The 139,912-nt window shown below is 45.4% G+C and overlaps 2 protein-coding genes across 5 annotated transcripts; one reads left to right on the top strand and one right to left on the bottom strand.

Moving 5' to 3' along the window:
- The first annotated feature begins 19,791 nt into the window (after positions 1-19,791).
- TUB (TUB bipartite transcription factor) lies at positions 19,792-45,347 on the top strand. 2 transcript variants are annotated; one of them, XM_070383877.1, is made up of 12 exons: positions 19,792-20,161; positions 29,156-29,207; positions 29,663-29,819; positions 32,810-32,952; positions 34,122-34,305; positions 35,508-35,632; positions 36,069-36,266; positions 36,528-36,640; positions 37,500-37,617; positions 39,819-39,917; positions 40,131-40,302; positions 40,748-45,347. In XM_070383877.1, the coding sequence occupies exons 1-12, from the start codon at positions 20,124-20,126 to the stop codon at positions 40,879-40,881; spliced, it is 1,533 nt and encodes a 510-aa protein (XP_070239978.1). In that variant the 5' UTR covers positions 19,792-20,123; the 3' UTR covers positions 40,882-45,347. The 2 variants fall into 2 exon arrangements, with proteins under 2 accessions (XP_070239978.1, XP_070239977.1); XM_070383876.1 differs by lacking the exon at positions 32,810-32,952 and having other exon boundaries at positions 34,138-34,305.
- Positions 45,334-109,747, bottom strand: RIC3 (RIC3 acetylcholine receptor chaperone). 3 transcript variants are annotated; one of them, XM_070383880.1, is made up of 6 exons: positions 109,575-109,747; positions 75,567-75,793; positions 74,315-74,390; positions 72,008-72,101; positions 61,586-61,734; positions 45,334-50,387 (listed from the first exon to the last, which is right to left on the bottom strand). In XM_070383880.1, exons 1-6 carry the CDS (start codon positions 109,696-109,698, stop codon positions 49,990-49,992), a joined length of 1,068 nt encoding a protein of 355 aa, XP_070239981.1. In that variant the 5' UTR covers positions 109,699-109,747; the 3' UTR covers positions 45,334-49,989. The 3 variants fall into 3 exon arrangements, with proteins under 3 accessions (XP_070239981.1, XP_070239979.1, XP_070239980.1); XM_070383878.1 differs by having other exon boundaries at positions 45,334-50,426; positions 109,575-109,744; XM_070383879.1 differs by having other exon boundaries at positions 45,334-50,426; positions 61,586-61,731; positions 109,575-109,742.
- Between the last annotated feature and the right edge of the window lie 30,165 nt (positions 109,748-139,912).

Consider the following 139,912-nt stretch of genomic DNA (forward strand, 5'->3'; position numbering starts at 1 on the left):
GACAGTCTTAGGGAGCCTTGACCCACATCAAAGTCTAGCACTGTGGCCTGCACATGTCAGGAGGGCTCGCCAGTGACGTAAGGGGCTCTCAAGACAGAGACAGTGAGGTTCGAGGGCATAAAACCCGGTGATGGCAACTGGGTGCTGTGGTCGTTGTGGGCAGGGCCACAGGACACCCTGGGATCTCAGAGGGAACAGGCCTGAGTGAGGGAGGAGAATAAGTCCAGGCAGACCTGACTGGTGGGCAGCGGAAACTAGAGTGTGAGGCTGGCAGTCACAATGTCGAAGTACTGAGACAATTTGAGAACGCAGTCACACGTGGACATTCAAGGGTGTCCTGGGTAGGATGGAGTTACGGGACCGTTTGTGAGCCAAGCGCATCTGGGAGTTCCTGTACCAAGGGCCTGTCTGTGTTGAAGCAGGATGCTGGGGGAGGGGAGGACACAGGGCCAGTGTGTGATACAGACAACAGGGGCCGGCCTCTTGGAGGGGAATTGGCAGAAGCTGGCCAGGATCAGTGTTCCAGCCCAGCACCTGGGTTTGGATCTGCTGAGAGAAGGCCTGGCTCATGGACGTGGAGCTGAGGGGGTGCAGCCGGGAGCCGTCCTGGGCTCTGTGTCCTCCGGCCTTTGGGCCAGAAATGAATCTCCTTTCCCTCTCATTCCTGGCCTAATGCTCATGGACCCAGGGCTTGGGTAGGGCTGGAGCAGATGATCATGGACAGGCGAGACATGGCCCCAGGACCCCCAAATGGCAACTAGACAGAGCCGAGAAGTGGTTTGGTGCAGCAGAAATGTGGATTCAGATTTGGATAACCGAGTCTGACCCTGGTGCTGTGTGTTTCTGTGTCACTTTAGTTTACCATCTCCCACCCTCCACTTCCTCTTCTGTAAAATGGGGATATTCACTATAGGGTGGTTGAATTACAGAGGAATTCAAAAGAATTGAATTAGAAAGGAATGAATGAAAGTGCTCAGCACAGATAGCTGTTGCTCAACAAATGCCAGTTTCCCTTCTTTTGCTTCTTTTAGCTTCTAGAGCTGGGCCATGTGTGTCTCAGGTGTGCTTCTGTGCTCAGCAGGAGGGCCCGGGGTGGAGGGAGGGGAGGGGACAGCATGTGCACTGGCAAAGCCCAGGAGCAGAGCTGGAACAGAATCTCAGCTTCTGGGTTAATCTGACCTGCGGGTTATGGTGAGTTTAGCCCAGTGGATGGTTAAATCCTGGCGAGTTCCTGAGCCTCTGTTTCCTCATCTGAAAATGGGTTTATTAACATCTCGAACCCAGAATCGCATGAGGAGTCACAATGATGCGTGGAAAGCACTCACACCAGCCATGCATATAGTAGGTCCATTCATATGTGACAGTGTGGTTTCTGTGACTGCTGACACTTCTGTGACCCCAGGGTCACAGAGAGAACAAGTATATGCATGGTGGTGAGTGCTCCAGCTGGTGCTGTGGCTAAGTAGTCTGTGGCTAACGTATTATCCTTGAGTTGGCTGAGGAGGGAGGGCACAGCCAGATGCTGCCCTGAGGCCCGGGACCTGTGGGACTCCAGGGTCCTGCCAGGGGCAAAGCGGGCTCTCAGCAGTTCTCTTTCACACCGGGAGTTCCCAGAGTGGCAGAGCCAGCAGGTCTCACCAGGATTGGGCTGAGGTCTTGCTTGGCACAGCACGGAACCACCTTTCCCCTGCAGGAGCATCACCGGAGGCAGGCAGGCAGCACAGCGAAGGAGTCAGGAGGGGCCCAGCATGGGGTCAGGACGCGGCGGGGCAGGCAGTTCCGTGCGGTCAGCTGCCTGTGCCCGAGCCCTGATCCCAGGCCTGGTCCATTGCTATGCACAGGGGACCAGGGGGTGGACTGTTCTCTGGAGGCAGGAGGACCATGTAGAGGGTCCAGACTTCTGGGAAGAGTCTGGTTGAAGCTGCCTCAGACTTCCTCCAGGACCCCTGCTCTGGGCACCACAGCCCTGGGGCAAGAGGATTCCAGGGTCCTGAGTCCCAGCCTGTCACCTGCAAGTTGGAGATCCAGGGCAAGTCTAGCCTATGTGACTGTTTGTATCCCTTTCTGGAAATGTGCTCGTTTATCAGGTGCTGTGCTTGTACTGGGCACGCAGCAGGGGCCAGAATCAGACGTGATCCCTGGTTCTGGACTCCTTGGTCTAGGAACTAGCCTGTAAATTACACCAGTAATAACTGCTGATGTTTGAGGACTTCAGCAGTGGTTACAAAAGCACTCTGAAGGGGTGTGAAGCCACCTGCACAAGCTCTGCCCCTTTCAGGTGTGCAGTACCTGCACTTGGCAGATGGCCCTCAGTCCCTTTCCCCCCAGGACACCCCTGGACCTGCCAGGATCCTCTGGGCAACTGTGTAGCCCATCACCTCTCTCCAGCACACACACACTCACACATGCACAGAGCCATCACCACGTGAAGATAGGACCCCTCCCTCTCTCTGTTTCTGCCCTTCATTCTGAACCTCTTACTCCAGCAGCTCCACTCTGATTTCCTGATCTGATTTCTCTGTCCTCCCGGCGTCTGGCTGCATAAGATATTGGTTTGTCGATGGCCTTACCCTACCAGTCTTACACTAACTAGGTCCTGCATCTCTGGCTCGTACCTCTGCCTCCCCCTTCCTCCAGCAAGATCCAGGAACTGTCACTCTTTATGGGGCACTTGGGAGTTAGTGCGATGAGGCTGTTGATGGGCTGTCCTTTCCCAGTTTCCCATCCTGTTCAGCCAGTGTCAAGGAGTCACAGATTCCCAGGTTTGGACCCTGTCTGCTCCTTCCTAGCTGTGTGAACTCGGGCAAGTTGCTTTACCTTTGAAACCTGTTTCATGTAAAATGAGAACACTGATAGTACCTCCTGTGTAGGGCTACCATAAAAACTCAGTGAGACCCCGTAGATGCGGTTTTTGGCACAGGTCCTTGCACATAGTAGATGTTTAATAAACATTAGCTTCTGTTATTCGGAGAAGGCAATGCCACCCCACTCCAGTACTCTTGCCTGGAAAATCCCATGGACGGAGGAGCCTGGTAGGCTGCAGTCCACAGGGTCACGAAGAGTCGGACACAACTGAGCGACTTCACTTTCACTTTTCACTTTCCTGCATTGGAGAAGGAAATGGCAACCCACTCCAGTGTTCTTGCCTGGAGAATTCTAGGGACGGGGGAGCCTGGTGGGCTTCCGTCTGTGGGGTCACACAGAGTCAGATACGACTGAAGCAACTTAGCAGCAGTAGCAGCTTCTGTATTACTTTGTGCCTAAGAAAATCTATGGAGTGGATAGGAACGATTATCTTTATTTATATACCCAGCAAAGAAATATTGATTTGCTTTGTTCCAGCACTGCCCTAGGTAATGGGGATAATCTGGGGAGCAAAGCTGAGGAAATCCCTGCCCTGGGAGCTTTCACTCTGATGGTTTTCACCCCCACAAAATCCCCCTCTTCCGTCAGCCTCTTCTCTGCATCTTCCCCTGGGGCAACCTCTCTGCCCTCTCTCCCTCAGCCTCCTCCCTCAAGACTCCCTGAACTCATCTCCTGGCCCATCCTCTGTGTATGCTCTTCCACTTACCGAAAATGTGTGTCCTGCAGACATGCAAACCTAGCATATCTGAATTGGAACTCACATATCCAACCCCCCTCCCAAACCTCTTCTCCCACTGTGTTTCCTGTGGGGATCCCTGCCCCACCTCCAGCCATTCCTCCGTCATCTTCATTGTCATCATCACCTCTCGTGGAGCGCTTACTATGTCAGGCACTATTCCAAAGGCTTTCATTTATTAAATCACTTAATCTCCTGAAATCCCTAAGAAATAGTTGCAATTGTTTGCAGATAAGAAGACTGAGATGAGACTGGTTACATGAATAGTTCAGGGTTCCATGACTCTAAATGGCAGAGCCAGGATTATTAGCCAAAAAAACCCCCCAAAACAAAAAATACTCCAAACACAAAAGCTGGAGGCAGCCTGGCCTCAGAAGCTATCTCCAAAGGCTCTGCTTTCCCTCTGGTTGTGCGCCCTGACCCGAGCCCTTTCTTAGTGGGCTCACCTCAGCTGTGCCCCTCACCCTGGTCCCCTTCTCAGCCAGAGGCCAGGCCCCTCTGTTCTGGGCTGTTGAAGACCCCACTCACCTGTATCTCTGCACCCCTCTTGCCTCACCCCAGACCCTGCTCCAAGGGCTGCCTGTGATCTGCCTTACAAGCGGGACCATGTGTCTCCCCAACTTCCTATTGCTGCTAAGAGATTCAAGACCTCAGCCTGGCCCCGAATAACCTCCCCATTCATTCCATACGCCACCCACCCACCCCAGTGCTCTCCTGCCTCCTGAGTCTCCCTTACTCCTTTTCATTAAATCTCCATCCAGCCTGAGTGGTGCCTCTGCTGCAAAGCTCTGCCTGACCCTTGGCCAGACTCTACTGCCCACCCCTATGCCTCCACAACGCTGGACCCCACTGGTCCAGACCTTCACTCTGCTCACGATTATCACTTGTTGTGTCTGTGTTCACCAGTGTCCTCCACTGCCCTGTGATTCTCATAGGCTGGCACCATGTCTTACTCATCTCTGGGTGCCAGAGACTAACAGGTCTGGCTGCAGAGGGAGTCTCCATGCTCAGATGAATAGAGCCAACCTCCAGTGTCACTCAGCAGTTTGGATCAGGAAAGGTCTGAGGGTCTTTCTTTTTTTCCCATCATATCCTGCTGTAGAAACCAGAAATGGGGGATGATTTCCCATACTGTCAATCCCAGAGGAATGGCTGAGCTGGAAGGGCCAGTGGAGGTCATCTATGTTAATCCTTTATCTTTGAATTGTTGGACTGAGGCCCAGAAAGGGGAAGACCTAGTCCCAGGCCATTCATCAGTGAGAAGTTGTGACTAGAATTCAGATCCCAGCATACTTCCTGGTTTGCTGAACTGTTAGATTTTTTATTTTCTTTGCTCTTTCTCTACATAAACTTTGTGCTGTGGTAACCCCAATTCCTTCCACTGAAAATCAGCCAAAATCTCAAGGCTCTGGAATGTTTCTCTCTCCCCTTCCAGATAACTCCATGTACACTTCATTTTATACAGCTGTCATCACAAGTTTGCATTCCTGTTTTCTTGTTTAGTACTTTGGGGTAATATTTAAGTTCTTACAGAAAATGGGGTATATTTCTGTGTTGCTTGTCTTTGTCCACTGACATTTCATGTGAGATTCCTATCTGTCAGCATGCTGTTTTAGTTGGTGTTGCTTTATAATATATTTTAACATCTAGTCAGACTGGTCCTCCTCTCATTAGCCATCATTATCAGAATTTTCTTTGCTTTTCTTACTTTTCTTTGCCTCCAGATAATTTTTACCTGGGTTACCTAGGGGAATCAAGGGCAGGAAAATAGTTTATCCCAGGCTGCCCTAATCTTGGGCATCAACACAGATCAGTTGAATTGTGTGCTCAACTCACAGCTCTGAAAATGAAAAAGAGGCCCATTGATTGGATAAAATAGGCAAAAAAGGAAGTGGTGACACCAACTCCCCTTGCCACTGCCCTTTACCTCCTGTCCTGGGAGGCAGGGCAGGAGGGCCACACGGTGATAGATGTGCTTCCTCGGGGTGGGTGTAGCTGGTGCGGGAGATCACTCGGCAACTATGGGTTTGCCTGAGACCTGGAGCCTATTGGCAGCTTCCTGTGTAGGGTGGGGAGTCGGGGGAGCAGGCCCAGCCCACACATCCTCTGAACCTGCACCGCCAGCCCTGCAGCCGTCCCACCTCCTCGGCAGGGGCGCAGTCTGTCTGCACCCTGAGGTCTTTGTGCTCTGGTGCAGGAGTCTGCTTCTCACTGCTCACTCTCTCAAAGTTGGTACCTCAAAACTAACATCTCACCTCTTATTAACCAGTTACCCTTAAAAGCACTTACTTGAGGTACAGAATGGACACCTAATTTTATCAGCGACCCAACTGCTTTGTAAGACAAAATTTAGGAATCCTCTTTGTTAAAAAAAATTTCATTTTATGTCAGAGTATCAGTTCAATTCAGTCGTTCAGTCATGTCCAACTCTTTGTGACCCCATGAACCGCAGCACGCCAGGCCTCCCTGTCCATCACCAACTCCTGGAGTCCACCCAAACCCTTGTCCATTGAGTTGGTGATGCCATCCAACCATCTCATCCTCTGTCATCCCCTTCTCCTCCTGCCCTAAATCTTTCCCAGCATCGGGGTCTTTTCAAATGAGTCAGCTCTTCACATCAGGTGGCCAAAGTACTGGAGTTTCAGCTTCAAAATCAGTCCTACCAATGAACACCCAGGACTGATCTCCTTTAGAATGGACTGGTTGGATCTCCTTGCAGTCCAAAGGACTCTCAAGAGTCTTCTCCAACACCACAGTTCAAAAGCATCAATTCTTCAGCACTCAGCTTTCTTTATAGTCCAATTCTCACATCCATACATTTCCACTGGAAAAATCATAGCCTTGACTAGATGGACCTTTGTTGGCAAAGTAATGTCTCTGCTTTTTAACATGCTATCTAGGTTGGTCATAACTTTCCTTCCAAGGAGTAAGCATCTTTTAATTTCATGGCTGAAATCACCATCTGCAGTGATTTTGGAGCCCAGAAAAATAAAGTCAGCCACTGTTAACACTGTTTCCCCATCTATTTCCCATGAAGTGATGGGACTGGATGCCACGATCTTAGTTTTCTGAATGTTGACCTTTAAGCCAACTTTTTCACTCTCCTCTTTCACTTTCATCAAGAGGCTCTTTAGTTCTTCTTAACTTTCTGCCGTAAGAGTGGTGTCATCTGCATATCTGAGGTTATTGATATTTCTCCTGGAAATCTTGATTCCGGCTTGTGCTTCATCCATCCCAGCATTTCTCATGATGTACTCTGCATAGAAGTTAAATCAGCAGGGTGACAATACACAGCTTTGACATAATCCTTTTCCTATTTGGAACCAGTCTGTTGTTCCATGTCCAGTTCTAACTGTTGCTTCCTGACCTGCATATAGGTTTCTCAAGAGGCAGGTCAGGTGGTCTGGTATTCCCATCTCTTTCAGAATTTTCCACAGTTTATTGTGATCCACACAGTCAAAGGCTTTGGCATAGTCAATAAAGCAGAAATAGATGTTTTTCTGGAACACTCTTGCTTTTTCAATGATCCAGCGGATGTTGGCAATTTGATCTCTTGTTCCTCTGCCTTTTCTAAAACCAGCTTGAACATCTGGAAGTTCATGGTTCACGTATTGCTAAAGCCTGGCTTGGAGAATTTTGAACGGAGTATAGTTGATTTATAATGCTATATTCACTTCAGGTATATAGCAAAGTGATTCAGTTGTATATATATATACACATATATCTATTATTTTTCAGATTCTTTTGCCATGTAGGTTATTAAAAAGTGTTGAGAGTTCCCTGGGCTCTACAGAAAATCCTTGTTGATGACCTGTTTTTAGGAACACTGCTGATTGGCACTAGTCATCAAGGCAAAGTGACTACTTTGCCTTTCTTGTCTTAGAAGCCTGGTTCGTAGACCATCTTGGCCTGTGCCCTCCTTTCCTCAGGTCATCACCTAAGGGAATCTTAAGAAATCCCTGTACATTATCAAGTTTCAAACTTCCCTTCAATTTTTGCTTTGAATTAAGTGAAGTCTAATTTAGGAAAAATTGCTATCTTTAAAATACTCTTCTTATCAGGTAGGAATATATTAGGAATCTCCATTCAAGTTCTTTTTATAAATCTCAATTATATTGCCTAAATTTCTTCATATGGATCACAAATAAGTTTCATTAATATTATTTTAAAACATTTCACACATAATCTTTCCATTGTAGATGAGAGATCTTTCAAGCTGTAAATGATTATTATTTTATAATTATAATATAAATATTGAGTATTTTCTTTTCATCTTTTTATGTGGTGACTTTATTGAACTTTCTGATTCTAGAGATTTTCTCATTGATCCACTTTAGTTTTCTCAAGAACCCAGTACAGAGTGCCGTTTGCAATAATGTAAATTATTGCAGGTTTGATCCCTGGGTTGATCCCATTTGCAACAATGTAAATTATGACTCTACTTTCTAATATAGTAGACTAAGGAGTGTTATAGGCTAATATATAGTCTACTATAGTAGACTAATGACTGAAGAAGAACTAAAGAGCCTCTTGATGAAAGTGAGAAAAAGTTGGCTTAAAACTCAACATTCAGAAGACAAGATCATGACATCTGGTCCTATCATTTCATGGCAAATAGATGGGGAAACAATGAAAACAGTAACAGACTTTATTTTGGGGGGCTCCAAAATCACTGCAGATGGTGACTGCAGCCATGAAATTAAAAGATGCTTGCTCCTTAGAAGAAAAGCTACGACCAACCTAGACAGCATATTAAAAAGCAGAGACATTACTTGGCCATCAAAGGTCTGTCTAGTCAAAGCTATAGTTTTTCCAGTAGTCATGTATGGATGTGAGAGTTGAACTATAAAGAAAGCTGAGTGCCGAAGAATTGATGCTTTTGAACTGTGGTGTTGAAGAAGACTCTTGACTCCTTAGAAGAAGACTCCTTGGACTGCAAGAACAAACCAGTTAATCCTAAAGGAAATCAGTACCAAATATTCATTGGAAGGACTGATGCTGAAGCTGAAGCTCTAGTACTTTGGCCACCTGACGCAAAGAACTTACTCACTAGAAAAGACCCTGACGCTGGGAAAGATTGAAGGCAGGAGGAGAAGGGGATGATAGAGGATGAGATGGTTGAATGGCTTCACCGACTCTATGGACATGAGTTTGAGCAAGTGCCAGGAGTTGGTAATGGACAGGGAAGCCTGGTGTGCTGCCATCCATGGGGTCACAAAGAATCGAACACGACTGCGTGACTGAATTGAACTGAATGACTGTTCCTCAGTGTTGCCTTCAGGAACTTTTAAAAATTGAGGTAGTTGGTTTGGCTGCATCCCATTTGAACCATCACCCTCAGTCTCAGCAATAGAGCCTTGAACTGGAAGCAGGGAGGGTGGGAGGTAGGTTCTAGACCTAAGAGACAGCCTCTGCTGAGGTTGGGAGAGTGTGAGCCTGGCTTGTCTGAAAGCAGACCAGTATGGCTGGAGAATGGAAACTTGTTCTGTTGTGTGGACACTTAAACTTTTTTTTTTTTTTTTGGTCTGCAAGCAAGGGAAGTCAATGAAGGATTTAACGCAGCAGGTGCAATGGTAGATTTGCATTATGGAGAGATCACTCTCAATGCCATGTGAGAACAGACTGCAGGAGAGCCAGAGGGAAAGAGGGTGCAGCTCATTATGTAATAGCAGCTAACTCACATCTCCTTACAACATGCCAGGCGCTGTTCTGAGTGGTTTCTGTATATTAACTATTAAGTCTCCAAGTACACAGGGAGTCTGTGGCAGAGCCTGGTTTGAAGCCACAGATCTGGCTCCAGAGTGGACTCCTGAAGCGCACAGGTGATCCCATGTACCTCAGATGAAGTAGCATGGACCAGGGTGGTGGCATTGGAAATGGTGGGAAGATTGACGAAGGGGACCAATTGAAGAGATACTTAGGAGCTCATAGCCACAGGACCTGGTGATGGATTTCATGTGGTAGGGTGGTGGGAGGAAATATCATGGTTCCAGTTTTTCCTATGTACTTGTGGTCATTTGGAGTTTTTGTGGGACTTGCCTATTTACTTTTCTACTGAGTTATTTGTACATGCTTATCACCTCTACTCATTTTCTGGGGAAGGAAAGAATTCAGATCCATTGCCAGGGTCCATTCTGAATCTCCCATGTATCTTCTGGGTGTGTGGCCAGGTGAGGGATATGGTCTCTGCTCTTTATACTTTTGCTTAAGGGTGTGAGAGCCAAGTGAACCTGCTCTGAGTGTTCCCTATTCAGCTCTCCCAGGGCATTTAGAGTGGGAGGCGAGAAATGTGCATCTTTTTCATGTAAATTGTCAGATGGGGCCTGGATACTGGAAATCCAGTGATATTGGGGGCCTTAGACATTATCTAATCCAGTCCCCTCATCTTATAGATTGGTACATCTGCTGCTGCTGCTGCTGCTGCTAAGTTGCTTCAGTCGTGTCTGACTCTGTGTGACCCCATAGATGGCAGCCCACCAGGCTCCCCTGTCCCTGGGATTCTCCAGGCAAGAATACTGGAGTGGGTTGCCATTTCCTTCTTCAATGCATGAAAGTGAAAAGTGAAAGTGAAGTTGCCTAGTTGTGACTCTTAGTGACCCCATAGACTGCAGCCTACCAGGGTCCTCTGTCCATGGGATTTTCCAGCCAAAAGTACTGGAGTGGGTTGCCATTGCCTTCTCCGGATCGGTACATTGAGGCCAGGAAAACTGGGAAGAGATTTGTCAATGGTCATGAAAGGAGGCCAGGGACTTAGATTCAGGTCTCCCAACATCCAAGATACTAAAAGTATCTTTGGATGAGCGAGGATGTCAGCCAACAGCATCAGCAAGTGTCCAGTCACCTGCTCTGGTGGGGGTCCCCAGGAAGATCCTACAGTGTGTCAGAGCCAAGAGGTGGGATGGGGCAAAGTAAAAAATAGGTTGGGTTGAGCTAGAGAAATGGGTACCCATCACCCATGAAAACCAGACAGGCTGAGGTGTAAGTATGCAGAGGTGGGACCCAGCAGGGAGGCCTGTGGGATTTTGGATCAGGTGTTCCAAGAAGCTGGAGAAGAGTGGAGGGTGACATGAGCTAGAGGAACACACAACACCTCTCCAAACTCTGCCTGCTTGGGAGAGGAGACCTCTGAAGCCCATTCTGAGGGCCAGCCCAGCTTGCCCATCTCCAAGGAGATCCCAGAAGTAGTGATGAGTATGAGGGCCTGGACAGAGCCAGCTGGCCTGAGAAGATCAAGCCAAAATCCAGGGCCTTGTCCTGCTGAGCAGGGCCCCTCATTCCCTGCCACCTGCCCCATGCCAGCCTTAAGGCCGTGGAAGGGGCCGGCTCTGCAGCAGCAGGGGGATGGTGCCTGCAGCAGAGATGTGAAGGAGGGTGGCCTGGGAGGAAGACTGAGAATCAGGCAGAGAGATGCAGAGAGGTCAGGAGCAGCCTGGAGTTGGAGAAAGGCATAGGTGGGTTCCGCCCCACCTAGCCCCACCAGCCCCACCAGCCCCACCCAGCCCCACCAGCCCCACCAGCCCCGGGCACTGTCTCACTGAGGAAGTCTAGAAGAAGCTGCCCAGAGCTCAGAGATGCTGAGGTGGAGTGGCTCTCTCCTCCCCGCAGAGCCCAGGCAGGGCAGCAGCTGCTGGGACTGCCTGTTCTCATCCTTCTCTGAGATGGGCCCAGGCCCCAAAGCCCAGGCTTCCACCAAAGCTAGTAAATCCTTGCTGTTGTGACCACCCATAGAGCTTATGCTTCCTTTCGTGTAATAGCTCCTCAGGGTTGCTGTGAGCAATCAATGAGATAATACAGGTAACGCTCAGCACAGTGCTGGCTCCACACCAGGGCTCAATAAGTGGAAGCTCTAATTACTATGTGTTGTCACATCTCCGTGGTGCTTTGGAACAGTGATCGCAGGTTCACATTCCTTCTCTGTGTTCAGTCTCTCACACCCTATGTGGTAGGCAAGATGTGCATTGTCCCCACATAACAGATGAGGAAACTGAGGCGAGCCCTGCAAGTGGTCCTTGGCTATCCAATGAGTTAGCAGCACAGAGAAGACAAGAATTCAGTTCAAGTCTAGTGTGTTTTCACTGCTGTGTGTTTCTTTTATAAAATGTAAGACTTTTATCCTTATTTCAGAGTTGGACAAATTCTAATCACCTTCTTTTGTCTCCTAACAGCCCTGCTGTAAGGAGTTAAAATATCAGAGAGATGTGTAGTGCTGGAAGGTAGCCTTGGAGAACATCCCACTCCCTGAATTTCTTGAGGCACAGAGAGGCAACGTACTCACTCAAACTCACACAGCATATTAATAACAAAGCCAGGACTGGAATTCTGGGTCTGGTGTTCTTTCTCCTATACCTGCTGCCTCTATAGGTCTTGGTGACTTTTCTCTCCATTTCAGAGATGGGAAAACTGAGCCAGAAATGTAGACCAGCTTTATTCCAATCCCATAGCTCTTACCTTAGAGGACACTGCTTCTTCAGTGACCTGGTAGCTTTAGAATCTGATTAGAATTTGATATTTATGAACCATTAGCAGCAAAAGAGAAGGGCCATGGAGCGAAAAGATGGTATGTTAGGGGTAATAAACTTTGCAAATAGTTTAAATTGCATTTCAGGGTCTGATTCCTCTTGCTAGAGAGATGGGTTAGCACATTCAGAGTAGGGTTGTTTAAAATGCATCTCACATTTTAAATAACTATGGTTTTCTTAGATGAGGGGAAAAAAAAAAAAAAGGTCAAAACCGCAAACTCATAGGTTTTCTGAAAGGTTACAAAATAAAATGTTCTTTGCTGGAGGATATAAAGGCAGTGGCTCTCTGTTTGACAAAGGAGAGAGCTCTGCTAGATAAATCTTGCATTATGAACAAATGAGAACTCGCTCCCTCTCTTCCTGATCAGCTTAATTCATTGTTGCTTATCTGCAAATTCAATAACACTGATAAAACAAACCCCTCCTGCAGGCTGAGCACGGGGGCCTGGTTGCTCCTCCTCAGAGTCTTTCCCTATTTCTAACCTCAGCCCCTGCTCCTTGGATGCCCTGTGCGGAAGTGGGCAGACCCTGTGCCTTGGCTCTGGGTCCCCCAGCCACACCCCACCCACGTCTGGGTCCTTGGAGCAGAAGATGCTCAGCAGATCCTCAGAGCAGAGCTGGTACACTGGGCCAAGAGGAGGTATTAAGCCTCCTTCCCACACTTCCCCACCCCGTCCAAGATAAATCATCTAATACCTAGTTCAAAGGTGCAAACATTTTTAATGCCCACGTGGACTGGAGAGTGGCCACCTGGGTGCCATCTTGGTAACAGATCATACTACATAGGACGATGAAGACTATTTCAGTTGTACAGCTTTAAGAATATTATTTATTAATTCCCTAAACCCGTTGTGTACCAAGTGTTTGTTTACTGCCTGCCTCCCTAACCACACTGGCAGGGTGCTGTCTGTGCTATGGAGGGGTCAACAGGATATCCAAGGAGCCACAAGCTAGAGTTAAGCGGAAGCCAGCACCTGGAAGGTGGTCCTAGGGTGGCTTTGCAATGGACTAGACTGTGTCTTTCTCAGCCTGGGCAACTTTTTCTGAGACCATGTGTGCATGTGTTAGTGTGGAGCTTCTTTGTAGGATGTTATACTTTCCTGTGATACTGTACCTTACCTCATGAACCTGTTGCTCTGTAGTTACATTCCTCCTAAAGGATACTTAGAGATCCATCCTGTGAACGTAGAATCGTTGACCTAACCAAGTCCCAGATGACATACATTTTGTTACCCCACCCCCATCCACCCAATTCCTGCCAATCTCCCCCATAGAAATAAAGCTGGGATGACTATCTCTGTACATCAACTTCGGCTCCAGTGCATGTTTCCCTTGGCTGAATTTCCAGGACAGGAATTAATGAGTCAAAGGGCTAAGCCCTCATCACTGGGTTTTCTCTAAATGATAGCCATTGAGCTGTGAGCTCTAGAACTCTGTGCTGCCTGAGTTTGAACTCTTTCACTTATTATCTGTGGGGCTTTGAGCAGGTTATGTAACCTCCAGTTTCTTCATCTGCAGAATGGGGATAATAATAGTACCTACCTCATTGTGTTGTTGTGAGGATTAGATGAGAGAAGCCATGTGTAGCTGTTGGGTTGAATAGGCATGACTCATGAGATGGAATCATAAAGCCAACTTTATTTTTGTCTCCCATGGTCTCTAATTTTTTTCTTCAATGCTGTTCCCCCCTCCCCAAAACCTAGATGAAATTGAAGGTAAGTCCGTGACTTTTCTGGCCATTTGCAGGTAACCAAAGGTGGTCCTGTCAGCCATTAGTCTGTTCTATCTATCGTGATTAAAAAAATCTTGGAACTCCGGCATAACATCAGCTTCTCTTGTCCACCCCAGCCTGCTTCAGGCCAGCTGCTTGTAGGCAAGGGTCCACTCAGCAGTTCTGACCCTCTCCAGGGTCCAAGATGAAGGTACAAAACAAGGAGAGGAGACGAGAGGAAAGTTCTCCCCTGACTAGATACGATATTCTGATGAGCTGGTGTCACACTCTCTGGGCTATCTCTCTGTGTGGGGTGTTTTTGTGGATTCTTGGCGATCATTCCATCACTGGGGTGTCTCCCCAAGTACAGCTCCTTTGATGTGGCTGGTGCTTCTGCTCTATGGCTCACCCTATGGCCCCATTCTTAGGCCCGGGGAAAGCAGCTGGACTCATCCCCTCCCCTACTGTGGCCTCCCCTAACAAGGGGGCCCTCTGGCCTCGGATCTAAGACAATCACACCTGTTCCTTGTGTAGGGGCCCACACTGTATCCATCACCCCCACTAACCTGAGAGCACAGGCTGACCCTGGGGCAGCAGCACCCTCTCAGCCATCAGGGCAGGTGTGACTCAGATGCCCCAGCACTGTGGCCCCATCCTGGGCTTCCCTGGTAGCTCAGACAGTAAAGAATCTGCCTGCAACACAGGAGACCCACGTTCAATTGCTAGGTTGGGAAGATTCCCTGAAGGAGGGAATGGCAACCCACTCCAGTGTTCTTGCTTGAAGAATCCCATGGACAGAGGAGCCTGGTGGGCTACAGTCCATGGGATTGCAAAGAGTCGATCACTAAGCTCTCATAGGGGTTTCCATCAACCTCCACCCTTCAGGTTGGAGATGAAGGACATAGTACTCTCCACCCTTCCTACTCAGGGCTCACTGGACCTTGGGAGCTCTTCCTAAAATTCCTGTTGAACCTCCAATAACCTTTTTTTTTCAGCCTATTTTATATATATCAGAGATGTGCCAGCTCATGATACAGCCTCTTTTCCATGTCACATTTGGTGGTGCCCCACCTCACCCTGGAATGTGATTACCTTGGAGCCTCAACCACACAGTTCCATTTCATCACCCTTTTGCTTTTATGAAACACACAGAGGGTGCCCAGCATAGAGAGCATCCTCCCCAAATGATAGTCACGTCTGCCAGTCTTACAGGCACTCATTTACACTGACTTCCTCACCGTTACATTTGGTTTTCTTCCTATTACTTTGTTTTATACTTTGAGGTTTATGTTTCCCTTAGACTATAAGCATTTTTTTCTGTTTTGGCTGCACTGTGCAGCATGTGGGATCTTAGTTCCCCAATCAGTAACGGAATTCTTTGTCTTGGCAGCACAGAGGCTCAACCACTGGACCACCAGAGAAGTCCCTAGACTGTGACCGTTTCTGTTGTTCTGAAGATTTTTATTTGCTACTCTCTTCTGCAGTGATTTGGAAAATAGACATATTGCTTTTAATTTATGAGTGGTTACCCTACATTTTTTTTCACAGACATCAGTAAGCCTATTTATCTCACTTTAATCATGTGTAATGGAGCAGTGGTCTCCATATATTCTGCAGTTTGAATGGAATTTCAGAGGGCTCCTCTGGCTGCCCACACATGTGCTGCCATCTTGCCATGATGTCTGCCCCACAGCTTTGCAAAGCACTGGTCCCGGGTGTAGGGCCTTTTATCTCTGCCCTGGCTTTCCCCATCCATCATCTAGCAGGTTTCAGTACCTCTGGGCTTGTCTCTCTCTATCCCCCATTTTGTTCCCAATTCTCTTTTTCTAAAAGGTGCATGTGGGCAGGTTGCTGTTCGGTTGCACCCCCAGTCATGTCCGACTCATTGCAACCCTATGGAGTGCAGCAAACCAGGCTTCCCTGGCCCTCACCACCTCCCAAAGTTTGCCCAAGTTCATGTCCATTGCATTGGTGATACCATCCAGCCATCTCATCCTCTGACACCCCCTTCTCTTCCTGCCTTCAATCTTTCCCAGCATCAGGGACTTTTCCAATGAGTCAGCTGTTTGCATCAGGTGGCCAAAATACTGGAGCTTCAGCTTCAGCATTAGTCCTTCCAGTGAGTATTCAGGGTTGATTTCCCTGAAGATTGACTGGTTTGATCTCCTTGCTGTCCATGGGACTCTCAGGAGTCTTCTCTAGCTCCACAGTTTGAATGCATCGATTCTTTGGCGCTCTGCCTTCTGCAGTCCAGCTCTCACAACCGTATATGACCACTGGGAAGACCGTAGCCTTTGACTGTATGGACCTCTGTTGGCAGAGTGATGTCTCTGCTTTTCAACACACTGTCTAGATTTGTCATCGCTTTCCTGCAGAGAAGCAGTTGTCTTCTGATTTCATGTCTGCAGTCACCGTCCACAGTGATTGGATTACCCGTGGCTTAAAACCCATTAGTGGTTCCCCATTGGCTACAGGATAAAATCCAAGCCCGCCAGTCGGATGCTCTGAGGACCATGTGATCTGGTCCTACCTTAACTTTTTAGGCCTTTCTGCCACACCAAACCACTCACCTACACACTACCCCATTAGGTGATTTGCACTTAGATTTTCATGTGCGTTGGTCACAGACTCTCACATCCCTGCCTTTGCTCATGTCATCCTCTCTGTCTAGAATGCCCTTTGGTAAAAGAGCCCAGAACCATGCCAAGCCAGTCATAGACTCTCAGGAATTGTTAAACTTCACCCATTCCTTCCTCAGCTGTCTATCAAAACCCTCCTGGGGACTTCCCTGGCTGACAAAAACAAAAAACTTCCTCATCCATCAAGGCCCAATTCAAGGCCCAGGTTATCCTAACCCGATGTCCCTCCCTTTAGAATCACTGGCTGCTCCCAGCACTTTGTATACCTGGACTGTGATACCGGCGCGTTGGTGCTTTCTGTCTCTCCTGCCAAACTGAAAGCTCCCTGAGAGCAGGCTTGAGCCTGACACCTGCTGAATTGCTGCAAGGACCCTTGAGCCCAGTTGGGTCGAGTTGATGTTTGGTCGATTGCACTGTCTCCCTCAGAAAACAAGGGTACTGTGCCAAGCTATGAAGCCGGGAGGACACCTTGGGACTTGGTGCCCAATCTGAATCCATGTTCATTTATTCTTCATATCCTTTTGCTTCCAAAATTGACGCAAGGTGGCCCACACTCAAACTGTTAAATTAGGAACAGAAAATTTAAGATTCCACATGGAAGTAGCAAGGTGCCAACATGTTCACCTTCTTCCTTAACTGAACAAGCCTTACTGAGGGGAACTTGCACTAGGGTCCCTTCCAGGTGGGTGGCAGCTGGTGAAGGTTCCTTCAGGCTGTTTCTGTCCCGATGTATTCTTCCTCTCCCTTGACAAGCCATGACCGTGTTTGAAAATGCCTAACATGCCGGGAGGAGAATTTAAATTCACAGCAAATACCTCATCTTTGAGGAATGGGACAGGTGGTGAGGGCGTGTGGGCTGCTCTGTTTCAGTAGAGATACCCTTGTTCCTGGGCTAAATTTAAAAAGCTTAGGTACTTCTTCAAGGGTCACTGTACAGCACAGCTGTATTTTAACCACAGTTTAGCACAATATTCTCATGCCTTTCTGGAGTGGTTTTTTAGTAGAAGCCAAGGGCATACGCTTAAAATGTCAACCAGGGAAGTCATCTGAGCAGCAAAACCCATCACCAGTTCTGAATTGAGTGTGAAACTCACACATCCCTGTAGAACTCACAGAAGTACATGCTTAGATCCTCCTCATGCACACACATCAACATATCAACTAACAAATGTTCTTGTGCAGGCCCATTATGATTGCAGGGATACCTTACACACACACATTCATGCATACATGGCACACAGCCCCTCTGGCTCCCCCACATCCCATGGGCGCACACAGCCTCCACAGAAAGAGACACGGAGAACTGTCTTTTTTCTGCACCTCACTCTGCCTCCAGTTTATGTTCCCTTAGGACAGAACTTAAAGTGTCTATTTAATAGTTTCAATTACTCCAGGCTCCTGAGACCTTCCAACTTGATTCTGATTGCTTTAAGGTGTCAGATAATTTGGGAAAAAAGGAGGAAAGTAGCCTGAAGTTCTTGAAGAGGCAGTCTTCTCAGCTCATCTCTGAAATGGTTGGTAGCTGCTAGTGGTCTGGAGGGTGGTACTGACCTCTTGCTTCTAGGCGGTGTTCCGTCCACAGGTCCTGACAGATAGAGGCCTTGGGTAGTGATTTGCTGTGCTGCCTTGGTCTCCAGGGCAGGGACTAGCCCCTTTCTGCAGCCCTTCTAGAACCTGACAGCAGTGAAAACAGAGGCCCAGGCCAAGGGTCCCAGCAGACAAGGAAACCACCCTATCTTCTGCCCCTGCACCCTACTCTGGGGTGAATTTTTTTTTTTTTTTGTCTGCTTTCTGTTCTCATTGACAGTGATAGCTCTGGAGGTTGATAAATAATCAGAGGTCACAGCCTTTGGCGAGCATTGATGCTGCAGTAGACAGAGATGGATCTGACTGCCCTGTGCGCCAGAAGCCTGAAGAGGGAGGTGGCGTGCGTGTGTGTGTGTGTGTGTGTGTGTGTGCATGCTCACTGCAAGAACTGTGATAGGCAGGAGGAAGCTAAGGACAAGGGCTGTGGGCACTGGTGTGTGAATCCTGGCTTCACCATTGACAGGTGTGTGACTTTGGGCAAGATCTTTGTCTTCTCGGTGCCTGTTTTTTCTGCTACAAAATGGGCATGATAAGAGCACCTACCACTGTGTGGTTGTGAGGATTACACGAATTATACAGCTGGCACCTGATGCTCAGCAAACGCCCCCCACCCCCACCCCACCAAGATCCTGGTTACTGTTTTTTATAGTGGGGAGAGTCCTGAGATGGGGGCTCCTGGTTGTGGACCCAGGGCGGCTGTAGGGGCCCTCCTATATGGAAGGACAGCGGGCTGCCCTTCCAGGCTCTCGCCATTAGCCAGGCAGTCACGGACACTCCCCTGGCCTGGCTGGGGGATGGCGCTGCCCAATCCAGCGGTGCACGTGAGGACACCCACCTGCAGTGTGGAGACCCCTCCGCGATCCCCGGGTTTCCCCCAGCTTCAGCCAGTCCTACTGTGGATTGGCTGCCCTTCACCTCAACACGGTTTGAACTCGGTGCTCGTCACAGCCAGAACCACTTCAGTGCTCAGAGACTGTAAGGTTATCTTTGTTGAGAGGTTTTGCCTCCGTTTAGGTGTGGTCCTTAGGGCTTTGGAAGACAGAGACGCTGGGTCCTTTAAAGCCAGATCGCTGGGAGCTTTCTGTCCTTGGACATCTTAGCCTTCCCGAAGCTTTATTCTCTGGGAAACAGCTGCAACTACTTGCCTCTCAAGGCTGCTGTGGAGATTAAGTAATATAAAATTTAAGGGCTAAGGATGCACTAGACTGAATGTTATCCTTGTCTTGACGGCTATAGCTTAGAGGGGAAGGACTCCTCCGCAGTGGGAAGACACCTCCTTTACTAAAACCGAAGAAGGTTCCCCGGGGAGGCGGATGGAGCTGCCTGGAAGGGGAAAGGCCAACCTCCGTGCTCGGCACCTGAAGGTCCCCTTGGAGCTCTTTCGGTCTTTTGGAGCATCATTCCTTTCCTACACAACTGGATCCCACCCTCTACTTCTCTCGCTCACCCCATTTAAGCAACGGTTTCCCATCCCTTAGCGGAAATAGGTAGTTCAGGTAGGTAGGTGTTAGAATTATCCCCGTTTCACAGAAGGAGAAACTGAGGCTTGGAGGTCGGGGACCCGCCCAGTGGCAGCGCCTCTATTCACCCAAAGTGGGCGCAGGCGCTCTCACTTGCGCGGAGCCGGAGGACCCGAGCTTTCTGTGAGGTGGGCGGGGGCGTTTGGGACGCCGGAGCCGATCTGGGGGTGGGGTCTCCGCCGGGGGCGGGGCGGAGCGAGGGAGGAGAGGCGGGCCGCCGCTGCCAAGTCAAGGCCGGGCCCCCGGCGCGGGCCCCAGCCCCTCTGGCGGCGAGGGGCGGTGCGGGAGACTTCTCCCGCCTCCACGCGCGCGCACGCCCGTGGCGGCCCCGCGCACTCCGCCGCTTCGCCCATCGCGCGGCGCAAGCAGTCGTTCTCCGAACCCGCGGCCGGGGCCCTGGCGTGCAGCGCGGGCCTCGGCGGGGCCCAGCGCCCCGGCCCGGGAGGATGCGGCCCTGGGCGGCCCGGAAGCTGAGCAGGGCCCCCGCGCCGGCCCTCAAGGGCCCCGGCCTTCCGAGCCGCAGCTGGCGCCCCGCCCCCGAGAGACATGACTTCCAAGCCGCATTCCGACTGGATTCCCTACAGGTACGCGGGCGCCGGCCCCCACCTTCACTCCCCCCCCCGGGCGCGGGACTAGCCCACCACCCTTCAGTGCTGAAGGCTCGGGGCAGGGTCGAGGGTGTTGGGTCGGGATGCCCACCACTTCGAACTCCGGGAGCAGGGCTGGTTGCGGATGCAGGGCTGGGGCGCAGGACAGCTGTACCCTCCCCATCTGGCCCTACCCTAGGGGCGCGGGTTAGAGACGCTGGGCCTTCCTACCCCAACTTTGGGGGCCCCCCCAGTGAACCTGCCTGCTCTGTCCTCCCCACTTATCGGCCGGCGTTGCTGGAAGAGGCCAGTTCTCTGGGCCTGTATGGGCCTTGTTGGGGCGGGCAGCGCCATGTGGCTGCCTGGGGAGGGAGTTAACCGTGCTGAGCCCCCTCCTAGGCCCAGCATACTGGTCACACGCCAGTATAGCCGCGTGCACACACACATACATCTGCAGACATGCACCCATCGGACGTCCACTGGACCAAAGACGCTCCTGCTGGTCGGTTCACACAGTCAGAGCATGAATTCCTGGAGACAGCCATTCTGAACCTAAAGCACAGGCTGCTTCTATATTCATGCTCCATGTATTGCTGCGCGCGTGTACACACACACACACACTGATTCTCGGGATCACACAGGTGTACTCCTGTCTATCTGTACACACACACATCCTGTATTTGGTGGAATACCTGCCTCCCACTACCCACACACAGGTACCACTGGTATCTATCAAAGACACAGAAACCCATTTGCTAACTGGTTTAAACACCTGCATACAAACCAACTCAGTACATGAGAACTGCGTTCACATGCACAAGAGAGCGAACCTAGGAACCCTGGGCACACTCAGGGAAGCATGGCCTGCCTGTGTTCCCGGATGCTGTGGTCTGTCCCAAGGACAGCTGAGTGTTCACGCCTGTGTGGAGGTTGGGGTGGCGGGGGGGGCGGTTTCTGGAGCTTGCACAGGTGCAGGCCTTTCCCCATCCACTCTACTCCATTCTCTCCATTACCACTGGAAAAGAGCTCATCGCCATGGCAGCACTAGATCCTTGGCCACCCATTGGCTCCTTGGTTGCCATGGGCTACGGGGCTATCTCCAGGCCTCCCCTGAGAGGCATGTGTGTAAAAGGGGTGCTGGACTTCTAAGGTCCACCATGTTCTTGCCAGCCCAGGTGCACATGCTTGTGGCTGGCAGGCACAGACTCCAGACCTGCCTGTAACACAGCCTGCTCTTAAAGAGACCTGATTCCAGTCACTGATAGAAAATAATTCTGACAGGGCTCTTCGATGAGTCTGTCCAGACAGTATCCAAATTGAAATCAGCTGAAACTGCCTGAGGCTTGTTAAAAGTAGATCCTGCTACAAACAAGCACCTGTCCCTGGCCTGAGACTTCAGTTTTTCTCTTGAGAATTGTTGTGGTCTCTAATCTCAGTTGCTTTAGGGGCTTCAGGGTTTCCCAAGTTAGCTTTTGTGGGCGCCCCTCCCACCAACACACACACATCAACCCAGGATTTCCTGTGAACATATGCAGTCACACTGCAGTCTCATATAGACCAGGAGACAGTCCCATCAAGGGACTGCGGCTCTGTGGACTCAGAAGGGTTGTCACCCCGCACAGGGCATCTTGGCTGGGGGTGCAAGTAGTTTCTGGAGCATCCTGGCCTTCTTGACACGTGTGTGCTGAGGGCTTTCTACAAGACACTGCAGCTCACAGAGTGTCATTAACCTCTTCTAACCACCCCGCAGGGATGCCTGGGCAGTACCTGTGAGATGAGAGGCTATGAGTGCGGTGGAAGTACCTGCCCAGGGTGCTGATGGCAGGCTGGTGGCCACAAACTGACTGACGAGGAAGGGAGAAAAGGGGCAGCGCGTGGAGCTGGGATGTGATGGCATGTTTAGGATCCGCAGGCTGGGGACCAGGCCAGATCGTGGTTCAAGGAAGCCTCTCCCAGGAGCCAAGAACCACAGCAACTCGTGAAGGGAGCGCTCAGGTCTTAGAGAAAGTCAGCCTCATACTGGGGAGGCTTAAGCCTGCCTCTGGGGGAGAGGGCACTAGGGAGGTGGGGCTGTCTCCCGGAGTGCTCAGTCTTCCCACGAGTCCCAGGCAGTGGCATCCTGCAGAGAGGGATTTGGCACTTGCCCCAGCTCAGGCCCAACTACCCCATCCTCTCATTCCTTTCCTGAGCCCACACACTCCATCTGGAGCACAGAATCCTGCCACCCTGAAGCCCAGCCCTGAGGAACATCTTGGCCCCCTTGCAGCCCTGCCTTGTCCACCGTCCCATCGCTCTGCCACCCTCTTTCTTGTTCTGTGGTGGGGAGGGTAGGTGTCTAGCTGGAGGTGAGCTGGAGTTAGAAGTTGTCGGTGTCTCCCACCTTGCTGGGGTCTTTCTGAGCTTTTGTGAGCCTCAGAAAGCACTGAACTTGGGTGTAGACTTCCAGAATGAGGAGATCTGGCTCAGAGGAGCAGATGCAAATTGCCTTTTGCACTCACAGGGCTGCTGATCGCAGTCATAGCCACATGCCTGCCTGATCACAGAGGAAACTGGGGCAGAAGATGGTGAGGCGATGCACTTGGAGATGAGGGGGAGAGGCGGGTGTGCACGTGCTTTGGTGTGAGATTTCCCTCGTGTCACAGCATGTCGGAACTGGAGGGTATCATCTGGCTTGGGGACCAGAGGTGGGTCGATATCTTGTTAGCTCTCCTGGTGGGGGTTCTGCTGCCTCAGTGGTGGTTTGCACCTGCATCGCCCAGACCTGGCGCGTTTTCTTTGAAGCTGTGACAGCTGGTGTTAATCTTCTTAAGGGTAATTGTGACTCAATTTGTAATGATCATGGATTAACCTCACATTCTGACTTAGAAGGGAGCCATTTAGTTTATAAAGTGTAACAACTGTTATAACTTTTTGGGTTTTTTTTTCTTTCCATATTATTACTACTACTGATTTTTATTTCTGCCATTCTTCCTTCACCTGTGTTCTTGAGGAGTATTAACCGTCCCTGGTTCATGATTTTACGTTTTATGGGCTGAAGGAGGAGCAGTGAGAGTCAGGAAAGCCTGCTGGCCGCAGGTGTATTGGAGGGAGGGAGTGATGACCAGCCTTGTCCTCTGTGCTCTGTCTGCACCGTCCTGTGCCCGCTGCCTGGCGCCTCCTTCACCGGCCATGAACTCCTGGAGAGTGGGGAATGCACCTGAAGAGCCTGGCACATGCCTGGCATGACCGTGCATGGACACGGTGCCCATTGCTTTGAATCAAAGTGGCATTCCCCGGTAGACTGTAGGACTTCCCGGCTCTCCTGGCCCCACACCTGGCTTCTCAGCACCCCTGAGGGCTGCAGTACTCTCCCCTCAAAACAGGGCTTCCTGAGTGCTACTGGCAAAGCACAGCTCTAGGTCAGAGAAGGAGAATTTCAGGCAAGAAGGGCCCTCACAGACTGCCCAGTCTTCTGTGTGAACGCTCCCCTCAGCATCCCTGCCAGCAGCCTCACTTCCGATGGACGAGACCATTAGAAAACTCTCCCTTAGAGTGAGCCTACTCCTGTCTCTGGGTTTCCCCTCCTCCTGTTCTGTGTGTGAGTCGCTCAGTCACGTCCAACTCTTTGCAACCCCATGAACTGTGGCCCCTCAGGCTCCTCTTGTCCATGCAGGCAAGGATACTGGAGTGGTTAGCCATTCCCTTCTCCAGGGGATCTTCCTGACCCAGGGATCGAACCCGGGTTCTCCTGCATTGCATTACTGTGTGAGCCACCAAGGAAGCCCTTCCCCTCCTTTGGTCCTCATTAAGATCCTCCTGGTACTGCCCTTCTCACTCCGCTTCTCGGGGAGAGGAATGACTGCTCATTAGGCAAGACTCCCGTCTTTCAGTTCTGCCTCAGAGGTGCCCGGACTCTGGCCCGCTGCTTTGCCTCTGGCCGCAGGAGGGAAGAGCAGACCCTCTGCCCATAGTTCCACATGGAGTTTCTCTCCTCTCCCACCCCGAGCGTCTTTGGGAAGTCGTCTTGCTGCTGCCCGGGGTGGAGGGAGCAGGAGCACAAAGTTGACAAACGATCCAGGGAGCAGGGAGCCTGTGGATGCGCTCAGATTGGTCTCTGCCCTCCTCCAACTCCTGGAGCCGCAGGCGGCGTCCTGGCTGTGGCCTGTCCAGATGTCCAGCATCGAGCAGAGTGAGGTGTTATTTCCTCACAGTGGACCTCTGCCCTCCAGCCCTACCACCCCGGGGGATGGCTTTGATACTGACCACTCCTCTCAAGGCCTCTGTGAGCAAAACTGCGGAGTCTTTCATCAGGCTGGTGTCAAGCCCTGTCTTCTCCATTCTGCCTGTGTGGGAAGACGGGGTGTTTGGGGACCCACCTGTAAGATTTGACCACTTCCTGTTAGGCTTCTAGGGTCTTCTGAATTCACACTCTTAGTGGACAGTTAGTATCTCTTCTACGTTTCACCTGTAAGTCTGCTCAGAGCCCTGCCTTGTGTCAGGTCATCGAAAAACCTGCTAACCAAGAGAAGCATGGTGCTATTAATAGAAACCTCCTTTGATGATGACATGACCGATTGTTGCCAACACCTTTATCCATCTGACTGACCCAGCACACCACAGGCATGGCTTCGTCTTGCCCATGTGGTAGGGTCACCGGTCCCTGCAGCTCCATGCGGAGGCCTGGCTGTACTGTCCTCCCATCTTTTCTGATAGGCCCGAGGACATGTGTCCTGACCTACCAGCGTACTTGGCCTTGCTCCTAATGGTCACATCCTGTCTAGATATTCAGTTGACCCCTTCCACCCTGTTCTGCACACTATAATGTTTTCCCGCATCTGAACAGAAGACTGTGCTTGCATGCTTCCAGCCCTAGAGCAACTTCTCAGTTTCTTTTTTGTTCTTTAGAGATCGCAAGCTCTGACTCCTGGTCTCTATTTGCATGGCTGAGCATTAGAATCCCATGTGTCATTGGCTTTGAAAAAGAAAAGTGTGAGGTGGGGGATTGATTCTGGGGCAGCTTCCCCAGCAGGTCTGAACTATCAAGTCAGGGTTGAGTGCCCCCAGCAGTTGGGACTGACCTGGTAAGTTTGGGAGCCAGTGGCTGGCATGGAGAAGCCTCATCCTGGGAGGCTGGCTCTTGTGAGTAGTGGTCCTCTCTCTTCTGGGGTTGCCTCTGTTCCCACCTCCACCATGTTGCCCACAATGTTCCAAGCAGCCATTGGGCAACAGAAGCCACAGGTCTGGACGTGCTGGGGAGTGGGGAGGTTCCAGCATTGGGCAGAGTTCACAGCCAAGCAGGTGGTCTTTCCTCCCCTGCCAACACACTTGCCTGACGGCCCGAGTCCAGCAAGGGCAGGTCCCACTGTGGCTGAGCGGGAGGAAAGGGAGCAGAGGGCAGGGAGTGGGCCTGGAGACTGGGTCTGCTCCGAGGAGGGCCTGGCCTCTGGTCGGCTCTGGTGGACTAGCCGGAGAATGGAGGTGGGGTCTAACGAGAGGGGGGACCTGGGTTCCTGGCGACGTTGGCCAAGTCTGGCTTTTCCAGCCCCTGGAAGAAGTGTCCCTGACCCTTGCTGTCATACATGGTTCACTCTCAGATATCTGTCCGGCGGCTTTGAAGCTGGGGGATGTGGAGGGGCCGTCTCCTGGGAGGTTCAGGGGTCACTTGATTGGCCTTGGGCAGAGCAGATGGATGGATGGATACCACAGACTAGGTTTCTCTGGCCTTCATGAGCCAGTGACCAGTGCTTCCCCGGCCCCTCTGGTTACCGCCGTGAAGCAGCCGCCGGGGTCAGCTGGAAGACCCATCCATCAGTGCCCTGTCTCCTGTCCGAGTCTCCTGGCGGGGCTGCAGCTGGCAGCCTGGGCTTGGCAGTGATTCCATAATTGGAGCCCGAGTCATTAAAAGGCCATTACTGTCTCCTTTCATGGTTATCGTTTAGTGCTGTCTAGAACAGAGGCAGAAGGAGGCAGGCCGGGGAGTGAGGAAAGAAGATGCCTGGGAGAGGTTCTGTTGTGGGAGGCAGGGCTGTCTGGGGGAGGTGAGGTGGGGAGGACTGGCTGGGCTGCTTTCGGGGTGAGGAGCTCTGGTTCTGCTCTCCCTGGAGACGGCCACCATTGTTGTCATTGTTGCGCTGTGTGCAGGGGATTCTTTGTTATTCACCAGCGACAGATGTTGTGTGCTCCGGGTACATTGTTGTCAGGCAGAAACACCACCCACTACCAGCTGGCGGGTGCCAGGTGATGTGGTCCACCCTTTGCTTTTGTGGCTCTCAGAAAGCACCCTGCTGCCCTGCACGGGCTGCTGCCTGCTCTCAGAGCCTCCTCGTTTAGCTGGATTGATTGTCAGCCCTCCTGGATGGGTCTTGCTCACCAGGCACGTGTTGCTTCTCCCCGGTTGCCGCCCCCTGCCCTGCATCCCGCACTCACCTGCATCCTCCACTCAGGAGGGGGGTGGCTCTCCAGGCACTTCTGGGGTATCTGAGTTTCTGGAATCTCTTCAGAAGCCTCACCCTTGCGTTCATTGATCTTTCTCTGAAGGCCGGTGATTAAGTCCATTCTACCTGTAGTGTACTCTTTGTCTTTCTCCCCCATTGGGGGATGGAGGTGGGGACAGGAAGAGGAAGTGATGGAACGGAGTGGAAAGTCCATGGCAGTGGGACAGTGCCTGTGCTAGGAAGATGTCCTCCCCACGTGGATGAGGTTGTTGGGGTGGGGTGGGGGGCACTGGGCAAGGAGGCCACAGCGGCAGGAACCACCTTTTGTCAGTTGAGCAACCACTGTGATCCGCAGTTTGGAGGTGGCATTGCCTATGTGAGCTTACCTCTCAGTAGGATGTTGCCCTTTCATGTTAGACGTCAGCTCCTTGCATGGTGTCAGCACCATGGAAATAGTTGCCTGTGTCCTGCTCAGCCAAGCCCAGGGCCAGGGATGACCTAGATGACTGGCTCATGTCATCCCGGTGAGCCAGGAAACAGCCTCTCCTGCTGGCAGGAAGGGGAGACAGCACAGCCTTGCAGAGGTGGCCAACATGCCTGAGACGCCCGCTGCCCCACACGTGCCAAGGCACAGAGCATGGAGGGCAAGGCACAGTTGGATTTCAGGCCCCGTTGCTCCTCTCGGCCAGGTAGCACCATGGACCATGAGGATAGTGGTGTTGGTACACTAAGCCTTTGAGGATGTGTGGCCCTTGAACTCTCCAGTCAGGCCATTGGCTGGAGGCAGAGAGACAGGAGAAGAGTTGTAGCCTCTGGACCTGGCTGGACTCCCAGGCACCCTGCTCACCGTCTGCCCTGCCTGTCCTGTGTGTGGCCTCCTGTGACGGGACCCTCACTGTCCCAGCCAGCTGGGATTTTTCAGAGCTATTCTCTGTCCTCTGGGCCTAGCATTGCCCTTGGGGAGGCCCACGTGCAGCTGCGTGCTCTTAGGCAGGCAGGCTCTTTTAGGGAGACTGAGGCCTTGACTAGAAGCATGTCTGAGTAGTGTGTTCTCCTGTGCTCTGGCCGCTGAGGGTTTGGTGAATGAGGCTGTTCTATGAAGGGCCCCAGATCACAATCGGGCTCTGCTTGTGTGTAGAGCAGCCCATGGGCATTGGGCAAGTCCTTCCCAGATGTCGAGTAGGTAGGACAGCTGCTAGTTCAAAATAGGCAGTCTTCACAGGTCGTGGCCAGGGAGGCGGTGAAGCCAGCGGGCTGGGTGGTGGGCCATCTGCAATCCGTGGACTCCGCGCCAACCCCAGCCAGCCCCTGCAGCACAAGCAGTTTGCTGAGCTGAAAGGACATTTCAGGTCAATGATTGTTCCAGTTGGAAAGGGCTGCTGCTGTCAGGAGGAGGTGGATCACCTCACCTTGTCTGCAGGGTGATGTGACTTCCTTACGTGCGACCGTGCTTGGCTGCGCTCAGGACACCCACCTCTGACACGGTGTCTGCATGCATGTATATCCAGGTACATGCTTACACATGTGGACATCTCCCAGTGTGCGCACACATGAGATACTTCTACAGCCTCACACACAAACCCAGCACACTTGGACACACCTGTGCAGGTACCCACACAAGGTCTGGTTCAGTGGCAGACTCTGGAATAAGGGGGCCAGGGCAGTCTGGGGGTTCCCAGAGCTCGCATCCTCAGGCTCCAGCCCCACCCCCATGCAGCTGGCCTGACCTTGGCTCTACAGGCTTGGGTCTAGGTCTCATGCATGTGTTAGACTAGAAAGAAAGCTTAAGTGCTTGGCGCTCCCTCCTCATGCTCTGCCTTACTTGGAGGCAGGGCCAGTCCTTGTGAGATGAGGTTGCCCGTCCCACGACCTTAGTTAAAGGACTCAAGGATTTGATGCCACCCACTCCGTGTAGGCGGCCAAGGAAGGACCCAGCGGCTGGTTGCTGGGCTGTGCATCGATGTGCTGTGTCCGCCCTGCACACATCTGCACCCAGCCCTCACCGTGCCTGGAGGGACTGGCTGGTGTTTCAGTTTCACTCTCCAAATCCCGGGGTCCTCTTGAAGTGGGGCAGGGAGGTGGGCAGTGTCAGCAGCTCCGCTTTACCACCTGGAGAGCCAGGAGTTGCTCATGAATGGATGGCGAGAGTCGCCCCAGAAGACCCAGCCTCCACCAGAAGGATGGAAAGATGGAGGGGTTGAGCCAGAGGGGCAGGCTCTTGGGTCTGAAGCCCCGCCTGGGGCCCGGCTTGTGACTGATGCCCCCTGGATCTCAGTCAGGCCGGGCCCTAATGGGCCCAACGGGAAAGTTTCCTCCTCAGTTAACCGGGGCGGGGTAGACTGGGAAGTCCTTGGGCAGCAGGGATCGCAGTAGGAGGTAAGTCCCTGAAGTAGCAGAAAGACAGCTCATGTCTGTGTCTCTAGCCAGTTCCCAGAATATAGCTTCACCCTTCTGCCCCGACCCATGCCCAGCAGCCATGATGGGAGGAGCTTAAAGAACCCAGATATGTTGGGAGAGGGCTCTGGGTGGTCCTGGCTCCTCGTAGGCCAGCCCTGAGTGACCCTCTCTCCCCCTGCAGTGTCTTAGATGATGAGGGCAGCAACCTGCGGCAGCAGAAGCTTGATAGGCAGGTGAGTGAGGCTGGAGGCGGGTGGGAGGCGGCCAGCACGCGCCATCCAGGCCGGAGTCTGGGCGGGGTCTCCAAGGGCGGGGGGTGGGGGAGCGGTCCTCCTTCCTGGGTGATCCTGTGTGGTGGAGAGAGGGGGCCCTCCCAGGGAGAAGTGGTGAGCTCTCTCCTTCACCAGCTTAGCACCACCCTGGCACCTAAGGCTCCTGCTGGGAGGCAGCTCAGGCCACTGTGCTGTGACCCTGCCAGGGCAACTACCTGGACTGATACTTGCCTGCCTCCCTTGGACCCCAAGTCCTGGGGCACAAGGCCAGAGTGGGCCGTGGACCCCACTGTGACCTCTGGAACCATACGGAGACAGCAGGGTCCCCCAAGTCCTCATCTGGGCGCCTTCCCTTGGGGAGGTGGTCGGCTGTCTCAGGGCCCGCCAACCCGTGTGTGTGTCCACTGCCTCTGTAGCGGGCCCTGCTGGAGCAGAAGCAGAAGAAGAAGCGGCAGGAGCCCCTGATGGTGCAGGCCAATGCCGACGGGCGGCCCAGGAGCCGGCGGGCCCGGCAGTCGGAGGAGCAGGCCCCCCTGGTGGAGTCCTACCTCAGCGGCAGCACCGGCTACCAAGGTACACCCCACCCTGGGACTGCTTGCGGGGGCCCTCAGGGACTTCCTGCTGGCCTGGACAGCTGAGGGGCCCATCCTGTTGGGGGTGCCCAGTGGGCAGAGTGGTGGGACAGGCAGAGGGAGGCTGGGATCTAGAGCCTTGGGCTCCCATGCCAGGTGTGGGGCCAGAAGGTACAGCTTTGTGGGCCTGGGACTTCAAAAGCCCAGGTTTCTGATCTGGAACATTTCCCTGAAAGCAGGAGGCACCTCTCAGGAGCAGAACAGTCTGCTCCCCGCCAGCTTTCTGTCTCTCGAGAAGACTCCATCTCACATGCTGCTCACCCATGCCTCTTGTCACAGATAGACAGACACTTGTCGCCTCCCCTTCCTGGGTTCCCCAAACCCTCAGTGCGCCCAGCCTCTGGCCCACGGGTCCCTGCATGGAGCCGTGATGACCAGCAGCCTCCAGCTCCCAGCTGTGTACACATTGGTTCTCAGCGGAGTCTCCTGGGAAGGGAATTCTCTGCGGCTCATCCTGGGGGCAGGGACGCCTGGATTTCATCCCAGTGCTCAGGACCCTCCTTTCTGCTGAGAACCCCAGGCTGGGCAGAGGGTGGGTCTCTCTGAGCCTGAAAGGAGGACTCAGGCTCAGTCCCTACTGCCCCCTGCTGGTGGCCAGTGATCACGGCAGCTCCTCTGTCGACAAGTGACTATAAGAAGGTTGCAGGCCTCTGGCTTTGCAGTTGGAAGGCTCCCCTCCTTCCGGGCTTCCTCGGGATATGCATATGCGGCCTCCAGCCACTTCAGACGACTGGTAGTTGCCTGCCGTGGGGCTCCTTCACAGTAATGCCCCCGTGTGCGCTTCAGTTCAGCACGTGAGCCGCAGCTGATGTGTCTGCTCCACCTGAGAAGCCCTTTAGAGAAGGGGATGGTCTGTGGGAGGCAGCCTCAGCTGCTCCAGCCGGCACGGCCCCCAGCCCCAGCCTTACCTGGCAGCCTTCCCCTCACACCCCGTCCGTGGGTGCTGCCCCAAGGGCGGCCACAGTGTTTTGCAGAGAAGGCCCCCCGCCGTTCTGGGTTTGGTGGAGTTCAGTCTGCATCCACTGGAGCCCAGCATCACCGCCCCAGCTCTGCCAAGCCTGGCACCTGGCCATCTGAGTCTGCCCGTGGCAGGGGAGCCTGCTCCAGGGACTTCAGGCCCTGCCAGTTTGTGCCAGAGCCAACATCTTGAGACTTTGAGACAGTCTGGCAGGTCACATCTGTGCAGTCACTTTGGCAGGTATTTCACGAGCACTGACTGTGTGCTGGGCTGGGCCAGGCCTGCAGAAAGACCGCAGCGCCTCTGAGAGTGCATAGCCAAAGTCCGAGAGTTTCTGGTCGTGTGGGTCACCTGCTCACTTGTCACTGTGAGCCAGTTGCCTACCCTCTCAAGTCTGTTTCCTTCCCTGTAAAGTGAGGAAAGTTCTGTCCCAGGGCTTTGAAGGTTGGAGCAGCTGTGCTGTGTTCCCAGGTCCAGTCAGCTGAATGTTGTCCCCTGCCCAGACTCCAGACCAGGCGGGGTGAGGGCAGCGTCTCAGGTCCAGGCTTCCCTAGCTCTAGAGGCTGCTCACCAGGCTGGCCAATGTGGGATTCGGGTTTCCAGGAGCCACGCCCCCTGCAGCCTCTGCTGCCTCTGCTCTGCCCTCTGCTGGCTGTTGATGTAAAATACACAGGGATCATTCCCAGAGAAAGATGTGAAAAAGTGAGTATTAGTTGCTCAGTCGTGTCTGACTCTGCGACCCCATAGACTGTAGACTGCCAGGCTCCTCTGTCCATGGGATTGTCCAAGCAAGAATACTGGAGTGGGTAGCCATTCCCTTCTACAAGGGACCTTCCCGACCCAAGGATTGAACCCAGGTCTCCTGCATTGCACGCCGATTCTTTACCATATGAGCAACTAGGGAACTCCAGAAGAAGATGAGATAAATCAGAACCAGCATTTTATCCCAGTGGAGAGTTTTTGACCTACTGGCTGTGTTCATTCATGTATATATTTATCCATTTCTTAAATATTTATTGAGAGCTTGTTTGTGTCAGGCTCTGGGTTGGAGGCTGGGGGTCCAGGGTGAGCACAAGCCGATGCAGTCTCTGCTCTCTCATGGACCTTAAGATCTAGGAGCAGGGAGAGGGTGAAACAGACTGTCATAGGTGTGGGTTGCGGAAGGAAGCCAAGCTCGGCGAGTATATGGCAGAGTAGTGGCCGGAGCAGGGTTTCCCTGGGGAGGTGACGTCTGAGCTGGAACTCGCAGGCTGATGGGAGTTAGTGGGAGCGGGGGCTGTGTGGTGAGGGCACTCCAGGTGGTGAGACAGCAAGAGCAGGCCTGTGGCAGGCAGGAGGGAGTCTGGGGTGTGTCTGGGACCTGGGACGCCCAACAGGTGCCAAGGGCACAGTTAGGCCAAGGGGAAGGCCAGGCTTGCGGGAGGACACTGGTCGTCGTCTTAAGAGCAGTGAGCAGTGAGAAGCCACTCAAGGGCCTTGACAGATTGGGCTTCTGATGCCTGGAGAGGGTGGAGATCCCCAGTGGTGGCCCTTCCGAGACCTTGCACTCAGCAGGCAGCTCTTGGGATCCATTTATTCTGCTTCGAGGGCTTGTCCCAGGAGAGCAGTGCAGTCCCTGGGGTGCTCGCCCTCACTGTGGTCTCTTCTGGACACTGCCGCCTTTTCTGTCTTCACCCACCATCATCGGTGAGCCCCACTCTTGCAGGCACACTCCCTCTGCCTCCCCAACTGCTCTGCTTCTGGGGTGGTCGTCCAGACCAGGCTGTTGACTTTAGCACCCTGTTGGGTTGGGGTGGGGGGTGCCACCTCCTTCCAGCCTGGCCTGCCCTGCACACCTTTGCCTGGAGGGATGATGGTACAGAGGCCCTGGTGGGGGAGCTGGGAAGTGTACTGGAGCTCTGGTCTCACCTTGTATGCATTTCTCTCTCTCTCTCTCCCCCAACCCCCTCTCTCCCCGGCCCTCTCCTGAGCAGTTCAAGAGGCTGACTCGCTTGCCAGTGTGCCCCTGGGAACTGCCCACCCCACAGCACCAGCCTCAGCCAAGAGAACCAAGGCGGCCGCTGCGGCAGGGGGCCAGGGCGGGGCCTCTAGGAAGGAGAGGAAGGGAAGCACAAAGGTTGGCTTGCTTTTACTGCCCCCTCTTCGGGAGGCCCGGCCCCCACTGTGGGGCTGGCAGGATGCTTGTCCTCCAGACTTGGGGGTGAGGGGCTGGGTGAGAGTCCTCGGGGAGAGCCCCAAATGGCACTCAGGATCCCCCAGTTGGCTCACCGGCCTCCTCCTGCTCATGTGGGACCGGCTGGCCCGTGGGCATGGGCAAGACTCTCCTGCTGCCCGAGGATGTGAAGTCCGGCTCAGCTGTGGCCCAGGAAGCCCCTCCCCGCCCGCCCAAGCACCTCCACCCTGATCAGGACACTTCCTCTGGGAGCCTAAGTGTCTCCCGGGCAGCCTGTTTCCTCTTTGGGCAGTGCTCAGTCGTCCTGTGGGCTTCTTCACTTCTCCAGTCCCATTTCCTTCCTCTTGGCCCGCAGACCAGTCTGTTCCCTCTGCTCCTCCCTCTCCAGAAAAGATCCCTGGAGATCAAGGCCAGTTACAGTGGCCCTGCCCTGAGTCCCGTCTCTGCTGGCCAGCCTACTCCTCAGCCCTTGGACCTGGGGGGCTTCCAGGCCTCCATGTCGTGGTCGACAGTGGTGTGTGGGGTCCGAGGGCCTGTGGAGTGACTGCAGCATTTTAGGCCAAGCCCGGATGTGTGGGCCAGGCCTTGTTTCTGGTCCCAAAGCTGTGGCAACTTGGGCAGGAAGGTTGATGGGGGAGGTGGGAGCTCCTCCGTTTGGGAAGGCGAGTGTGTGCCGACCTGTCTTTTTCCAGGGGCCCTGTGCGTTCCACTGATGTGTGTGAGTCTGTGTGTGCATGTGAGAGAGAAGGCCGGCACTGAGAGTGCAGAGCTGGCCGTGTCCAAGCTGAGTGGTGGCCTCGCTGTGTTGGACCCAGCCTCGTTCTCCCTCCTGTCCTGCTCACCACGTACCTGGAGCCGGCTGCCTAGGGACGCGAGGCATTTCAGTGCCCCCCTCAGCCGCAGATGTGGGGGAACAGCAGAAGAAATGGAGCCTGTGCCCCTTCCTAGCTCGTCCATCATTAAGAGGCTGACAGTGGTCATTCTTTTTTTTAAAAATTGGTTTTTCAAATAAAGTTTTCAGAGGTGTCCCCGTTCTTCCCTCACCCTCTTCCTGGACACCTGGGGATCCAGGCTGCCCCGCCCCCTCCACACCCCTGGATGGGACTCAGGAGTGTCCATGGCCTGCAGGCTCCGGCGGGCCAGCAGCACTGGCTGAAGACAAGTCTGAGGCCCGAGGCCCTGTGCAGATCCTGACTGTGGGCCAGTCGGACCAGGCCCAGGACGCGGGGGAGACGGCCACAGGTGGCGGCACACGGCCCGGTGGGCAGGACATCCGTGCCACGATGCAGAGGAAGGGTGAGCCCCGTGGGGGTCCAGAGACACCCCCCAAAGCTCAGCCCCAGGTTCTCCGGTGCACCTTTCTCAGGGAGCATGGCCCTCCTGTGTCTGTTTCAGCTCCTCCCAGGCCCTGGTTGGGGGCACACTTGGAGACCAGTGAGCAGCTTGGGCAGGGACCCCTGAGAAGGCTGCGTTGAGGGAGAGAAGTGTGGCTCAAGGAACCAGTCAGCCCACAACCCAGCCCTGGGTCCCCATCCCCATCTCCTGCCCACAGGGAGGCCCAGGTGTGGGGACAGATTTCCTTTCCCTTTTGTCCCTCTGAGAAAGTTCTTTTCTTACAAAATGTCCCCACTCTGTTGAGCTAGAGGGAGCAGGGCCAGGAGGCTGAGAGGCAAGGCATACCGTCCCAGGAGACCTGCTGCCCAGAGAGTGAGCTCTGCCCCAGGGAGGTGGTGTAGGGAGAGCCTGCAGTGCACACGTTCTGAGACGTTGCATGAGGGACAGCTTCCTGGAGGAAGGGCTGTTGAGCTGGGGTGAAGATGTGAAGGCATGTAGACAGGGCAGGTTTTGGAGAGGATGGGCCGCCCTGGTAGCTCAGTTGGTAAAGAATCCACCTGCAGTGCTGGAAACCCTGGTTCGATTCCTGGGTCAGAAAGATCCCCTGGAGAAGGGAATGGCCACTCACTCCAGTCTTCTTACCTGGAGAATCCCCGTGGACAGAGGAGCCATGGGGTCGCAAAGAGTTAGACACAACTGAGCGACTTTCACTTTCTTTGGAGAGGATTGGTGGGCCCTGAGCATCAGGCTGAGTGAGGAGTTGGGCCTTACTCGAGATTTTATAGGTTTTGCCAGCCAAGGCCTCCAGTAGACTTGAGGCCAGAGACGGAGGCTCCCAGGCAGGGCCAGCTCAGTTCAGGCCTTGCTACCCAGGAGACAGGGCACCCTGGCTGTCAGATAGGGTCTGACAGCTGAGGCTGGGCGGGGGGCTGCACCCGGGGACAGTGACCAGCCCCAGCTCACATATGCACCAGAGAGAGAGCATCCTAGTGTGCATCTGAATGTGTGCGTGGGAGTGCGTGGATGTACGTGTGTACGTGCCACTCTGCGTGTGTGTGTCCGTGTGTGTTGTGTGAATGGGTGACTTAGAGCCAGTGGACGGGTGAGTGACTGGGTGTGCCTGTGTGACCACTCGTCCCCTCCCACTCCTCTGCCCGGCCCAGGCATCTCCAGCAGCATGAGCTTCGAGGAGGAGGAGGAGGAGGAGGAGGATGAGAACAGCTCCAGCTCCTCCCAGCTGAATAGCAACACCCGCCCCAGCTCCGCCACGAGCAGGAAGTCCACCAGGGTGAGTGAGGAGCTCCTGCTCAGCAGGAGGGCAGACAGCAGTGCCACCCAGGTGGGAGGGGAACGAAGTGAAGGGAGGCGGAGTTGGCTTTCCTGGACTGAGGGCTGGGCCGAGGTGCCTGTCAAGAGTTTTTTCCCCTGGGGCTCTTCTGTCCTCCCAGTCTTCAGTCAAGCCAGAGGGCCGGGGAGCTGGAGTTGGACAGCATGGCTTCTGAGAGCCTGCCTGTTCCCTCCATCCCTACCCTGGGGTGCTGAGCTGAAGGAACAGCTAGGAAGCCAGCTGCTGGCCCAGGGGCAAGATCTCTGTGCCCACATCCCAGGGTGCCAGCCCTGTCTCCCACCACCACCATATGGGGGCAGCTTTGGATTCCAGACCATCAATTTCAGCAGCTCGGGGTCCCTGCCTGGGTCTTAGGCTCCTCCTCTCTCCTTGGTAGGAGGCAGCCTCGGCCCCCAGCCCCACAGCCCCCGAGCTGTCGGTGGATGTTGAGGTCCAGGATCTCGAAGAGTTTGCCCTGAGGCCGGCCCCCCAGGGGATCACCATCAAGTGCCGCATCACACGGGACAAGAAGGGCATGGACCGGGGCATGTACCCCACCTACTTCCTGCACCTGGACCGTGAGGACGGGAAGAAGGTGAGGTTGGCTTGGACGTGCAGTTTCATCCTGTGGGCTTGAAGTCCTGGGGGCTGGAGTGGGACTGGAAGCCTCAGCTCCAGCACTGACCTGCCAGTTCCCCCAAAGAGACAGAAGCCTGTGTCCCCATTGGTGCATATGTGTGCACATGTGTATGTTCAAGAGCTGAAGCGAGGGGATCGCTTGTGTGAGTGGTCCTGGGATTGCATGTGGACTGGAGGCTGGGCCTGGAACATGCATGACTTTGCTCCACTCCCCAAGGTGTTCCTCCTGGCGGGAAGGAAGAGAAAGAAGAGTAAAACTTCCAATTACCTCATCTCCGTGGACCCTACAGACTTGTCTAGAGGAGGGGACAGCTACATCGGGAAACTGCGGTACCAGCACGCCCCCAGGAGGCCAGCGGGGGTGGTGCAGGCTGGGGCAGGCTCTGTAGAGGGCTGCTGCTGCCCCTGAAGGAGGTCAAGCATTGGATCCTCTCCCAGGGTTCTCTCTGTCCATCAGATCAACCACAGGCTCAGATCTGTGCTAGCTTACAGCCAGATTTGAAGATGAGCCTCACTCATCCTACCCTAAGCTGCTCCCAGGTAGAGGGGGCGCAGGCCCACTAGGGGGGACAAGTCAAACTCCACAATGTCAGGGATGATGTAGGCCACCCTGGAAGAGCCGCCTTGGTCTCATGGTTGGTGCCAAGGGGCAGGAGTGAGCCCTTGAGGGAAGAGGAACCAACCTAGGGGTGGGGCGAAGGCTCTGAGCTAGGCCTCAGGTGAGGGAGGGCGTGCTGAGAAGTGTGGCAGATTCGGGAGCATAACTCAAGCTTAGAGCTGGAGATGGGGCTGGACCATAACTCCCAGGCTGACGGGACAGAGCGGATCGTCTCCACCCTCCATGGGGTGCTGAGTCCCCTCTGCAGTCTTGCCAGGTGCCCCTGTGGTGGCTCACCTTCCATGAGGGGGGCCACTCCAGTTCCTCCAGGGAGACCTTCTGTGGAACTTCGATTTCCCTGAACTCAGCTGAGATGCCCTTTGATTAAACTCGGAGCAAGTCGAGGCCTTCTGTCCACGAAGCGCCTTCTGAGATGATTCTGTGAACAGTGTACCCCCAGGTCCGCTGCTGTCTGCCCACAAAGGTCACAAAGGTCCCCTCGAGTCTTCCCTCCCTAGGATAGCCTCTGAGCTACTCCCTGCCCAGGGACAGAGGATGCACGACCTTACAATGGTTGTGTCTGTCCTTCAGGTCCAACCTCATGGGCACCAAGTTCACCGTGTATGACAATGGAGTCAACCCTCAGAAAGCATCAGCCTCTACTTTGGAAAGTGGAACCTTGCGTCAGGAGCTGGCTGCTGTCTGCTATGTGAGTCGTGGGCCCTGGGTCTCTGGGCTTCAAGCTAGACATGACACTCAGGACTTGCTACCTGTCTGTGGCCTATTCCATCTACTTTTGTGGGCAGAGAAGGAGGGCAGTGGAGTGGCCCCTGCCTGGGACAGAACACAGCTGACCACCTGCCGGGCAAGTTCTGGGAACTAGGCCTGCCTCTCTGCAGCCCAGCCTGGGTGCCTCCTGGGAAGGAGGAGGCAGGAGGCCTGGGTTCATGTTGGTGCAACCCTCCAGTCTTCCCTCCAGTATTCAGCTCCTAAATGAATTGTAAGGCCCTTTGCATAAACATCTCACTGAATATTCAACCTAAGAACTCAAGCCTATCTTCTTTATTATATAGATGAGGAAACTGAAGGTCGGAGGTTGGGTCACTTGCCAGTGTCACACAGCTCATAGATACCAAACTGGGATATAAACACAAGGAATTTCTCCGTCTAATTTCAAAATGAGGGACTGGTACCATTAGCTTGGGACTTCATAGCTGTTTCGTATGATCCAGTGGTGCCACCTGCTGGTCAGCTCTGGGGAGGCAGTCTGAATCTCTTGAAGTGATACTTAGCCCCAGGTGCCATTTGAGGCACTGAGAGACAGTAGTGAACAAAGATGTACCCTTCTGGGACCTGAACCCTGAGTGGGGGGGAAAGATATAGAACAGTTACATAACATTCATGGCATCTGGTCCCATCACTTCATGGCAAATAGATGGGGAAACAATGGAAACAGTGAGACTATTTTGGGGGGACTCCACAATCACTGCAGACGGTGACTGCAGCCATGAAATTAGAAGACACCTGCTCCTTGTAAGAAAAGCTATGACCAACCCAGACAGCATATTAAAAAGGGGAGACATTACTTTACCAACAAAGGTCCGTCTAGTCAAAGGTATGGTTTTTCCAGTAGTCATGTATGGATGTGAGAATTGGACCATAAAGAAAGCTGAACGCCAAAGAATTGATGCTTTTGAAGTGTGGTGTTGGAGAAGACTCTTGAGAGTCCCTTAGACTGCAAGGAGATCCTAAAGGAATCCCAAAGTCAATCCTAAAGAAAATCAATCCTGAATATTCATTGGAAGGACTGATACTGAAGTTGAAACTCCAATACTTTGGCCACCTGATGCGAAGAACCAACTCATTTGAAAAGACCCTGATGCTGGGAAAGGTTGAAGGCGGGAGGAGAAGGGGATAACAGAGGATGAGATGGTTGGATGGCATCACTGACACAGTAGACATGAGTTTGAGTAGGCTCTGGGAGTTGGTGATGGACAGGGAGGCCTGGCGTGCTGCAGTCCTTGGTGTTGCAAAGAGTCGGACACGACTGAGCGACTGAACTGAAGAAGGATAAAGCAGGAACAGGGCTCAGTTCTGTTCAGTCGCTTAGTCGTGTCCGACTCTTTGCGACCCCATGAACCACAGCACGCCGGAAGAGGAAGAGGGCTATGAATATTCTTTTAGGAAGGATGGCAGGGAGGGCCTCACTGAGGTAGTGCTTGGGTAAAGGCCAGAAGGAAGTGAGCGCCGACTGTGCAGGTGTTGAGATGGTGAGCAAAAATGCTGGCATGTCAGGGGAGCAGAAGGAGGACAGGGAATGTAGCAGAGAGTAGGTGGTGAAGAGAGGAGGCGGTGATGGGGCCCTATTTCGTGAGGCCTTGCAGCACGAGGTAAGACCACCATCTTTTACTCTGAGTGAACTGAGAAGAATGACCTGACTCACCAGGACCGCTCAGTGCTGTGTGGAGAACAGATGACAAGGAGGTGGGGTGGGGGCTGAGGAAATGCAGGGTCCAGCTAAAGGCTGGTCCTGTGCTCTTGCTGAGAGATGATGGTGGTTGAAAAGTGGTTGAATTCTGAGTATAACCTGAAGGAAGAGCTGACAGCATTTGCTGATAGGTTAGAAGAGGTATGTGAGGGTGGGCGGAGTTAAGTTATGACTCCAGGTAGTTTGAGCAGATGAAAGAATGGAGATGTCGTTCACTGGAGCGAGGAAGATGGTAAGAGCAGCTTGTTTGGGCAAAGTGGAGATTAAGGAGCCGATTCTGGACACGGTAAGTTTACAGATGCCTCCTGTACCTTCGAGTGGCGATTGACTAGCTCATCTCTATCGCTCCTCCAGTCTGTCCAGCAGGTAGGTAGTGTCTTCAGATGGCCACTATTGAGCGAGCTTCTCTCTCTCTTTTCCAGGAGACAAACGTCTTAGGTTTTAAGGGGCCTCGGAAGATGAGTGTGATTGTCCCGGGCATGACCATGGTTCATGAGAGAGTCTCCATCCGGCCCCGCAACGTGAGTCTCCACCCAAACCACCCACTTTCCCCCTCCTCCCAGCCTCTGCATGCACTTCTGAGGGCACAGCTCCAGCGGCTGTGCATGTGTAAACAGTATGAGAAGCCCTGGGGGTCTTAGGGAGATCTAAGGAGCCCCACCCCGGGGCAGATCACTCTGGGGCGGTCATGGGGCCAAGGCCCGCACCTGGCTTAGCCAAGGCTGCCCTCCCAGGAGCATGAGACGCTGCTAGCGCGCTGGCAGAACAAGAACACAGAGAGTATCATCGAGCTGCAAAACAAGACGCCCGTCTGGAACGACGACACGCAGTCCTACGTACTCAACTTCCACGGGCGCGTCACTCAGGCCTCGGTGAAGAACTTCCAGATCATCCACGGCAATGACCGTGAGTGTTTCTGCCCTGACTCATGACTGCGTGACACCGGGGCCCATAGCTCAGGATTCAGCCCACTCAGCCCTGCCTGTAGAGCTCAGAGTTTAAGGACATGGGTTATTGGGTTGGTAAAGGACTTTGTGACCTTAATGACTGGGAGGCCCTGGAAGAGCCTCCCCTGGAGCCCTGACCCTGGGTTCTGTGCGCGCGGCAGAGTCTCAGGCGGGGAGCCCCTCTGAACGGCCTCCTCTCCTTCCCCATCTCCTGCTGTGTGTCTGCATCTTGTCACCTGCTCCATCTCTCCTGCCACTGCTCCCATTTGGTCTGTGCTTTGCCGCCTCTGGGATCCTCTTGGCATCTCTGCTTCTGGCCTCTCTTCCCATGATTTGGGTGTCCGTCTGTCCGTCTGCATCCCTGTTCTGCCCTTCTCTGTGTCCTCACTTCTGCCTGTCTCCAGCGGACTACATCGTGATGCAGTTTGGCCGCGTAGCAGAGGACGTGTTCACCATGGATTACAACTACCCGTTGTGTGCACTGCAGGCCTTTGCCATTGCCCTGTCCAGCTTCGACAGCAAGCTGGCCTGCGAATAGAGGCCACCTCGTGCCCTCTGGGGTGGCCCAGCCTGGAGTGGCGCTGCCCGCCTGCCTGTGGAGCAGCCCCACTGACCCCTGTACATAGGCCCCCTGCCAGGTGAACCTGTGGCTCTCGGTGGGCCCCGGGCTCAGCCATCCGGGAACGGGCTCCTCTGCCTTTGCTGCTGAGGCAGAGGAGTGGGGGGCACGAGGGGACCAGCACAGATCCTTTCTGTGCCCCCACTCTCGGGTTCGGGTCCTGCTGCAGTCCTGTTTGCCAAGCGGAGCAGCCCCTTCAGCAGGGGAGGCGTGAAGAGGTGGAGAGGGAGAGGAAGCACAAGGCAGGGCTGCTGCGGCCCAGCGTCCACTCAGCCCGGGGTCCGATGACCACGGGCCCCAGCAGTGAGGGTCTCAGTGAGAGTGTGTGTATGTGTGAGTGTGTGAGAGCGTGTGTGAGTGTTGGGGCACAACAGCTTTACATAGCACAGGCTTGGGTAGCTGAGCCTGGCTCTTACAACTGCAGAAAGTCCTCAAGCATCAGCTGGCCTCCGCCAGGCCTGGGAGGAATTGGGGTGGAAAGGTGAGGGGCAGGCCCCTGTCAGGGTTGCAGGGCCTGGCTGTGGCTGTGAGAATTGGCTGGCGGCCTGCAGTTGGGGCTCATTTGATTTCTTTAGGATTTCTTTGTGCGCACAGAGGCGGCAGGAGGCCGGCCCCCAAGGCCAAACGTCTTAGCAGGTAGGGTCTGTAGGATCCATACAGACTGAGCATACAGGTGGCACGTGGGCCAGGGCTGTCCAGGAGCCCTGTCGGCTGACCCAGGGAACCCCAAGATGCCAGCCCCAGACTGCACACAGGTAGGTGTGCCTGGGGCTCCTGCCTGTGCTTCAGCTCCCTACAGTAAAGCCTAGGCTGTGGCCACTGAGGGCATGTGTGTAGTTGTGAGCTGGGAATGGGAAAGGGTGAGGAGAGCAGGAGACATGTTAGAACCACAAGGGATCAGAGGTGGCAGGACCAACCCTTAGAGATCACCTAGAAGATGGACTTGCCTGGAGTCACCTGGCTGATTAAGGGCAGAATTTGGATTTCAGCTCCTTTCATTTCCTTGTTCCCACTCTCCTCCCAAAAAACTGCTGTCTCTGGCCTTCCTGGGGCACAATATGCATGCCCGTGCACCTGATTCCAGACTTAGAAATGTCAAGAGGTGGTGAGATTGAGGCCATTTCAGTGGGAAACCAGGCAGTACCCTGCTGAAAGGTGTCTGATTTTGCACATCCATCTGATCAGGACTGGCCTGTGTCTGCCCCCACCCCCCCACCCCCCCCACCCCGCCTCCCCAAGGGCAGGCTTCAGCAAGGCTGCAGCCCAGTTTTATATCCAGGTGTGACAGGTAGTTGTGAGTGGCCTGACCTCTCCCTCTGCCACCCTCCTCCTTGGATGGCACCATTTACGCTGCAGACTTGGGAACACTTGGCGTATGTGTCATTCACCCTGACGGAGGCTGCCGGCCCAGATGGAGATCAGAAATCAATGGAAAGTAAGCGAGAGTCGTTCCTCACTTCAGAGTAGATGGATGTGCTTGGAAAGACTACACAGAAGTTGGGTTTTTTAGGAGTCATACTTCAAACATGTTAGGAAGGCCCTGAGTGAGGTGGTGGAGCTGTTTTGACTTCAGTGGAACTAGGATGTTCTCTTTTCCTAGGAATCTAGGTTTTCATGTGTTGAGTGCTTAAAGCGAGGCCTCCTGCCCTAGCAGGGACCTGGCCACACCTGGGGCATCCATCTCTGGTTGTTAACATGGTCTGGTACCTAGACCACTCTGACTTGGGACCTTCTTGAGGGCACTGGAACTTTCTGTCCTGGAGCAGGTCTGCTTCCCAGGGAAATACTTTTGTGCTCCCCTCCTTTCCATAGTCCCAGCTTGGCTCTTCCTGTCTTGACTTTGGAGACCTGCTGACATTTGGAATGACAGAAGCGAGATGACCCCTAATGTCTAGTCAAGCTGTTTCTCTGGGTCAGTGATTTTAAGGTAGAAAGGTTGATTCTGGATCTTTGTGAGATGGAGGATCCTGGTGGCAGAGTGGAGAATTCATTAGACATACGATGGAAAACGTGTCGCCTGCTTACTCCTCCAGTACACAGAGGATGGGTTGACGGGTGTTTCGTTAGGGTCGGGAGTGTGGCCTCAGAGTTCCAGCCTGGGTGTGGCAAAGGGTAGCTCAACGACAAAACGCTGTTAGGTACTGAGTGACAGGCAAGAGCACTCATCACCTGCTGGAGACCCAGCCTCACAAGGTCTTTTTTAAGACCCCATTCTGGGTGATGCTGGTTTAACCATGGGCCCAGACTCCTAAAGCTGCTGGAACCCCCTGGAGACCACCTGGGCTCAGTCTCTCACACGGTTAAGAGTCCTTGCCCTTCATACCCACTGCCCAGATGGTCCTTGGTTGGGCAGGGAACTTAGTGATGGAGCAAGCATGCCCCACGGGAGTTGGGTAGCTGGGGCCTTAGGCAGCTCCTCTGTAACTGCTCCTGCTGCCAGCTCCTCCTGGGGCTACACCCCATCTCTGCCCCTACACAGTCCTGCAGAGCAGTAAGGTTCACATCCCTAACTCTTCTCCAGTCCTGGCTTTTCTTTCCTTCTGGCTCTAAGGTGCTCTGTGTCTGTCTCTTTGTCTCTGTGTGTATTTGGGGCCAAGGGCAATCGGTGAACAATCAAGGTTTCCTATTATCATATTTCTGTGGATGAATAGGAAAGGAATGAGGATGTAGCTGTGATCACCTGTGGATTTTGTTCCTTCATTTCATGCCCTTTGATCAGAAAGCGTACCTGGGAAAGTACCAACCCCTTCTCCGGAGGTTCTTATTGGGAAGACGCTATCCAGAAAAGTTTAGTTCTTCAGTTTCCACTCTGCATTAGCTGGAGAAATTGGTGTGTTGCATGCGTGCTTTGGATGAATTTGAACTTATTCTAGTTGAATGTGCCTTAAAAATCATGACACTAATTCAGAACAAGCATGTGAGGTTCAGACCCATGCTGAGGAGAGGTGTTAGAAGCCAAGGAGTGTTATCATCACAGGCTAGAAGAGAACCTTTGGGGCCCGCCTCCTGCAGTGACAAAAAGGAACAAAACTGTAGAAGCAGATGTCTTTTTTTTCCCCTCTGGAAATAGTGGGGCATTTACCTCTAAATGAATTTACCATATATTCAGAGGTAGTTCTGAACTTAACAAGCCAGTGATGATTTCAAACTAAGATGCCTGTGCTTTCCTTACAGTAGGTGAGGGGGGTGGGTGGGCTGGCCATGTCCACGGCTCTGTTAACGCAAGCACAAATTCCATCTCCAGGGTGGGGTCCCTGGCTTTCCCTTCCTGTGGGAACCCTGGCCCTCCCTTCTCTACCGTTCCTTACCCCAGCTGAGATAGCTCTGTCACCTCAGGATGCCAGGGGGCGCTCAGAGCACACGTTTCCAGAGAGCTGAAGGAGGCCGCTTGCTCTGACGCCCAGCGCTAAGGGGGGCCTGACTCCCTGGCACTCAGGGCCCAGCGCCGCGACCCTACACTGCCCTGGGCCCTGGCCTGGAGAACTGGAGCAGCCCCACAACAGGCCAAACTATGGGCTCTTGTTTTTGAGTTTACTGGTCATCTGTCCTTCCATGCCTCTAGTTTTGCAGTTTTCTTTCATCTCAGGATATGGGGGGAAAAGTCCAACAGAAGTTTTAGGACAGGTTTGGTTTTTGAATTTTCCAACCAGGTTGAGAATCAAGTTGGTTCTTACAGGAAGCACTACAGCACTTAGTAATCAAGTGATTTTGAGCAAACCGTGGGGTTTTTCTAGATCCGTTTTCTCACAAAATGAGGAGGTTAGACTGTCACAGCTTGCGGTAGGATTCGGGCTGAATGAAGGTTGGTCCTTGCTCCATCACTTTCTGGCTCATCACTGTGCCTTTTTTCTTTCCTGAGAAAGATGTCACACCTCTTTCCTCCTCTGTTCTCTCGTTCCTCCCTGCTTCCCTCTCAAGATCCAGGCAGAGCTGGAGATTAGGCTGAGATCCAGAGTTTCCTAGAGAGTAACAGAGTGACATAGAAAGGGAAGCCCAACTCTGGCCTCCCTAGTCCTGCATTTGGTGACAAAGGGGACTTAGAATGGTGACACTTCTCTTGTTGAGAGCGTACATTTAGCCAGTTTGCATAATGCCTAGAATGTGTATGTCTGTTTGCACAAGATTGTCTTTTCCTATTTTGGAGTGGTTAGACATTTTATTTTTGTTCAAAATTATCGAGTTTTAGACAAACTTGCAAAACTGTGCTTTTATTAAGTGATTTTTTGAATAAACTCTTTGGTATTCTGGAGCAAATGTATTTATTTATTGGTATGTGCAATGACAAAGGTGGTATTTTCCCATGTTGACATTATGTATGTTGTAGAACTTTAATGTTTGTCTAAGTACAAACCATATATCAACAAATTAAACTTGAACTGTTTCAACACTGCTGTGCACTTTTTTTCCCCCTATGAAAGAGAAAACATGTTTCTTTACCTAGAAGTTTTTTTCTACATCATTCATTCCTTCTGCCCTAAGAGCCTCAGGGGAGGGCAGGAGGGTGGTGGTAACAAGGGGATCATAGCTGGTTTGGAAACAGTCACCTGTGGGAGGAAACTGTCTTCCTTCTGGCTGTGCTCCTCAAGTTTAAAGATGGTCAGAACCCACACACACAGGCTGGGAAGGGCAAGGACAGGAAGTACTAAGTTAGCGCATCCTTTGCAGGCTCAGCTGTGCCAGCTGGAAGAGCAGGCTGCTGCTTCTGAGTAAACCCTGTGGGCCTGGCCCAGAGGAACACACGCAGGGCTGTGGAGCTGAAAAAAGGCAGGGAAGGCCAAAGTGGTAGAAATAACATGAAGACCTAGCCACTGGGTTCCTCTAGCCATATGCAGAGCAGCCCAACCTGTTTGAACAGAACCTGGACATGCTACATGCTTTTCTTTTCAGCCTGTGGCAGATCTGAAGTCAAGAGCAAGGGAGGCTGCAGTTATGCCTGACAGCTACAGGTCTGGTCCTACATGGGGAGGTCAAAACTGAAGTCACCCAGTGACTGCAGGACCTGGGATCTGGGCCATTCCTGGCAGTCAGGATAGCCTTGGAGCATCAAGTCCAACTGCCTGGCAGCACAGGAACTTGGTGAGTGCTATGCTGTTGATGGCACTGGCCTGAGCACCCAGCACTGGCTACCCTGGACAGATGCTATATATACCATCTCATTTCATCCCAACAGCTCTGCAAGGGGAGAGCTTCCCAATTCAAAATTGGAGAGCTACTCAATTCAAAACTGAGGAAACTGGTACTTAGAGAAGTTAAGGAGTAGTCTAAGATAAAGAAATTTGGCCTATTTAATTTGTATAAGAAAATGGGAAAGGAAAAACCTAACGTTAGGTACATTTTAGAAAGATTTGTATGAAAATCATCAAGGCAAAGTCTGTGACACTTTGTTTTTCTCCTTTCTGGGTAGCTGAAGTGTTCGACTTTCCTCTGGAATGTACTCTGGGTTGAGGGAATTCAATGTGGTAATGAGTAGTGTTGGTTTATTACCCCAGATCAAGAACCTACCTGGACTGTGGCCTCTCTCCATGGCTTGCCTCTGGGAAATAGCATATGCAGGACACTACTATGAAAAAAGGGAAGATGGTTTTGTGGTTTAGTGATCAGGTTAAACATGATCTCTTTAACAGCTCTGGACAGGGTCCATGGAGAGTCCTGGTTGACAGCTATTATCCTGGTGTAATTATTATTAAAGCTCCCTTTTCCTAAAGTGTCCCAGTTTGGACTATAAGTTGCTGGATGACCCAGGCCATGGAAGGTGCATGGGGTGCTCACAGGCAGCTCTTCGAGAGCCCACACGGGCCTCCGCTCCTCACTGCAGCTCTCTGACCCTGGCTCCCGAGCTCCCACAGCACTAGTCCTGGAGCTCGGGAGGTGCTCTCCTTGTGCACCTGGTCTGACCAGGAAAGGGCCCCTCCAGGCCAGATCACCCACCTGAGTTACTAAGCGTGGCCCTGCGTGATGCAGTTATCTCCTAGGCCAACTCTCTGACCCCAGAGGTGTGACTCTGTGCTCTGCCACGGTGCCCAGGAGTCACTGCAGACCTAGTGCCAGGGGGCTGATCCAGTTCTCAACCCAGATCAGTTCTGGAGAAATGAAGACCAGGAGAAGAGAGATGACAAAAACCAGGCCCATGACTTTGGTCATCCTGGACTGTATATATACATATAATCTCATCCCTGAAGAATAACATAATTCTGAAGAATAACATAATTCTGAAAAATCCAAAAAGAACTGCCTAATCTGAAATGACTGAAGAGTAAATTTTTTAAAATATAAATACATAAATGGTTTCCTGTTATATAAGCCCACCAAGAATCAGGGCAGCAAGAATCATCATGAGGTCTCAGTACTTGGGGCAGAACTGTTTCTACAAGCCAATTGCCCCCAGAGATGAACATTCCAAATAAAGAGCTGGTTATGTGACACCTTACATACCAGCCTCAAATACCAAAATACCTGAACATCCATCTACTCTCACACCCACTGCTCTACCACCACTCTTTCTGCCAACTGTATCCTTTCTCGCACATCTGGAGAAGTTCGTAGCATCCCTCAAGACCCATCTCCGAGGGTGGAGTTTCTTGGAAGTCCTTTAGCAAAAGTGACCTTTTCCTCCTCTGTGCTCATATGGATTTGGGTCCGTATCGCAATTACAGCATAAAATCTTGCACAATAAAGTAGCCACCGCTTGCTGAGTGGTCATCCTACATGAGACAGGACCAATGTTGCTTTATAGGCAATGATGATTTCACTTAATCTCCGTGACTGTGATTTAATCCTCATACCCTGTAAGACCTGGACTCTGACTCCCCAGCTTTAGCAATAAGGAAGCCAAAGTTCCTGGGGTTAAGGAGCTGGCCAGATTCTACAACCAGGATAGACGAGTATGGGACCATGACCAATATTTCTCTGCCTGCAGAACTCACCATCTTGAGCCCCTTTACAGTTCACAGTTCATTTTAAAAAATAAACTGGATAAGGCTCTCATATTCAACTGTTTTTTTTTTTTTTTTCAAAGGCAGGAATTGAGCAGTGGTCTGCAAGATGAATAAATGAGAGAATAAGCAGAAGGAAACAAATATCCACCTCTAATAAGGGAATCATATCCTAAGGCAAAAAAGAAACTTGAACCAGAGGCCCAGAACTCTCCTCATAAATCAGCCCCCCACTGTGAATGGAGACAGAGAACACGGCAAATAATTTATCGAAACAGGAAAGAGCACCTATGTTATTTTTCACCTTCAGCATTATATTACATCAAGATTGTTCTCAGGACATTTTAAACTCCTTTCTTTACAAGTGAATCCAATGTTCCACACAGAGACAGACACAATATGCTTCCTATGGACTCAGTCTTCCTTGACTTTTCTCTGTAGTCATTAACAAAAAATGCACAGCTGCAGCTGACACATGATCTTAATATGGTCCCGTACCTGTGACAGCAGTGTGTGCTTATGTGTGATTTAACAGGTATTAAATATTTCCTTGGCCTCTGACTCAGTCCAGGCATAGTGGAACTCTAAAAGCCAGGTCCACCTTTACATGATGTCTTAGTTTTCAAGTCTCCCACATTTCGTGGTCCTTGGGAATATGTCCTCTTGAAACTCTCAGGTCTTATCAATAAACTGAATGCACTCATCCTTACTATACAGAATACATCTTACCTCAAGGAGACACATGACAGATGGCAGCTCAGAAATTAGGCTTTGGGTCTGGTCACAGTCCTCCCTGTCCTAATACCTCCCACTTTGCCCAACTTTCTCAATAGACTCAGATCCAAATATGGAACACATGGTCTGTTCCCAGGCACTACTATATTGGGTCCCTACAATATAGGGACCCAATAGCTTGGGTCCAAAGTCCTTAGACCAAGGACAGCACGTGGTCTACAAGTTCAATCCTCCTCGTTTCTGTTTTAATTTGTTGTAAGAACAAATTTCCCAGAGGGCACAACATTCAGAAACAGCATCTAAGCAAGGACTACCTGTCAGTGCGTGGGTTTACTCTCCGTCAGCTGCCCCTCGGCCCCGTGAGCATCTCATGGCAGGACTTCCACCCTTCAGCAGCCTTTCCTGAAGCTTCAAACCCTGGCTCCACAGGGTAAGGACTAAAGCCTCTATCTCAAGCTTCCTCTAGCCACACAAGACCAGAGGTATGAAGGTGCTTCTATGTTTGGCAGTTCTGTTAAGCAGAACAAGGACAAAGGAAGCTAAAGATCCAGGCATTATTAGAGAAAAACTGTTTCCCGGCCTGTCCCTGGAGAAGGAAATGGCCACCCACTCCAGTATTATTGCCTGGAGATTTCTATGGACAGACGAGCCTGGCAGGCTATAGTCCATGCGGTCACAGAGAGTCAGACACAACTGAGTGTCTAACACTACTACTACTATTACTAGCAAGCCTCTGGGCTCATTCTCAGGTCAGTGAGAGTCTTCTATGCCGGAGAAAAGTGGAGGTTTGAGGCAGCCTCGGGGCTCTGCAAAAGGCCCTCGCTGTAAGGGGCTTCAGCTCAGGCAAGAGTCCCCACTCTGGCCCCACCATCCCCACAAACAAAATGTTCTCCTCCTTGAACCCAGCAGACCACTAACCTGCTCAAGGCCCACAGAATAAAGCACCCTGGACTCTGAAATCTTCACTCTTGCAACCCTAAGTCCTCATCATGTGTAATTTGATGTCCATCACAGGTAAACCATCTGTTACTTCTAACATGGAGAGTCAGACCTCTGCCCTGAGTGGTCCCATCTGTAATTATGATAGATCAAAAATTACTCAGTGGATCGAATCTCTGATGGAGCAAAGAAGGAAGAGAAAGAGGGAGGTTGTCTTGTGTTCATACTAATTTCTATGATGTTCTATAAGGTGACAGGTGTGCAAGCACCAGGAAGGATACATGATATCCATGGCAGTGGCCTGATTGGCTATGATACTTAATCACGCACAATGAAGTACAGGGCACAGGGCCAAGGATAAAATCAGAGAGGAGAGAAAGGTCACCTTGGGACAACAGTAATGGTCCTGGACTGACCGTTCTCACTCTAAACCCTGGGGATGCCGCTTCCTCAGCATGCCGCCTGGATCCGCTTTATCTGCACTGATGCCTGACCCTTCACCTCTCAAGTCGTAGGGCCACACTTCATCGGTGGTTTCCTCCTGCTCACTGTAACTGTTGGCACCAAATCCAGCATTCTCTGCCAAGACGGCGGGATCCTCTTCTTCAGGAGACCAGCAGGAACATGGTTCTGGCTCTGGGTCACATGAGGTAACAGAATTATCTTCCTGAGCTCTGGGCTCAGTAGGCATTGCCCAACCCACACGGTCTGATTCTTCCTCTTCTAGCATTCCCATTCTTTCAGCTATTTCTTCAGCAGAGGGCTCTTTTGAGTCAGGGTAATCCACCAGGATTGTTTCTTGCCTATGCTTGATGCAATCTGAAAGGTCATAAATTGGATAAGTCTCTTCGGGATAACCTAGAGAAAAAAGTAGCACAAAGTCTTACAAAGAATGTCTCTTCCAAATAAACAGTGTCAGGCTCAAAGAGGCTTCTCAAGGCAGCAGCCATCCTATCCCAACAAATCCATTCAAGAAATTTCTAAGATGACTAACAGTTCTCAAGTTTCACTTGAGCAAATTCTTGGCGATCCGGCTGACTGTCCACCAGCTCTATGAAGTACAAACCAATTCAGCTGAAAATCCCTTCTCAAGTGCAGGTTGCTTGGGGCAGAGTGTAAGTCTCACACCTCAAGCTTCTGCAGTAGTGATGAAGATTAAACAAACAACATGATCCTCAGTTTAAAAAAAAAAAAAGTGCAAAACACCAGATGGAGAAAGCATAGCTCAAGGCTAATGTTTATAATTTCTATCTGGAACCATTTCCAAAGCTTCCCAGGGGCGGGGTGGGAGGTAGGGGGAGGAGGAAAGGAATGTTGAGCTCTTTGAAAAATACACCACAAAGCCTTCTACTAATCAAAACAATAGAAATGGCTTGCAAGTGTCAGAAATAGAGAGCACTTTAGCAAGACATGCCCAAGATCCCCAAGGACAAGGACTGCATTTTGAGAAGACAGAATTCCCATTGTTGGCTTCGTCGTCTTCACGACAGGGAACAAAAGAAAACAGCAAACTGGTAAACAAAATGAATCCCAGCAATGATAATGAGAAAAGAGAAAATGTTGCCAAATTAAAGAATGAAATGAAATAAATCTGTGTCAGCCAAGCCGAGCCTAAGCAGCAGATGGGCCGGCTGGAGCTCATATGCCGCTGTTGGCAACAGCAGCCGTGCTCACCGTACAACGTGAAAGCCAGAGAATTCAAAACCCATTTGCACATTATGATAATTGGCAAATTGAACCCTAACATAAACCATTTTTTTTTTTTGCCTACAAATTCTGAAAAGTAGGGGTCTTTTTTGGGGCCATGCAGAGTGTGGAGACACATTTTTACAACATTTATGATCAAGGGGGAAAAAACAAAGTCACACAGGCTTATTGTAGAAAATCTGAAAAACCCAGACAAGTTTTAAAAAAGAAAACAAATCACCTAGAATCCCATCACTGATAACAATGTGTTGTACCACCTCTGGCCTTTTTATCACTGCAAGTGATAACATATATTTTTCTCTTTTTTAACAAAGAGGGATCATACTGTACATAAAATATTGTACCCAGATTCTTTTCCTTCAACATTATATAATGAGTACTTCTTCATATTATTAGGCATTTAAAAGTTGGCTGCAAAATATCCCATCATACAGCTACATAACTGACATGATTTACCATGCCCCTTCTGTAAGACATTCAGATTCTTTCCAATTTTCCATTATAAGTTTCATATTAGTTAAGATCTCTGAATATAAATCCATGTCCATTTCCCTATTTTTTTTAAGATAGACTTTTAGAAATATGAAAACTAGACCAAACGGGATGGACATTTTAAAAGCCTGTTTTATACTCTGCCAGATTACTTTCCAGAAGAATGGTATAAATTTTTAGTCCTACCAGTGATAAAAAAAACTCCATCTTCTCGCATCCTCACCAGCACTACAGTAGTGTGTCAAGAATCTCACCAATGCAGTCTGATAGTTCCCAGGTTTAACTTACTGTGGACAGTATGCTGGGTGAACTGGAGCTTAGCTACCCAAGGTCCTCACAGTCTCTTTGGTCAAAGGCAGAGGCTGGGGAGGTCCACTTCTAGTTAGCTCCTAGCCACTGAATGCTTAAGAGTGAAGTCTGTTTTCTGGCATGTTTCTGCCTTCTCCCTACACCAAGAACAAAGCTTATGTTGGAATTTCATGACTATCTGCCTTGGTTTATGATGGGGAAGCCTGCTGAAGAAAATCAAACAGTGACTCATAACTACTTGAGTAGCCCATATCAGCCAACGTACTGATTATGCAAGAACTTAAAACATAAGCAAGAAACAAAAACTCACTGGTCCTACGAGGAAGTCCGCAGTTCAAAATGGGAACCAAACTAAGCAAACTATGTAACTGCAACTGCTAAGTCGCTTCAGTCGTGCCCGACTCTGTGCGACCCCATAGACGGCAGCCCACCAGGCTCCCCCGTCCCTGGGATTCTCCAGGCAAGAACACTGGAGTGGGTTGCCATTTCCTCCTCCAATGCATGAAAGTGAAAAGTGAAAGTCAAGTCGCTCAGTCGTGTCCGACTCTTAGCAACCCCATGGACTGCAGCCTACCAGGCTCCTCCGTCCATGGGATTTTCCAGGCAAGAGTACTGGAGTGGAGTGCCATTGCCTTCTCCGAAACCATGTAAAGAGCCCCTTAAAAAAGTCAATGCAGGAAACAGGAGTTAAGGTCAGTCAGCTTTTAACTGACATTTCCAGTAATATTCAACTGGTTATTATGTATAAAACCAATCAGGCTTCAGTATAAAAAAAGGAGCAAACAGAATATAAGAAAGAGCTGTCAGAAACTGAAAATCCTAATTGCAAAAAAAAAAAATTAACCTGAATAAGGAAGAAAAGAGTAGGTTGAAATAGACATGACTGAGAACCAAATTAATATATTATTAGAAGTTCAAGGTGAAGAATTCTCCTAGGACAAAGATAAATATGACAAAGAAATGGAAATTATGAGAAAAAAGATAAGCTGCACGGAAGACCTATCCATGATCCAATCTTAGAATTACTACAATTCTACAGTGAGAGGGCACAGTAGATTAAATGGGAGCAATAATCAAAGAAATTATAAGAAAATATTCTTGAGTTGAAAAAAAGTCCCAAGTCTTCAGATGGATAAATGCTAGGTAAAAATACTTTGAAAAATCCATACATTAATACATAGTCAGATATATGCTGATGAACTTGTACAAATTCAAACTTTTAAATATAAAAAGAATACGAATTTCCAGAAAGAAAACGATACTAGCTAACCAAAAACAGGATGCCCATTGAGAAAAAGAATAAGACTGGGATAAGAGTTATCATTTTCAACATCAAATGAAAGTAGAGAATGAAGCAATGTTTTCAGACTTATAAGGGAAAACTTATAAGGCAAAAAATGATCATATAATTTTATATCCATCCAAAAAATTACTTGTATCAAGATGAAAAATGGTTAAGTCCAATACTTAGAAAGCATACCCTTCTATTTTGGGGGAGCTGGGGGAGGGCCTTAAGGAAGTATTCTGACATACAAAAATTAATCAAAAGTTTAAATTAAAGAAAGAAGATACTGTATACAAGAAAGTGGTAAAAGATGAAATCTGTAAGAATTATCAATGTAAAATAATTATTAATAATGTGGTTAGAAATTTAATGACATTGTTAAATTCTTAGAAAAGGCTAATATCTTTAAAAGCTACACAAATCATTTGGAGCTTAAACTCTATATAATTTCAACAAAACCTAAGTAGTAGGTAGAAAATAAATAAGAATAATTTTACCTTATTTGGGAACATGTTATATAATGAAGATTTGCAATTTGGAAGAAAATAAATAATTCCATTTTTCATTTCATTGATTACTACTGAGAATGAAATAATTTTTCTTCTGTTTTGTGAGCCAGTTGAATTTTTTTCTTTTGTGCACCACATAGCTATGTGGATATCAGTGTTTCCTAAATTAGTTGTAGAACTTTTTATATATTAAAGATATCAGCTTCTTTGCTAATTACCAGTCATATTTGTTCCAGATATTTTTCCAATTTAGTGTTGGTTCTGAAAACTTTTCGACCTTGTCTGATCTACAGAAAGTAAAAATTTTATGTATACCATATAAGTTTTATGTTATACTATCCTCTCCCTTATAATTTCTTGCATTGTTTTTTAATTAGTTTTTTAAATTTTGTGTTAATTGTAGATTCATGTGTAGTTATAAGAAATACAGAAACCCCATGTACTCTCTATCTAGTTTTTTCTAGTGATAACACCTTACAAAACTATACACTATAATGTCACAACCAGGATGTTGATACTGATATAGTCAGTATACAGGAACATTTCTATCACCACAAGGATCCCTTATATTGCCCTTTAATGGCCACATCTACTCCCTCCTGCCCCTAATTCCCTCCTTAACCTCTGGCAAGTTTCATTTCTATAATTTTGCCATTTCAAGACTGTTATATAAATAGAATCACATTACATAATAACCTTTTACAATTAGGTTTTTTTTTAATTCAACATAATCTGGAAATTCATCCAAACTGCTGCATTTATCAGTAGTCCATTCCTTTTTATTGCTACAATCTTTCCCAGCCAACAGAGTCTTTCAAATGAGTTGGCTCTTCACATCACGTGGCCAAAGTATCAGAGCTTCAGCTTCAGCATCAGTCCTTTCAATGAATATTCAGGATTGATTTCCTTTAGAATTGACTGATTTGATCTCCTTGCAGTCCAAAGTGAAAGTGAAGTCACTCAGTCATGTCCAACTCTTTGCGACCCCATGGACTATAGCCTACCAGCTCCTCTGTCCATGGGATTTTCCAGGCAAGAATTCTGGAAGAGGTTGCCATTTCCTTCTCCAGGGGATCTTCCCAGCCCAGGGATCAAACCTGGGTCTCCCGCATTGCGGGCAGATGCTTTGCCATCTGAGCCACCAGGGAAGCCCTGCAGTCCAAAAGGACTCACAAAAATCTTCTCCAACGCCACAGATCAGAGGCATCAATTCTTTGGTGCTCAGCCCTCTTTACGGTCCAACTTTCACATCTGTATGTGACTACTGCAAAAACCATAGCTTTGACTATACAGACTTGTCAGCAAAGAAATGTCTCTGATTTTTTAATATGCTGTCTAGGTCTGTCATAGCTTTTCTTCCAAGGAGCAAGCATCTTTTAATTTCATGCCTGCAGTCACCATCTGCAGAGATTCTAGAGCTCAAGAAGATAAAGTCTGTCACTTTCCACTGTTTTCCCTTCTATTTGCCATAAAGTGATGGGATAGGATGCCATGATCTTAGTTTTTTGAGTGTTGAGTTTCAAGTCAGCTTTTTCACTCTCCTCTTTCACCTTCATCAAGAGGCTCTTTAGTTTCTCTTCACTTTCTGCCATAAAGGTGGTGTTATCTGCATATCTGAGGTTACTGATATTTCTCCTGGCAATCTTGATTCCAGTTTGTGCTTCATCCAGCACGCCATTTTTCATGATGTACTCTGCGTATAAGTTAAATAAGCAGGATGGCAATATATAGCCTTGACATACTCCCTTCCCAATTCTGAACCAATCCATTGTTCCATGTCCAGTTCTAACTGTTGCTTCCTGACCTGCATACAGGTTTCTCAAGAGCCACAGGTAAGATGGTCTGGTATTCCCATCTCTTTAAGAATTTTCCACAGTTTGTTGTGATCCACACAAAGGCTTTAGTGTAGTCAATGAAGCAGAAGTAGGTGTTTTTCTGGAATTCTCTTGCTTTTTCTATGATCCAGTGGATGTTGGCAATTTGACCTCTGGTTCCCCTCCCTTTTCTAAATCCAGTTTGTACTTCTGGAAGTTCTTTGTTCACATACTGTTGAAGCTTAACTTGAAGGATTTTGAGCATCACGTTGCTAGCATGTGAGATGAATGCAAGTGAGAAAAACACAGTATGTCTCCCCATTTATTTATTAATAGATCTTTGATTTTTTCATCAGTGTTGTATGGTTTTTCAGCATGCAAATCCTGTACATGTTTTGTGAAATTTATACCTAAGTCATTCATTTTTTCAAATGATTACAAAGTTTTCATTTTGATGCCAGCACATTCATTCTAGTGTACAGAAATACAACTGATTTCTGTATGTTTATCTACCTTGCTGAACTCATTTATCAGTTTTAGCTTTTAAAATAGATTCCTCAGGGTTTTCTGTCAGACCATCATGTGACCTGCAAGCAGGCCTTTTATTTCCTTTCCTTTCCTTCCTGTACTACCTAGAACTTTCAGCACCATGCTGAATAAAAGTAGTCATCCTTGCCTGTTCCCAGTCTTCGGGAGAAAGCACTCACTGTTCACCATTAAATGTAACATTAACTGTAGGTTTCATAGATTCTCTTTATCAAGCTGAAGAAATTCCCCTCTAGTCCTAACTTCTGTTTTTATGATGAACAGATCTTGCACTGCTTTTATGCTCAAGAAATTTTTTCCTGCTAAGAGCAAATACCTATTCACAACTATTTTTTTCTAGTTTTTAAGGTTCCTCCCCTCCATCCTTTACTATTTAATATACCTAGGGTTATTCTGATGTTAATATGTACGCTCTTACTTCTGCTCTGGCAATAATGAAGGCATGAGGATTCCCCCGTTAAACAACTAGAAAATCAAATGAAATCTATGAAGAGCCAATTTTCAAACATTAATAACAAAAGTAGTCATGGATCCTGAGAAAAGGGAAGCAGGGCCCAGTGGTCTCACTGAGCTTGGAACGCAAAGTCAGGGAGACCGGAGCAGTGAGAATATATAGGGAAAAATACTGGAAGGAAAGGAGTTTCGCAAAGAGAGCTCCAGAGATCTATAGAGGGAACTCCTAATGTTTTTAACTGTGTTCGGATCTGTGCATATATGGGATAAAACCAACCAGGGCCAGGAAAAGAAATGCTAAAAGCATTAGGCCTATAAATTCCTGGAGCTCACACACAGCTGGGAACAGTTCATGTCCTTACTAGCCAAAGTGGAAAGACCTTGTGAAGCATCACGCAGAGTCCAGTGAAAGATGCTACTTTACTAACAGGGCTAAATTAGCCACAGAATAAAGGTTGCTTTGGACCCACTTTGCTGCTGCTGCTACTGCTGGTAAGTCGCTTCAGTCGTGTCCAACTCTGTGCAACCCCATAGACAGCAGCCCACCAGGCCCCGCTGTCCCTGGGATTCTCCAGGCAAGAACACTGGAGTGGGTTGCCATTTCCTCCTCCAATGCATGAAGGCGAAAAGTGAAAGTGAAGTCGCTCAGTCGTGTCCAACTGTTAGCAACCCCATGGACTGCAGCCTACCAGGCTCCTCCGTCCATGGGATTTTCCAGGCAAGAGTACTGGAGTAGGGTGCAACCTTAAAAACAAGCACTGAAGGATCCAACTGATTTCTGGTAACTTAACTGTGCATTAGAAAGAAGTCCAACACTAAAGTACCAAGACAAAATCTAGCATTCCACAACGTAAAACTCACAATACCCATCATCCAATCAAAATTTACCAGGCATGCATAAAGGGCAGGAAGTGAGGACCCATAACAAGGAGAAAATATCAATAACTAGAAAGAGAGCTAGAAATGACACAGAAAATAAGATCAGCAGTCAAGTCTGTTAAGAAAGCTGTTATAAATATGTCTCATATGTTCAAGAAGGTGGAAGAAAATATGAATATATGAGAGAGATGAAAGACATAAAAAAACCCAAACAGAACTTCTAGAGATGAAAATACAATATCTGAGATTAAAAACACACTGAATGAGACTAAGAGCAGATTATATACTGGGAAAAAAGATTAATAAAGCTGAAGACATAGGAAAACGATCCAAAATCAAGCATGGTGGAAACAAAAGACTGAAAGAGAAAAAAAAAAAAAAGGCCATATGTGATCTGTGCAACAATATAAAAAAATCTAACAAACATGCAACCAGAGAATCAAGAGAGCACAGAAGCTCAAGAGAACTATCTCATTAATGAAACAATGGCCAAAAATAGATCAAGGATCTAAGCTTCCACCTTGAGAAACTAGAAAAAGAATGTCAAACCCTATGTGAGCCATAGAAATCAATGAAATAGGAAATAAAAAACCCAAACCACAGTATAGTTCTTGAAAAGATCAACAGTGTTGATAAACCTCTGATGAGTCTAAGCAGGAAAAAAAAATTACACAAAGGCCCAATTACCTATATCAGGAGAAGAATAGGACACATCCTTATAGACCTTACACATGTTAAATAAATAAGGGAATATTATAAATAATTTTATACTAATAAATTTGATAATGAGAATAAAATATGTAAACTCATTGAAAGATACAATCTATCAAAGTTCACTCAAGAAGAAATAAACTGATACAGTGCAATTCATGTTAAGAAATTAAATTCAGTCATATAAGTCTTGCCACAAAGAAAACTCCAGGCCCAGATGGTATCACTGGAGAAATCTGCCAGACATTTAAGGAACAAACAAGTAATCCTACACAAACTCTTCTTTACAAAAGAAATCAGCATAATTCACTAACTTAAGTCACCAAAACAGAAAAATAATATGATCAGTTCATATGATTAACAAAAAGCATTCATAAAATCTTAACACCCATACATTATGAAAAACTCTCAGCAAAGTAAAACTAGAAGGAAGCTTCCTCAACTGAAAAAGAACATCCATGATAAACCAAGAGCTCACATCATATTAATGGAGAATGTGTGAGCACTTTCTACCTAATATCAGGAAAGCAAGGATGTTTGTTTTCGCCACTTCTGTTCAATATTGTGCAAAGAGGTTCTAGCCAGTGCAGTAAGCCAAGAAAAAGAAAAGACCTATATAGCAAAAAGAAGTAAAACTGTCTTATATAAATAATTTGAGACTGTCTACATAGCAAGTTTAAAGAAATTGAATCTTAAAAAATCTGAAGAAAAAAAAAAAGGAAGCTACTTTGTGTTTAAGAAAGTCACAGGATACAAGATCAGAAAACAAAAATAGTGTTTCTACGCAGATAGCAATAAGCAATTTAAAAAATTTTAAATATCACTTATGATATCAAAAATATGAACATTAAGGATAAATTTACAAAACATGTACAAGACCTAAATACTGAAAACTATAAAACACTGCTGAGAAACTCAAGATCTAAAAATGGAAAGATAAAAATGTTAATGGATTTATCGTTATAATGTCAACTTTTCCAAACTGATCTAAAGAATCAATACAATGCCAATCAAAATCCCATCAGGCTTTTTTTTTGTAGAAAGTAACATAGAGCCCCTTGATGAAAGTGAAAGAGGAGAGTGAAAAAGTTGGCTTAAAGCTCAACATTGAGAAAACAAAGATCATGGCATCTGGTCCCATCACTTCATGGCAAATAGATGGAGAAACAGTGGAAACAGTGGCTGACTTTATTTTTGGGGGCTCCAAAATCACTGCAGATGGTGACTGCAGCCATGAAATTAAAAGACGCTTACTCCTTGGAAGGAAAGTTATGACCAACCTACATAGCATGTTCAAAAGCAGAGACATTACTTTGCCAACAAAGGTTCGTCTAGTCAAGGCTATGGTTTTTTCCAGTGGTCATGTATGGATGTGAGAGTTGGACTGTGAAGAAGGCTGAGCACTGAAGAATTGATGCTTTTGAACTGTGGTGTTGGAGAAGACTCTTGAGAGTCCCTTGGATTGCAAGGAGATCCAACCAGACAATCTTAAAGGAAATCAGTCCTGAATATTCATTGGAAGGACTGATGTTGAAGCTGAAACTCCAATACTTTGGCCACCTGATGCGAAGAGGTGACTCATTGGAAAAGACCCTGATACTGGGAAAGACTGAAAGCGGGAGGAGAAGGGGATGACAGAGGATGGCTGGATGGCATCACTGACTCGATGGACATGAGTTTGGGTAAACTCCAGGAGTTGGTGATGGACAGGGAGGCCTGGTGTGCTGCAGCCCATGGGGTCACAAAGAACCGGACATGACTGAGCGACTGAACATACTGATTTTAAATTTATATGAAAATGTGAAGGGCCCAGAATTACAAAAATGATTTTGGAAAAAAACAGCTGAAGAACTTGCCTTACCAGATTTCAAGACAATATAAAGACACTGTGATATCAGTATAAGTATACACACAAAGATCAATGAAACAGAACAGAAAATCCAGAATACACCCACCTATATGTGGTTAAATGATTTTTCCATTTTCCAAAAGGGAAGGGTTGGTTGATTTCCAACCAACACACCAAGATAATTAAATATAACAAAATAAACTGGAACAATAGAATATCAATATGGAAAAATATTAACCTCATCCTGATACTGCACACCATATATAAAAACTAAAAAACAGATCATAGGCCTAAATGTAAGAGCTAAAACCATACAATTCTAGAAGAAGGCAGAAGACTTAGGTAACTTTGAGTAAGGCAAGGATTTCTTAAAAGGTCACAAATAAAGTGAATCATAAAAGAGAAAATGATAAACTGCACTCCATCAAAATGAAAAAAAAAAAAAACTTCTGGTCTTTGAAAGATGCCACTAAGGAAATTAAAAGGCAAATCACAAATCAAGAGAAAATATTTGCAAAATTCATAACTGACAACTTATGTCCAGAATATAGAAGAAACTCTTGCAACTCAATACAAATATGACCAACTCAAGAAAGTGGCACACAGTGTGAACGAACACTTCACCAAAGACACACAGACGACAAATAAGTACTGAAAGATGTTCACCACCACTAGTTGCCAGGGAAACTCATACCACAGTCACAAGCTAGACACCACTACACACTCAGTAGACAGCTAAAATTAAAAAGACTGATGATGCCAAGTGATACCAGGGATGTGGAGTGACTGCAATTCTCATACACTGCAAAATGGGAAAGCAAAATTTTAGAACAATTTTAGAATAATCAACCTACTTTCCAAAGTTGAACACATACATATAAAACCCAAAAATTTCATTCTTAGAGATATACCAAAATAAATACAAATATATGTTCCAATAAAAATGTGTATGCAAAAGTTCACAGCAGCTTGATTCATAATAGCTCAAAGTTGGCAGCCCAAAAGTTCCTAAACTGGTGAATGGAGAAACAAACTCTACCCAGACAACAGAACACTACTCTGCAATTAGAAGAAAGAATTGCTAATACACTCAACACATGAAGCTCAGAAGCATTACACTAAATCAGTGAAGCCAGAATACAAAAGAACATGTGCAGGATGACCCGTTTATACGGAAAAGGTAAAGCTAGAGGGACAGAAAGCAGTTCAGCTGTTGCCAGGGCACAAGGGGATTAGCAGCAAAGGCAATGGTAACTTTCTGCGACGATGGAAGTATCATGACTATTTCATGACTGTGATATGATTATACAACTCTATATATCTGTCAAAACTTATCCAACCATACACTTAAAATTGATGAACTGTGTATATCTTATAACTCAGTAATAAAGCTTATTTTAAAAAGTCTGTTGGTCTCTTTTCTGGACTGATGGTTAACAAAGAAATAAGAAAACACTGTTTACCTTCCCAGTCTTCCATATAAGGGGCCTCCTCAGCTTCTTTCTCTGGAGTGGATCTATCAATGAATTTTCCTTCTTTCATGACCCTGGTGATTTCTCGGAGCTGATGCAGCAATCGTTTTTCTTGGTCAGAAGTCACAGTCTGTGCTCTGCTTAGAAACAGCAGACAATCCAGCTAGTTAGTAGCAAATACTCCTAGGCGATGAACATAAACATTACTATGATCTGTCTGGACTCTAGAATAGGAAGTTCAATAGCCACAGATAATTACTCTAGGAGTTGATTCTGGAACTGCACAGATGGGAACCAGAGATGTTAGTTCAATGTTTTGATTTTATAAATGGGAAAACTAGGGCCCAGAACAGAGCAAGTGATTGTCTGAGGTCCCAGAATGATTTAATGTCAGTTCTGGGACAAGACTCCAGAAGTCTCCGCCTTCAGATTCTTTCACAGTACACCTCACTGCCCCGATTCCCTATCCTCAAGCAGTTTCACCATTACTTACATTACTCCATTACTACAAGCCACTTTTCTCTGCAGTAATGTCATCAAAAGAAAACATGCTAGAGCACTTGCCTCAATGAGAGAAAAATACGCTACTAGGCTGACTTGACGAACCTTTGTTGGCAAAGTAATGTCTCTGCTTTTGAACATGCTATGTAGGTTGGTCATAACTTTCCTTCCAAGGAGTAAGCGTCTTTTAATTTCATGGCTGCAGTCACCATCTGCAGTGATTTTGGAGCCCAGAAAAATAAAGTCTGACACTGTTTCCACTGTTTCCCCATCTATTTCCCATGAAGTGGTGGGACCGGATGCCAGGATCTTCGTTTTATGAATGTTGAGCTTTAAGCCAACTTTTTCACTCTCCTCTTTCACTTTCATCAAGAGGCTTTTGAGTTCCTCTTCACTTTCTGCCATAAGGGTGGTGTCATCTGCATATCTGAAGTTATTGATATTTCTCCCGGCAATCTTGATTCCAGCTTGTGTTTCTTCCAGTCTAGCGTTTCTCATGATGTACTCTGCATATAAGTTAAATAAACAGGGTGACAATATACAGCCTTGACAAACTCCTTTTCCTATTTGGAACCAGTCTGTGGTTCCATGTCCAGTTCTAACTGTTGCTTCCTGACCTGCATACAAATTTCTCAAGAAGCAGATCAGGTGGTCTGGTATTCCCATCTCTTTCAGAATTTTCCACAGTTTATTGTGATCCACACAGTCAAAGGCTTTGGCATAGTCAATAAAGCAGAAATAGATGTTTTTCTGGAACTCTCTTGCTTTTTCAATGATCCAGCGGATGTTGGCAATTTGATCTCTGGTTCCTCTGCCTTTTCTAAAACCAGCTTGAACATCAGAAGTTCATGGTTCACACATTGCTGAAGCCTGGCTTGGAGAATTTTGAGCATTACTTTACTAGCGTGTGAGATGAGTGCAATTGTGCGGTAGTTTGAGCATTTTTTGGCATTGCCTTTCTTTGGGATTGGAATGAAAACTGACCTTTTCCAGTCCTGTGGCCACTGCTGAGTTTTCCAAATTTGCTGGCATATTGAGTGCAGCACTTTCACAGCATCATCTTTCAGGATTTGGAACAGCTCAACTGGAATTCCATCACCTCCACTAGCTTTGCTCATAGTGATGCTTTCTAAGGCCCACTTGACTTCACATTCCAGGATGTCTGGCTCTAGGTCAGTGATCACACCATCGTGATTATCTGGGTCATGAAGATCTTTTTTGTACAGTTCTTCTGTGTATTCTTGCCATCTCTTCTTAATATCTTCTGCTTCTGTTAGGTGCATACCATTTCTGTCGTTTATCGAGCCCATCTTTGCATGAAATGTTCCTTTGGTATCTCTGATTTTCCTGAAGAGATCCCTAGTCTTTCCCATTCTGTTGTTTTCCTCTATTTCTTTGCATTGATTGCTGAAGAAGGCTTTCTTATCTCTTCTTGCTCTTCTTTGGAACTCTGCATTCAGATGTTTATATCTTTCCTTTTCTCCTTTGCTTTTCGCTTCTCTTTTCACAGCTATTTGTAGGCCTCCCCAGACAGCCATTTTGCTTTTTTGCATTTCTTTTCTATGGGAATGGTCTTGATCCCTGTCTCCTGTACAATGTCAGACTTTATTTTTCTGGGCTCCAAAATCACTGCAGATGGTGACTGCAGCCATGAAATTAAAAGACGCTTACTCCTTGGAAAGAAAGTTATGACCAACCTACATAGCATGTTCAAAAGCAGAGACATTACTTTGCCAACAAAGGTTCGTCTAGTCAAGGCTATGGTTTTTCCAGTGGTCATGTATGGATGTGAGAGTTGGACTGTGAAGAAGGCTGAGCGCCGAAGAATTGATGCTTTTGAACTGTGGTGTTGGAGAAGACTCTTGAGAGTCCCTTGGACTGCAAGGAGATCCAACCAGTCCATTCTGAAGGAGATCAGCCCTGGGATTTCTTTGGAAGGAATGATGCTAAAGCTGAAACTCCAGTACTTTGGCCACCTCATGCGAAGAGTTGACTCATTGGAAAAGATTCTGATGCTGGGAGGGATTGGGGGCAGGAGGAGAAGGGGACGACAGAGGATGAGATGGCTGGATGGCATCACTGACTCAATGGACTTGAGTCTGAGTGAACTCCAGGAGTTGGTGATGGACAGGGAGGCCTGGTGTGCTGCGATTCATGGGGTCGCAAAGAGTCGGACACGACTGAGCGACTGATCTGATCTGATCTGAGACCAACCCTAGAATTGCCAGACTGAACCTACTTGTGCAGAAATAAAGACATATCCTAAAATGTGAGAGTTGGATCATTCTGAAAAATCTAGACCAAAGGAATTGGGGAAACTGAGGCCCATGGAGAAGAAATTATATATTTATTCACTGTTAGTTAATGTCAGCACTCTACTTAAAACTAGTCTCCTAAGTTGTAATAACATTCGGTGCAATTCTTGAAGCATAGTGCTCAAGTTCCACAGTTTAAGAAAACCTGTATGTGACCCCCTCATTCAGCTGTGTTGGCTCTGGGGAAATGCCTGCATGAGTAAGATGAGGCTCAAGGATAACATGTGACTATTTGAGAGGGAAGCGCTGCGTCGTATCGACAGGCAGGCAAGGCCCCACTCAGAAGACTGAGAATTGTCTGCTTTGGGACCAGTTTTATCTACTGGCAGGATTTAACAGAGGCTACTTATTCTCCTCTTAAAACCCCAAAGCACTCGAAGTCAATATAACACCCATGAAGAGGAAAAAATGATATATTCTGTACCAGCCTCATGGAGGTGTCATCAGTCTTTCCCAGTCCCGAGCCTACGTTTCTTTTTACATTTAACCTACATTATGTTACCCTTAATGACTAACAGGGAAGAAGAAAAAACTGCTTGTCCTGTCAACATTAAGATGTTAACTGAGGAAAATGCAGGTGCAACATTTTTACAAATCTCAGTGGGAGGAAAATAAAAACCCCAGGAGCTCCACTTTTTCTACAATAAATGGTCTCAAAGCCATGAACTGAGGACAGCCTGTCTGTTCTATATGGATGTGAACAGCTGCTTTATACTTTCCATCAGCAGAGGAGACCTGACTCACCTTAACTACGCATCTGTTCCATAACCCCTAACTCTTATTGTTATGACAACTCATTTTGTGGGAGGCTTCTGGGGCAGCTGGGTCACCCTTAGCTCAAAGAGCCTACGTGATTATCACGACACATTGCACATGTACGTCTCTGGACTGTACTTAGTACATTCTGATTTTTACTGAATACAACAATCTTGACTTTGTTTTCTAATTCACAGAAAATCAGAGCCCTTAATTTAAAGGGATATGGGTAGGCTAAGAAAAGCAGAAACAGGAGAGAGAAGCTTGCTTAGAGATTTCCAAACTAAAGTGTCCTCAAATGTACTCAGTGTCTGCATCATGCATTAGGCAATTAATCATGGTCCACTTTACATCTTCTGAATTTACTGCAATAAGCACTTTCATGGATTCCTCATTGTCTCAATTTGGTTTGATAATCCTGGATGTCAGAGATAAGTTCACTACAGTATAGGCACACTGCCATGAACATTTTAAGTGCTCAATAAATGTGTTCGCTTGACTGGTCCCCACTTCCTCACCATCCATTTTCTTTTACCTCCCTGAAATCTGGCTGCCACTCCATCATTTTACCAAACCTTGTGAAAATCAATGACCACTTTATTTTTTGTCCCTTTTGTCACACAGCACACAGGACCTTATTTCCCCAACCAGGGATCAAACCTGTACTCATTGCAATGGAAGCATGGAGTCCTAACCCCTGAACCACTAAGGAATTCTCCAACGACCACTTTACTCTTAAGTCCAAAAGTCTTTTTATCACATTTCATTCTTCTTGACTTCTCTGTACTACAGCCCATCTTCTCCTTGAAATGTCCTCCTCCTACAACATGGTTTTCCTGAAGGCTGAATCCTAGGGCTCCTGTTTATCCACTCCTATAGGCATGTCCTCAGGAAGCAGACCCAATTCACAGACTAAACCATCACCTCTACATACATGATGCTCAGACTCTACCTCTAATCTTGACTTCTCACACAAAGGCCAGTCTCATAACTCCAGTTACCTCCTGGGCATTTCTACTTGGAGGCCTTGTCACTATACTAAAGCTAATCTTAAATTCACCCTTCAAAACCATGTCCTAGTGGCCCAGGATCATTAGCAACTGCACGAACAGGTGAGCTAGGCGAGGCTGGGTATGGCTGATTCCAAGACATTAGAAAAATAAAAGGTCAAGTTGGGAGACAACTCAGACTTTTGAATGCTTCAAAACTCCGAGGAGTCATCAAGTTCTGAATCCAAGAGTTAAACACAGAATGAAACAGTGTCTTACAACATCACTCAAATGAGAAAAGAAATCAGACCAGCAGAAGACTGCTGGCAATGGCCACATGCCATAACATGCTTCAAGGATTTGGTAATCTCATCTTTTCCCCCTCATACTCCCAGCCAAATGGACACTTCCGAACTTTAGTCCTTTGTTCTGACCACAATACCCCAATTTACTATTGCTGCTATATATCATACATGGACGTTCTGTTTATTTTTTTTCTTTTCAAACATATCATTTTGTATTGGGGTAGAGAAGGCGATGGCACCCCACTCCAGTACTCTTGCCTGGAAAATCCCATGGACGGGGGAGCCTGGTAGGCTGCAGTCCATGGGATCGCGAAGTCAGACAGGACTGAGCGACTTCACTTTCACTTTTAACTTTCTTGCATTGAAGAAGGAAATGGCAACCCACTCCAGTGTTCTTGCCTGGAGAATCCCAGGGACGGGGGAGCCTGGTGGGCTGCCGTCTATGGGGTCGCACAGAGTCAGACACGACTGAAGCAACTTAGCAGCAGAGCCGATTAACAATGTTGTGATAGTTTCAGGTGGACAGTGAAGGGACTCAGCCATCCATATACAATACACGGATGCTCTGATGTTTCTTCAACCATACTCAAAGCTGAACTCATGACTCATATTGCAAAGCCTTATCTTCATTCCTCAGTGCTTTATTTTGGTTGATGCTATAATATTCCTACCAGTCTGGGCTGTATTCTGGATTATCTGGGAGGACACAATGCATTTATGAAGGTCCTTAAAAGTAGAAGGGGAAGGCAGAAGAAGCTAAAGTCTCAACTCACTGTTGCTGGCTGTGAAAAGTAAAGAGTTCATGAGCCAAGGAATATGGGCAGCTTCTAAAATCTGGAAAAGGCGAGGAAAGATTGTACCCCAGAACCTCTAGAATGCAGGGAAAAGTCTGGCTAACACCTTGATTTTAGCCCAATGTAGGACTTCTAACATACAGAACTGTAAGATAACCATGTGTGTTGTTTTAAGGCATTAAGGTCAGGATAATTCATTACAGCAGCCACAGAAAACTAATACACACTCCTAGAGCACACCTCTTCTCTCTGAGATGCAGTGCCTTACAGAGAAAATAATACTTGCAACTGACAACCATAGAGGGTTGTACAAATCAAAATAGGTACCAAAAATATTCTAATTGTTGCTGAAAATGTCTGCTTTAAAGTACTTTCTTTACATCCACCTCATTCATTCTTTTAACATGTACAGACACTGTCAAATGTGCCAGCATTAGGAATGCAAGTCTGAATAATGAAAATTCCCTATTCTCAAGAAGGTTATAAGGCATTAGGGAAGCCAGAAAAGTTAACAAAAAATTAGGAAGTAACACGATGCTTACAATATCCAGTAAACATAGGTGGCCTGGGAGCATGTAGGAGGAACACCTAACCAAGTTGTGGGTCCAGGGAAAAGCTCTCAGAGGAAATGATGACTAAGTTGAGACCTCTAAGACAACTAAGAAATAAAATAAGTGTCTGTGGGGAGGGGGTTGGGGCAACACACAAGCCAAGGAAAAAAGTATATGCGAAGTCCTAGAAGCAAAAATGCACAGGTACTTCAGAGGAAAACCACGTATTCAGTGTGGCTGGATCACAGACATGGAGAAAGAGTAATGGGGAAAGATAAAGCAACTGAGGTATGCAGAGCCCAGACTATGTAAGTCATGTAAAACATTCTACTCTTAATCAAAAGCAACAGGGACCTAATGAAAGGCTGAAAGATGTAATCCACTGGTTTGGAAAGCAGAAAGTGAAGGGAGGCAAATTAGAGGAAAAGAAACCACATGAGTTAGTTCTGACCTACGTCAAAAGTAAAGGCATTCTCAGGACTTCCCTGACAGTCCAAAGACTCCATAATCTCAATCCAGGGGACCCAGGTTCAATCCCTGGTCAGGGAACTAAGATCTTACATACCACACAACATGGACCAAAAAAAAAAAATTAAAAGACACCAATTTCTTTAAGGAAAAAGTTAAGGCATTCTCCATTCTCTCACTCATTTTTCCATTTCAACTAATACTTTTCTAGAGCCTACTGCTGTCCTGTGCTAGGCACCAGGAATAAGAAGGATTCCTGCCCTGGCAGAGTTTAGAATGTTTTGCAAGGAGACACTTATTAACCAGGAAGAAATGACAGGACAGGTAATTAATGAGATATGAGAAGTGAAGAAAAGATGAATCTAAGATGACATTTAATTTCTCTTTGGGGCAACTAAGTAGCTGGTGGAGCTGTTTGCTGAGACGGGGAACATTACAGGTAGAATAGGCTCATCTGTGGGCAGATGATGAGCTCTGTTTTGGATGTTCATTCACTCAAAGGACATTTACTGTCTGATGAGGAAAAGAGCAGCTATCTATGTGACATGTCCTATAGAACTCTGAGTACAAAGATCAGGAAAGGAAGAGAAGGATGTCAACAGGGAACGGGTAGGATTTACTCTTCTACCATGATAAGTACAAATGCTCACCTCAAAAGTGACTATATACTCTTTCAATGGCAAGTATTTACTTAGTACCTACTATGTGAACACAGTGAACAGACAAGAGACTAAGCCTGTCCTCGCAGAGTTTATATCCCAACGATGCCTGCCAGAAACGTGCAGTCCCACATATACAACATGCCTGCCAACGTGTCTGCTGCCAGAGGTTGCACCCTCATGTCTCCTCTCGGGGCGCTCCATGCTTCTAGGAAAATAATTACAGCTGAATATGCTGCTCCAGGAAGGAGATTTTGCTGATCACAAGGACAGAAATAAGGACACCTCAGTTCTGGTTCCGAGATCCTTTCCTTAGTCTTTGTGTCCCAGGACTAGAGAGTTTGCTTAATATCAGACATAACATGGCTCAATACCAACCTTCTAGGAGGCCTAATTATTTTAAAATGTGTGCAGACTTATATTGCTCACAGGGGAAAGCTGTCTGAAAAGTTTTCCCATATTTTGATTCTTTCCTAAGCACTAAGTAAAGTATTAGAAGTGGCATATATTGGGAATTTTAAGTAAAATCTTACAGTTATGGAGTGATATTATATAAAAGGACTTGGAAGGCTGCAAATGAACATGTCTTCTTTGTCTTCAATCCTCTCCTTGACCCCCAGAAGCCTGGCAATGTGACAAAATCTTGATCTGATAGAAAAAATACTGGGTTATTTTGGGCTCTTCTAATAACCCTAGAAGCACAGACTTGTAAAAGAACAAATGCTACAGAAACTAAGGTTAAAGGATTTAAATATAAAAAGGACAAGAATATAAAACATGTGGCTACCTAGCCCTTGCAATTTTGAAGATGTAAGACCCATAGGGCCTACCCATAAGGATAAAAGGTTTTAGATTAAGGCGTTTCAGAGAGAAAGTCACCTCCTGTGGACTGGAAAATGAGATCTGGGAAAGGGAGACACAAGCTATGCTCTCTTGAGTGAAAGGAGAGCTGATCCCTGGTTCCTGATAGGTACTGTGGAAATATTTATTTTACACAACCGCTGACATGAGGCAGTGCAATCCAAGTGTCCTCAGAGAGTCCCCACTCCAGCATCTGACAAGGAGTGAATACTCTGAGCTAGGGCCTGTTGCCCCACAAACAGTGATCATGGCACAACTCCATATGCAATGGTGATGGCAGGGTGGTGGAGGAGACACACAACTCCTCTGCTTTTGCACATGAAATGTGGAGACGCAATGCTGGCTGGCACAAGGAGGACAGACAGTAGTTAGGAGTCACAGTACTGCACCCCTAGCCTGGACAATGGGACAGATGGGATGCATGGTAGCATTATTTGATCTGAGATAAGGGAGTCTGAACAGCAGTGAATAATAGTGAGAAAATATCTTCACGTAGTTTTTTATCCCAAGGCCAAGTGACTGGGGTCTCCCAGGTAGGAGGCCCTGCCCACAGATACTCACTGATAGTTTTCTGACCTTTAGGTGTTGCCTAGGGCTTCAAACTGGAGAAGGCAATGGCGACCCACTCCAGTACTCTTGCCTGGAAAATCCCATGGATGGAGGAGCCTGGTAGGCTGCAGTTCATGGGGTCGGTCGCTGAGTTGGAATGGGGTCGGTCGCTGAGTTGGACACGACTGAGCGACTTCACTTTCACTTTCATGCACTGGAGAAGGAAATGGCAACCCACTCCAGTGTTCTTGCATGGAGAATCCCAGGGATGGGGGAGCCTGGTGGGCTGCCGTCTATGTGGTCATGCAGAGTCAGACACGACTGAAGCGACTCAGCAGCAGCAGCAGGGCTTCAAACAGACCAGGCCAGGGTATGATATTTTCTGAGGCACAAGGGTCTATAAAAGTCTGGTACTTGCCCACCCAGACTGAGTGGTATAGGGGAAGGGCAGAAAAGGCCAGAAACACATAGTTGCACAAACTAGTTTAGTCACATTCATACAAAACATTGAAACAGATAATGTACGTATTTAGCTTACAGCTTGGTTATTAGTAACTGCTAATAACACCAAATAGTATTACTCACTCACACAGATATACTCATGTATAGATACGTACACCTACCTCAACTGCTTTGGAGAAGGCCAGATGGTCACTGTGCTTTCTGGGCCAAAAGAAGGTCAAGGGTGCTGGGCCCAGCTAGGCAGGGATCACTCTTAAAAAGGTCACTTCAGCAGCAATGTAGACATTGCAGGGAAAAGCCAAACCAAGGGACTATAATTTGAGGATGTTTACTTTTTTCATATCCAGCCAAAGATGGGCAAGGCAGGAGCCAGAAAGCAGGGAAAAAGAGTACGGGGCACTAACAGCACCATGGATGGCAAACAGAAGGGGCCAAGGTAGAGCAGTTTTCTGAGGCCAAGACTCTGCACTGAGCCCCTGAGTCTACAGGAGGGACCTCTCAAGACATCCTCCTGCATGGGACCTCCTGCATGCCATTCACCCCAGTTCCTACCCCATCCTTGTCAGAAGGCCTAGCATGAACCGAATCCCTCTGTCCTCAATTTCACATTCTGGTTTCTCCTCTCTCGCGTTCCTACACCCGCGTTTTCTTAGTTGATGCCAACTTCCACTAATCCCCAAAGCCACCATTTCAGGTCCTCAGCCAGCCTTGCAGCAAAAGGAGTGTGTCTGCGCCATGGTGCATCCTAAAGGGCTAGTTTGGCTCCTGACACCTACTTCACACACCCAGTTCTGTTCTGGCACAGTCAACAAAAAGCAAATGCCTACTCTGAGCATACCTGGGCTCCTCCATTTTGTCTCAAACAGAAAGCACACTATTTAATAGCTTTCTTGTTTTACTTAAGATAATGCCATTTTTAGACAGCTAGGAAATGACTTCCTTAAAACCCAGTCATTTTACCTTGCGGCATCCACTCACAAATTTACTCCCTCTCACAATAACGTTGCACAACAGAGAACATATACTCTTGAAAATGACACTTTAAAGTGTGAAAATGGAAATGTTAAATGAAAAATAATATGCAAATGAATAATAACAATAATATAAAGTGAAATCAAGTGGGCCAGAAATCAAAGAAAAATAAAATTTTGAATTAACTCTCTAAATGGGCAACAGTCTGATCCCTGTTATGTGAAAACATACCTCTCACCATTAGGCCCCACTCTGTTGATTAATTTTTCCATGGCTTCCTCTGTTTCCTTCAGTTTTTCTTGCAGTTGAACAAGCTCAAAATTGGCTGAAAAATAAGCATCAATCTGAGAACCATCATATACAACCCCTTAAGCTCTTTTCTGAAACACAGCTGGCTGTGACATTCTACAATAATCCAGGCTGCTCCTGAGACTCAGAGAAGAGCCTGACAGGCTGTGCACCTAATCCAATCAGGACACAAAGGGTACTGAGGTCTAGGTACCAAGATATAAAGGATACACGTTGAGAAACTGATGAATAAATCACCCGCTCTTACACACAGAAATACAGCAGGACCAGCCAAAGAAACACCTACAAGTGAAAAACACAGCCCTACACAGTCAGCCAAGAAGAAATGAAGGTAAACATCATCTTTCTAATTCAAATAATACTTGAGGATGAAGTACCAAATCTGGTAAAGGTCTTCAGAAAAGGTATTAAAGCCTTGAAATGAGTACTGTTTCATCTGTACCTAAGATCTGAAAACATATGGAAGATAACAGTTTAATTCTTCAAAAGAAAAAGACTTGAACTAGGTCTGACACATTCGTGCCCCAGGTTTTCCACTTCAGTCATCTGTGCTTGAACTGTGTAACCTTGCCCTCTTCTCAAAAAAGGTCAGAAAGGAGCACATCTACTGAAACTAATGCTAAGGTCCTAAAAGGAGAACAAAAAAGTAAATCACTCAATCAGTACATGAAATAAACTTTAAAGCAACAGGAAAATAAAATGTTGTTCATTATGTAGATAATCTAGACATTCTGTTTCATATCTGAGTGTCATCCCACACAGATATATTTAGAGGATCACTATAAAATATAACAATTCAAGCACTTTTTAGTACTTTTATAACATATTTTTCTGCATCCAATTAACACCTGTGCCATGTAAATGCTTGGGTTATTTTTATTTTGTGTATGATTCAAAATCAAAGAGTAAAAAGTTGATACAACTGCTACTACATCATAAGACAGCTGCTCTTAGGAATTCATTTTATTTACTTCTTTCTGTTTTAAATGCATTATGTGACATTATGAATTTGTTACTCTTTAGCTCACAAATCTTTTTCAAAAATTTTATGATGTGTTTACCATCACTTTTGGTTAGACACTATCTCAATTAAGAATACAGCAAGGATTACAGTCACTTAAATCTGAATATTTAAGATTTCAGGATGCAGAAGCCACTGGGATACCTATTTTCATAGTGACTCTAGAGTAAATACAAACAGCAACTATGGCTGAGGGCAGATGCTTCAGTAGCGCAGCCTTTCTTCATTTTAATGATGTCTTTCTTTTAAAAAACCTCTGATGAGGCTTCAGTATCCACAGGATAGTTTGGCCTCCAAGGCCTTCAACAATACAGCTTAATTGACCTACTCTTCATGCCTTCTTTCACACAGCTGCCCTGTTTCAGGCTGTGTCTTACTCAAGTTCCCTATCAGGCCTCCTCCACAGCTAGACACGATTTCCCAGAAGGCTTTCACCAACTCCCTTTTTTCTAGGCAATAAACTTTTCACCAGTTGTATCTTCCTAACATTCATCCTAGACTATAAATTCTCAGAGTGAAGAGTCATGCCATATACATTTCATTTTTCCAGAGAGCATAGAATATGCTAGTTGGTCCATAAATAATTGATGATCATGTTTCAAGAGTCAGAAGTATTAAACTCTATCCCTAGATCTAATAACTTACTTTGGCAACTGACTTGATCTCACTGCCTCAGTTTTCCTCTATGTGAAATAAAGAGATTTGCTGCCAATATTCTGAAGTCTGGAAATGAGAAGAAACCCATTCTAAGTGTAAAATATTAATTTGTAATATATGTTAACAAAAAATGAACGGACAGTTCTGTACTTTGCATAACTGTCTGTCCCTTAAAAGCCCAATATCAACATGGAAACTTTTGAGAATTCCCAGTGTGTGTTTGTTAGTTGCTCAGTCGTGTCTGACTCTTTGCAACCCCATGGACTACAGCCCATCTGTGGAATTCTCCAGGCAAGAATACTGGAGTGGGTTGCCATTTCCTCCTCTAGGGGATCTTCCTGACCCAGGGATTGAACCCAGGTCTCCCCCATTGCAGGCAGATTCTTTACCATCTGAGCCACCAGGGAAGCCAGCTAAGGTAAAAACACCATCCGATTAAACTGGGACAACTTTTGAGAAATGCTTTTAAGGCATATCCACAGACTGTCACTCTGGCTGCTTTACAGCTGTCTGACTCAATGAAACTTATGAAATACTGAAAGGGCACTCACTAATTTTCCTGTGGGTGTTTCCAGGTGTGGCAGTAGAGCACTTCCGATCCTCTGCAGTACTTTTCCCCCTTGAGAGCTGAGAAGTGAAGGAGGTACAGCACATCAACAGCAGCTCAGAACCTCAAAGTCACGGAACCCCTCATATTAAATTAAAAAAAAACAAAAAGGTTGGGAGAAATCAAATCAAGCAGCAACGTTAGAGAAACACCTCAAAAAACAAAAGCCAACAGAAGGTTCCCAAGTAAAAAATTACTGAGGCACAAGAAAACACTCTCTTCACAAGTCATGTGCTTTGCCCATGCTCACTGAAGACTCAACCTAGGCTGCCAGTAGAATTCCTAGGCAGGAGAAAAGTGACCTCGTACTCGAGTTAGGAGGTCAAAAAGAATCTGCTTCCTCTGCTTGCAGCGCTAAGGCCTGTGGCCTGCCTAGACATGGAACTTAATTAGGAGTCTACTTTCAAAAGGACCCAAATCATGTCTCCTCAGAACTAGGAAATATCAGGCTTAGTTTCAGGATGTGGCAGTTCTGTTTCAGGAGAACCACTACTATTAGGATTTCCCTGGTGGCTCAGATGGTAAAGGGCCCGCCTGCGATGCAGGAGACCCGGGTTCAATCCCTGGGTCAGGAAGATCCCCTGGAGAAGGAAATGGCAACCCATTTCAGTATTCTGGCCTGGAGAATTCCATGGACAGAGGAACCTGGCAGACTATAGTCCATGGAGTCATAGAGTCGACACGACTGAGCGAATTACTCCAACTGACATTAAAAATAGCACTCCTGGTAAAAGGAGGAAAAAGTGGTGTTGGCACAGTCACTATTTGGCCTCAGTGATTACCTGGAAATCACAATGCCAACCCTAATGATAAAGTTCTTCTTAGAACTTCTTTATGCCTTTACAGCTTGCAAAGATGCCCAGTCAAAAAACCAGGTAGGGCAGCAAGAGGGTAGGCTTTGAACTTTATTGCTCAATGGATTAGGAATTAGAAGGATCCAGGTTCAAGCCCTGCTTCTACATTTTTAGTTGTGAATTCTGGGGCAAATTATTTGGGTTCTGAGTGAAGATTTTCTCATCTATGAAACTGAGATAACAGCTATCTTAAGTATCTTCTAAAGAAGAGGCAAAATTTAAAGAGACGGTAGATTTGAAAAAGGGCTCTGAAATACAAAGGGTTTTAATGCTGACGATGATTCTCATTATGATGATAATAGATTTTCACTGATGTAATACAATCAGGATGATTCCACTTACCTTAAACAGAATGTACAGTATATATAAAAAAATTCCAAAACCATAGATGGGAATAATTTGCCCCATCAGGCCTCTTCCACCACTTCCTGCTCCAGCGCCTCCACCTGATCCCTTGGCCTTTGCAAAGGCTTCTGCGAGGTGAGACCTCTGGAAACGAGCCCCAGGGGTCTGGCCATCTGAGGGTGCCTGCTGCTGATGCATCATAGGTGGAAATCGACCCAACTTCCCTGAGAAAATAGATGAATCAGTCTTTATTTCTTCTACTATTTTAAATACAGCTATTTTGAAACACGTCACATACTGAGATACAAATAATAGAAGCCAACTCAAACAAGTTTAAGAAAAAACTGGAACTTGATTACAAGGATTTACAGGTATCACTAGAGTAATAAACACTATGTGGCAATCTCTAGCTGTTCACTAAACCCATTTTTTCTTCCTTTTTTGGTCCACAGGTAGATGACATTTTTCAGCTTCCCATACAGTTAAATATGGCCATGTGAATGAGACCCAGTCAAAGCAAAGTGAATGACAGGTGCCAGTTCAAGGCCTGGGCTATACAACTTCTCATGTGTTGAATTCTGTGTTCATTTCCTTTCTTCAGGCTGGATGCTGACACCTAGGGAGGCATTTGGGAGTCAAGTGTTGAAAATGGCAGAGCCTCTATCAACCCAAGTTCCTGAATAACTGTGTGGCACAGAGCCTTCCACTGTCGCCATCCCACCAACTTAGCACCATCTGGACCTGTTCATGTGAGTAAGAAATAAACTTCTATTGTGTTAGGGCCATGATATACTGTAGAGTCTATCTATTAGCGCAGTTAGCCACCCCAACTAATACATGTAAGGAAATGCAATATATATAATTTTGGTCTCAGAAGAGAATACAACTGGAAATAGGAAAGCCATCAGGATTCAAGACAGCTCCTCTCACACTGTACCTCAATCATTCCCCCTCTCTATGGGGCCAGAAGGCTTTTTTTCCCTGTTACTTTGTTTTTTTCTCTGTTACTTTATACTAGCTTCTCCTTGAACATGAAGATGTTTACCCCCAAACCCTTCAATTTGCATGTCCTTCAAGGGGTCAGCAGATTGGTCATAACTCCAAATTCCCTGCAGGAAGATTGTGAGGGCTTAGCTTGGGTAGGTATGTGACACTTTCCAATCAGCGGCAGCTGAGCAGACAGGATTCGTGTAGTACAAACAGGGTCACAGGGGCTCATCTCTGTGGGTGGAAGAACAGGGCTTAGAGAAAGGAGCGCACGTCAATTTTCTCACAGTTTTCCTCCATCGGGGAACCAAACATAAACACCAACTGTCAAGCCTCCTCCAAGTCATAGGTGAGAAAGAAAGGAAGGTCATGTCTTCAAAAGCCAAGTAAACAGGCTTCTGTGGATAAACCACTGACAGAAAAGACTAAGGAGCAGAAAGACTTCCTGATTCAGGCTCTGAGAATACAGACTATATGGTAAAAAAAAAAAAACTGGTGGATTTGATTTCAATAAAACTGTGGATTTCTGTTCAATAAAGAATACCATGAACAGGGTTAAGACAGATGACACAGAAGGAAAAGCTTTTGCAGTATCTAAACTTGACAAGGCATTAAACCTCTGGAATAGTCAAGGAATTCCTACAATTTAATATGAACATCAGAGGAAGCCCAATAGAAAAATGCCCAAAAGATATGAGTAGGGAACTCACAGAAAGAGAAGCTCAAATGGTTAACAAGTATATTAATAGATGATCAAAGTAAAACCAACAAGAAAAATACTAATTTAAACAATGAGATAGCACTATACCTATCAGAAGGGCAAAAATCAGAATGGTGGGTAATAGCAGGTACTGGCAAGATGTGGGAAGCAAGCACGCTCGTGCACTATGGGTAAGAGTGTACACGGATGCAGGCATTCTATTAGTGACACGGCCGTACTTAGTGATGTTAAGGGTATATCCTATGATCCAGTGATCCCACACTGATGGATAAGTTCCAGAGAAATTCTCAGATAAGGCTGTCTATATCTGAATTCAAGCAAGAGGCTTTATAGACCTGTGTGAGAATGTTCCCTGTGATGATGTAGTAGGGAGCCTGAAGGAACTTTAATCTCCATAACTGTTAGAATGTAAAATCAAAATGGAGTAGATACAAACATGGAATTTCATGTAGCTTTCAGAAAACACACTTTAGATGTACCTACAGAAGCATGAACATATTTTTAAAAGCACAGCACTGAGTTATACAATAAATAAGCAAATACCATGTGTAAGCTAAAGACACACCATAATTATACTACATTATCTTTCAAACAAATATGTAGGCATAAGAACATAAAACAGACACATTAGAGTGGGTGCATATGAACAGGAGAAAGGAACAGGCATGTAGACTGAAGGTAAAGGATTAAAAAGAAAATAATGAAGAAAGCAAGCCTGCACTGACTATGTTAATCAGATGTGATGAACTGAGGACTATCTTTAAGTCAACCTGCTGCTCCTGAGGTGAGAGAGAGTGAGTGGGCAGGCACAGAGTGGACAGCTAGCCACTGGCCAGGAGCTGCCCTCTGCTTTGTACCTTCTCTTGGACAAGCTCCACCCCAATGATCCTCTTTTCCCTCCTGTTAATGACTTTGGATGACATGGAAATTATGAGAAGCAATGCTTCTTTTTAAGAGGAGGTCAGCAACAAAACCACAGCTTCAGACAATAGAAGAAAGACAGCAGGTCACTACCCCTTATCCTGGGTGCCGCGCTCATGTGCACAGTCACTCAGTCGTGTCCGACTCTTGAGATCCTATGGACTGCAGCCTGCCAGGCTCCCCTCTCCATGGGATTCTCCAGGCAAGAATCCTGGAGTGGGTTGCCATTTCCTCCTCCAGTTGATCCTCCCAACCCAGGGACCGAACCCAGGTCTCCTGCATTGGCAGGTAGATTCTTTACCACTGAGCCACCGGGGAAGTTTATTCTGGGTGCTGGTGACTATTTTGCTATTAAACTGTCAAGGATCTTAATAGTTTAAATGGTGACTACTAGCTTTAAGGCTATCATGCACTTAGAACAAATACTTAGCCAGCATCCAAAAAGCTAACCATCTTCTTGAGTGAATCTGATATATCTGGAGATTACTGTAGATTTACTGTCTGTAGTAATATGTTGTTGAGTTCCATCTTACTGTACTGAGAACACCATTTTCAAAACTTGGCATAAAACAAAATATAAAAAATTAAAACCAAGTAATGGCACAAAAGGCTTTATTTTGCATTTCTAAAATTGAAAAACGATGATGATGCAAAACATCACACATTTCCCTCCCCCCAAAACTTATATAGCTCCATCAACCAAGAAGATGTACTGGACAGCTATTATTACTCTGTACTGTAGGTAGGAAAGGAGGAGAGACATAAATGAAACAGAAACAATGGTTCCCACATGAAGCAAGGCTTTTAAAAAGTAGTATACCCAAAACAAACAGCAAAAAATGAACAGAGTATCATGGATCTTATTACCAGACAAACTAAATGTCTAAGTATTGAAAGAATGCCAAAAAAAGGAAAGGAGTCAGATGGGATCAATCACTGGAGGGAATGAGGTTCAGAAGAGAAGAGAAGCAAAAGCACACTAGGAGAAGAGGAATGTGTGCAATGAGAAAAGGGTGCGAACAAAGAAAGAATAAACAAGGCCAACTACCAAGTCCTTCTAGGGAAGCAACAAGAGGCAAGGAAAGGAAAGCAGGTAGATTAAATGCTAACTTGTGTCATATAGATTCAATACTGTGGGTCTAGGATCAGGGAAGCGATTTAACAAGAAGGGTGTTTGAGGGGGATTATTCTAGCAGTTGAGTAAAGACCAAACACAGAAACTAGGGTCTAGAAAATCAGCAAGGTGACAGCTATACCTATAGAAAGGAAAGAATGGATCCAAGGGCTTTTACCTTGTAATGATCTGCAGTATTTAAGAATGAATGAGGGGGACAGTTTAGAAAACTTAAAGGTTGGTTTAAGATACCAAGAGAGAACAACGAGGAAAACTGAGAGGGCTTATGGTTAGGGGAAGACTGAACACCTATTTGCACATGTTAAATTCTAGGTGTTGGTGGCACATCCAGAGGGAATTTTTATTTGATTGTATTTAGGCTTGAGAAGAAACCGTGTGCTATCTAAATGACACAGCTAATAAATAAAATTAAGTTGAGTGAACAGTCCCCATGCCAAAAAACGGTGGAGGGATATGTGAAAGTTATGTGCAAAAGGAGCAAAAACAAAAAAAAAAAACCCTTAGCTGGTCAAAGGCATCCAGAAGCAAACCAGTATCAGAAAAGTCAGAGGAGGACAGACTTGAAAGCAACTGAGAAATCTAGAACAAACTGATAAAAGACTAATAATAGTTATCCCTGCTTTTAGACACAACGTATTCTTGGGAAAAGGATGGCCAACATATGAAATCTTGACTGTACATCTGTTTGGATAATAATGGCAGTAACAGAAATCACTATGATACAAAGGATCATAGAAACTTCAGACTCAGAAGGAGCCTTAAAAGCCATCCAATCTTTCAAAAAGTGCTATGGGGACAAGACATCCATAGAAAAGAATGAGTTGGACCCCCTGCCTCACACCACATTAAATTTCTAAAAATTAACTCAAAATAGAGACTTAAATATAAGAGCCAAGACCATAAAAGTCTTAGGAAAAAACCATAAACATAAATCTTTGTGACCTTATATTAGGGAACACTTCCTTAGATATGCCTCCAAAAGCACAAGCAACCAACGGAAAATTAAATGGACTTCATCAAATTTTAATGCTTTTGTGCTGCAAAGGACACCATTTTTAAAAAGTGAAGACAATCCACTAAATGCAAGAAAACATCATATCTCATAAAGGTCAAGTATCCAAATATATAAGAAAAAGAAATGTAAAGTAAATAAATCTACAATCAGATACAACTTTATACCCACTAGGATGTTATAATCAAAAAGACAAGATAATAAAAAGGGTTGGGGAGGATGTGGAGAAAGGAACTATCATATTCAGCTGGATGGGAATGTAAAATAATGCAGCTGCTTTGAAAAAAAGTCTGGCAGTTCCTCAAAAAGGTAAACAATTCCTTGTGACCCAGCAATTCTACCCAGCCTCTTCAGGCTGCCGCCGCCAGAATGCCGCCAAAATGTGCTTACACAAAAAATTTATGTACAAATGTTTAAAGCCAGCATTATTCGTAACAGTAAAATGTGCATCAACTGATTAATCAACAGATGTGCTATATCCATACAATGGAATAGTACTCAGCCATACAATAGGAAAGAAGTACAGACACATGCTACAGTATGAGATGAACTTTGAAATCATAATGCTAAGTGAAGGGAAAAAAGTCAGTCATGCAAGACCACATATGATTCCATTAATATGAAATGTCCAGATTACGCAAATCCACAGAGACAGAGTGGATTCATGGTTGCTTGGTGGAGAGAGGGAGGGAGGGTAGAGAGGGAGCAAAACAAAGTGACTGCTAACAGGTATGGGTTTTATTTTTCCTTGAGGGGTGATGATTAAAATGTTCTAAAATTGATTCCGATGATGGTTGTACAACTTTGTGACTATTATTAAAAACCACTGATTGTGCAACACAGTATGTGAATTATATCTCAGTAAGGCTGACATTTTTTAAAAGAGCTATCTAACCACCTGTGTTCAATACCCTCAACTTCCCTTAAGCGGCGGTCATGATTCTGCCAAATACCAAACAGAAAACTCAGTATGCCCCCCAGGAAGCCCATGCCACCTCTGTACAGCCGTGACTGTTAGATTTGTCTTGTTTATATTGGGTTAAAGGGTGAGTAATGGGAGGAGTGATGCTAAAGCTGAAACTCCAGTACTTTGGCCGCCTCATGCGAAGAGCTGACTCATTGGAAAAGACTCTGATGCTGGGAGGGATTGGGGGCAGGAGGAGAAGGGGACGACAGAGGATGAGATGGCTGGATGGCATCACTGACTCAATGGACATGAGTCTGAGTGAACTCTGGGAGTTGGTGATGGACAGGGAGGCCTGGCGTGCTGCGATTCATGGGATCACAAAGAGTCGGACACGACTGAGCGACTGAACTGAACTGAACTGAACTGAATGGGAGGAAGAAAGGAAGTGTAATACAGGGGTTTAAAAAGCAACACTGAAGGATGTGGCCAGAAGTAGAGAAACATAATAAAACTGATTTTAAAGGAGATTATTGGTGTTTATGGGCTTCCCAGGGGGCATTAGTGGTAAAGAACCTGCATGCCAATGCAGGAGACTTAAGAGACGTGGGTTCGATCCCTGGGTCAGGAAGACCCCTGGAGGAGGACATGGCAGCTTATTCCAGGAGTCTTGTCTGGAGAATCCCCATGGACAGAGGAGCCTGGACAGTCCATAGTGCTGCACAGAATCGGACGTGACTGAAGCAACTTAGCATACACAAACTGGAGATTACAATTAGAATCAAAGAAGCACTAAAAGGACTTCCCTGGTGGTCCAGCGCTTAAGAATCTCTGCTTCCACTATGAGGGGCACAGGTTTGATCCCTGGCTGGGGAACTAAGATCCCTAGGGAAAAACACTGAAAAAGTAGAGAATACTATTTTCAAAGGCAGGAGGGGGAACTGACAGCAATGGAAGAGAGAGGCTACACGGTGAAAACATATTTTATGTCCTAGGATAAATCTGTGCATTTTATATTCAATGTAACATTTTACATATTTACTACTGAACACTTAACAATATGCCAGACACAGATTAAAATAAATAAAAAGAACTTCTGCATTTAAAGAGATTATAGACAAGAAGTACAGTTACAGCAACACGGTAACATACCGTAACTATCAAGTCCAATGGCTTTTACTCAATTCTCACTGATAAGATTCCTCTGCTACACAAAAAAATGATCACCGCAGTCGTTCAATAAATACTGGATTAATCTGAACAAATCTCTCAAACTTCCCTGCCTTGACATCTGTGGCATATCACTCTCCTGATCTTGGCCCACTGACTTGTCCGTCAACCTATTTCTTTCCATCTCTTTCACCTGTTTTTTAATCCTCTCTCCTCAAGATTTAGTTTCATCTTTTGTTTTTTCCTCATTCTTTTTCCTTTGGTAAATTCATTCATTCTCAAAGCATACATTATAATTTCCAAAATGTACAGGCTCTAGTTCTAACCTTTCCTCCAAGCTCTTATCTCTTATCTCTGAATCCCATTAGTATATATCCTTTAGTGTGTCTATCAACTCAAAGCTATGAAATGAAATTCGTTTTCACCTTTCAAAACCCGCTCTCCTCCTGTATTTTCTTTTCTTTGTAGAGTCAATTAGGCTTTGGATCTATAACCCCTGACACCTGTAACCAAAGGTACACTTGAGATGGCAGGCTAAGTTCAGAATGCTGAATCTGGAATAGATTTTTCCATAAAGTTAACTGTTCTCAATAGGGAGTAACCTGACCTCTTAGATCTTGGTACCACCATATTTCTTAGAACTGAACAGTCCAGGATGCCTAAAAAGTCAATGGCAAGCAAACACTTGGAGATGTCTGGTTGAAATGATTTTTTTAAGAAAAAAATTTAAAGAAAAGACCGCAAGTATACAAAAAGAACTACAGATGATAATACATGAGCACTTGTATTACTACCTACCACCAGATGTTAACTGGAGCCCCTTGTGTCTCTTCCTCCCATCCTCACTGAGATAGCCACATCTCTGAATTTAGTTCTTATTATCAGAATGTATGCTTTTATTATGCTTATTATCAGAATGTATGCTTCACTATGCAAGTATACATCCATGAACAATACACAATATTGTCTGAGTATTTTAAAACTTTATATGATGAATGGATACTGGTAGTATAACACTGTGAATATACTTAGTGCCTCTGAACAGTATACCTAATGGTTAAAATGATAAATGTCATGTATATTTTAACAATTAAAAAAACCTTTATATTACAGTATCACACTGTACTGATGTTTCTGCAACTCTTTTTGCTTTTTCTGGGTGAGGATTAATATTTTGACCTAGAAATGTAACCAGATCAATATACGTAGCTCTAGTTCATTCACTCAAACTGCTTTATAGCATCTCCTTATATATCTTATTACAATTTTCCACTATTATAAATGTTACAAAATATTAAAATTACTTTACAGCTACATTATAGAAGGATTTGTGGGTTTTAAAAATATAGTTGGTTTATAATGTCATGTTAGTTTCAGATATACAGCACAGTGAACCAGTTTCATATGTGTGTGTATATATATATAAACACATATACACACACTTTCATATTTCCCTTATAGGTTATTACAAAATATTGAGTATAGTTCCCTGTGCTATACAGTAGGTCCTTGTTGGTTATTTTATATATAGTAGTGTGCATATTGGAGAAGGCAATGGCAACCCACTCCAGTACCCTTGCCTGGAAAATCCCATGGATGGATGCCTGGTGGGCTGCCATCTATCGGGTTGCACAGTTGGACACAACTGAGCAACTTCATTTTCACTTTTCACTTTCATGCATTGGAGAAGGAAACGGCAACCCACTCCAGTGTTCTTGCCTGGAGAATCCCAGGGACAGGGGAGCCTGGTGGGCTGCCGTCTATGGGGTCACATAGAGTCGGACACGACTGAAGCAACTTAGCAGCAGCAGTGTGCACATACTAATCTCATGTATATGGCAATATATACACAATGAAATATTACTTGGCCATAAAAAGGAATGAAATAATGCCATTTATAGCAACATGGATAAACCTAAAGATTATCACACTAAGTGAAAAAAGCTAGACAAAGACAAATATCATATGATATCAGTTATATATGGAATCTTTAAAAAAGATACAAATGAATTTATCTATAAAACAGAAACTCAGACATAGGAAAAGTTATGGTTACCAAAAGGGAAAGGGAGGAGGAGAAGGATAAATTAGGAAGCTGGGATTTGTGATTTAAAAAAAAAAAAAAGCTTTAAAACAAACAGCTAGAGAGATCAGAACATTAAAGATGTCAGAACATTAAAATTGCAGACCTTCCAAAATAGAAAACAGCTGTGTTTCCTATCTCTATATGTACTTAAGTATTCTATAAAGTGGACTTGACCAAATCCCAATTGTTTATTGAAAGCTTTCCCCATATTTAGGTTTATTTAATTATTAAAATTTCACTTAGCAAATCATTTAAGCTTGACTAAAAACTTAATGGATTTTACAGAGTGAAGCTCTACTTTCCCTTGTTAATAACCAGCCCCACTGCTAAAAACAAAAACAGAAACTCTAGCACTGTTAACAAAAGAGCTTTCTGAAAGCAACATTAAACCATCTGCAGCATTTCATTCTCAGGGCAAGTAAATCAATAAAGAACTGGATGTGTTTATATTTCTGATTACCACAATACAAGAAAGGTCTTAATGGCCAGTCCTTTAAGATATGAAAGCCTCTTCCGAAATACTGAGGACATTCTCCAGGCTATATTTAATTCAGCATTACTTAAGGTGGCGGCTCCAACAATAGCTGACTGTTTCTCACCAGTCTCCTCGGAGGGCCCATCTTGTCACATTCCCCTCCTACCTAACTCTACTTTGCTGACCACTTCCTTAATGTTTTCTGCCTGTTTAGTCAGATTTCTTTCTTCATCTCTTACCAATCTCTCCATTCCCAATTCATACTACATGTAACTAAAGGAGATATTTGTGGGTCTAAGCTGCTCAGCACAGGGTCTGGTCCACATACTCAATAGATGTTAACCATTACTGTTCGTTATCAGAGTAATCTTCCTGAAGCAAAATTCTAACTAGTCTTGCCATATCTTTGATCAAAAGCTTTCAATGGTTCCCATTATCGACAAGGGACTGCATCATGCAGGAGGAGGCAGAGGGAAGTAAAATGAGAACCACCACTTTAGTCAGAGATTCTCACTGTGCACCCAACATTTGAGTGGAGGCTAAATCAACCTTTCTAGAGCTCGTTTCATCATCTGTAGAATGGCTATCATGAGACCTCCTTCTTGGAGTTGTTACAAGGGTTACAGATTAAATAAGATAACATATACAAAGCACCCAGCACACACAGTAGGTACTTAACAAATTCTGATCTTCCCTCCTTACAACCTGAACTCCTAAACAACCAAATTCCATAATCTAGCCCAAAAGTACCTCTTCACACTTCTTTCCCATTATATACCCCCGATTCAGCCAAACTAGACTTCTCACCATGCTTTGAGCCTGCCTTCTGATGTCTTGCCTCTTAGCCCCAAAATCTGCTTATTCCAATGGTTTTGCTTCTCCGTCCAACTTCACATACCTAAATCCAACCTATTCTAAGCCCAGGCCAAATGCTGCCCTTGTACCTGAAGCATTTTCTCTTATCATCTCCATTGCTAAGAATACACTGTCTGAACTTCTTTAATTACACTTATCACACCTGGCCTTAATCAAGAGTTATATTGAAATTTTGTGTCTTATAGGTCCTACTTGAATGGACTGGAACAGAAATGGGTAACAACTCCCACTAAGTACCATTTCTACTCAACTTTAGTTAGTGCTAATCGAAACCTACAAACCACATCTGAGAACAAGAAAAGATCTGGTGTTGCTACCAGCTGGCCTGGCACTCACAGTTAGCGCTTGGTGTTCTCTTAAATGTAGGCAATTTCAGACATCAACAGCAGACAAGCCCATTCTGTGACCATGATGGATCAAAGCAAAAAAAAAATAACAACAACATTCTGTAATGTCTGAACACACATAAAACACAAACACTGCCCAAAGAAATACATATATATAAAAAACAGCCCCTATTCCTAGATGATGAGTGACTGCTGACTGCTGCCACTTTGTTAATTATAGCTATATCTCTCTTTACATAAACTCTACTAAGACACACAGTCACAGAATTCACCCAACTTTCTGACAGCACCCAATTCATAGCAAAGCCCCACGTCCTTGAACCTTCTTCAAAATCACCTACCACAAGCCTCAATCTCTACAGTAAGACTTTTCTAACACTCTTCTTGCTGAGATACTGCATGCTTCATCATGGTACACATCTTGCTTTGATGAACAGGTAATAAATCCAATTTACTCAACTACAGGTGCACTCCTGGTACCCTGGCTGGAGGATAAACTATGAACTTCTTGAATAAAAGTCTAGTATTTTCTTTATGCCTACAGGGCATGCTCTGGGTCTCACATGCTATACACTTTGTTGAACTGATCTGAATGACTTATACAGGCCTGTTGGCCCTTTCTGGAATCTCAAGACCCAGCCCAGTTACTCTCAAGGCTAAACGTTTACTTCATTATCCTGAGTGTTTTCAACTTCACAGTTTTGAGAAAAGAAAACAGCTGTCAGGGTGACTGATCAAGGTGCTCCACACCCACACACCTCTGAGTTTTTGAATTTGAAAAAGTGTTTAATTCACATGCACTCACAGTCTCTCAAATTGTCTCCTCTCTTCTTTGTGTACACTTTCAGAGTAGATGCCTGATGTTTCCTTAGGAGAAGAACAAGTAAGGGACCAAAATAATTTGTTTCAGGCACTTACAATTATGTATGTATGTCGATGTTATATACGTACCTAACATATGTATACATGAGATTAAGAGTCAGTGAGTAGGACTATGTCGATGTTATATACGTACATAACATATGTATACATGAGATTAAGAGTCAGTGAGTAGGACTCACTTGAGGAGAACCTGGGGATGAGAGGAGTCTGAACTATTCCAGAGAAACAGGGTTCCTGAGGAGGGGATGGTGAGGAACCCTGTTTATAGGCATTCAAAGTGAGATGCTCAATGGAAAACAGGCAGGCAGGGTCAGCAGGAGAGATGCCAGGTGTGACATTACTGTTGAGCGCCATGGGCCCCAGCCAACAGAGACGGAGGGCAGGACTCTCTTGGGGTCAACTCTAGCACAGAAGCAGCACTCTGTCACTGTGGAAGACGTCAAACACTCTGGCACCTGTGCAAAGTCTTAGTCAGGTAACTGGGAGCAACTGACAAGCCCCCGACCTAGTATGCTGACATTTTCATGTTCCACGGGTGATTAAGATGAGTAGGAGAACGGCTATTCTGGCCAAAGAAGAAACTGGTTGATGAAATGAAAGGAGAACCATAGGAAAAAGAGACCGTCCCATCTTAGAATTTGTGGCAATGATGTAGGGGTTATGTGGCACAGGTTCTAGTAAGGCAGAACTAAGAAGTTCTAAAAATAAAGCCATATAGTTCCATGGCATGAAACTCTAAGAAGAAAGCTCTTGAAATGCACTTTTGCTTGGATATTTAGAAGAGCTACCAGTACTTCTGGTATAGAAACTGGTACAGAAACAGAAAACTACTGTTTTCCTGGGAAACATGTACTGGTAGTTCTTCTAAAAGAAAAGACAGAAGATGAATAGAAGAACACACAAGAAATCAGAATGAAAGAGTAGCAAGACTTGGAAGAACCACACAAGGAGGCCAAGGTTCAAAATAAGTTTACAAAAGGCTAGCAAAAGCAAAAGGGGTATTTTTAGAGTGAAAATACAAAATTTATAGGGAGCTTGGGATAGACATGTACACCCTGCTATATTTAAAATGGATAATAAGGACCTACTGTACAGCACATATAACTCTGCTCAATGTTATGTGGCAGCCTGGATGGGGGTGGGTTTGGGGAATAATGGATACCTCTATACATGTGGCTGAGTCCCTTCACTGTTCACCTGAAACTATCACCATATTGTTACCTGGCTATATCCCAACCCAAAATAAAAAGATTTAAAACAAAATAAAACCACAAACAATACACACTGGAGAGGATGTGGAGAAAAGGGAATCCTACTATACAGTTAGTGGGGATAGAAACTGATACAGCCACTACAGAGAATACCATGGAGATCTCTTAAAACACTTGGACTAAAACTACCACATGACTCAGCAATCCCACTACTGGGCATATACTCTAAGAAAATCACAATTCAAAAAGATATATGTACCCCAATGTTCACTGCAGCACTATTTACAACAGCCAGGACATAGAAGCAACCTAAATGTCCACTGACAAATGAATGGATAAATAAGATGTAGTACATATATACAATGGAATATTACTCAGCCATGAAAAGGAACAAATTTGAGTCAGTTTTAGTGAGGTAAATGAACCTAGAGCCTGTTATACAGAGTGAAATAAGTCAGAAAAAGAAAAACAAGTATCACATATTAATGCATATACATGGAATCTACAAAAATAATATGGATGAACCTATTCACAGGGAAGAAATGAAGATGCAGACATCGAGAATGGACTTATGGACACAGCAGGGGAAGGAGAGGGCAGGACCAACTGAGAAAGTAGCGCTGACCTATACACACTGTCATGTGTAAGATACATGACTAGTGGGAAGCTGCTGCGTAACACAGGGAGCCCAGCCCATATACACAAAACTGATTCATGTTGTTGTATGGCAGAAACCGATGCACTGTAAAGCAATTATCCTCCAATAAAAAAAAGCAAATTTACCTGATGATAAAATGTAATGCTGAGAAAGCAGAATCTCTATTTTACTTCCATATTCTCTATCAAAGGATATGAATTTAGGGTTAAATGGAAGAGAATTAACAATTATAGAGGGGGAAAATGTCCCAGATGGGTGAGGAAAATAAGTTCAAATGCATTCACTAAATAATTTCCTCCAGGAAGACTGGTAAAACTTGCAAATAAGGTCACTGAACTAAAAAAAAAATTTAGAAATTAAATTGGTAAAGAAAAATTTTGAACGAATGGCAATAGATAACTATTGTTCCAGTTTGCAAAAAGCAGAAGCTGGACAGTGGACTTTTCAACTAATAGAGAAGTGAACATCTTGTGTAGCTCTTGGGCTCAATGCTAAAAATGATTCTTTTCTTTTTTATGGAGTGGACATGAGAAGGAAGAAACTTTTTTTTTTCTGGTTGTAAAAGAAATGCATACCTATGGAAAACTGAAAAAATACAGAAAAGTATAAATAATGACCACCTATAATTCCTAAAATAACCACTGTTAAAATGTTGATCTGCTTCTTTCTAGTGACTATGCAGAGTGAACACATCTTTACTTTTTATTTATAGCATACAATTTTTGCATATTATTTAGAACTTGTCATGAGAAGAAAGAAAAAAGGAGAATGAAAATGTATTAAAAGAAATTACAGCTGAAAACTTCCCAAATTTAAAGAAGGAAACAGATATCTAGGTACAGGAAACACAGAAAGGTCTCAAACAAGGTAAACCCCAACAGACCTACAAAAAGACATATAATAATAAAATTTTCAAAAGTTAAAAATAGGATTCTAAAGGTAGCAAGAAAAAAACAAGGAGTTAATTACAAGGGAACTCCCATAGGCTATCACCTGATTTCTCTTCAGAAATGTTGCAGGCCAAAAAGGAATGGCAAGAAATATTCAAAGTTCTGAATGGGAAAAATCTGCAAACTAGGATACTCTACCAAGCAAGATTATCATTTAGAATCGGAGAGACAAAGAATTTCTCAGATAAGCAAAAGATAAAGAGAACACAGCAATACTAAACCTATCCTAAAGGAAATATTGAAAGAACCTCTCTAAATAGAAATGAAGTTATAAATATATAGGAAAGACAAAATCACCTAAATCACTTATTTACGTCATTTGGAAAGCAAATCACCTAATAAATAAGCAGTACACGGGGAACTCCCCGGTGAGCCAGTGGTTAGGACTTCAGGCTTCCACCGCCTGGGACCTGGGCTTGATTCCTGTTTGGGGAACTAAGGTCCTGCAAGCCGTGCAGTATGGTCAAAAAAATTTTTTAATTAAAAAAACCTCAATATTACAATTTAAAAAAGATAAATAAGGACAGTGTACAGATTTTTAAAAATTCAAAATTTCTGTGAAAGTGATGATAACCACAATGAAAAACAAATGGATGAATACGAAGATGTACAAGAAAATATCAAAATCACAAAATGAAAGAGAAGAGTAAAAAATGTAGATTTTTTTTCATTTCCTAGAGTGTGTCTGAGCCTATATGACCAGTCTAAAGTACACAGATAAAGGATGGAATTAACATACTTGAAAAACAGAATAACTACAAAAACACATAACACATTCACAAAAACAAAAAAGAGAGAGAGAAAACTTAAGTATAATGCAAAAGAAAATCAAACCACAAAAGGAAAAGCAAAAAAGAAAAAGAATAAATATAAAATCAACAAGAAAATACAACTTAAAATGCAACAAATTCATATTTGTCAGTAATTACCTTAAATGTCAATGAACTAAATGCTCCAATCAAAAGACACAGAGTAGCAGACTGGATTGAAAAAACAACAGCTACAATATGCTGCCTATAAGAGACCCACTTTAGGGCAAAGGACACAGACAAAATGAAAGTGAGGGGACACAGACAAAATGAAAGTGAGGGGACACAAAAAGATATTACATACAAACAGAAATGAGAAGAAAGTGGGAGTTACACTACTCATATCAGACACAACAGACTTTAAAACAAAGGCCACAGAGGAATATAAAGGACATTATACAATAATAAAAGGATCGATACAAAAAGAGGAATTTACACTTGTTAACATATATGCATCAAATACATAAACCAAATTCTAACAGACATAAAGGGAGAAAATAACAGGAATACAATAATAGTAGGAGGTTTTAAAACACAATTCACATCAACGGATAGATCTTCTAGACAAAAAATTCAATAAGGCAACAGAGATCCTAGATTATGCAATACACTAGTTAGACTTAGTTGAAATTTCCAAAACATTATATCCAAAAAACCAGAACACATATTTCTTCCAAGTGCACATGGAACATTCATTAAGACTGACCACATAGTAGGGCACAAAATAAGCCTCAACAAATTAAAAGAGTATAGAAATTGTCTCAAGCATCTTTTCTGACCACAATGTCGTGAAACTAAAAAGCAACCACAGAAAAGAGAAATGAGAAAATAAACAATTACACAGAGACTAAAAACAAGCTACTAAAAAACCAACGGGCCAATAATGAAACCAAATAGGAAATTTAAAAATACCTTGAGACAAATGACAACGAAAACACAACCATACAAAATCTGTGGGATGTAGCAAAAGCAGTTCTAAGAGGAAAGTCATAGTGATAATCAGGAAATTCATAGTGATACAGGCCTTCAAGAAACAAAAAAATCTCAAATAAACAACCTAACCTTTCACTAAAAGAATTAGAAAAAGAACAAACAAAATCTAAAGTCAGTAAAAGGAAGGAAATAAAGATCACAGAGGAAATAAATAAAGTAGGGATTAAAAAAAAAACAAAAGAAAAAAAATCAGTAAAACCAACAGCATGTTCTTTGAAAGGGTAAACATGACTGACAAACCTCTGGCCAGGCTCACTAAGAACAAAACAAGAAATAAGGGGCCTTAACAAATAATACTGCAGAAATACAAAAACCCTTAAGAGAATACTTTGAAAAATTATATGCCAACAAATTTGACAACCTAGGAAAAATGGGTAAGTTTCTGGAAATAAATAGCTCACCAAAATTGAATCAAGAAGAAATAGATAATTTGAGCTGACTGATCGCTAGAAGTAAAATAGAATCTTTAAAAACTCTGTGCAAAACAAAAGTCTGGGACCAAATGGCTTCACAGGCAAATTCTACCAAACATATGAATAAGAACTTATATTGATCCTTCTCAAACTCTTCCAAAAAACTGAAGAGGAAGGAACACTCCCGAAGATATTCTATTCTATGAAGCCACTATGATCACCCTTATACCAAAACCAGACAAAGACACCACCAAAAAAAGAAAATTATAGGCCAATATCTTTGATGAATATAGATGCAAAAGTTGAACAAAATATTAGCAAACCAAATTCAACAACACATAAAAAGATCATATACCACAACCAAGTGGGATTCATTCCACGTTCACAAGGATAGTTCAACATACACAAATCAATGTGATACAGCAAATAAATGAGAAGACAAAAACCACATGATCATCTCAACAGATGCAGAAAAAGCATTTCACAAAATTTAACATCCATTCATGATTAAAAAAAAAAAAAAAAAAAAAAACCTCTTACCAAAGTGGGTATAGAGGGAACGTACCTCAACATAATGAAAGCTACTTATGATAAACCCACAGCCAATACAAGGCTCAACGGTGAAAAGCAGAAAGCCTTCCCACTAAAATCCAGAACAAGACAAGGATGCCCACTTTCACCTCTTCTATTCAATATAGTACTGGAAGTCCTACCACGGCAATCAGACAAGAAATAAAAGGTATTCAAATGAAGGGAAGAGGTAAAATTGTCATTATATACAGATGTCATGATACTATATATATTAATGGAAAACCCTAAAGACTCCATACAAAAACTGGAACTGAGAAATTCAGCAAGGTAGCAGGACATAAGATTAACATGCAGAAATCAGATGTACTTCTTTTAATAATGAAATATCAGAAAGGGAATGTAAAAAATAATAATCAGATCAGATCAGATCAGTCACTCAGTCGTGTCCGATTCTTTGCGACCCCATGAATCACAGCACGCCAGGCCTCTCTGTCCATCACCAACTCCCGGAGTTCACTCAGACTCACATCCATTGACTCAGTGATGCCATCCAGCCATCTCATCCTCTGTCGTCCCCTTCTCCTCCTGCCCTCAATCCCTCCCAGCATCAAAGTCTTTTCCAATGAGTCAACTCTTTGCATGAGGTGGCCAAAGTACTGGAGTTTCAGCTTTAGCATCATTCCTTCCTAAGAAATCCCAGGGCTGATCTCCTTCAGAATGGACTGGTTGGATCTCCTTGCAGTCCAAGGGACTCTCAAGAGTCTGCTCCAACACCACAGTTCAAAAAACATCAATTCTTCAGCACTCAGCCTTCTTCACAGACCAACTCTCACATCCATACATGACCACAGGAAAAACCATAGCCCTGACTAGACGAACCTTTGTTGGCAAAGTAATGTCTCTGCTTTTGAACACGCTATGTAGGTTGGTCATAACTTTCCTTCCAAGGAGTAAGCGTCTTTTAATTTCATGGCCGCAGTCACGATCTGCAGTGATTTTGGAGCCCAGAAAAATAAAGTCTGACACTGTTTCCACTGTTTCCCCATCTATTTCCCATGAAATGATGGGACCAGATGCCAGGATCTTCGTTTTCTGAATGTTGAGCTTTAAAGCCAACTTTTTCACCCTCCACTTTCACTTTCATCAAGAGCCATTTTAGTTCCTCTTCACTTTCTGCCATAAGGGTGGTGTCATCTGCATATCTGAGGTTATTGATATTTCTCCCGGCAATCTTGATTCCAGCTTGTGTTTCTTCCAGTCTAGCGTTTCTCATGATGTACTCTGCATATAAGTTAAACAAGCAGGGTGACAATATACAGCCTTGACGAACTCCTTTTCCTATTTGGAACCAGTCTGTGGTTCCATGTCCAGTTCTAACTGTTGCTTCCTGACCTGCATACAAATTTCTCAAGAGGCAGATCAGGTGGTCTGGTATTCCCATCTCTTTCAGAATTTTCCACAGTTTATTGTGATCCACACAGTCAAAGGCTTTGGCATAGTCAATAAAGTAGAAATAGAAGCTTTTCTGGAACTCTCTTGCTTTTTCTATGATCCAGCGGATGTTGGCAATTTGATGTCTGGTTCCTCTGCCTTTTCTAAAACCAGCTTGAACATCAGGAAGTTCACGGTTCACATATTGCTGAAGCCTGGCTTGGAGAATTGTGAGCATTATTTTACTAGCGTGTGAGATGAGTGCAATTGTGCGGTAGTTTGAGCATTCTTTGGCATTGCCTTTCTTTGGGATGGGAATGAAAACTGACCTTTTCCAGCCCTCCGGCCACTGCTGAGTTTTCCAAATTTGTTGGCATATTGAGTGCAGCACTTTCACAACATCATCTTTCAGGATTTGGAACAGCTCAACTGGAATTCCATCACCTCACTAGCTTTGTTCGTAGTGATGCTTTCTAAGGCCCACTTAACTTCACATTCCAGGATGTCTGGCTCTAGGTCAGTGATCACACCATCGTGATTATCTGGGTCATGAAGATCTTTTTTGTACAGTTCTTCTGTGTATTCTTGCCATCTCTTCTTAATATCTTCTGCTTCTGTTAAGTCCATACCATTTCTGTCGTTTATCGAGCCCATCTTTGCATGAAATGTTCCTTTGGTATCTCTGATTTTCTTGAAGAGATCTCTAGTCTTTCTCCTTCTGTTGTTTTCCTCTATTTCTTTGCATTGATCACTGAAGAAGGCTTTCTTATCTCTTCTTGCTATTCTTTGGAACTCTGCATTCAGATGTTTATATCTTTCCTTTTCTCCTTTGCTTTTTGCTTCTCTTCTTTTCACAGCTATTTGTAAGGCCTCCCCAGACAGCCATTTTGCTTTTTTGCATTTCTTTTCCATGGGGATGGTCTTGATCCCTGTCTCCTGTACAATGTCACGAACCTCATTCCATAGTTCATCAGGCACTGTATCTTCAGATCTAGGCCCTTAAATCTATTTCTCACTTCCATTGTATAATCATAAGGGATTTGATTTAGGTCATACCTGAATGGTCTTGTGGTTTTCCCTACTTTCTTCAATTTAAGTCTGAATTTGGCAATAAGGAGTTCATGGTCTGAGCCACAGTCAGCTCCTGGTCTTGTTTTTGCTGACTGTATAGAGCTTCTCCATCTTTGGCTGCAAAGAATATAATCAATCTGATTTTGGTGTTGACCATCTGGTGATGTCCATGTATAACTTTCAAAATTGTACTCCCCAAAATAAAATACTTAGGAATAAATCTGAGCAAGGAGGTGACAGACTTACCCACTAAGAACTATAAAACATTAATAAAGGAAATTGAAGATGACTCAAAGAAACATAAAGATATCCCATGCTCTTGGAAATAGAAGAATTAATATTGTTAAAATGGCCATACTACCCAAAGTAACCTACAGATTTAATGTTATTCCTAACAAAGTACCCATGACATTTTTCACAGAACTAGAACAAATAATCTTAAGATTTATTTAGAACCATAAAAGACTCAGAATTGCCAATGCAATCTTGAGGAAAAAGAACAAAATAGAAGGTGTAACTCTCCTAGACGTCCAACAATACTACAAAGCTACAGTAATCAAAACATCATAGTATTAGCACAAAAACAGACACATTGATTGGAGAAGGCGATGGCACCCCACTCCAGTACTCTTGCCTGGAAAATCCCATGGAGGGAGGAGCCTGGTGGGCTGTGGTCCATGGGGTCGCTAAGAGTTGGACACAACTGAGTGATTTCACTTTCACTTTCATGCATTGGAGAAGGAAATGGCAACCCACTCCAGTGTTCTTGCCTGGAGAATTCCAGGGATGGTGGTGCCTGGTAGGCTGCCGTCTATGGGGTTGCACAGAGTCGGACACGACTGAAGCGACTTAGCAGCAGCAGCAGCAGCAGCAGACACATTGATCAATGGAACAGAATAGAGAGCCCAGAAAGAAACTCACACATTTATGGTCAATTAATCCTCAACAGACTTCCCTGGTGGGGTAAAGCGTCTGTCTACAATGCGATCCCTGGGTTGGGAAGATCCCTGGAGAAGGAAATGGCAATCCACTTCAGGACTATTGCCTGGAAAACCCCATGGACAGAGGAGCCTGGTAGGCTACAGCCCATGGGGTCGCAAAGAGTTGGACACGACTGAGCGACTTCACTACATATAATCCTCAACAGAGGAGGCAAGAATAATGGGGAAAAGACTGTTTCTTCAGCAAGTGGTGTTGGGAAAACTGGACAGCCTTATGTAAATCAATGAAGTTAGAACACATTCTCTTACCATACACAAAAATAAACTCAATATGTCTGAAATACTTAACATAAGACACGACACCATAAAATTCCTAGAAGAGATCACTGGCAAAACATTCTCTGACATAAACTGTATCAATGTTTCCTTAGGTCAGTCCCCCAAGGCAACACAAATAAAAACAAAAATAAACAAATGAGATCTAATCAAACCTGTGACCTTTTCATAGCAAAGGAAATGATAAATAAAAAGGACAACCCACAGAATGGGAGAAAATATCTGAAATATAGAAATCCCACTTCTGGGCATATATCCTGACAAAACTCTAATCCAAAAACATACATGCACCCCTATGTTCATAGCAGCACTATTCACAAGAGCCAAGACGTGGAAACTAGCTAAATGTCCACTGATAGATTAACGGATAAAGACGTGGTACACATATACAGTGGAATACTACTCAGTAATGCCATTTGTAGCAACGTGGGTGGACCTACAGATGATCACACTAGGTGAATTCAGAAAGAGAAAGACAAACCCCATATGATATCACTTACATGTGGAATCCAAAATATGATGCAAGTGAACCTATCTACAAAACAGAAACAGACTCACAGACGTAGAGAACGGACTTGCGCTTACTGAGGGGGAGGGTTGGGGGAAGGATGGAGTGGGAGGCTGGGGCTAGCAGATGCAAGCTATTACACACAGAACAGATAAACAAGGTCCTACTTTACAGCACACAGAACTATATTCAGTATCCAAGGATAAACTGAAAAGGAAAAGAATATTTAAAAATGTATATACAGGAATCAAGACTGCCGGGAGAAATATCAATAACCTGAGATATGCAGATGACACCACCCTTATGGCAGAAAGTGAAGAACTAAAGAGCCTCTTGATGAAAGTGAAAGAGGAGAGTGAAAAAGTCGGCTTAAAGCTCAACATTCAGAAAACTAAGACCATGGCATCCAGTCGCATCACTCCATGGCAAATAGATGTGGAAACAGTGGCTGACTTTATTTTGGGGGGCTCCAAAATCTCTGCAGATGGTGATTGCAGCCATGAAATTAAAAGACTCCTACTCCTTGGGAGAAAAGTTATGACCAACATACACAGCCTATTAAAAAGCAGAGACATTATTTTGCCAACAAAGCTCCATCTAGTCAAGGCTATGGTTTTTCCAGTGGTCATGTATAGATGTGAGAGTTGGACTATAAAGAAAGCTGAGTGGCAAAGAATTGATGCTTTTGAACTGTGGTGTTGGGAGAAGACTCTTGAGAGTCCCTTGGACTCTCCAACCAGTCCATCCTAAGTGAGATCAGTCCTGGGTGTTCATTGGAAGGACTGATGTAGAGGTTGAAACTCCAATACTTTGGTCACCTGATGTGAAGAGCTGACTCATTTCAAAAGACCCTGATGCTGAGAAAGATTGAGGGGGAGAAGGAGACAACAGAGGATGAGATGGTTGGATGGCATTACCGACTCAATGGACATGAGTCTGGGTGAACTCCAGGAGCTGGCGATGGACAGGGAGGCCTGGCGTGCTGCAGTTCATGCGGTCACAAAGAGTCAGACACGACTGATTGACTGAACTGATACAGGTTTAACTGAATCACTTTGAACAGCAGAAATTAGTGCAATACTGTAAGTCAACTATACTTAAAATAGTCTCAAAAAATAGGTGCACAGTACCAGATTTCAAATTTGGGTATAATTTATTCTGTATTTGTATTGTCCACCCTGTTTATAAATCAATACCACTGGTTTAGTGATTCCAGAGAAATCGATATTTTGATTTCAAAGAAAAAAAAACCTGGCCACACACACAAAAAAGTAGTTCATGAATATAACGTACTAGAATCATAATAGTCTATCATATGGATGCACAATAATTCACACAGCCATAAATAATAATAAATGGGAACCCACTCCAGTATTCTTGCCTGGGAAATCCCATGGAGAGATGAAGCTGGAAGGCTACAGTCCACTGGGCTGCAAAAGAACTGGACATGACTTAGCAACTAAACAATAATGGCTTATAAATGCTAACAGAGGAAACCTTGATCCTTGGGAGCGAATTCATTAATTCACTTAATTCTAATTCTTTAATTTATTGATTAAATTCTTTAATTGATTTTCTACTATGTGTGGGCCTGATCTAAAGCTGGAGATACTGCAATGAACAAAACAAAAATCCTGACCCTCATGGAGCCTCCTATCTCAACCAGAAAAGAGATGATACACAAGGTAATGATAAATACTAAGAGAAAAAACGAAGTAGGCAAAGGGGATAGGATGTGTTGGGGGAAAGTAAAGATTTAGCAAGAGTATCCAGAGAAGGCTCAGGAGATGTCTTTTAAGTTAAGATGTAAAGCAGATAAAGGAAATGCACACAGCTATCTAAGGAAGAGCATTTCGGGCAGAGGAAACAACCAATGCAAAGGCCTTGAGGCAAGAGCACAGCTGGAACGTTCAAACCATAGTGAGGCGGCGGCCAGTGCGGCCAAAGCAAAATGGGAAAGAGGGCAACAGGAAGAGGATTAAGCAGGCCTTGCAGGTCACGTACCGGAGAAGGCAATGGCGCCCCACTCCAGTACTCTTGCCTGGAAAATTCCATGGACAGGGGAGCCTGGTGGGCTGCAGTTCATGGGGTCGCTGAGGGTTGGACACGACTGAGCGACTTCACTTTCACTTTTCACTTTCCTGCATTGGAGAAGGAAATGGCAACCCACTCCAATGTTCTTGCCTGGAGAATCCCAGGGACGGGGGAGCCTTGTGGGCTGCCGTCTTTGGCGTCACATAGAGTCGGACACGACTGAAGCAACTTAGCAGCAGCAGCAGCAGTAGGTCACGTACAGACTGTGTCTTTTCATCTGAGTGAGTCAGGAAGCCATTGGAGGGTTCTGTGGAGGGAGACTTAAGCTTTAACAGGGTTAGTATGGATTCTACGTTGAAAATACAATGAAGGGGGAAGAAAGGAAGCATGCAGATAAGCCTATATTGGGCAGAATAAGATGGAATAAAGCAATCAAACCAACTGGTTTAATGACTGTACACAAATGGGTTTCCATGAAGAGAATGGGGTGACCTTAAGAGCAGTTTCAAAAGACGGACAGATTTTTTTTTTTGGATAATGTGAATGATCAAGAAGATATGCGAATCACAATCAAGGGTGAAATCATGAAAAAAAATTATGAGGCACTGAGAGAAATTTGAATACTGATTTCATGACATTAAGGAATTACTGACTTTCAGGTGTGATAATGATATTGCGGCTATATTTTTAAAATAGTTTTTATTTTCTTATGCTTTAGAGATGTATACAAAAATACTTAAGGATGAAATGAAATCCCAATGTCTGGGATTTGGTATTTGCATAGGGGGGAAAGTAAGTGGGGATATTCATGATACAAGATGATGGCTGCTGAAGAAGGATGATGTGGATTCATCTTATTATACTACTCTCTTCACTTTTTCTTATGTTTGAAAATGTCTTTAACAAAAAAGGTTTTTTAAAAATCAAGAATGATATATAGCTGAGAGAGACGGTAAAAACAAATACAATGAATGAAACAATAAATGTTCTGAAAAAAAGAGGCTAGAATTCTGAATCAAATTGATCCAGAATTTGATCAAATGCAACAAGGAAAGCTATATTTCTCTATTTGGTTCCAAAACACCAAGTGAATGTACAAAATGGACAAACCTATAGGAGTACCTCCTTTAAAAAAAAAAAAAAAAAAGTTAAAATTCTAATTCACAGCAAAATCAGCAAGTAAAACACCCAAAGTCTAAAGCAATCCCCAGGATGCATTAATAGAACTAAAGAATTTTAAAAAGGGGGATATGCATTTAGTCACTAAGTCAAGTCCAGCTCTCTGCAACCCCATGGACTGTAGTCTGCCAGGCTTCTCTGTCCATGGGATTCTCCAGGCAAGAATACTGGAGCAGGCTGCCACTTCCTCCTGCTCCAATATCTATCCCCAGGTTGGGAAGTGAGTCTCCTGCACTGGCAGGCAGATTCTTAACTGCTGAGCCACCAGGGAACCCCCTAAAAAGGGGGATGGGGGATGCAATAGGCTGCTCTTCCATGAGCTAACTGGCTCACACTTGCTACTGTTTGCCTTCTAAGAGGGCCAACTTACATACTTGTGACTACATCACGTGAGGAATGGATGTGGGACCTAGGGATGTCACAGATGAAAAAAGATGGAAAAAGGGATGTGATACTACTCTGCAAATTTCTGAACTCCTTGTCTTTCCCCTTTAATCTATTTTGCTTCATTACTATATTGGTAAAAGTATACATGGTATAGTCACCTAAGCCAATAAGCTGAGAATAATTCAAGATGCCTCCCTCTGCCTCACATTCCACTTCTAGTTTAAAATGTCTGTGAAAATTGTTCTTTTCCCTCCTGTTCAATGTGGACACTTCCCCTGCTCCATTTACTCCTTCTTCCTCCAGTATCCCTATTTCCCTCTGGGAACCACTCTCAACTCCACAGTGGATCAGCATATTCTTTCTACCCAGAGCACTGCAAATAACTTTACTCAAGTCAATAAGATGGGTGGATATGTTAGCTGGAACTACTGGGAAAGAACTGGGGGTGGGCGGATAAAAGTGAGATGGGAGTGAAGGAAGAGTTCAAAAGAAAAGAAGCATTCTTTCTCTGGACAATTAAATGTGAGGAAGTGATATCTGGAATCGTTGCAACTAGTGTTGCTAGCCTGAGAGAGAAGCCAGGGGACAGAGCCAACATAAGGAACCCAGAAGTAAAAAGGACAAAGAAACTCAGACAGAGGCCCTGATGGGATTGTGAACCTCTGGATCAAACCACACAGGAAGCCAATTCTCACACAAAGTGTTTTCATGTGCACTAGTCAATACATCCTGCTTTCAACTTGACAACTCAGCTGAATTTTCTGTTACTTACCATGAGAATCCTAAACTGATGAGCCCAAACACACTGCCTCAATGATGTTCATGATGTCTCAAAAGAGCTACTGCAACATTTTCCCTGAAGAAACCCTCACTGATACAGCCCCTACACTGTTGCCAAGATGTCCTTTCAGACTGTAAGTTTCTTTTCTACTAACAAACTCATAATGGCCTCACCGATCTTTAGAATAAGATCCAAACTCCTTAAGTATGGCGTGGAAAAAATCTTTACAGTTTGGCCCCTTGTCTCATCTCTTACAACTCTAAAGCTATTTCAAAGCTCTGGGTATTGATTTTGCTGTGTTCTCTCTGCCTGAAATATCCTTGTTAATCTGGCTAATAAAAACACATTAGAGTTACCTCCTCAAATTAGTAAAAAAAAAAACAGAAAAAAGAAAAAAAAGCAAGGTTTTAACATCCAAAAATCAATTATGTAATGTATCATATCCATAGAATGAAGGACAAAAACCCCATGGTCACTTAATAGACAGAAAAAGCACTTGACAAAATTCAATTCAATCCCTTCATAATAAAATACTCAACAGACCCCCTTCTAAAAATTCTTTAGTTCTATTAATGCATCCATAGCTAGCACTATCCTTAATGGTATGAAAGCTTTCTTAAGATTAGGGACAATCAAGGATGTTCACTCTTCACCATTTCTATTTGACATTGTACTAGAGGTTCTAGCCCAGGCAGTTAGGCAAGAAAAAGAAAAGCATGTAGATGGGAAAGAAAGAAGTAACACAATCTCTATTTGGAGACAACACAATCATTGGAGAAGGAAATGGCAACCCACTCCAGTGTTCTTGCCTGGAGAATCCCAGAGATGTAGGAGCCTGGTGGGCTGCCGTCTACGGGGTCGCACAGAATCGGACACGACTGACGCGACTTAGCAGCAGCAGACAACACGATCATTTATTGCGGCCAATAAACAATTCAGCAAGTCTACAGAATACAGTATTAATACACAAAGATTGTGTTTCTAAAACTGAGTAATGAATAGTCTTAAAATTAATAAAATAATTCAATTTACAGTAACATCAAAAAGAATAAAATACTTACGGATATATTTAACAAAAGAAGACTTGTACACTGAAAACTACCAAGAGTTGCTCAGTCGTGTCTGACTCTCTGCGACCCCATAGACTATACAGTCCATGAAATTCTCTAGATCAGAATACTGGAGTGGGTAGCCTTTCCCTTCTCCAGGGGACCTTCCCAACCCAGGGATCAAACCCAGGTCTCCCGCATTGCAAGGGGTTTCTTTACCAGCTGAGCCACAAGGGAAGCCCAAGAACACTGAAATGGGTAGCCTATACCTTCTCCAGCAGATCTTTCCAATCCAGGAATCAAACCGGGGTCTCCTGCATTGCAGGTGGATTTCTTTACCAACTGAGTTATCAGGGAAGCCTGAAATCAATTAAAGACCTAAATAAAATTTTAAAAATCCTATTCATAGATTAAAAGACTTATTAAGATGGCAATACTCTTCAAAATGATTTACAGATTCCACACAATCAAAATCCCAGCTGGTTTTTGCAGAAACTGACAAGCTAATCCTAAATGTGTATGGAAATCCTGAGCCACAGCACTCAGAAATCAACCTTGATAATAAAAGAACACAGTTTGGAGACTTAACACTTCATGATCTCAAAATTTAACTACAAAGCTTCAGTAATCAAGGCAGTGTGGTACTGACATAAGGACAGGTATATATTCTATATCTGATGTTTGTCAATGGAACAGAATTGAGAGTCCAGAAATAAGCTCTCACACTTAGTCAACTGAATTTCAACAAGGGTGTTAAAACAATTCATTGTAAACAGAATATTCTTTTCAACAAATGATGCTGGGATAACTGTATATCCATATGAAGTTGGACTTTTCCTCATATCAAAAGCAAAAATTAACTCAAAATGGATCAAAGGATTAAATATAAGAGTAAATACTATAAACTTGGAGACATGGACATAACCCTTCATGACCCTGGATCTGGCAATTATTTTTTTAGGTCTGACATCAAGAAGAGAAGGTGGTAAATAAGTCAGATTTCATCAAAATTAAAAACTTTTCTTAAGAGGACACCATCAAGAAAGTGAAGAGTTGAAGAAAATATTTGCAAGTCACATATCTGATAATGAACTTGTACCTAAAATGCATAAGGAATTTTTATAATTCAACAATAAAGACAAGAAACCCAATTTAAAAATGGGCAAAAGTCTGAACTGACATTTCTCTAAATTGTTACACAAACAGCCTATAAACACATGAAAATATATTAAAGTTGTTAGTCATCATGGAAATACAAAAAAAAAAAAACCCACAATAAGATAGCACTTCACACCCATTATGATGACTATAATAAAAAGGCTGGCAATAACAAACATCAGAGAGAATATGGAGAAACTGGGACCCTCACATATTAATGGTGGGAATGTAAAATGATAGATACTTTGGAAAACAATCTAGCAGTTCCTCAAAACTGCTCATAGAGTAATAATATGAGCAAAATTCCACTCTTAGTTCCAGCCACACTAAAATGTTCACATTTCCCAAATGCATATATTCAAGAGAAATCAAAGCATATATCCACACGAAAATGTGTACATGGATGTTAATAGCAGCATTACTCATAATCATCAAAACCCCAAATGCCCAACTAATAAATGAATAAAATGTAGATGGAATATTCCACATAATGGATTATTATTCAGCCATGAAAAGTAATGAAGCACTGATACATGCTACAACATGGATGAAACTTGAAAACATGCTATGTGAAAGAAACCAGTCACAAAAGACCACATATTGTATGATTCCATTTACATGAAATGCCCATAGCAGGCAAATCTATAGACAGATTAATGGTTGCCTAGGAAGCTCTAATACTTTGGCCACCTGATGTGAAGAACTGACTCATTAGAGAAGACCCTGATGCTGGCAAAGATTGAAGACAGGAGGAGGAGGGGACGAGAGAGGATGAGATGGTTGGATGGCATCACCAACTTGATGGATATGGCTTTGAGCAAACTCAGGGATGCCTGGTATGCTGCAGTTCATGGGATCGCAAAGAGTCAGACACAACTGAATAACTCAACTGAACTGAAGGCTGAAGGGGCTCAGGGTGGGGGACTGTTAATGGGTGATGGCTAAAGAGATTAAAGATGGCTAAAGATGGTTTTGGGAGGGGGGAGCGGGAATGATAAAGTGTTCTAAAATTGATAGTGACGATGGTTGCACAACTCTGTGACCATGCTGAAAACCATTCACACACTTCTTTTCTTGCTTACTTTTTTATTGATGCATAATTGATTTACAATACTATATTCATTTCAGGTGTACAGCACAATGATTCCACATTTTGCAGATTATACTCCATTATAGGTTTTTTACAAGATAATGGCTATAATTCCCCGGGCTATACAGTATATCCTTGTTGCTTATCTATTTTATATTTAATACATACCAGTTTTTATCTGTTAATCTCATACCCTTAGTTTACCCCTCCCCCCTTCCCTCTCCTGTTTGGTAACCACAAGTTTGTTTTCCATATCTGTGGTTCTGTTTCTATTTTGCATACACATTCGAGTTATTTTTTAGATTTCACACATAAGTGATATCACATAGTATTTGTCTCTGACTTTTTTCACTATGCATATTCTTAGGTCCATTCATATTGCTGCAAATGGCTACTGCTTTTTCTAAAATTTATTTATTTTGAATTGGAACATAATTGCTTTACAATATTGTGTTGGTTTCTGCTATATATCAACATGAATCGGTCATAGGTATACACATGTCCCCTTCCTCTTGAACCTTTCTCCCACCGCCCACCCATCCCACCTCCCTAGGCTGTCACAGAGCACGGGCTTGAGTTCCCTGTGTCACATGTGAATCTCCACTGGCAATCTATTTTACACATGGTAGTGTGTATATGTTTCCATGCTATTCTCTCAATGTGTCCCACCCTCTCCTTCCCCACTGTGTCTACAAGTCTGTTCTCTATGTCTGTGTCTGCAGTGCTGCTCTGCAAATAGGTTCATCAGTACCATTTTCTAGATTCTATACATATGCATTAATATATGATATTTGCTTTTCTCTTTCTGACTTACTTCACTCTGTATAATAGGCTCTAGGTTCATCCACCTCAACAGAACTGAGTCAACTGTGTGTCCTTTTATGGACACAGTAATATTCCATTGTGTATGTGTACCACAGCTTCTTTACCCAAGCATATGTTGATGGACATCTAGGTTGCTTCCATGTCCTAGCTATTATAAATAGTGCTACAATGAACACTGGGGTACATGTGTCTTTTCAATTATGATTTCCTCAGGGTATACACTCAGTAGTGGGATTGTTGGGTCATATGGTAGTTTTGTTTTTTTTAATGTGGAACTGTGGTATTGGAGAAGACTCTTGAGAGTCCCTTGGACTGCAAGGAGATCCAACCAGTCCATCCTAAAGGAGATCAGTCCTGGGTGTTCTTTGGAAGGAATGATGCTAAGGCTGAAACTCCAGTACTTTGGCCACCTCATGCGAAGAGTTGACTCATTGGAAAAGACTCTGATGCTGGGAGGGATTGGGGGCAGGAGGAAAAGGGGACAACAGAGGATGAGATGGCTGGATGGCATCACTGACTCGATTGACGTGAGTCTGAGTGAACTCCGGGAGTTGGTGATGGACAGGGAGGCCTCACGTGCTGCGATTCATGGGGCTGCAAAGAGTCGGACACAACTGAGCAACTGAACTGAACTGAAGCATATGTTTAATTTTATTAAAATGCATTTACCAAATTGTTTTCCAATGTGGTTGTACCATTCTACATCATTAACAGCAATATGAGAGTTTCAGTTGCTTTGCATCCTTATGCATATGGTAGTTTTATTCTTAGTTTTAAAGGAATCTCTATACTGTTTTCCCGGAGAAGGCAATGGCACCCCACTCCAGTACTCTTGCTTGGAAAATCCCATGGACGGAGCAGCCTGTTAGGCTGCAATCCATGGGGTCGCTAAGAGCCGGACACGACTGAGCGACTTCACTTTCACTTTTCACTTTCATGCACTGGAGAAGGAAATAGCAACCCACTCCAGTGTTCTTGCCTGGAGAATCCCAGGGACAGGGGAGCCTGGTGGGCTGCCATCTATGGGGTCACACAGAGTCGGACATGACTGAAGTGACTTAGCATAGCATACTGTTTTCCATAATGACTGTATCAGTTTACACTCCCACCAACAATGCAAGAGGGGTCCCTTTTCTCCACAGCCTCTCCAGCATTTATTGTTTGCAGATTTTTTGATGATGGACATTCTGACCAGAACTGACTCACTGGAAAAGACCCTGATGCTGGGAAAGATTGAAGGCAGGAGGAGAAGGGGATGACAGAGGATGAGATGGTTGGATGGCATCACCGACTTGATGGACATGAGTTTGAGCAAGCTCCGGGAGTTGGTGATGGACAGAGAAGCCTGGAGTGCTGCAGTCCATTGGGGTTGCAAAGAGCTGGACATGACTGAGTGACTGAACCGAACTGATTCTGACGAGTGTGAGTTGATACCTCATTGTAGTTTTGATCTGCATTTCTCTAATAATAAGCGATGTTGAGTATCTTTTGATTCAGTCATACGGTTTAAATACATGAACTGCATGGTATGTGAATTATATCTCAAGAAAGCTATTACGAAAAAAAAAGAAAAGACTCTTCTCTTCCATAACACCTTTCTTGAGACACCAATAAAACTAACCATTCTAACATGTGTCTCCTCCTATCCCTGCAAGGATTTGAGTATCTGCAATTGATACTTTTTTGCACTTATTCAATGTCTTTTCCTCTCTACTAAACTGTGAGTTCCTCAAGGCAGGGATTTGGCTCTTTTTTTTTTTTTTTTTTAAAGAATTAAAGAGTATTTCTATACTGTGTGTAAGCCATGTTAAAGGGTACATCATAAATATTTGCTAAAGACTACCTCAACGGCTGTCATGTGGAAAAGGGACAATGCTCATTTCATATATCCCAATGGGCAGAGGTGGAAGCTATAATGACACAAATTTTAAGACACGGATGACACTAATTTTCAAATAATCAGGGCTATCCCTTTCTTCAGAGCAGGGGTTTCTGGATTCTGTGGTTTCTCTGAGTTGATACGCAAACTCTGGATGTATGTACAAAAAGTATAGGCATTTTTCCTGGGGGAAAAATCCATAATTTTCATTAGATTCTCAAACGGGTATATAACCCAATAATGGTTAGAAGTCACCGTTTTTAAAATATCAGTGTACCAAGACAAGGATTTTAGTTAGCAAATTTCAGTTACTGGAATACGTCAGTTAAGGTATTGTTTTTACATAGATTATGGTGACTCAAACAGTAATGAATCTGCCTGCAATGTAGGAGACCTGGATTCAATCCCAGGGTGGGGAAGATCCCCTGGAGAAGGGAATGGCCACCCACTCCAGTATTTTTGATTGGAGAATTTCATGGACAGAAGGGCTGTCTGCAGGCTGCAGTCCATGGGGTTGCAAAGAATTGGACATGACTGAAAAACTAACACTAACTTACTTTTACCTAGATTGTACTACTTTGATAATGAATGCAAAAAGAGCATCTTATTCATTTAAAAATACTGACTGTCCATTATATGCCAACTGCTAAATAGCGGTAAACAAGACAAACTGCCTGCCCTCAGGAGCTTACACTCTACAAAGTGGAGACAAAAAAAAAACCAACCTAATAAAATATAAAAGAAAATGTCATATGATACAATAACACCTTCAATCGAGAAAATAAAGCACAGGAATAGGAAATGATGGGAGTGTAAAGAGTGACTTTAGTTAGAGTCATCAGGGAAAGTCTCTGAGGAGATTACATTTAAGCTGAGCAATGAGAAGGATGCCAAAGAAATTAACACTTCAGGAATGAAGAGAACAGAAACTGCAAAGTTTCTAAGATAAGAACACTGATTATTATTACTTGAGCTCTTAGGAGAAAAAGCCATCTCTGATCGTCTCTCTACACAACATTTAGAAGAGTATCTCCCGCTCGCATTGAAGAGAACTTTCAAGACAATTCAGCATGATGAAAATTTTACGTGGTAAGACACTATTGTAGACGAATCTTTAACCGCTTAGGGTCATCGTGAATTTACTCTTCCTCACCATTAGACAAAGCGAGTAAAACCTTTGGAGTTTTGTAATAAGACAGAAAGGGGAAAAAAAAAGAAAAGAAAACCCAACAAATGAGGTAGTTTGCTTTTTTTTTTTTTTTTTTTAAGAAGTTTCTCCCAGGGAGATAGTTTTACAAACATAAAGATTATCAAGCAAAGTCTATGAACAGAATGCTGGGTTGGATCTACCCTTCACCCCTAGAGCTTGGTGTTTTGCATTTCTTGTATTTATAATCTATGATGTACAAGAGGGTGGAGTTAGTCAATGTGCACAAATTAGAGGGAAATGAGTTTCAGTTCAAGGAGCTGTCCAACATCAACAGGTTGAATATTAGTGGAAGCTCGAAAACTGTAAAACCGTGTCTCAAGGATGTTACACAGACAATTTCCAGAAAAAAGTTACCAGAACTTCACAATCTACAGAGAACTGTTGTAGTTCTTCTCCCAGCCTTTGGCATTCCTGCCCTGTCACACTCACCCATTATGCAAAAGCCCCAGAATGCAAACCACAGGGTGGATTTTTAACCACCACATACATCATGCCAGTAACAAAGGATTAACAAATACTTGTTCACGTAACGGGAAGACAGAACCATGTTCATCTCAGTAACTGAAACTCGGATTATTAAAATCTTCACGTTATATTTACGAAGGCACAAAAAGAGCCTGAAGCAGTGAGCACTCGACACCAAACTGAAAATTCACAACAAATTAAGGTTAACAATACCCAGTCCAACTATTCCATTCGAAAGCACGAGAGAAAGCACACGGACACCCTAAACAGGGGAATTCAAGTGGGAACCCTCCTGACTCAAAGCACTTGGGCAGATAGTGACTAGTCGAGTTAGGCCAGCGAGGGGAAGAGGTGAGAGCAACCGGACAGTGCGTCCAGGCTCGTCTGCGTGCGCTCCTGCAGGGGAGGCCTGAAGGGACCTGGTCCGGCCGCTGCCCGCTGGGGCCAAGAGAACCCTGGCGCTTGGCACCTCCCAAACTCCGCGGAGCCGGGGACCCCCGCGGCCGCCCTCCCTCCAGCAGGGCTCTAGGCGCTCGTGCTCGCCCTGCGGCTCGGGGTAGGGGAGCCGGCCCGCGCTTACCTTCGGGCGCCGGCGGCGGCTCCTGCCGCTTTCCGCGGGACAGGAAGGCCTTGGGCAGCAGCAGCGACACAGCCAGGACGAGTCCTGAGGCCAGGGCCACCCTCTGCACCGTGGAGTACGCCATGACCGCCCGCCCCCGCCGCAGGTGCGGGCTCCCGCCGGAACCGGAACCGCAGCGCCCGCGGCCTCCGCCAGCCCCACCGAGCGTTGCGCGGACGGCGCCGCGCGAGGGACACGCGAGCGCGGCGCGTGGGGCTGACTCGCTCCTCCCGCGCGGTCTCCAGGTGCGCTGAATGGTACCCGCGCCCTCTCATTCGTTCCAGCTAGAAACTCCTCCCTGTAACCCACGCCCACAGGGGCGTTCTACACCTAAACTACGGATGGCCGCGCCCTTACTTTCATCTTCATCACCACACTGCTCACTCCCCTCCTTAACCGCCCATCAGTTAACTGGTTAAGCTTCCAGCCCCTCTGGAAGACCCCGCACATCCATTCTCCATCTGAAGCCCAAGGTGATAATACTAAAACTCAGGTGTGATGCCTTTAAAGCTCTCCATAGCTTCAAATCTTTGAAAAACTCCCCTTTATCCTCATAGAAAGGTCCAACTGCTTTCTGTGACTTCAAGGCCCTCCCTGATGTGGTTTTACCAATGCTCAAATTATATCATTTGCTATTTCCCTAACATATTTCTTGCTTTCCGGAAATCTTTGCTTATCCTGTTCACACTGCCTGGAAAATTCCTAACACATCTCCACTGCTAAAAACTTCTCTGAAGAACAGCTGAAAAGTACTGCCTTCATGAAACATTTTTAGCCAGCTTCTCTTTCCTCTGTGTCCCCACAGTTCTTGTTACTGTCCTTATAAATTTCTTTAACAAACATTCTTTTGGTTCTTACGAATACAATAGGTTCCCTATAGGGTAGATAGTCATAGAAACAAGAAAATGCAGCAAATATTCTGGACTCTAGATCACTCAGTTCAACTGAAAGGAGGAGAAATAAGGAAAGAGCTTTTTAAAGTAGGTGAAATTTGAGTGAGTGTTTAAAGAATGAGGAAGTTACTAGGCAGACAGGTGAGAGGAGTCCGAAGGATAGTCCAGGAAAAGGTTGCAGAGAAAGCAAAGACGTGAAAGCTTGAAGCTTCCTTATGTGCTGTGAAAACTATTAGTAATTCATTTTGGTTGTAATTCATTTAGGGTCAGTGACATAAAGTGATAAGGCAATATAAGCAGGAACTAGGTTATGAGAAGCTTAGACATAATTTCCAGTTGAACATGGCAGATGGAGGGCTTCCCAGGCACTCCTAGTGCTCCTAGTGGTGCCAGAGTACCACTACGGTGCTCGTGCCAATGCAGGAGATACAAAAGATGCGGGTTTGGTCCCTGGGTCAGGAAAATCCCCTGAAAAGGAAATGGCAACCCACTCCAGTATTCTTGCCTGGAAAATCCCATGGATAGAGGAGCCTACAGTCCGTGGGGTCGCAAAGAGACACGACTGAAGCAACTTCATGTGCACACACGCATGGCAGATGGAACACACCCATTTATCTTTGCTTTCTCCAGACACCTCAAAAATCAAAAAACAAAAGTGTATCAACTAAAATACTGAAGAGGATGGGAGAAAACATGACAGCAGATAAAGATGTCAAATGTTTATAAGATGCAACATTATCCAATAGAAATAAAATGCCAGTTACTTATGTATTGGGTTTGTCAAACACTTTGTTTGGATTAAAAACCTGAACAAAATTTTCAGTCAATCAATAATTTAAAATTTTCTAGTAGCCACACATTTAAGACGTGAAAATAAACAGGTGAAATTAATTTAACCCAAAATACCCCAAATATTATTATTTCCACATGTGTAACACTAGTCAGTCACATTTCAATGACTTGGTAGCCATATGCCTAGAGGCTACCATATTGAACAGTGCAGGTTTAGAGAATAAAAAGTGAAGTGCCTACAGAGAGAAAGACTCTAAGAAGCAAACCAATTTGGCTTTCAGAACCTATAAAGTATTAGGAATTTAAAGCACTGAGTTCCTTTAAAGACAAAGATGTGGAGTGGGATTGAATGAAGAAAGATTGATTGAAAGTCTGTGAAGAAGCAGTTGATATCCTCCAAGTCGGAATCCTCAATTATTGCAGCCAGGGGGATGCCCCTACTAGCATCACTCGGGCATCATCATTATTGATGTCATCAATAGTACTAAAAGTTATTGAGCATTTCCTATTGTCCAGGTATTTTCCATATCATAACAATTGATTCTCTTAACTTTATGAAGTAAGAAATATTATTATGTACCCACTTTACGCATGAGAAAACTAAGGAACAGAAAGCTGAAGTAACTTGCCCACAACTGCACAATATACATTGGAAGCTTTTATTTGAATCCAGGCAGGCTTACTCCTGGAAATGGCAACCCACTCCAGTATTCTTGCCTGGAAATTGCCATGGACAGAGCCTGATGGGCTACATTCCATGGGGTTACAGAGAATTGAACATGACTGGGCATGCATGCTTACTCCAGGACTTGCTCTCTTAACTACCAGTTTTGCTTTCGGGAACCAGAGAAGCTCTGGGCTCACAGAGAGCAGATGCATCTTAGGAGGGTGATGACTGATAGGATATAGCTTCTAAGAGACATAGAGGAATCTCAGATTACCCCCAAATTCTTGCTTGGGTGATTGGATAGACATTGACTTCATATAATAAGATTTTGAGAGCAGAAGAATCAGATTTGTGAGAAATTTGTGAGAGTTCAGATTTTGATGAGTTGAGTTTGAGGGTCCATGAAGTGTCCAGGTGGGCTTCTCAGGTGGTACAAGTGGTAAAGAATCTGCCTGCAAATGCAGGCAGACTTGTGGGTCTAATCTCTGTGCCAGGAAGATGCTCTGGAGATGGGCATGGCAACCCACTCCAGTATCCTTGCCTGGAGAATCCCATGGACAGAGGAGCCTGGAGGTAGCTATCCAGTTGGATAGATGGGTCTGAAGCTCAGAAAAGATGTTTGGACTGGAAATAAAAATAGAAATGATCAGTCTATCAATTGTAAATGAAGTCTGGGAGAAGATAAAATCAGCCAGAATGCTCGTGTAAATGATAAGCCACAATGGAAACTTGGGTTACACCCTTTTATTGAAGTTACCAAGTATTATGACAAAAGTGGGATGGAAAAGAAGACAGTGATTCAGGTGTTAAAGTCTTGAATGAATGAAGACACTGGAAGGTGACAGGAACAGAGAGTATAATGAGCAGTCAGATGACCTTCTCTTTTAAGGAGTTGTAGTTGGTTTTTAGAGGACGTGTAGCAGTGGTGGTGGGCTTTCCTGGTGGTTCAGTGGTGAAGGATGAAATGCAGGAGATGTGGGTTCAATCCCCAGGTCAGGACGATCCCCTGGAGAAGGAAGTGGCAACCCACTCAAGTATTCTTGTCTGGAAAATCCCATGGAGAGAGAGACTTGGTGGGCTATAGTCCATGGGGTCACAAAAAGTTGGACATGACTTAGCAACTAAACAACAACAAGCAGTGGCTACAGTAACCACTCAGAGGCATACTTCTACGTGCTTTATGTACAAAAATACATTGACGTTTATACAGAACTTCCTGAATACATGCAAGTTCTTATCAGTATCCGCATGCATGCATGCTAAGTCATTTCAGAAGTGTCCAACTCTTTGCAACCCAGTGGACTATAGCCCCCAAGGCTCCTCTGTCCATGGGATTCTCCGGGCAAGAATACTGATGTGGGTTATCATGCCCTCCACCAGGGAATCTTCCCCACCCAGGGACTGAACCCACATCTCTTAAGTCTCCTCCATTAGCAGGTGGGTTCTTTACCACAAACGCCACCTGGGAAGCACTGTCAGTAACTAATTCTATTGTTCATGGTTTTACACAGAGAACAAACTTTTTTCCCTTTCACCTGCAATCTCACTGCTGAGGAACTTGTAAATTGTTCCCTAGCAGCTCCTCCTATGTTGCTGGCATTCTTACCTTCGTGATAACTACCTTCCCAATACTCCTGATTTACCTCCTTTCGTCATTCTTAACACCCAATTTCAGAACAGAAACAAATTGCTCATAGGCCACAAGATCCAGGGAAGAGAACCTGCCTTCCTCTGATGTGCAGTAAGTGGTTAAGAGGGGCTCTCTCAGCCTTAGGCCGCAAAAGAGGGGACCTCTCTTTGCCTCCTCCTTGGAATCTATTTCCATTCTGCTTTGTGATGACCGGCAGGGCTCCCTGACATAAGTCCCTCAAGGCCCTGCAGCTAGAGCCACTTAACTGCAGCTGCTTCCAACTGAGCCCGCCTAGGTACCCTGAACTGTTCCTCCATGAGGGACATCAAAAAGTCACTCAGCCTGAAGTCATATTCATAGTTGTTGATCATAGCCTAATGTTTAGCCTGCTGTCAATAAGCTGTTGACTTACTTCTATGACTTATATTAGTGATTTTCAAACTTGGTTTTTTTCTGATGACAGATCTTGAATCCAGAAAGCACAGTAAGGAGCAAGTTTGGGAAGTTAAGGATAGGAGATGGAGTCAGAGTGAAATATGTACTGAGGAGTATACCGTTAGCTCTGTTTCTCTGGGGAACTTTAATACAGTGACTTTGGCTATTTCTGAAAATGTAATTCTTCTATTTTTGCGGCTTCTTTGTCCCAGGGGAGATTCCAAGGCTATACCTTGGCCTCTGAAAACAATTTTAAAGAGCCTATAAGGAACCATGGCAGCCCCACTGTAGAGTCATAGACCTTATTAAAGGCAGAAATCAGGGTGGTGAGCAGGGAAGTGATACCCAAATATCCAGAACACTGAGCAGAAGGGAGCAAAGCATGTAACTCCAAAGCACAGAATGGAAAGGCTAATGGAGGCAGGCAAGAGATGGGACAGGACACACACAAGAGGCTCTACTGGACCAGGGCATTTAGAGATGGGTGACATTTCTATCAGGGATAAGGAGATTTGATAAACACCTTTTGAATACCCTTTCTTTGTCAGATGTTATCCACATTGAGAACCTCGCTTTCTCAATGTTGAATCCAACAAACTGTATTTCCCCTGGCCACTGGGGTGTAGATACATAACTCTGTTTCCCAGTCAGATGAACCCAGATTTCAGCTTGGAAGTTATCTATGAGAGGAAACATCAATGCCTGGGCTGCTTTTTAAAATATGTATGTATGCTGCTGCTGCTAAGTCGCTTCAGTCGTGTCCGACTCTGGGCGACCCCATAGACGGCAGCCCACCAGGCTCCCCCATCCCTGGGATTCTCCAGGCAAGAACACTGGAGTGGGTTGCCATTTCCTTCTCCAATGCATGAAAGTGAAAAGTGAAAGTGAAGTTGCTCAGTCATGTCCGACTCTTAGCGACCCCATGGACTGCAGCCTACAAGGCTCCTCCGTCCATGGGATTTTCCAGGCAAGAGTCCTGGAGTGGGATGCCATCGCCTTCTCCGATATGTATGTATGTATATATATATATATATATGTATGTGTGTGTGTATGTATGTGTGTATATATATATACATATATTTACTTATTTGGCTGCTTCGGATCTTATTTGTGGCGTGCAGCATCTTTCATTGTGGCATGAGGGCTCTAGAGCGTGCACTCAGAGGTTGCTGCACGTGGGCTTAGTTGCCCCATGGCTGATTTTAGTTTCCTGACCAGGGATTGAACCTGAGTCCCCTGCATTGGAAGGTGGATTCTTAACCACTGGGCCACTGGGGTTGTCTCTGGGCTGTCTTGTTTTTTCTGATGGCTGTAAGTGGTAGCAGAGTGGATATTCCTGCAGTTGGTGGAGGCCCTAAGTAGCTTCCTAAAGGCAGAGCAGAGGCCCTACAGGTCTGGGGCCAGTGGCAGCTCCCTTTCAAGGTTAGTTCTATGGAGTTATTTCCAGCTACTTCTGGGGGTTATTCCAAGCTTCAGAGCCCCAGTTTTCTCACCTGTGAAATGGAGTCTATGCCACCATCCTCATCTTCCTCCCTCCTGTGAGCTAACAAATGTGATGGAGCCTGGAAGGCAACTGTGCGTGAGACAAAAACAGCAGTAGGAGCTACAGCTCTAAGTGAGTCCAGTGAAAACAAATTGGAATCAGGAAAGCGTAGATGGTTTTGGAGGGAAATGTATAGGGAGGAAGCTTCTAGAAGGCCCATATTCCTCACCCTGAAGCTTTACCCAAATGGGACTGCGCGGGTCAAGGTCAAGGACATGAAGATCCGTACTTCCTGGTGGCGAGGGGTCAAGGTGAGAATGTCCTTACTGCTTTGCTGTCTGTGCTCCTCACTGGCCCCTGCCTCTGGTGACACAGAGCAGAGAGAGGTCATAGTTGGATACCTTGGGCCTCTCTGCCTTCAATGAGAAGAAATAGTCTTTGGCTCCAACTAATTAAGCAAACTGATAGAAATTCCCCACTAAAGTCACACTTTGCATATCCATAATCTGTGCATTACATTTTCTGTATACTTTACCCCTGGGTAAAAATTGGTGAGCATTTAAATGCTTCCTCACATAATCTTGCTAAAGCACACTCTCGCCTATAAATATTCATGCCACTGCCAAAACATTTGCAGGCTTTCCCCAAAGGTGAAATGTGTGTAATGTACTTTGTCTTCTGGGTATAAATATTATCCAATACATTTTAGTTAATATGAATACACTAATTATTCCTGTAACCCTTTTAAAAAGGGTCATCTTCATGATGTGAATTTTTAAAAAATGTGATTACAGTAATTGGATACTTAATCTAATTAAAATTTGCTTTATCTTTAATGGGAATTTCTCTAAAGAGGCAGAATGACAATTGGCTTTTTGATAATGACTGTTTTCTTTCTACAGGGAGATCAAGTTGGTGAAACCTGGAGAACCAGGCAGTTTTGCGCCTGTCTGACTTTCTGCTCATGACCTGGTCCTTGGGTAGTGAATGGCTTTTGGTAACTGAAGAGGATGGAGGAGAGGACCAAGGAAACCTTTCCCATTCCAACAGCTGAAGCTCCTCACCTTCCTAGGACGCAGCCCTCTGCTGGACCTGTGACTGGTCCATCGTGGGCGTGTGACCTAAGCCAGCTAGATCAGGGTTCCTCCAGGGCTCGCTGGGCCTGGACCTGGAAGAGAAGCAGTTCCACACTGCTTTGGGGGCCATGGCACTGGAAAGAGTTGTTGTGGCTCTTACAAGTGTGCCACCATATCCCTTGATACGGTGACTCGAGGTCACCTGCTGAAGTTCCTATACACCATTTGGGTATCTCTGCGTCTCTCTGCATAAGGCCATTCTCTGGCTTGGGGAGCAAGATAGGTTTGCTAGAGAGCTCCCATCCCCAGCTGTAACTGCTCATCCACACATGCATGTGGCGGCTCTCCTCCTTTGTCTCACCTCCCCACTCCCTCATGATACTTCTTGAGATCATCTCCCCAGTAGAACAGTGCACCCAAACTCTTGCCTTGAGGTCTGCTTTAGTGAAGTGAAGTCGCTCAGTCGACTCTTTGCGACCCTGTGAACTGTAGCCTATCAGGCTCCTCCATCCATGGGATTCTCCAGGCAACAATACTGGAGTGGGTTGCCATTTCCTTCTCCAGGGGATCTTCCCGACCCAGGGATTGAACCTGGGTCTCCCGCACTGTGGGCAGACGCTTTAACCTCTGAGCCACCAGGGAAGCCCCAGGGTCTGCTTTGGGGGAGCCCAAACTAAGATAGATGCACAGTTGGAGTTTTCAGGTAACTATTCTCCACTGTGTGGAATAGGCTTGTCTGAAGGAGGAGAGTGAAACCAGAGGAAATGGGCAGAAATGGGGAGGATAGCAAGTGAACCTACTGGTGTTGAGCCTGCTTCTGCCCCAGGACTCTCCTTGCTTCTGCTCCTCCTTTGATTTCTTGGTCTGTCCTGAACCCTTCCTTCAATATCAACCAATATTTTAGTGTGTGTTCAGCTTGCTTGAGTTGGACTTCCATCTCTTGAAACTGAAAGTACTATGACTCTTGCAACCAACAAGTGACTTTGCATGCAAAACATTTAGAATAGAGCTTGCCTCAGTTTAAATGCTACTACCATGACTGCTGCTATTATTATTAAGTGCCTATAATTATTCAGAGATGGCAATGGCAACCCACTCCAGTATTCTTGCCTGGAAAATCCCATGGATGGAGGAGCCTGGTAGGCTGCAGTCCATGGGGTCTCTAAGAGTCAGACACGACTGAGCAACTTCACTTTCACTTTTCACTTTCATGCATTGGAGAAGGAAATGGCAACCCACTCCAGTGTTCTTGCCTGGAGAATCCCAGGGACAGAGGAGCCTGGTGGGCTGCCATCTATGGGGTCAGACAGAGTTGGACACGACTGAAGCAACTTAGCAGCAGCAGCCTATAATTATTATTCAAAGTCTAACCTGCTTCCAGAAATGACTATGGATCAATGACCTAGAGCCTAGAAAGGAGTCATAAAGAAGTCAGTTTAATTCTAGCTAATTCTCTCCCTTTTGTCTTCTTTCATAACTTGATTGGATTGATGTGCACTTTCTCTCTCACTGGGAGATATTTATGTAATCAATAACTATAGCCTTAATGTCTTCTTATTGATCAATGACAACAAGCAATTAAATATTATTCTATTTTTTTAAGGATCACATTGGTTTTGCTGTCATTTTGTTACCAGATCTGAATGGTTTAGACAAACTTCTCAGCATGAATGCCCAGTTAAGGTTCAAGTCATGGCAGCTCTGACTGGCTGCATGGTTACAGCAGGACTGTTGAAAGCCCCATCTGCCAAAGAAAATTTTTAAACTATGTTTTATGATTGCACTGCTATAAAGACAAATACATTAGTATTATATATTAAGACACTTTGGGAACTTCCCTGGCAGTCCAGTGGTTAAGACTCCACGCTCCCTGGTTGGCGAGCTAAGATCCTACATGCCAAACAGTGCATCCAAAAAAATATAAAGACACTTTCTACCTAAAAATTCTTCTTTCCTTCTAAGAGAAATTAAAACATTTTAGTAATGGTCTGTTCAGTTCAGTTCAGTCGCTCAGTCGTGTCCGACTCTTTGCGACCCCATGGACTGCAGCACACCAGGCCTCCCTGTCCATCACCAACTCCCGGAGTTTACCCAAACTCTCGGTGGTGCCATCCAACCATCTCATCCTCTGTCGTCCCCTTCTCCTCCTGCCTTCAATCTTTCCCAGCATCAGAGTCTTTTCAAATGAGTCAGCTCTTTGCATCAGGTGGCCAAAGTATTGGAGCTTCACCTTCAACATCAGTCCTTCCAATAAACACTCAGGACATCTCATTTAGGATGGACTGATTGGATCTCCTTGAAGTCCAAGGGACTCTCAAGAGTTTTCTCCAACACCACAGTTCAAAAGCATCAATTCTTTGGCGCTCAGCTTTCTTTATAGTCCAACTCTCACATGCATACATGACCACTGGAAAAACCATAGCCTTGACTAGACGAATCTTTGTTGGCAAAGTAATGTCTCTGCTTTTTAATATGCTGTCTAGGTGGTCATAACTTTCCTTCCAAGGAGTAAGCGTCTTTTAATTTCATGGCTGCAGTCACCATCTGCAGTGATTTTGGAGCCCCCAAAAATAAAGTCTGACACTGTTTCCACTGTATCCCCATCTATTTGCCATGAAGTGATGGGACCGGATGCCGTGATCTTAGTTTTCTGAATGTTTCTGAAAGTAATGCAGCTGCTACTTTTTTTCTGTTTTCCATCACATATAACAGGTTTTAATTGTATCAAGCATCCTAGAAGTAAAATGTTGCCATTTTTAGAAAAGTTGCCAGCAGATGTGTGTGTGTTTTGGGCATGGCAGAAGACTTGATCTTGGCAGAGGAAAAATGCTTCCATGAAACTTTTAGTTAGGCACAGGCAAGGCCCAGAGAGTAGTCTGAACTCAGTTGAAACAATAAAGACGAATTGTTATTCATGCATTGGAGAAGGAAATGGCAACCCACTCCAGTGTTCTTGCCTGGAGAATCCCAGGGATGGGGGAGCCTGGTGGGCTGCCGTCTATGGGGTCGCCCAGAGTCGGACACGACTGAAGCGACTTAGCAACAGCAGCCTATAATTATTATTCAAAGTCCAACCTGCAAGCAGGTTATTTATTCGGCTTCTCCGAATAAATTCAAGTGGTATTTTCTTTCAATGAGAGGTTGCTATATTGTAAAATTTGGGACTCTTTCTGGTGGCCCAAAGACAGGAATTTTATAGCTTCAGGTCTGGGTAAAAGAAAACAATATTTGAAGGTTGGAGATTTGTGGAGGAGCTTGGGTTAATAGAGAATTAGCTGGGAAAAAACTCCTGGGACGGGCGATGCCTGGTAGACTATGGATTTAGTATGGTGATATCCTAGTTTTCCTCCTGCACTGATTCCTCTTATGATTTCTTCAAGCCTTTAGAAAAGTCTGTGACACACCATGTCTGTGTCATTGATGCTGTGCGCCACTTTGAGCAGGGACTGTCATTTTGTAAGGCCAGAGCAGAGGTAGCAACATTATATCAGGGGAGAATTCTAATCCCAACAGCTAAGGTGACAGGAAGGGCTTCCCTGTTGGCTCAGTGGTAAAGAATCTGCCTGCCAATGCAGGAGACTCAAGAGACGTGATTTTGACCCCTGGGTCTGGAAGATCCCCTGGAAAAGGAAATGACAACCCACTCCAGTATTCTTGCCTGGGAAATCTCATGGACAGAGGAGCCTGGTAGGCTGTAGTCCATGGGATTGCAAAGAGTCGGTCACAACTTAGTGACTAAACAACAACAGCCAAGGTGACCTGAAGCAATGTGAATGCAGGGCTGCAGGCTAGTCAGGTGAATGCAGAGAAGCAGGCTGCAGTGTGTCTGGTCAAGAATGCACTTAAGACAAATTCTGCTTCTCCCAAATGCATGGGAAGATGGTGACCCCTCAAGGGAAGAGGCAAAGAGAGGGACTGAATCCTGCTATGAGCTTAGGGGTCCCAAGCAGCCCGGGTTCATAAATATCCTCACCTTTCTGAGCACATCTCCTGAGAGTCTCTACCAGCTACGCTGGCCTCCGGGCTGTCACTCACGTGTGCCTGGGTAGTGTCACCCTGAACCCTTGCCCCATGCTCCCTGCTGGGATGGTCTTGCCCCAGATATCTGCATGGCTTGACCCCTCACCTCCTTCAAGTCTATGCTCAAAAGTCACTTTTATCAGTAAGACTTTCCCTGGCCAATCCTTTTAAAGTAAAACACTCCTTAGCCCCTGTTCTGCTTTATTTTCCTCTATGGCACTTGTCTTAGTCTTTTCAGGCTGCTATAAGAAAGTTCCAGAGACTTAGAAACAACAAAACTTTATTTCTCACAGCTCTTGTAGCTCTGAGAACAGGGCCTTGGCAGATGTGGTGTCCAGTAAGAGCCTGCTCCCTAGTTCATGGATATCTGTCTTTTCTGTGTTCTCACAGGGAGGAAGAGGCAAGGGAGCTCTTTGGGGGTCTCTTTTATAAAGGCACTAATCTCACTAATGAAACTCATCACCCTCATGATTTAATTACCTCCCAAAGTCTCCACCTCCAAATACTATCACATAGAGGGTTAGGTTTCAACATATGAATCTCAGGGGGACACATTCAGTCTATGAGAAGGGCACAGCAACCCACTCCAGTATTCTTGCCTGGAGAATCCCATAGACAGAGGAGCCCAGCGGGCTACAGTCCATAGGATTGCATAGAGTCGGACATGACTGAAGCCAGTGAGCACATTCAATCTATCACATTAACTTATCACATTCTTCAGCTTATTATAAATACTTTCAGCTGTCTCCTGCCCCTCCCTTCTAGAGTACAAGCTGCATGAGGGCAGGGAGTTTGTTTGCTTTTGCATAACCAGTTTCTAGAACAGTACCTGGCACATGGTAAACTTCAGTAATCTTTGGATGAATGAATGAAGATGTGTTTTGGGAAAACTCCTAAATTGACTGGAAATCAGTTTATATGCCTATTATATACCAGTTGAAAACCACAACTGAGTAAATAAAGTGGTAACAGGTTTACAGTGAATGATTGATTATCCACATTCTCATGTTTGACTCAAATGGTGTGTATCATGCTGTGGCTGGGGTGGGGGTTGGGAGGCATGCATGCATGATCAGTCGTGTCTGACTCTTTGCAACTCTATGGACTGTAGCCCGCCAAGCTCCTCTGTCCATAGGATTCTCCAGGCAAGAATATGGGAGTGGGTTGCCATTTCCTTCTCCAGGGCATCTTCCCTACCCAGGGATCAAACCTGTGTCTCCTGCATTGGCAGGCACACTCTTTACCACTGAGCCACCTAGGAAGCCCTCGTGCTGTGGCTGGGTGGTTTATAACGATGTTCTGTAGAAATTCAGGTGCTGCAGGGCTTCCTTCGATGTGTGTTCTGAATTTTATTTTTAAATATATTTTTGACTATTTGAGAATAGAACAGACTTGAATGCAGTATACATTAAATTTGAATACAATGACAATTTCTGATGTGTTAATGAGCACTGTCAAGTTAACTCATTCTAAAGAAGTATAGCCTGAGGATAAAGATTCTTCATTCTTCTGCCACTGATATAAATATATTTGGACTTCTTATAAATGTGTTCATAAAAATGATAAGTTTGGAGTTCTTCATTTGTGACACTTTATTCAATAAGGAATGCAAACAGATAACTTTGGTGATTCTCTATTGAAAAAAGTTTTCTACTGTTTACTTTCAAGCTTCTGAAACGGGTTAATTGAAGATTATCCTGAGGTTGCAAGGTGAACTTAAAATATATTGTCATTTTCACTACATTCCTCTAGCATCAGAATATTCTGACTACTATGTGATCAAAACAAAAGGAAGAAATAAATTGGGTGCCAAAACTGGTAAGTAGCAGAAACTCTCAATAGCCCTTGCTTTCGTACTTTTTGAAATTGTAATTATTTGGGTGGTCTTCTTTTGTTTTTGTTTTTCTTATAAAACTGATGCAGCTATGTGGATGGATAAGCTATTGCCACCACAAGGAGACAGTCTCGTGTTTTTATAAAGTCTTGGTACCCTATAGATGTTTATACTCTCCCTCACTTTCTGGGTTGATACAGCCGTTCATTTCCATCAGGGCTTTGAATGTGGAAAACTGAATCACTGGGTTGGTTTGTTTGTTTTTAAAAATTGACAGATGTAAAATTCACTTTTGTTCCTATGAGTTTTTACAGGGGTGTGTGTGTGTGTGTGTGTGTGTGTGTTTAGTCACTCAGCTGTATCTGAGCCTTTGCGATCTCATGGACTGTAGCCTGCCGAGCTCCTCTGTCCATGGCATTCTCCAAGCAAGAATACTGGAGTGGGTTACCATTCCCTTCACCAGGGAATCTTCCCAAACCAGGGATTGAACCAGATCTCCCAGATTGCAGGTGATTTTTTACTGTCTGAGCTACCAGGGAATGTAGATTCTTCTAACCGCCACCTCGGGATACAGCTCCAGCATTCCAGAGAATCCCCGTGTGCTGCATCTTTGTCTTCAGATCCTCACTCTGTACCTTCTCCTGGCAACTACTCATTTGTTTTCTGTTTCTATGCTTTTGCCTTTTTCAGAATGTCTTATAAATGCAACCAGGCAGTAATCTTTTGAGACTGAATTCTTTCACTTAGCCAAATGCATTTGAGATTCGTCCAAGTTGGTGTGTGTATCATAGTTCATAGCTTTTTGCTGCTGAGTGGTATTCTCTTATGTGGATATAGCACAGTTTAGCTATTTACCCATAGAAGGACATGAGTTATTTTCAGTTTTTGGTGATTAAGAAATGTTGCTATAAGCAATTTTGTACAGGTCTTTGTATGAACATGGTTTTCATTTCTCTATGATAAAAACAAAGAAATGGGATTCTGAGAAACTGCTACACTAGGTTTTCCAGAAGGTTGTATTATTTTGCTTTTCTACCAGGAATGTATGAGAATTCTAGTTGCTCCACAGCCTCATCATAAGTTGGTAGTGTCAGTTTTTCTTTTTTAACTTTATGCACTCTAATCTGTATATATTAGAGTGTCATGATATTTTGAATTTATATTTATCTAATGACTAGTGGTATTGAAAGCACATCCTTTCATGTGATTATTTGGCAAAGTGTCTATCTAAAACTTTTGCCATTTAAACAAACAATTATATTGCTTTCTTACTGTTGAGTTTTCAGAATTCTTTTCATATTCTGGGTACAAGCCATTTATCTGGTATATGATTTGCAAATATTTTATGCCAACCTGTGGCTGATATTTTTCTTCTTTTAAAAGTATCCTTTACAGAGCAAAAGTTTCTAATTTTGATAAGGTCCAACTTATCAATATTTTCTCTTCTGGGTTGTCCTTTGGATTTTATATCAGGAACTCTTTGCCTAACTCAAGGTCAAGCAGATTTTGTTTTCTTCTATATGTTTTATAGTTTTACATTTATGTATATTACCTATTTGGAGTTCATTTTTTATATGGTTGCTTTTAATTCTTGACATTTCAAAGTGATCATTTGTTTTAATTGTTTGTAGTTTTTATTTTTTAATTTTTTAATTTATTTTTTATTGAAGGATAATTGCTTTACAGAATTTTGCTCTTTTCTCTGAAACCTCAACATGAATCAGCTTTAGGTATACATATATCCTCTCCCTTTTGAACCTCCCTCTCATCCCCTCCCCATCCTACCCCTCTAGATTGATACAGAGCCCCTGTTTGAGTTTCCTGAGCCATACAGCAAATTCCTGTTGGCTATCTATTCTACATATGGTAATGTAAGTTTCCATGTTACTCTTTCCATATATCTCACCCTCTTCTCCTCTTTCCCCATGTCCATAAGTCTATTCTCTTTGTCTGTTTCTTCACTGTTGCCCTGTAAACATTTTTCTAAATTCTTTATATATGCGTTAGAATACGGTATTTATCTTTCTCTTTCTGACACACTTCACTCTGTATAATAGGTTCTAGGTTCATCCACCTCATTAGTACTGACTCAAATGTGTTTCTTTTTATGGGCGAGAAATATTCCATTGTATATATGTACCACAACTTCTTTATCCATTCACCTGTCGATGGATATCTAGGTTGCTTCCATGTTCTAAATATCATAAATAGTGCTGCAGTGAACAATAGGATACATGTTTCTCTTTCAATTTTGGTTTCCTTGGGGTATATGCCTAGGAGTGGGATTGCTGGGTTATGGTGGTTTTATTCCTAGTTTTTTAAGGAGTCTCCATACTGTCTTCCATAGTGGCTGTATCAATTTACATTCCCAACAGCAGTGCAAGAGCATTTCCTTTTCTCCACACCCTCTCCAGCATTTATTATTTATAAACTTTTTGATAAGGGCCATTCTGACCAGTGTGAGGTGATATCTCATTGTAGCTTTGATTTTCATTTCTCTAATAATGAGCAATGTTTGCATCTTTTCATTTGTTTGTTAGCCATCTGTATGTCTTCTTAGGAGAAATGTCTGTTTAGGTCTTTTCCCCACTTTTTGATTGGGTTGTTTTTCTGGTTTTGAGTTGTATGAGCTGCTTGTACAGTTTTAGAAATTAATCCTTTGTCAGTTGTTTCATTTGCAATTATTTTCTCCCATTTTGAGAGTTGTCTTTTCACCTTGCTTATAGTTTCCTTTGCTGTACAAAAGCTTTTAAGTTTAATCAGGTCTCACTTGTTTACTTTTGATTTTATTTCCATTACTCTAGATTATACTACAAAGCTACAGTCATCAAGACAGTATGGTACTGGCACAAAAACAAAAATACAGACCAATGGAACAAGACAGAAAGCCCAGAAATAAAGCCATGCACCTATGGGTACCTTATTTTTGACAAAGGAGGCAAGAAATGGGGCAAAGACAGCCTCTTCAATAAATGGTGCTGGGAACATTGGATAGCTAATGTAAAAGAATGAAATTAGAACACTTCCTAACACCATACACAAAGATAAACTCATAGCATGGGATCACAAAGAGTAGGACACGACTGAGTGACTGATCTGATCTGATCTTTAAAAAAAAAAAAAAGTAAATCATTTTTTAAAGATAGGGATTTTGTTTTTATAAAACTGATATATGTCTATTTTAAGAAACAATGCAGGGTACAAAGAAGAAAGCTAATATCCACTCCAAACTATGCTACTTGGAAATAACCAGATTTTGTTGAAGAATAGATTTTGTCTTGTTAATAGCCTGATTTATTAGACTTTCATCTAAGGCTTTGGGGTTATATGCTTAAGAAAGCTTTCCTCACTTTAAGAATTTGAAAAGCATCCATCCATGTCTCCTCTTGGTACTTTTATGATTCTATGCTCCACAATTATGTTAGATCCACCTGGAATTTACTTTGCTAATTGAATGAGGCAGGAATCCTGCTTCTTCTTCCCATCCTCCTCCCCACCCACTCCCAAGAAAAGACTAGCTAGTGGATGAGCACTCTTTATTGAATAATACAATATTTTAATCATTGATTCAAAATGCTTTACCATAAATGTAGATATATATTTTGACTTCTCTCTGGACTCTCCATTCTGGGCCAATGATCGTCTCTTATGCCAGTAGTGTACTGTTTTTTTTACCAAAGCTTTATGTTTTATTTTCTGGTAGAGCTGATTAATTCTCTTTTCTCTTGTTATCCAGAGTTTTACTGCCTATTCTTATATTTTTCCAGATTAACTTTAGAATCATTTTCTAAACTGATTGTTAGCATTGGTATCACAATTAATGTATAAATTCATTTATTAATGATTATCATCTTTATAAAATTGAATTTTTCCAGCCAAATACCAGTATACTAGTTGTATCATTCATTCTAGTCTTTTAATTCCTTAGGTGAAGTTTATAGTTCTGAATATTTTCTCTTACATGTATTTCTTTGTTATTATTTGAATGTGAACTTCTCCCTGGTATTATTCTTTAACTTGTTGTTTTTCACATAGGAAAAATCTGATTTTATATGTCAATTTTCTAATTGTCATTTACCATTTTTTGTTTCCATTGAATTGTCTGGATTTTTCATATTGTTTAAAAATAACCATAATTTTACCTCTTCTTTCCAATTTTATCTTGTATTAATTTCTCTTGGCTATTTGTATTGGTCAATTCTAGCCCCCAAAGATGGTGGAGTTAAGGGAACTTGGGCTCATCTTTTCTCACTAACACACCAGGGAGACAATTAACTGCTGAACAGCTACTGATGGAAGGACTGGAGCCTGCCCCCAAAGATGTTCTGCATCCAAGAATATGAAGAAGAAACCACAGTGGGATGGTAGGAGGGGTTCACTTGCAATATGGTCAAATCCCATACCTCCTAGGTAGGCAATACACAGACTGGAGAATAGTTATATTGCAGAAGTTCTCGCATAGAAGTAAGAGTTCTGAGCCCTATGTCATGCTCCCCAGCCTGTGGGTCTGGCATGGGGAGGGGAGGAACCCCCAGGACACGTGGCTTTGATGGCCAGCAGGGCCTAATTAGAATTGTGGTTCTGAAGGAGACTCTTGAGAGTCCTTCAGACAGCAGCGAGATCAAAGCCGTCAATCCTAAAGGCAATCGACCCTAAATATTCGTTGAAAGGACTGATGCTAAAGCTGAAGCTCCAATACTTTGGCCACCTGATGCAAAGAGCCAACTCATTGAAAAAGACCCTGATGCTGGGAAAGACTGAAGGCAGGAGGAGAGGGGGGCAACAGAGGATGAGATGGTTGGATGACATCACTGACTCAATGGACACGAGTTTGAGCAGGCTCCAAGAGATGATGAACATGGCATGTTGCAGTCCATGGGGTCACAAAGAGTTGGACACTACTGAGCAACTGAACAACAGCAATCCCTGGCTTGTAGCCAGACTCCAGGAACCAGCTCTGCCTGCCAGTAGTCCTGCACTAACTCGGGGCCCTGGTTTCACCTGCCAGTGGGTGGGCAGCAGCCCCAAAGTCTTCCAGGACCCCGACTCTGCCTAGCAGTGAGCCCATACTAGCCCCAGGGTCCCGAAACGTTCCACAACAAGCCACGTTGTGGCCAGGCCCTGCTAAACAGCAGCCAGCCACATGCATAGGAGGCAGAGCCTGGCAACAACCAGACTAGGGGTCAACCAAGCCCACCAGACCACCCACATCACATAGTCAGCCCAGCACAAGAGAAGGACCCACATCACCCTCTTAGGGGGAGCCCAAGAGCATATAGCTTGGGGGATAAGAGGGGAGTGCACTGCTGGGATGTGTAGGATGCCTCCTACAGAGGGCCAGTTTTCCAAGGACGAGAAATAGAGCTGACCTACCACAGACATAAAAATACAAATAACAACTTAGAATGAGGTGGCAGAGGAATATGCTTCAGATGAAGGAATAAGATAAAACCCCGAAAGAGCCACTAAGTGAAGTGGAGATGGGCAATCTGTTTCTATTAGTCAATAACTGCACAACAGTGCTAAAAAGTAGTAGTATTAGAGTATATTCTGGTCTTAGTTTTAATTTGATAGAAATTATTCTATTGTCAAACAGTAAGCAACATTAAAAATGATGCTAACTTTTAGTTTGAGAACATATATCTGGATGTGTTAATATGGTAAATTGTATTTTCTAATTTAAAATCACACTTGCATTTTTGGCATGCCTTTCACTTGATAATCGTGTAGTATATGCTAAGTTCTATTTGCTCATATTTTATTTAAGATTTTTGCTTTGTTATTCAAAAGTGAGATTAATTTATAGTTGTTTTTGTGCCTTGTCCTATTTTGCTATCAATAATTTATTAGCTTTGTTACAAATAACCTGGAGCTTCCTTTTTTTTTTTATGCAGTGGAACAGTTCAACTCCAGAATTATTTGTTCCTCAGAGGTTGGAAAAAATTCACTTCTGAAGCTGTGTACATGCAAGTGTGTGTATACATACAGGAGAATCTCTTTTTTGACAATTTTCTCAATACTTTCTATGATTATTATATTGCTAGTCAATTTTTATAATAGTTTCTAGAAGTAATTTCACAACTTTAAAAATATAATAGCATATAATTATAACATTTAAAAATTAGAATTACTTTAATTTTATACTTATTTGTGGTTATTTCCCTGTTTTGTATAATATTTCTTTTTAAACCTGATTATTTTATTTTAGTCTTTTTGTCAATTGGGCAGTTAATAAATCATTCTTAATGAATTAATTTCTACTTTTATTATTAATTTCTTCTTGCAACTTTTCTTAGGATATTTTTTCTTGGTTTGTTTAGTTGGATGCCTAAGTCATTTATTTTAATTGTTTCTTGTCTACTGTTTAACATGTAGCTGAGACAGTGCTCGCTGGATACATATATGCTATTCATCTATCACAGAGCCCTTGAAGTTTGGTTTCAGCCACTTGATTTGCAGCTCTAGCCAATGGACTGTGAGCACAAGTGATATATGTTTTATTTGAACTGAGCCAGTATGTTTTCTCCCTCCTCTTCCTTATGCTTTTATCATAGTCTTGAAGGCCTTATATTCTGGATGGCTCAGCAACAAGACAAAAGGTCCTGTAAAAAGCCTGCATCCCCAAGTAACTGAAACAGGCGTGTAGTGTGAACAAGAAATAACCTTTATTGTGTTAAACCACTGCAATTTGAGGGTTTGCCTGTAGTGATAGCTTTTAGTTACTTGTCTAGAAATGTATTTGAGGCTATGACTCTTCCTCTGAGTATAGCTTTAGACATATTCAAATGTTTTGATATGCAATTAAAATACTGAATTTTTTCCTGCTCAGAGATACAGGTCCCATTTGCTCAGTCTCACAGCTGCAAGACACATTTGCTCAGCTTAGTTCTTCAAATCCCAGTCTGGCCAGAACTTTAGGTCGTCCCTCCACTCAAGTCAGTCTGTAAATGCAAAGTGTGATAGCCGAGCAGACCCCTCCCTAGCCTGCTGCTTCTGTGCCTACTTGCTTCTGCTTGAATGCCATGCCCTGCCAGGTTACCAGTTCTAGGCCCATCTCTTCTTCACAAATCTACTTCTCCTTTGGCCTTGGCATTTGCAATCTATGTCTCTGGTGACTTGAGGCTTTTCTATAGACAACCTTGGATGTGGCTCACTCCTCCAGATGGCTTCAAGCAGCCGGTGCCCCAGCCCAACCCGGCCAGCTCAGGAAGGAGGCATGGGGAAAAATGCCATCCTTGGGTTTCCCTGCAGACCACCATCTACTCTCATCCCTCTTCCTTCTCGTGCATTCTCTGTTGGGAGCATGCTGCACTGAGTGGGTGCTTGGGGAGGCCTAGATGGTCCCAGCCCTCAGTCTGGTATAATGACGGCTTTCCGCAGCCCTGTAGGGAGCCCCTAAGGGGGATGCAGACAGAGTGCTGCAGCTGCCACCATTTTCACAGCTTTTCAACAATCTGTATTCTTGGGCCTTTTCCTTAAGAGGGAGTGTGAGAATACATATGATTTATAATGTAAACAATATACACTGACAGGATGGGAATGAATAAAAGATGAATAAATAAAAGCACAGGAATAAATAAGCCTCCCACCTTGGCCTTGCTCTGAGCAGCAAGGAAACCACTAGGAACTCACAGCAGGACAGGGCAGCCGGCGGTGGCTGCTGCCTCAGCATTCTTCCTCCCCAGTAGGCTAGGAGGCCTTCCACCTCCTGTCCCCGAGACCCCTGTCTTCAAGCAGTATCTACAATAGGAGCTGACCTCTTCTACCTGGGGCAGGCTGGGGCACAGAAAAGCCCAGGACAGACACAAACTAGCAGGGCAACCTGGAGTGGGTCAGCAACCCTCTCCTCTGCTCCCCTCCAGGCCTCACTTTCACATCCATAGAGGAAAGGATTAGACTAGATGTCCTCTGAATCCTTCAGGAACGTGGTTTCCTAGCTCATCTTATCCAAAAGCTTAGTGTGATGTACCCTATTTCTGGGCCTCAGTTTTCCCATCCATAAAGTGGGGGCTGTGGGAAGTCTCAGAGGTCTCTTCCCTCTCTTTCCTGCTCTACTGTGTGGCTCTGACCCCCCTGACTTCCTGGCAGAGTTCACAATCGGGGGCACACTCTGCTTCACCCCTCCCAGCTTCAGCTGCAGTTGGCTCTGGAACGGGCCTGGACCTGTGGCCTGGCAGCCCGTGGGCTGACTGGAGGCAGCACATCCTTGTAGGCTTCCCTCCAGACCTGTGATAGGTCAAACCCTGTGGCTCCCTGCCCCTTGCCTGGCCTGGTCTGGCATGTCAGAGGGACAGACATCATCTTCTGCCCGAGGGGCCACGTGCCCCGAAGCTCCTACTCTGAGCCTCTGCCTCCATGCTTGAGTGTGAATCCATCCTCAGGCAGCAACTATATAAAGTAAGGAGTGAGGGGAGAGAAACCCAGGACAGACCGGTGGGTACCCAGAGCGGGTGTGAGAGACAGTTTGGGAGGCCAGAGGAAGCAGGCAGGGAAGCTGGGACTTTCCAGATGGACTGTCAGGAGAGAGGGGCTTTCCTAGGATGTGACTTCTGGCTTGTGCCCAGCGCCGGGCAGCCCCTGGATCACTTCTCCGTCCTCCCAGCAGATGGCACTGTGCGTATGGGAACCAACGCAACAGTTTCTGGGATTGCCAGCCAGCAATTTTGCAGGCAAGAGGGCAGGAAGAGGACCACTGTTCCTCTTGGCAAAAAGCTGAATAACCAGTTAAGGGGTCTTCTATCCTGCTGAAGAGACACCAACTGCCCTGGTGAGCTGCTGCTAAGGGGAAGCTTGTCCAGGGGTGCTGGGCCGGATGATGGCAGGTCCCTTCTCTCTTTCTCAGGGGTCAGCCCCACCTGCCCTGTCCAGTGCTTAGGCGAGTGTGGGCCTGAGTGGGGTCAGGATTGGCCACAGGCCTTCAGGGCACCCCCACTTAGGGGAAGCCTGCCCCTGTGTACTAGCTCTGAGGCTGCAGATGCATCCCAGCTCTCAGATTAAAGCTTCTTTTCTCTGTCCATCCACTCCATGTCCTGAAGCATGGGTGGGTCGTGGGCCCTTAGCCTGTTCTCAGGAACCCCTTCCCTAGGCACAATCTGTATGTCCCCCATCGTGCCCTGAAAAATGGGCCCATAGAAGCAAACAGTGGCTCTTGTTGTCCTGCCCCTGGAGCCCCGCACTGGCCCCCAAGCCTGGACCAGAGAGGAGGTAACGGATGAGCAGTGGTGGAGTCCATCTGACTTTGAGGCCTCAGATGGTGGAGGATAAGTTTTTCTCTTACTCAGTAGTCTTTAGTGCAGAAGGAACCGAGCATCCAAATAAGGAAGGCCAAAAAGCAGGGGATCCCTATCTTCTGGCAACTCAAGGACAGAACGCTAGCGGTGCAAGGAGTCAGGAGCCTGGCCTGGGAGGCGTCAGGTCCCACGTGGCTGATCTTCACATCCCTCACTGTAAGGCTCCATCGCTAACCCTGTGTGTCTGCCTCTCCTCTCCCACACACCATCTGCATGCCCACGGAGCTTCCAGCTCCTCTTTACTTGTACTTTCTGAATTTTCACTTGCCTTAACCCTCAATGGGCCTTCAGGACTCTTGACCTCACACTCTACTGCAAGGCCTTTCTGGATATATCTTTTTACCTTCTTAGTCTTGCTACAAAGCGATTTTCTCCATATTTTATAATCCAGATCGCCAAAAGCATCTCCTGGTCAGATACCAGTCTTGTCCAGTTGGCTGTGTTGGGAGATTACACAGCACAACACTTGCTGCCTGGAGGGGGTGATATCAGACACTGGGATGGCATGCAAAAGGGCTGCTTATGGTTGGGTGAGGGGGGTCCTGCCCAAGAGTGCCTGGCCAAAGGGGCAGAAGGGGGCTGACGTTCCATCCGCACTCTTGAGCAAACCATACAGCTTTGTATGGGGCTGCACCAGCCCAGAGGAAGGAAGCCTCTAGCTGAAGAAAAGTGGCTCCATCAGATACTGTGATTAGCACATAATCTTTTTATCACTCAGGACAATGCATCTCTTATCTATTCTTCATACCACCCTGTATCAGCTAGCTTTTGCTGCATAATGAACCAACCCTTCATGCTATGGTTTCTCTTCCAAATTCACATGTTGAAACCCAATGTGTCCAGTGTAATAGCATTTGGAGGTGAGACCTTTGAGAGATAATTAGGTCATGAGAGTGGAGCCCTCATGATGAGATTGTGCCATAATCATGAGTCACAAAGAGATGATTTCTCTCCCACGTGTGAGGTTATGACAAAAAGGCACCCACCTAAGACAAGAAAGAGAATCTCATCAGGAACCAAGTCAGCCAGCACTTTGATCTTGGACAACTCAGCTTCCAGCACTGTGAGAAATATGAACTTGCAGTTTGAGCCATCCATTCTCTGGTCTTTTCAGCTCAAGCTGAATCAGACAGTCCTCCAAATTAGTGATTTAAAATGGCAGCCACTTATCATTGCTCATGAGTTCCTGGGTGTTTGTGATGATTTGCACCTTGTTTCACTGATCTAGGCTAAGCTTCTTCATGTGTCTGCCCTCAGCTAGAGGCTTAGCTATGGGCTGGATAACCCAGAATGGCATCACTCGCATGGTTGATAGTTCTGATTCTGGACATTGGAAGACTGTCATTGAGGGAACAGTGGCAACTGGGCTACATGTCTGTCATCAGCTAGTAAGGTACTTGTCCATATGGCTGCTCAAGTTTCAAAGAAATCAAGTGGAAGCTTGCAAGGTTTGGTCTAGGCTCAGAATTCATACAACATCTCTTTTGCCATATTATTTTGGCCAGTGAGTCACAAAAGCACCCTAGATTCAAGGGTTAGGGAAAAAGACTCTTGGTGGCAGGTGCTGCAAAGCGCATTTCAAAGGGGCAAATAGAGGAAGAATGTGCAGCCGTGTTTACAACCTACCATACATCCCAACTCTGACCATGAGGTTCCACTGCAGGCAGAGAAATGGTGACCAAAGGGGACCTATGCACAGCCCAAGGGAGCTCTTATGCTCAGAAATACATGCAACTGCTCCTAAGCCTTGTATTCAGATCCAGTGTTTTTAGATGTAGGCTTAACTGGGTGTCAATGGTGGGAAAGGAAACCAAGGAGATTTTTTTTTTCACTAAGTGCTTCGACTTTGCTCTCACAATTCATATACATGAAATGCTCATAGTTGTCAACGGCTCCCTGAAACTGATGCCCCTGAGAACACATGCTTAGCCATCATGGGGATCAGGTGAGAAACTCTAATATCTATGGGAACCCGGTCAATACCCTGGCCTCTCGGTGTCTCCACCTCCTTCCTTTGTCTGCACGTCATGCCATCCCTCACCTATACCCTCCTTCTCTATAGGCACACTCTTAACCTTGCTCTTACCCCAACTGCTTTACTTTTTGAAGCCTTGTTCTCTAGTATTCGTCTCAGACCACAACCTCATATTTTGGGGTATTCATGTGTCCTTGCTTCTGCTTCTACTGTCTTGGTCCTTATTGTGCCTGGCAGCTCTTCAAGTCCTCTTCCTAGAAGTCTTTCAGTCATATCCTGGTTTTATTGCTTCTTGATCTTTCCAGTGATCCATCACTTTTACCACTGTCTTGTCAACACACTTAACCCCAGTGACCTCTGTTTTCCCACTGCCCTTGTTGCGGTTCATGGATGCTGAGTAAGTTGTCGAGCAGGACTAAATTTCTTTCTTCAAAAGACCCTTAGTGTGACCTAGGGGGCTTCCCTGGTGGCTGGCTCAGTGGTAAAGAACCTGCCTTCCAATGCAGGAGACATAAGAGACACGGGTTCGATCCCTGGGTCAGAAAGATTCCCCTGGAGGAGGGCATGGCAACCCACTCCAGTATTCTTGCCTGGGAAATCCCAGGGATCCTGGCAGGCTACAGTCCATAGGGTTGCAAAGAGCCAGACATGACTGAAGAGACTTAGCACATACACATGCACAGTGACCAAAGAAGGCAAGGCTCTGCATCCTGCTGCTCTCCGGGGGATTAGCTGTTCCTGCTTTGGCACCCATGCAGCCATCTATCTGGGCCTCAAGCAAACAGCCTGGAATCCGAAACCTCCCTCTTCACCAGCTGCCTCCTCTGGACTGCTGTTATCATCACTGTGTACAATGTTGCTGATGACCCAAAGGGAGAGCAATGCACCACACCAGTATCTGCTAATCAATCACCCCCTTTTGAAACACTACGTCACACGGAAACAAAAGCTATAGTATGCTAAGTACGTCTGTTTCTTGTTATACGAAGTCATTCAGTTGCATATAATTATGTCTTCACGGACACTTCACAGCCTTTTGCAGGTGATCTGGAGGGCGAATCTAGATCCAGGGAGGTGGTATCTCTCCCAGCTGAAGCACACATCTCATGGAACGATGGTTCTTCTCACTGTCTCCTCCAAAAAGACCTAAGTTCTAGTGCTGTGCCCTGATAGGAAGCTTCTAGGTTTGTCTGCTCTCTACTCCACCCCTCCAGCCGTGTCTGATCTGTATTTAACTCCTGGAGTGAACCTAGTGTGGGGGGTCAGACTGGGAGAAGAGAGTGTGAGGAATCACAGTCTAGCACTCAATGGCTCGGCAGGACCCGAGCAGCCCCTTTCCTGCACACCATCCTGATTCTGGAGCCTTGGGCACCCCTGCAGTCAGGCCTGGATTTATTCAGCCATTTATTTAATAAGCACTATTGAGCACACAATATGCACCAGGTTCATTCTGACCACTTTTGTTGATTGAAATGTGAACTACTTGTGGGGACATTTTGGTAAAAGGTGAAGTATCAGAGATGGATGCCTACAGAATCAGAGCTCTTGGATGGCACCTGGCCCCACTGCCTTGCTCCGTAATCTGGGTAAATTATTTCATTTCTCTGCGCCTCATTTTCCTAATATGTAATATGTAAAGAGTAATAACCATAGGAAGGATCAAACGAGATCTGAGGTTGAACAATATGAAATTGCCACCAGCTGGCCCTTTTGAACCACAAGAACACTAATGACATACAGTTTTAACTTAACAAAACACTTAGCACAGGACTTGGTACAGAACAATTGCTGGTAAGCAGTACCTTCACTTCTTATTTTCCAGAAGGTGCAAGCTTAACAGTTAATTCCTTTACCTCAACTGTTTGTCAATGCTGATACTTGGAGAGGAGGCTCTTTCTAGCACCACCAGGAAGGTTTTGACTCAAGGTTTACACACTCAGTGGATTTGTTTTACGCAAGACTGGAGACAATCACCTTAGAGCAGGCAGTGACTGCCACAGCTAAAGACTAGCCAGGGAGCTACCTAATTGTGCCTTGGAGTTGACATTCCTTTAGGTCTTATTCAAAGTGGTGCACAGTTAAATATAAAGTTAACTACTAATGCTAATTAATACCCTCAATTATTTTAAGGGTTGTATTTCCAGAAAATCATAATGGAATGGGAATTGTCTCTACACTTAATCACAGATAACACGTCCATTAATCACATGTATTTTTTTCAAGCCAAGAAGAGGTAGAAGCAGGAGCAAGTTCATTGTGAGTGAAGAAGAATGCAGTCCTCAGTCCTGGAGGGGCAAGAAAGCAGGTGGACAGAGGGATGAGAGTCTGCTTTCCAGAAAGCTTGAATCCAGGAGGAACACAGAGCCCGGAAGCCAGGGCTGTGGACAAAGGCCTCCTTTCTCTGCATCTTTTTCTCTCGAGTGACCTACGCAGGCAGCACAGTCACTGGAAACATCAAAGACCCTACTGTGCCAGAAACCAGCCCGCCTAACCTCATGTCCAGGGCTCCTCCCACATCTCTGCTCTGATGCAGAGCCCCAGGTCTGCAAGGTAGGCTTCTCAGGACTTCAGGGATTTTCTCAATGTCCTAGGGCTCTCCCTGCATTTCGTCCAGCCAGGGCCCAATTCCTAGTTGTCAGGGAACTGAGGCAAGGCTGTTAGCTCTGGAGTCTCTTGGGGCTTTCGGGCTTGGCAGAGCAAAAACATACCGATATCTGCTGCAGGAGCAAGCCCCTTCCTATTTTCCCTCTTCCAGCACGTTTCTAGTCCTTAGAGTATGACGTGGACCCTGAATCTCATTTGACTTTTACCAAAGAGGCTGTATTTTTATTTACAGAGTCAACAAGCAGAGGCAGAGAGAAAGCAAAACTGCACTGCGGTTTGGCAGTCATTGCCTGGGGCTGGAGAGTCCCACCCCAACATGTTGCACATGAGACATTGGGGGCTCAGAGAAGGGGAGGGGCTCGCCCAAGGTCACACAGCACATCTCTTTTCCTTGCTCTAATAAGCTTTTCTTTCTACAATTCTGTATTAAGTGCCAAACTGTAGGCCACCCCCAGAGAAGAAGAAGAATGAGAGAACCAATCTCAAAGCCTGCATCTCAGCCACAGAGCCCTCTGTGTTACGAGGCCCTAGGGAAATGCAACCCCCCAAGTTTGAAGTGAGGAGGCCCCCTCTTGAAAAAATCAGTTAAAATGCCTTCCTTTATGCACATGCCAACTTCGACTTCAAAAAGACTTTATTCCCAAGGATAAACAACCCCATGTTTGTGTAATATAATTAAGTGAAGGCATCTTTAAATGTCATACTAGCTTGTGCCCATTTCAAATTGTTATGCATCAACAGAACTTAACGAGATAGCCAAGCCTTCTCCTTGCTGTGAGACGGAGATAAGCCACAGCACTGTGGGCCCTTTAATAGATTGCCAAAATAAAGCATTTTCTATGCAAATTATTCATGCAGTGGGACAGCTAATCGCTTGCCAAGAGCCCGCCCACCGCCTCTCTGCAATTAGTCCTGAAGTTGAGGGAGCTCCAAACTCTGCAGGAGCACTCAGAGCTCCTGCTTCTCTGGCTGGTTTTCAGGGGAGTGGGACTTCTTTCAGCTGCTGGTGGGGCCTGGACTCCCCCGCCATGGAGACCCGTGAAGGGTGTGAGAAGGTGGGCAGTAGGTAGATGGATAAAGGTGAAAGAGAGAGTTCCTAGAGTGCCAGCCCAGCCCAGCCCTGACCCCATGTGTGTAGTGTGTACTTGGGCAGCCTCAGTTTCCTCATCTGTAAATTGGGGTGGACGCTGGTCTGAGGTTCCCAATAGTCTAGTGTTTCAAGGACAAGTGGCAAAGGGGATTGGGAGTAAGTTCAGCCTTTTTCCTGGGCTTCCCTGGTAGCCCAGCTGGTAAAGAATCCACCTGCAATGCAGGAGACCCTGGTTTGATTCCTGGGTTTGGAAGATCCACTGGAGAAATGATAGGCTACCCACTCCAGTATTCTTGGGCTTCCCTGGTGGCTCAGCTGGTAAAGAATCTGCCTGCAATGTGGGAGACCTGGGTTCGATCCTTGGGTTGGGAAGATTCCCTGCAGAACAGAAAGGCTACCTGCTCCAGTATTCTGGTCTGGAGAATTCCATGGACTGTATAATCCATGGGGTGGCAAATAGTTGGACATGACTGAGTGACTTGCACTTTCACTTTTCAGCCTTTTACCTGCTCAAGAAAGAACTCACTTTGAGTTTGAAGGAAGTCAGTGACTCGATCAGAATAGAGATTTGGGAAGCATGCAAGGTCCCAGCCTGCTATGACCTGTACCTTGACCACTGTCATCATAGACACAGCAAGTCTCTAGGGCAGCCAAAGGAGAGTCCAGATAATTTAACCAATGATGAGTGCTCCCCCCAACTCTCACACAAACCAACCAGCTCCCTCTGACCCTCTCCTCTGTCTCTGAGTCTCTCACTGTTTCTCATTCTTTCCCGCCAACAGCTGGCTATGGAGGCCTCTCCAAAGGGGGCCAGCATTCAGGGCCCTCTTGAAACCAGAGCAGATTTGATCTAGGAAAGGAGGATTGAGGTGTCTTGCTCTTGCACCAGCTCATGCAAGGCAGCACCCCTGACCTGGAATCACATGTTCACTCCCCACAGGGAGTGTACAGCCCAGCCCACCTTTGGCCTCCAGTCCCAAGATCTGATGAGATGGGCAAAAGCTAAGCTGCCCAGAGGAGCAGACTTGCTCAGTGAGGGATTAAGGGTCACCGCAAAGGCAAAAGTCATGTGTGGGCACATGTGTAGGGGAAACAAGGCACTGTTTCATTGCACTGGGCAGTTTTTAGAAGCGAACTATTCACTTAGTAGGTTAGGGCCTGGGTTAATCCATGGGTTCTCAAGTCAGTGGTTTGCTTACTTAACAGAAAGTTATTTTCCTTATTCGGGTTTGTACAAATATCAAAATGGCAGTCATTTAACCTAGCAGAGTGACAGGTGATGGGTGTTTACCTTTGCTATTCTTCGACAGCCTTTCAATGCACCAGGAGCCCCAGAGAAGGCACTGATGGGGAGCATTTAGTCAGGAACCCAAGTCTCAGCTGTGCTCCTTCCAGTGGGGCATGCCAGTAACTTCCACACAGATGGAGCACATGTCTGAGCCTCCCCCAAGGCCTGGGGCAGCTCTAGAAATGCCTGTCAGTCCTCTCACACAGCGGTCAAGGCCCAGAAGGCCCCGGGGTCGAAAGGCCCCTGGAAATGACCAGGGAGGAACAGCATGTTGAGCCCTTGCTGCTGAGCCGCATTAAAGACGAAGGCACTGCTTGGATTGGCTGCTCGATGCTTCCCTTCATCAGCCCCTTGACCGCACCTGTGGCCTCAGTGGGCCCAGGGAGCATCCCTCTGGTCTCACTGGGCCTCAGCCTCCAGCCCTGGGCTGAGCTGTCTATCCTAACGTGTTATGAGGCTTGAGGCTCCACCAGGTCCTGCTCATTGCTTAGAGCAGCTTTGCCCCACCAGCCCTGCCCACAGCCCCTATGGCTGGGGCCCTGTTGCCTGCTGATGCTCAGTCCTCCTTGCACCTGGCCCTGGCTGTGAATTCCTACCACCAAGCTCCTCGACCTGCAGATCCCTTCTGCACTGCATGGGATCAGGGCATTGAACCTTATGCCTGGTGATTGGCCCTCCCTGTGGCCTCCTGGTTTCTATTGCTAATTAATGGCTAATTCTTACTCAGCCCTGGAGAGAAGGTGGGGTGCGATAAGGGCAGGGGACTTTCCCAACCACCTCATCCTAGGAGGGCTCCAAGTCCAGGTCCCCCAAAGCCCTTCTATCCTCATGACTCTTTCATATGCAGAGACATGACCATGTTGCTCCCTGAGTACTTGGGACTCTGGACATATGTGTCTGGACTGCAGAGAGGGCAGGCCTCAAAAGGCTGGGACTCTGAGCCCTGCATACGAAGGCAGACTGGAGAGGATATGATGATAGAGAATGGCCCCATAGGGTGAAGAGAGAAGATGGGGCAGGATGGCACATGGAGGAACCTGCCCACTCGGAGAGCACCTAAAGCCTGACTCTATGTTGTGAGCCCAGAGAAGAGAACTGACAAGTTTCTTTTCCATCCATTTCTCCTCTAGCTCTACTTCCTTTTCTTCTTTTCCCCATCCCATGGCCCCTTCTGCTAAGGAGATGTGCTGAGACAGCCCCACTACGGGTCTCAAAGTGTCTA

Source organism: Bos mutus, chromosome 15 (assembly GCF_027580195.1).
Source record: "Bos mutus isolate GX-2022 chromosome 15, NWIPB_WYAK_1.1, whole genome shotgun sequence".
NCBI lineage: Eukaryota > Metazoa > Chordata > Mammalia > Artiodactyla > Bovidae > Bos > Bos mutus.

Coding starts and splice junctions, on each gene's coding strand:
- RIC3 (XM_070383878.1), bottom strand. CDS start 109,698: ATGGCGTACTCCACGGTGCAGAGGGTGGCCCTGGCCTCAGGACTCGTC. Junction 74,391..75,566: donor TACTGTACATTCTGTTTAAG/GTAAGTGGAATC, acceptor TTCACTTCTCAG/CTCTCAAGGGGGAAAAGTAC. Junction 50,427..61,585: donor TTATATGGAAGACTGGGAAG/GTAAACAGTGTT, acceptor TTTTTTCTCTAG/GTTATCCCGAAGAGACTTAT.
- TUB (XM_070383877.1), top strand. CDS start 20,124: ATGACTTCCAAGCCGCATTCCGACTGGATTCCCTACAG. Junction 20,162..29,155: donor TCCGACTGGATTCCCTACAG/GTACGCGGGCGC, acceptor CTCCCCCTGCAG/TGTCTTAGATGATGAGGGCA. Junction 29,208..29,662: donor AGCAGAAGCTTGATAGGCAG/GTGAGTGAGGCT, acceptor CTGCCTCTGTAG/CGGGCCCTGCTGGAGCAGAA.